General features: G+C 46.3%; 3 protein-coding genes and 1 pseudogene across 13 annotated transcripts; 1 reads left to right on the top strand and 3 right to left on the bottom strand.

Moving 5' to 3' along the window:
* Positions 1 to 7,102: 7,102 nt before the first annotated feature.
* On the bottom strand, positions 7,103 to 40,306 carry Gle1 (GLE1 RNA export mediator). The gene is made up of 16 exons (XM_041675091.1): positions 40,116 to 40,306; positions 37,872 to 38,099; positions 31,479 to 31,589; positions 29,618 to 29,766; positions 29,370 to 29,430; positions 28,610 to 28,864; positions 25,737 to 25,968; positions 24,454 to 24,566; positions 24,021 to 24,090; positions 17,859 to 18,001; positions 17,564 to 17,754; positions 16,466 to 16,595; positions 14,548 to 14,652; positions 11,924 to 12,006; positions 8,817 to 8,880; positions 7,103 to 8,145 (listed from the first exon to the last, which is right to left on the bottom strand). Exons 1-16 carry the CDS (start codon positions 40,212 to 40,214, stop codon positions 8,077 to 8,079), a joined length of 2,103 nt encoding a protein of 700 aa, XP_041531025.1. The 5' UTR covers positions 40,215 to 40,306; the 3' UTR covers positions 7,103 to 8,076.
* On the top strand, positions 32,998 to 33,110 carry LOC121463197 (annotated as a pseudogene).
* A 5,774-nt stretch (positions 40,307 to 46,080) lies between the features above and the next one.
* Positions 46,081 to 91,371, bottom strand: Odf2 (outer dense fiber of sperm tails 2). Of its 9 annotated transcripts, none has more exons than XM_041674376.1 (21): positions 91,337 to 91,354; positions 88,298 to 88,388; positions 87,284 to 87,437; positions 86,890 to 87,015; positions 80,414 to 80,584; positions 79,364 to 79,524; positions 78,228 to 78,357; positions 77,566 to 77,697; positions 67,316 to 67,387; positions 65,412 to 65,483; positions 65,209 to 65,325; positions 64,729 to 64,914; positions 64,310 to 64,419; positions 63,302 to 63,437; positions 57,844 to 57,954; positions 57,622 to 57,726; positions 56,486 to 56,644; positions 54,974 to 55,074; positions 52,421 to 52,583; positions 51,936 to 52,061; positions 46,081 to 47,304 (listed from the first exon to the last, which is right to left on the bottom strand). In XM_041674376.1, exons 3-21 carry the CDS (start codon positions 87,389 to 87,391, stop codon positions 47,113 to 47,115), a joined length of 2,478 nt encoding a protein of 825 aa, XP_041530310.1. In that variant the 5' UTR covers positions 87,392 to 87,437; positions 88,298 to 88,388; positions 91,337 to 91,354; the 3' UTR covers positions 46,081 to 47,112. The 9 variants fall into 9 exon arrangements, with proteins under 9 accessions (XP_041530310.1, XP_041530309.1, XP_041530311.1 ...); XM_041674375.1 differs by lacking the exon at positions 91,337 to 91,354 and adding an exon at positions 90,690 to 90,737; XM_041674377.1 differs by lacking the exon at positions 91,337 to 91,354 and adding an exon at positions 90,690 to 90,719 and having other exon boundaries at positions 87,284 to 87,400.
* A 2,625-nt stretch (positions 91,372 to 93,996) lies between these two features.
* Positions 93,997 to 107,013, bottom strand: Cercam (cerebral endothelial cell adhesion molecule). Of its 3 annotated transcripts, none has more exons than XM_041675181.1 (13): positions 106,807 to 107,013; positions 104,939 to 105,049; positions 104,696 to 104,813; positions 103,605 to 103,739; positions 103,295 to 103,499; positions 100,965 to 101,084; positions 100,607 to 100,683; positions 100,426 to 100,532; positions 98,853 to 98,985; positions 97,149 to 97,276; positions 96,808 to 97,011; positions 95,961 to 96,213; positions 93,997 to 95,734 (listed from the first exon to the last, which is right to left on the bottom strand). In XM_041675181.1, the coding sequence occupies exons 1-12, from the start codon at positions 106,887 to 106,889 to the stop codon at positions 95,961 to 95,963; spliced, it is 1,674 nt and encodes a 557-aa protein (XP_041531115.1). In that variant the 5' UTR covers positions 106,890 to 107,013; the 3' UTR covers positions 93,997 to 95,734. The 3 variants fall into 3 exon arrangements, with proteins under 3 accessions (XP_041531115.1, XP_041531114.1, XP_041531113.1); XM_041675180.1 differs by lacking the exon at positions 106,807 to 107,013 and adding an exon at positions 106,415 to 106,733 and having other exon boundaries at positions 96,962 to 97,011; XM_041675179.1 differs by lacking the exon at positions 106,807 to 107,013 and adding an exon at positions 106,415 to 106,727.
* Positions 107,014 to 107,839: the final 826 nt, after the last annotated feature.

Genomic DNA, 107,839 nt, shown 5'->3' with positions numbered 1-107,839 from the left:
TTGGGCTTTTAATCTTTGCACTAATCACAAGGTAGATACTGCCTTCTCCATGTTACAAATGAGCACCCTGATGACATAGAGGCTGGCCCTTTCCCCAGGTCAGGCAGGAAGCAATCAGAACAGCTAAGGTTTGAACACAAGGAGTTGTGCAGGGGGTGGGGGTAGGGGTTGTGCTGGACTTTTGAAAAGAAAAACAAGATTTCTGCAATTTCTGTTTTGTACAGCCCCTTTTCAGGGCCTGGCTCTAAACTGTAGGCAGGCTCCCCTCCTGTAAAAGCTCTTTCCCTTCCTCCATTTGGGTGGCAGCTCTGTGGCAACCATTGGAGTGGCACCCAGCTCATTCCTGTGTAGTCAGGCCGACTGGGAGTTCTGCAGCTCCCCCAGGAACAAGCCTCCTGGTTACCAAGCCGCCCTCCTCGTTAAATAATTACAAAGACACTGGGCATTGCTCCAGAACTTGGGTGAGGCCCAGTCCTGAGCTTCCTGTTCCTCTGCAGTTTGGCTTCTCCTGAGCCTAGGATCTGCATGGTGACGTCTAAGCTGCCCTGGCTGGAGGCATGATAGTGAAGAAAGATTCCTAGTCCTCTTCCTTGGAGTGGAGAGACAGAAAAGGAGTGGCCACACCCCAGAAGTAGCTTCACAAATTTCAGGAAACGAGGCATTTCCTGAAATCTTACAGAGAAAACCGGTTGGGGAGCTGCTTCCTGAACTTTTTTTTTTCTTCCAGACCGAGTTTCCTTTTGTAGCTGTCCTGGTACTCACTCTGTAGACTAGGCTGGCCTCAAACTCAGACATCCCCCCTGCCTCTTTCTCCTAAATGCTGAAATTAAAGGTGTGCACCACCACAGCAGGTTCTGGGCTTCGCAATTCTGAAAACAGCTGATGGCATCCGTAGTAAGCCACCATTTCAGCTAGTAGAATCAAATTTTAAAATCAGATATTCAGCTTTGGGTACAAAATGACTAATACTAATGTAAATCCCCCAAATTCCCAAGACCTTATGCTTCAATGGTAAAGGATGGGATCAGGGCTGAGGGGTCACCCTGGCCTCCAACTGAAATAGGTGCTCTACTGCTTCTACCAAATGCCCCACAGATCGGACACCTACAGAGAGCTCTCTTCTGAGTTGGAACGTAAAATTGTGTTTGTTGATCCTTTCTCCGAGCAGAAGAATGACCAGGATAACAGTGCCTCGGGCTTCTCCTCACCCGCTCACCTGTTCTCACTTGGAACTAGAAATGAGCCACCGAAAAGCCCTTCTTCATGGCTGCCACTGCTGCTTCCCTTCCTCCTGCAATCTCAGCACATGCCTCACATTTTATTCGGCGTAGGGAGAGGGAGAGGATATTCCAGATAATAGCCTTGTTTTATGAGAGAACTTCAGAGGGAGAAAGAAAGCAGGCACCGCACAGCGACAGCTTGGGTTCGCGCCTCAGTCACACCTCTCTGCCTTCTTACAAGCAGTGAATCCAAGCGAATTCTAAGCTTTCCAGGGCCCCTGGATTTAAACTCTGTAGTCGTCCTGATCCCTTGTTCAAAAGGTCAGTGGCTGAGGAAAACACTAATTGTTAGGTCTTCATCCATCACAGCCAGGGAGAGTCACCTGTCCACTTTCTCTACCGCTACTCTGCATTCTCTGCAAAGTTCAAAAGCAAGTGCTTGCATTTTCCCCCTGTAAAGAAGCTGACAAAACGGATGTAATGACGTTCTGAAGGAGTGGAGCTGGCAAGCCAGTCACACGAGTCTTCCAAACACAGAGACTGTGTGAATCTTGAGGTCATTTTATGCTAAGTGAAATAAGTCAGACACAGGACCAATATTATATGGTCCTTATCTCACAACCCCGCAACTGTCAGGTATGAGGACAGAGTATTGGTGGCCAGGGACTGCGGGGAGACAGGAATGGGGGAAAAGACCATTGTTTCATGGCATTGTTTCCACCTCGGATGAGAAAGTTCTGGCAATCTGGGCTAAGCACTTGGAAACATATTCTACTAACCGAGTTATATACTTAAAATTTTTTATTACATGTATTCATGTGTGCTTACTTATGTACCCACAGGGCATGTATGGAGGTCAGAGGACAACTTCTGGAGTTGGTTCTTCTTCTACCATGTGGATCCTGGGGATCAAACACAGGTCATCAGCTTGGTGGCAGGTACCTTTACCTGATGAGCCATACTGGAGTACTGGGATTAGTGGCATAGCTGAGTTTTTGGTGTTCGAGATAGGGTCTCATGCTGTGGCTTAGTCTGTCCTGAACTCACGGCAATCTTCCTGCTTCAGCTTCCTGATCGTTGTGATTGCAGAGGCGGTACCATCATGCCCAGATCTCCTGCCAATCTTAAACACATTTTTTAATAATCAGTTTCATAAACCATATCAAATCTCAAAAAACAATGTTAGCTTTCCATTGTCTAGAGAATAGCCTAATGACAGTTTTGAAAAGCTTGCATCAGTCGACTGTCCCATGGCAATATTTCTTACTGCTTTTCTCCACGGACCTGTCTTTACCTACTTGAAAAGCACAATACTAGCTGGGAGTTTTGTCACTTAGTAGAATATGTGCTTCTAATAGGTGAAGCCCAGGATCAGTCCCCAGCACTACAGATCAACAATCATCTGCCTCAGAGGAGTCCAAATGTATACTTGCTTTTACAAACTCTTGCTTTAAAAACTAGAAATATTTTATGTGTATGAGTGCTCGCCTGCAGTATGTAGATGCCTAATGCCCTTGGAGGCCAGAAAAAGACTTTGGATCCTCTGACTGGAATTACAGACTGTTGTGAACTTCCTCAAAGGTGCTGGGAACCACACCTGGGTCCTTTGCAAGAACAGCAATTGCTCTTAACTCTGAGCCATCTCTCCAGCCCCTAACCTGGTATTGTCTAGTAAACAAAGCCTGGCTTTTACTAGGGACTATCAGTAAGCCCTTTACAATGAGTATTTTTGTGAATGCATCACATTGTTGGAGGCTCACAGCTCTTGCATGCTTTTGTAGATCCACAGGAAATCCAGTGACTGCATTAAGCATGGTAGAGCAAATAGAATTAGTCAGGTGTGAAAAGGATGAGCAGCTCTGTGGCTTCTATATCCTGGCACCTAGGGATGTCGGAATATCATTGTTACTGTGGTCATCACAGGATTCCTGATTGTGCACGTGTGTGTATATGTGCACGGATGTGATCCCAAGGCCGACAAGAAGCCCCCAGCGTCATCCCTTTCTGTATGATGGATGTGCAGAGGTTGCAGCCTACTGGAATTCTCAGCACATCATCAAATCCGCACTAAGATGATATAGGACAAAGAATGACACGACAAAAATTTGGGCACTCAGCCCAAGAAATGAGGTCATGCTGCAGTGAAAGCAGGCAGATGAGTGAGAATTTGATCTGAAGAGAATGCAGCTTGTAGCATTCTGTGGCAAAGAATCTGATGTGCCTGCCTGTATGGAGCTACAGCTATCAGCTGGCAGTCATGGTCTCTGAGGCGACACTATCAGTGGGTATCAAAAACCCAGCCTTCAATGATCTTCTTTGTTCACATTTGAGACTCCATTAGGAGAATTAGCATCGAATGACAAGTGCCAGGACTGCTAATCACATCTGAAGGAAGAATATTAAATTGCTAAAAAAAAAGGTATTCTCGCCAGGTGTGGAAGTACACCCTTTAATCCCAGCACTCAGGAGACGGAGGCAGGCGGATCTCTGTGAGTTCAAGGCCAGCCTGGTCTACGGAGCGAGTTCTCGGACAGCCAGTGCTGTTACATAGAGTAACCCTGTTTTGAAAAACCCAAGGGAAAAAAAAGGCATTTAGCAATCTTTCTTGTTGGACCCCAAATAACAACACAGAAACTTACCTTTATTTTTTTTTAAATTTATTTATTTTATATATATAGTGTTCTGGGCACCAGATCTCATTATAGATGGGTGTGAGCCATCATGTGGTTGCTGGGAATTGAACTCAGGACCTCTAGAACAGCAGTCAGTTCTCTTAACCTCTGAGCCATCTCTCCAGCCCCAGAAACTTACTTTTAATAATGAACGCTTGGCCTTTAGTTTAGGATTGCTTCCAACTAGCTCTTGTAACTGGAATTAGCCTGTTTCTATTCATCTGTGCTCTGCCAAATGGCTCGGTTACCTCTGCTCTGCACCATATGTCCAACTTCTTCAGGGTCTCACTGGTCTCTCTGGTGTAAACTGCACGCCTAGATTCCTCCTCCACGTCTCTCTCTTCCTGGAAATCCCATCTATCTCTCCTGCCTAGCTGTTGGCCACTTAGATCTTTATTAAACCAACCATAGAGACACATCTTCACACAAAGGTTTTCTCAGGCTGGTGAGATGAGTCTGCTGGTAAAAGAGTTTGTCACATAAGCCTCACACTTGAGTTCAATCCTCAACCCCTGTAAACAGAGAACTGACTCCACAGTTGTTCGATGGCCTCCAAATGCATGCTGTGTTACACGAGACCACATGATCAAGCACTTATCTAAATGGCTTATTATTAATTAAAAACCAGTAGTCAGATATTGGGATAGAACAGTGATAGATTAAGAAAACTGTGGAGGGGCTGGAGAGATGGCTCAGTGGTTAAGAGCACTGGCTGTTCTTCCAAAGGTCCTGAGTCAATTCCCGGCAACCACATGGTGGCTCACAACCATCTGTAATGAGGTCTGGTGCCCTCTTCTGGCCTGCAGACATACACACAAACAGAATATTGTATACATAATAAATAAGTAAATATTAAAAAAAAAAAAAAAAAGAAGCCGGGCGATGGTGGCGCATGCCTTTAATCCCAGCACTCGGGAGGCAGAGGCAGGCGGACCTCTGTGAGTTCGAGACCAGCCTGGTCTACAGAGGGAGTTCCAGGACAGGCTCCAAAGCCACAGAGAAACCCTGTCTGGAAAAAACCAAAAAAAAAAAAAAAAAAAAGAAAGAAAGAAAACTGTGGAGGAACAACCAGATGACCCTCTCTCCACACTTCCCAGATCAAAAGGGCCCACAAATCTTTCTAAGCCCCTCCCTACTCTTTCCTGTGCCTCTTTATCATATCCCTGGGTCCTCCAAAATCTCTCTGGGTAATTCTGGCCAGCTAGTAATTGATTCTACCCCCTGATTAACAGTCTCAGAGTGTCACAGTGAGATAAAATAGCAAGCCCCTTCCCATTTATCTACATAAAAAGAAAAGGTTTTAACTCTAACACAATAAAACTATATACAAGAACAATTATCAGGCATTGTCTGAATAAAAAGGAAAGGTTTTAATTCGAACACAGTAAAACTATATATACTTAGAACAATTATCAGGCAAGAATTATATTTACAATGCAAAGTCCACTTATTTTTTTTTCTTTTGTTTTGTTTTTTCAAGACAGGGATTCTCCATGAAACAGTCCTGGCTAGGCTAGAACTCACTTTGTAGACCAGGTTAGCCTCAAACTCAGAGATTTTCTAGCCTCTGCCTCCTGAGTGCTGGGATTAAAGGTGAGTGCCATCATCACCTGGCCTACTCCATTTGTATTTAACAAATTCAGAGAAATTACTCTATTATCATATCTTGATGAGTCCGAAGTTTATACCTAACCCACTTTCTACCATAACTTGTATTACCAGCCTAAAAAAATCATTTTAAAGACCTTAAAACATTTTCTTAAACAACTTAAAGCTTTTATGTCTCTCAACTTTATAAACTTTACATCTCTTTTATAAGTTTTTTTTCTGAATTTGGTAACAAAGGAAACAGTATAACTATCTATTCTTCAACCCCACTGGAGACCTGAGAAGGATAAACTAATACCTGAGTAAACAAAGCAAACAACTTCCAAAACTATAGAAAGGACAGAAACATCCTGGCTGCCTGAACAGCCACCCAAGGTTCCTCTGCAACACTGGGGCATCCATCTTTGGCCTACAGGCCTGTCTAGAATATCTGACATACTTTTCTATGAAGCAGGAATTTTGAAGGACTATCTTACTTTGTCTTGACAAAGCTCGGCAGCTGCCTTTTGTGTCCTGCTTGTACAGTTTGGACAGTACACTTACTATCAGCAGTGGAGGCTAGGAAAGTTTCTTGTCCAAGGACTAACTTTGCAACAAATGAAAGCAAACTCTATATGGAGGTTCTTTGGTGTCTATCATCTTCTCTGAAGTAGATTGGTGTTCCTAGGAACAGATGTATATCACTGTCATGAAGAGCTTTATGTTATAAAATATCTTAAATGCCATATTCTGTAGGTCTCTTAAGTGTTTGAAGAGCACATAAAATGTATCTGTTTGGCCTTGTGGTTAAGAGCATTGCCTGCTCTTCCAAAGGTCCTGAGTTCAATTCCCGGCAACCACATGGTGGCTCACAACCATCTGTAAAGAGGTCTGGCGCCCTCTTCTGGCCTTCAGGCATACACACAGACAGAATATTGTATACATAATAAATAAATATTTAAAAAAAAAAAAAAGAAAACATATCTAATATGACTACAAGACTAGTCTGATTCTTACTATACTGATGACTAACTATTAAACCTGCATTTAATGATCCTAAATAGTTTATAATAATAGCTCTCAAGGACTAGTACTTTTTTACTTTTTCTTGGTTTTTCAAGACAGGATTTTACTATTTAGCTCTGGCTGTCCTGAGACTCGCACTATAGACCAAGCTGTCCTTGAATTCACTGAGATACACCTGCCTCTGCCTCCCAAGTGCTGGGTCACTGCCACATTGCTTTATATTACATTTTTGATATAACAAAAATGAATGGAGTCCAGTCTCCTGTTCAAGTGTACATTCTGTTCTGTTACGTTAGTGGACTTAATATTCTTACTTCTCTTCCTGGGAAGGGGCACTGCAGCTGGAGCCCAAGGTCTCTGGCATGCTAGGTAAATGCTATAGTCTCAACCCCCCACATCTCTTGCTAGATCAAAGTCAGTTATTAAAACATCATTTTTTTAAAAAAGGAATGATATAAAACCATGTTTTCCAAGATGAAGAGGAAAAAACACATATTCCATACCTAGACCTGCACAAAGTCATGCCCATAGGATTTACATATACTGCTCATTTGCAAGACACAGATAATACTAAGACAACCACATAATAGCAGAGGATTTTTAAAAATTCAAACTTTATTACCTTTTTGGACACTGCAGTAAACAACTGAAATGCTTAGGCCATTCAAGAGAACCAACAGATAGACACCACACAAGGCCCTGTGCCTGCTGGACTAGATTTGATCTGTGGCTCTGCCTCTGCAGTGCACAAAGAGAGTCAATCTATTCATAAAACAAATACCAGCTTCCACCTGAGATAGCTCCTCCTAATGACCAATGCATTCACTGCTGATGAACTTCAGCTTATACCTAATGCTGTAAGCCCTATCTCAGTCAATCTTAGTTTTTGTCAGAAAAACAACAAAAAGGTACTGAATCTAGTACAGCATTCCCAGCTATCCAGGGACCAAATTCCAGATCAAGAAGACAGAGAGTGTCTCTATAGTTCCATGTTCCTAGTCTTGATCCACATACCAAATACCTTGACGCACTCTGGCGTTCAGTCCATGCCTACACCACACATGTCCTCTGAATATACAAGTAGTTTACAAGCCATAAAGTATAAAGTGCTTTACCTCATACTCAGACTGCATAGAAGAGATTGGCCTCAAACATCACATGATACTTTAAAGGGAATCTTAGGAGATTTACTCTTTTGAGTGTGTGTATGGGAAGTGATGGGGCCGAGGGTGAAAGTGAAAATGGTGGACTTGCTCCAGGTCAGAGGAAAACACAAAGTCTCACCAACTTTCGGAAAGATCCTGGAGACAAAGGATGCATCCCAGTGCTAAGTGCCTCTTCTGACTCTTCTCATAGCTTGTCTGTCCTGATACCTATAGGAACTACCAAATCTGACAAGAGACTGGCAAAAGGCTGTAAACTATGAAAATCATAGTCACATGGTCCAAATGTATACATAAGAACACACTGATGAAGTTCTAAATCTGACATGACTTCTTCCATACGTGCTGTCTCAGTTCTTTATTGTTGCCCCTCCTGCAAACTGATGTGATGACTGATGACGGAGAACATCAGGAGCGCCAGAAGGAGGAAGTCAGAAAGCCTTTGGGGACAGGAATCTCCCTGCGTTGCAGACATTTCTGGATATGAAAGATGAAGAAAACAGGATGAATTTCTGAAAAAACTGCCTCTAGTGTTAACAGTGGGGAGACACTGAGGGACAAGACCCAGACCAGAGAAAGAGAAGACAAAAGTCTAACGGATCTGTGGAAACCTAAGACAAATGTAGAGTTGTTTTTATGCCTGCCTACCCATTTCCCCATAGCATGGCCCCATCTGTCCATCACTATTTTATAGGTTCCTAGAAGCTGGTGGTCAGTGGGCTACCTTGACAGAACTACTTGACAGAGCTCTAGATGACCTGTTAAGATGAATGTCTTGGTACTTGGAAATGAAGGAAAAATCCAAGCGAAAGTACAGTATGGTCTCAGGGCGAAGTAGCCACACTCATAGTTCACTTCACCTGAGACTGACAGAAGAACCTTGGGTAACGAGCCAAACAGTTTGTAAGATATTTGTTACACACACCTTACCATCTAATACTCTGAGGACAGCTACCTGATGGGCAGTGTGGAGAATGTATACAGGGGTGAAATGGCATACTGTGGTCTAAAATGCAAGGAGAATTATGAACAAAAAGCAGAGTGTGGGAAAACAGAAGAGACGGCTATCAGGTCTGGAGACCCAAGACTGCAGGACCCAAGTGTGTCTCAGGCTACAGTTTAGGGAATGTTGGAAGGGAGCATCTTACCTCCAAGAACTGCTTCAGACGTATGAAAGAACCCATCTGTCCTGAGCTTGTGATGGCTTCAATTCTGTAGGGAAAGGGAGGGAGAAAAAGAGAAAGAGATGTGAGTCAAGTGAGGACTAGATCCACTGACTCTTCTAAAGAATGCTGGCTGTGCTGGGCAATGGAGTTGCACATCTTTAATCTCAGCACTCAGGAGGCAGAGGCAGGCAGATCTCTGTGAGTTCAAGACCAGCATAGTCTCCAGAATGAGTTCCAGGACATCCAAAGATACAGAGAAACCCGGTCTCAAAAGAACAAAATGAAACAACAAAAAAAGAACGCTGGCTGCTCTTTCAAGGGGTCCTTGCTGGTCTTCCGAACAGACAAAGGAGAGGGACACACTGCTCTTTTCTGAGGTCTTTGTGACCAGATAGGATGAGTGCCACCAAAGCATTCCCCCTGCCTGAAATCCCAATGAATTTGGAAGAGCACTTCAGGGTGAAAGGGTGAAAAGCATACCACAGTCAGAGAATCTGGGGGGGCAGATCAGCTTCTCTAACTGACTTAATGATGGACTCAACTTCATGGCTCAATTCATGACTACTTGTAATCACAAGTATTAGAAACAACACATAAACACACCAGAGCCAGGCATGGTCACGTACACTAATCTTTAGCACACAGGAGACAGAAGTAGTAGGAATTCAGTGTCACCTTTGGCTACATAGTACGATCCAAGTTCAGCCTGGGCTGGAGAGATGGCTCAGTTAGTAAAGTGCATGCTGCATAAGCATGAAGAGTTGCATTCTGGCCGGGCAATGGTGGCGCACGCCTTTAATCCCAGCACCCGGGAGGCAGAGGCAGGCGGATCTCCTGTGAGTTCGAGACTAGCCTGGTCTACAGAGCGAGTTCCAGGACAGGCTCCAAAGCTACAGAGAAACCCTGTCTCAAAAAACAAAAAAAACAAAAAAAAAAAAAAAAAAAGAGTTGAGTTCCATCCTCAGAACACACAGGAAAACAAGAGATCGGGGTATGCACTAATATCCTAGAGCTTGGGGACAGCAACAAAATAATGCCTGAGGCCTGGTGCCCAGCATTTCCAGACAGTTCTAGCTTCATGAGAGATACTGGTTCAGCAACACCTCTGAGTTACATGTGCATGTGCACACACAACTCCCCCCACATACACCTGGGCACAGAGCTCAAGCCTATAATCTCAGGATTTGTGATACTGAGGCAGGAGACTGCTGAGGTCCAGGGCATCCTGGCCTACAGAGTGAGATCTTGTTCCAACTCCTCCTCAAAAATCAGCCAGTATTATCTCAGTGGTGCGAGAGTGCATGTATCTCATGGTTTGAATGGAGCCTAGAATGTGCTAGATAAGTGCCCTACCACCCACAGCCAACATCAAATATCTTATTTCAACATCTTCCTAATTTATACTTTTCCTTAACAATATTTAAAAGGTGTTTTCATTGAAATTCATAACCATTTACTCAAACATTAAGGAGAAGAAGTCGGAGAGATGGCACAGTGGTTAAGAGTACCTACTGGTTTTGCAGAGGACCTAAGTTCAATTCCCAGCACCCATGAAGAGCAGCTCACAACTCCAGCTCTGGGGGCTCCAACACCTCTGGCCTCTAAAGGCACATGCATACATTATATGTGGGTTTGGGAACATTCTCAGGTGCAAATATATACAGTTAAAAAGAAATTTCTTTAAAAAATCAAAGAGAAGAATGAGTAGAAAGATTTCCCCCTTTTTTCGTTTTTTTTGTTTTGTTTTGTTTTGTTTTTCGAGACAGGGTTTCTCTGTAGCTTTTGGTGCCTGTCCTGGAACTAACTCTTGTAGACTCCCCCTTTTTTCAAGACAGGGTTTCTTTGTTTAGCCTTGACTATCCTAGAACTAGCTCTGTAAGACCAGGGTGGCCTGAACTCTATTGCCTTGAACTCTACCTGCCTCTGCCTCCTGAGTGCTGGGATAAAAGGTATGAGTCATGACCATGACTGCCCAACAATATTATTTTTAAACAGATCTATGTCCACATCATGAGGACCAAACCCAGGCCCTTGCTCATGCTAGGCACATGCTCAACCACTGACCCTTGTTCATTTTTTACTTAAGTCAAAACTACCACACACTTGGGAGGCAAGATGGCTTGGTGTGTGTGTCTGTGTGTTAAAATTCTTGATACCAAGCCTGATTTACCTGAGTTTGATCCCAGGAACCCATAAGGTGAAAGAAAAAACCTTGTTCCCATATGCTGTCCTAACTTCCAAGTGTACACTGTGGCATGCACAAACCCCACCCCAGCTCCACCAATAAACAAAACAAAAAACAAAAACAAATACAACTTTAAAATAAACCATGCACAAGATCCACAGCCAACAGTAGACAGAAAGCCAGCCAGGCTGGAGGTCTCCACTGGGTCCCTTCTCTCAGAGCTTGACGAACTCCACAGGAGAGAGAGGTTGAAGACAGCAGGAGAGCATGGCCTGTGTGATCAACTAAGCAGGGCTCACCGGGCTCACAGGAACTGATTGACAACCGTGCAGCCTGCATGGGTCTACAATAGGTCCTCTGCATAAATATGTTATGGTTGTTGGCTTGGGGTTTTGGGAGGACTCCTGACAGTGGGACTGGGGGTGTCTGACTCTTTTGCCTGCTCTTGGGATCCCTTTTCACCTACTGGGTTGCCTTGAACAGCCTTGATGTGAGGGTTTGTGCCTGGTCTTATCATACCTTATTGTGATGTGTTCGGTTGATGTCCTACAGAAAGGCCTGCTCTTTTCTGGGAGAAGCAGGGAGTAGGGAAATGGATTTAGGGGAGGGGAGGAGGGGGGACCCGTGAGGAGTGGATAGAGGGGAAACTGCGGTCAGGATATATTGTATAAGAGAAGAATAAATAAAAGTTGTGTTTTTTTTTTTTTTATAAAAAAAAAAGCCGAGACAGAGTTGGTAAGAGCTTGGGACAGTCTAAACTACGAAGACTCTGAAAACAAAAGAACAAGACAGAATGGAAAATAAAAACTCAGCCAAGAAACACACACAAACACTGCACTAGCACTGAGTAATGGCTTCAGTGTTACCTACTAACTCCTCAGTGGTTTGCTTAACAAGCCTATACCTGGGAAAGTAGTCCTCTTTGATGAGAAGAATCATCTTCCAGAACTGGACCTGGTACTGCTTCATGAGGGCATTCCCACACACCTAGAGGGAAAGTAAAAACCGTGAGCATAAAGAACAAAAATCAACTCATAATGAAGCACAATCACTCCTTTTCCTATCAGTCCTTCAAACATCTCAGCCACGGCATCACTTAGCTAACTAAGGAACTAAGGAATAGGTGGTAAAGACCCAATTTTCTTTTTTCTTTTTTTCTTTTTTTTTTTTTTGGCTCCCCGTCGGATTGTTGTTGTTTTCGAGACAGGGTTTCTCTGTAGCTTTGGAGCCTGTCCTGGAACTAGCTCTTGTAGCCCAGGCTGGCCTCGAACTCACAAAGATCCGCCTGCCTCTGCCTCCCGAGTGCTGGGATTAAAGGTGTGTGCCACCATCGCTTGGCAAGACCCAACTTTCTATGCGGGAAATGTAGTTCACTTGTGGACATCATCTAGCAGGCACAAGACCCTAAGTCCCTTTGTAACACTTAAGTCAACAGTCAAGGCTTAAAAAATACTTCATGGGGTTCCTCTCAGTTCCTCCTGTCTCAAAGATACAGGCTCAACATTGATACCATGACTTTAGGAGTTATGCCATAACTAAGAACTATGAAAATTACAGGCCTGGGGGTCTCAGATTTATCAGGGATGAACTCTGAGCATTCATTCATTCAAGGCAAGGCCTGCCTCACTGGGTAGCCCAGGCTGGACTCAAACTTGTGATCCTCCTGTTGAGCCTCCCTTGTACTGGGATTACAGCCATGGCAATCCCATGCTCGGTTCCCTGAAGCATGGTGTGACTCCTTCAGCTGGGTGTGGTGGTAAATGCCTTTATTGTATCACTTAGGAGGCAAAGACAATTGGATCTCCAGTTCCAGGCCAGCCTAGTTCACAGAGTAAATGCCAGGCCAGACAGTCATAATGGTAGTTTCTTTCTTTCTTTTTTGGGTTTTTTGAGACCGGGTTTCTCTGTAGCTTTAGAGCCTGTCCTGGAACTAGCTCTTGTAGACCAGGCTGGCCTCAAACTCACAAAGATCTGCCTGCCTCTGCTTCCTGGGTGCTGGGATTAAAGGAGGGTGCCACCACCGCCTAGCTTCTTTTTTTTCCCCCCTAAAATTTATTTTTTATGTATAGTGTTCTGTATGCATGTATGCCTGCAGGACAGAAGAGGGCACCAGATCTCATTACAAATGGTTGTGAGCCACCATGTGGTTGCTGGTAATTGAAGTCAGGACCTCTGGAAGAAGAGCCAGTGTTCTTAACCTCTGAATCATCTCTCCAGCTCTATAGTGGTTGTTTCTAAGGGCAGGAATGTATGAGCTTTTAGAGAGGTTACATTTTCTCCCCAGAAAGTAGGAATGAGAACAGTGGATAATGATCCCTCCAAACTGAGACTAGGTGACAGCACAGGATAGCTAGCATCCTTACAGAGCACGAAGAAGCAAGAAGAAAGAACATTTATGGAAGACTAGACCCAGGGAGATCCAGCTCCTGTTTCCAGTGTCTCAAGAGACTCACTTGCACAGACTACCATAGTTCCACTACTCAATTCAATATCCCTAAGATGAAGTCTACTTTTTTTACTTAGGCTAGGACATATATTATTGCAGAGGGCAGAAAGTACTTGTGTACACAGATCAGTAAAAGAGAGGCCAGGACAGTTAAACTCACAGGCATCCTTCAAAGGAAAGAGTATTTTGTTTGTTTGTTTGTTTTTTATTTTTCAAAACAGGGTTTCTCTGTGTAATAATCCTGGCTGTCTTGGAACTAGTTCCTATAGACCAGGCTAGCCTCAAACTCAAGAGATCTGCCTGCTTCTGCACCTCCACCACCCAGCTGCCCTCCTCCTGGATGTAGTCTACAACCTGGTGATCCTTTGCTGTCTGATGAGCCAGGCTCAGCCTATATCTTACAAAATTTGTTTTACTTATCCCAGGCCCTTTCCCCCTAAACCTTGAGCACTGCTTCTTAGCTCATAAAACCATCCTTGTTGGAGGTATAATTTGTGCTTCACAACAGCCTACGTGACTTCTATTTTGTCTTCGCCCCAGGCCAATCCTGACTCCCATGGATGTTATGTTTACCTCAGTCATTCTCCCTAGACCTTTATCTTGAGTACTGTTTCCAAGCCAACAAGAACCTATTTCAGGGATGAAGCCACTTGTACTTTGTAAGGAGTTTCACTGTAAACGTGTCTTAAGTATGTTGGACTCACAGAGCTATGTTGTTATCTGAAAAGATTTTCCAAACATGTGCTCTGCTTAAATATGGCAAAAATATATGAGCTGATGTCACATTCCAAGAAGTTCTGGCCCAGTACCGAGCTGAAATGAATTTCATTCTTCCCTCACCTGAAGTGTTTCCCTTGCCTGTGGACCCCGAGACATTATAACGAGAAGAACATGGTCGACAGAGAAGTCAAGGACAGTGAGAGGGAAAGTGGAAGTGAGGCCTGTCTCGTGCCTCATGCTGGTGACAGCAGCCTGAGCTGTTCACTACTTGGCTCCACCTCTAGGCTGCTTCCCCACTCATTTTACCCTATGTCAGAAGCCACCTCAACCACTGGCTGTCTCTCATTTGATAACGGAATTACCTCCAAGAAGTCAAACAGGAGAGTGGCTGTCACATCTGATAGAGGCTCCATGTTTAAGATCTGTGCCAACCAGCGCCAGCCATGATTTAAGCCATGAGGATGAGCCTGGAAGGAAAGCAACTGTGTCATGACTTCATTTCATTTTATTCACAGAATAAACTCCATGTGATCACTCAGCCATTAGACATGAACCCATGCATGCATGACAGAACAGAAAGAATTAAGCTAAGGAAATCTTACACAGGGTTTCTCTGCGTGACAGCCCGTGCTGTTCTGGAACTCGCTCTATAGACATGGTTGACCTCAAATTCACAGAGATCTACCTGCCTCTGCCTTCTGAGCGCTGGAATTAAAGGCATAGGCCACCACCACCTGGCTCAGTGAAATACTCTGATCCATGTGCAGGCTTCCACAAATTTCTTACATGGTTCCTTTGATATGTACACATCAATTTCATGTTCAGGGAACTTGCAGTTTGTTTGTTTCAGATGCAGTATTAACTTTGTAGCCCAAGCTGGCCTCAAACTCATGGCAATCCTCCCTGGCCCACTCTGCCATGGTGGGAGTGTAAAGGTAAACCATCTTGTCTGACTTTGTTGTTGTTGATTTTAGCTTTGGGGTTGTTTTTCGGTGTCTTTGTTTGGAGACAGGGTCTCATTAGCATTGGGTAGCCTGGGATATCTATGTAGACAAAGCTGCCTTTGAACTCACTGTCCTTGCTTCCTAAATGCTGGCAATAAAGGTGCGTCACTATGTCCCCAACACCTGACTTTTTGTCGGATTTTGGTATTGCAGTGACAGGGTCTCACTTTGCAGCCCAATTGATCTGGAACTTGCAATCCTTCTGCCACAGCTTCCTGTGCTGGAATTACAGGCAGCACAGCACAGCTGGCTGAAACTTTTGTAAATGCTATGACTTGTGGACTCTGTTCTAAGATTAGCTCTTTATGGCCTTAGCTGAGGCAGCAACTGAACTTTCTTGTTGATTCAAAAAAGCTGCCTAAGAATCAATATCCACTTCTCAAAAATACCATTGTCTTTACCATCATTCCACAGCACAGCCTCTCTGAAGAACAGCTTGCAAGAGCCCTCAAAGACCTGCTGACGGGCTTGGTCACCAGCCTGTGGGCTCTATTGGAAAGTGTGGTATTTTTTTATTTTTGAAAATATTTTTTTAAGCCGGGCGGTGGTGGCGCACGCCTTTAATCCCAGCACTTGGGAGGCAGAGGCAGGTGGATCTCTGTGAGTTCGAGACCAGCCTGGTCTACAAGAGCTAGTTCCAGGACAGGCTCCAAAATCACAGAGAAACCCTGTCTCGAAAAAAAAAATATATATATATGTATATATATATACATATATATATATTTTTTTCAAATATTTATTTATTATATATACAATATTCTGTCTGTGTATATGCACAGGCCAGAAGAGGGCACCAGACCTCATTACAGATGGTTGTGAGCCACTGTGTGGTTGCTGGGAACTGATCTCAGGACCTTTGGAATAGCAGGCAATGCGCTTAGCGATTGAGCCATCTCTCCAACCCCAAAGTGTGGAATCTTTAAGAAGTGGAGTCCAAGTTAGGTCACTGTGGACATACCCTTGAAGAGAATACTGAGACACCCACACACACACAAAAGCTTTTTGCATCTTTTATGAGCCAACTGCCATAGGCAGCTTTGCTCCGCCCATGCTTCTGCCATGATGCTTTGCTTCACCATGGCTCCAAAGGCAACTGGACCTAGTGTGAGACTGGAAGCTCTCCCAAATGTCCTAATCCATGCATAGGCTCCCACAAAGCAAAGAAGTTTCCTCCCTGTAAACTGATTATCTCAGTAATAGAGAGCTGACTAACACAAAGGCTGCAGTTGCTGTGGGTGCTGGGCTACTCCTATCAATACCAGGCTGTTTTACCTACCTCTTGCCGGTTTCCATATGGCCACTGGAGCTGGATGATGGCAGCATACAGACGGATCATCCCAGACATTCGTTTTAGAAAGTTGTCCTGTTGCTCCACCTTAGAATCCGTCACTTGGTAGCCAAGCATCCTATGTGTGAAGAAAAGATTCAGAATGATGAGGCCAAAACGAGGGTGACAAAGAGGCTTCTTTTTATGGTTTAAGGTATTACTAGTTGCATTTTGCATTATTATTACAATTATTTTATCTGAACAAAGCATGATGCTCAAATTTCTATTTATAAAATTTAGCTCTGCAAAGCAAACTCACCAGTAAACTCAGAAATAAGGAAACTGCCTAGGTGGTGGCTAGTTTTGACAACCTGACTCAAGCAAGAGTCATCTGAGACAAAGGAACCTCAATTGAAAAAATACCTCTATAAAAAGCTATAGGGAAGCCTGTCGGGCATTTTCTTATGGTCCTGGGTGCTGTGAGAAAGCAAGTGGAGAAACCATGAGGAGCAAGCCAGTGAACAGCAACCCTCCAAACCCACTGCATCGGCTTCTGCCTCCAGGTTTTGGTCCTGCTTGAGCTCCTGCTCTGCCTATTTTCCATAAAGAACCGTGATACAGAAGTGGGAGTGAAAGAAACCCTTTCCTCCCAAGTCACTTTTGCTTATGGTGTTTCATCACAGCAGTAGTAACCCTAGCTAAGATAGCTTCTCAATGAGATCTAAATGACTTACCCTATTTTACAAAGCTGTAAGATGAATAAATTCTAAGACTTAGGATTCTAGATCCAGTATTCATTCCAGTGAGCAAAAGTGTTTATCAATTACCACCATCCCAAATCTACAAATCCCAAAAGATGTCTAGTTTGTGTAAAAGACATTACTTTCCCCCTTTTTGTGAGATAGTGTTCTTGCTATGTAGCCCAGGCTAACCTCCCAAACCCTGGGATTACAGATATATAATACCAATCATGGTTCAAGACATTTTGTTTCTGGTAGGACATTTAAAGTACAGAGAAGGAGCTGTGAGAAAGACTGAAAATAAACTCAGATTCTTATATTCTCCTACTCTCCCTAGAGTGAATGAAAGAAGAGAAAATAACCTCACCGCTGATAGTCCTCCAAAGCCATCCCCTCCTTAAAAGCTGGGTAGAAAGGAACGGAGTAGGGACACTTCTTGTGGAGATGAGCAAGGATAAGTTCCCCCACTTTAGGATGGAGCGCCCAGATACCAGATGCCACCACTGCAATGGGGAATGCTGCTTCATGATGAGAGGCCACTTCCTCCTCACCTTGTTTCTAGGAACACAAATATGGACACAATTTCAGGTTAATATGCCAGCAAGGTTCAACACTGCCCACCAGCTTCTTCTGCCCATACTCCTGACAACAAGGTTTCTCACCACAAATTTCTCTGCCAGTTTGTACTGGACAAAGTCCAACCCTTGTGGGCTAAGAGTGACAGACACAGAACGTCCACCAGATTGGACGGGCTTTCCAGATAGCAGGCTATGGATCTTTTCAAAGACCTCCTTCAGCTTTGAACCTAGGTGAGAAAGAAAAAGCAACAAAATTGATAAAACTGCAGGTTGACATGATTGTACACACTTATACTAATGCCAGCATTTGGGAAGGAGGGTAGAAAGATCAGAACTCATGTTTGCGTTGAGTAAGGCCATGTTGTGAGTTTGAGACCAGTCTGTTCTACATGTGAACCTGTCTCAATAACATACAACTTCATGTCAATCTTTTTTTGCTGGTTTTCTGAGACAGGGTTTTTCTTTTCCTTTTTTTTTTTAACTTTATTTTATGCACATTGGTGTAATGATGTCAGATTCTCTGGAACCGGAGTTACAGACAGCTGCAAGCTGCCATGTGGGTGCCAGGAACTGAACCCAGGTCCTCAGAAGAGCAGTCAGTGCTCTTAACCACTAAGCCATCTCACTAGCCCCAAGACAGGGTTTTTCTGTGTAACCTCCCTATCTGTCCTGGAACTCACTTTGTAGATCAAGTTGACTTTGAACTCACAGAGAGCTGCCTCCAATGCTGGGGATTAAAGGCATGCGCCACCATGCTCAGCTAATGTCAAATCTTTTATTCAATGCAAATGACAAAGTAAACCATCTACCAAAATCCATCTGTACATAAGTGTAGAATCTAAACCCAAACACAGTTGCATATGGGCATATCACAGATGGCTGGGGAGAGGGCTCAGTGGATGAAGTCCTTGCTGCACATAAAATCCGAGCATGGCAGCATATGCTTGTAAACCCAACACTAGCAGGGTGGAGACAGGCAGATCCTAGGGACCCACTGACCAGCCAGTCTAGCTAAAATGTTAAATTCTTGTCTCACTGAACAAAGTGGAAGGACTAGAAAAATGGTTCAGCAATTACAAATACGTACTGCTTTTATGGAGGACCTAAATTTGATTCTCAGCACCCATAACTGCAGCTCTAAGGAGATATGATACCTCTAGCCTTGGAGGGTACTTTACTTTCATGTATAAAACTACACATACACATAATTAAAAATAAATTTTTTTTTTTTTTTTTTTGGTTTTTCGAGACAGGGTTTCTCTGTGGCTTTGGAGCCTGCCCTGGAACTAGCTCTGTAGACCAGGCTGGTCTCGAACTCACAGAGATCCGCCTACCTCTGCCTCCCGAGTGCTGGGATTAAAGGCGTGCGCCACCATCGCCCGGCTTAAAAATAAATTTTTAAGAATAAGTAAATTGGGGCTAGAGAGATGCTCAGTGGTTAAGAGGACTGGCTGCTCTTCCAGAGGACCCAGGTTCAATTCCCAGAACCAACGTGGAAGCTCACACCATGCATAACTCTTATTTCCAGGGATCCAATACTCTCCTCTAGTCTCCAAGGGCACCAGACACAAACACGGTACACGGACAAACACTTACACACATAAAATAAAAATAAATAAATCTATCTACAAATCATTCAGTAGTTAGAACATTTTCTGCTCTTCCAGAGGACCTGAGTTCACTTCCCAGCACTGACATCAGGCTGTCTCCAAAGGTCAAACTAAACCTTCTTTTTACTGAATTAATACCTCACAAGATTGCTACAGGAATGGAAAGCTGACACATTTCTTAACATGCATACAGAAGAACCCATAGCTGAGCAGTGGTGGCCCACGCTTTTAATCCCAGCACTTGGGAGGCAGAGGCAGCAGAGTCTCTGGGTTTAAGGCCAACCTGGTGTACAGAGCAAGTTCTAGGACAGATAGAACTACACAGAGCCAATGAAGAGCCAATTCTTTGAAATAGCTGTTTCTGTATCACCATCTACTGACTTTGACCTGATGCTTGAACCAAAGATAGGTAATATGTGAAATGGGGATGGAGATAAACAGGAAAGATGGGAAAGGTAACTATAATTTCTCCTTCCTGAAAGAGATCTAACTCCATTCCCACCACTGGCTATGTGAAATATTATGTGAAACACGTTAGGATAAACACTGTTTTTCCCCATGCATAAGCATTTTCATTACTCCAGTACTTACAATCAATGATTTAATTAACCAGAATCTCCAGTTGAAAAATACTTTATGAAATTCTTAATCACTTCAAAAGTCTAATGACTCAAAAATATCCCCTAAACCAGAGATGCAGGAGGAAACCAAAAATGAATTAAAAAGACATCACAGAGGGGCTTGGAGAGATGGCTCAAGTGGTTAAGAGCACTGCCTGCTCTTCCAAAGGTCCTGAGTTCAATTCCCAGCAACCACATGGTGGCTCATAACCATCTGTAATGAGGTCTGGTGCCCTCTTCTGGCCTGCAGATATACACACAGACAGAATATTGTATACATAATAAATAAATAAATAAATATTTAAAAAAAAAAAGACATCACAGAGTCCAGTGGTGGTGGTGGTGCACACCTTTAACCCCAGCACTCAGGAGGCAGAGGCAGGAGGATCTCTGTGAGTTCAAGGTCAGCATGATCTACAAGAGCTAGTTCTAGGACAGTTAGGGCTGTAACAAGGAGAAACCTTGAAACACAGAAAAACACACACACAAAAACCTAAAATAAAAGACAGCACAGATCTATAGGATGAATAGTTCCAGAAAATAAGAAAGATTGGGATGTTAAATGTGTCCACTTTTATACACGCTTCCTTAGTGCCTGACTGCAAAGTCATATTACCAACAATATGTTGGTAATATGACTGCAAAGTCATATTACCAACAGCTTCCAGGGACTCACGAGCTAAATCTCACAACCAGCCCCTCTTTACCCTATGCCTGAAGTGGTTACCATACCCACTAGCCCATGTCCACTTATAAATCTTTCCTAATTCTAACTCTTCATGGTTATTGTCCACTTTTAACAATAAGAACAAATTTTTTTTTTCCTTTTTCCTCTGCTTACTCAACCTTCCTGAGCACTGATTCCAGAGCATGCTGGGTCTCACCAGAAGAACAGCAGAATGAGAACAGACATGCAGATTGCTTCCAGTTTCCAGAAGGAGAAAAAAGGCACAGAGAAAATAAATTAGTTAAAGGGAGCCGAGACACATCTTTCAGAGAAGTGCCTTATGAGGTTGTTAGAGACTGTGAAGCTTGGAAGAAAGGAATGACCCAGGACAGAGTGAGAAGTCACTGGTATAAAAATAAAGTTTGACACCATGGGATTACAAAGGATAAACAGAACTGTGGATGATAACAGGCCCCTAGGAAGCAAAACAATCAAGGCAGGGGCAAGAGAGGAAAGAGGGGTGGAACCTGAGAAGCAGTGGCGCCGCAGAGTCAGGGGAACTGTTTCATAGAGAAGCTTGTAGTCCAAAGGCCGAATAGAAATACTGGCTAGAGTAGAGATTGATCAGAAGGCAGAAGAACAAGGGAATCAATAAAGATATATGAGCAACTCAAGCACATTTAAAGGCTGAGGAAGGGAGCGGCAAAATGAAGCAATCTCAGGAAGCAGAGAGAATGGACAGAAGCATTGAACAAAGTCTGGCAGGTGACAGAAGGGATGGGAACAAAGGCAGACTTTTACAAGAGCTGACTAAGGAAAGAAGGCTACCTTAGTCTCTAAAACAGACAATAATAATCATAAAAAATAAATAGTAATAAATAGTCTCTAAAACAAACAAACAAATACAGCTGCTGAGGAGCTCAGGCTGCTTGTTTCCCTGCTGCAGCTGAGATAAGACTGCAGTGACTTAGGTAAGGAATGAGGATAAGCAGGAGAGCGCAGCCAACACACCACCACTCCCCTACCCCCCTCACCCCAACCCCCTCCCTCCCTCCCACTGTCAATGCGACTTGAAACTCCTCAATAGAGTTTATTTATACTCTGCCCAGTTCCACAAAGAATTGCAGGCAACAGAGGAATCTAAGTAAGTTTGGCCAAATGACCTCGAGGGCACAATCTACAACATTTATGTGCTTTTTTGGCAATAAGTAAGAGTGTGATAGGGCACACAGCAAGCAGAAGAGCTCTTGAGCTGCTCTTCTACTGCTCGATGGTACAGCCTGTAATGGCTTCCTCATCCACAGCTGTGAAACTGAACCCAGGCTCTAAAGAAGGGTCTTTCAACATTTGGATTATTTGCTACATCTCTGGAGGGGAGAGTATTAAAATGTCAATATTGGAGTTTGGAAAAGCTAACACAGGACAAAGCAGGACAAAAGCAAAGAGCAGAAGTGACATCCTAGGTTGGTATTCTCCCATTTACTCCGAGTTCTCTTCATAATATTTACAGTACTAACTTTCAACTTTATTTATTTATTTATTTATTTATTTTTGGTATTTTCGAGACAGGATTTCTCTGTGGCTTTGGCACCTGTCCTGGAACTAGCTCTGTAGACCAGGCTGGTCTCGAACTCACAGAGATCTGCCTGCCTCTGCCTCCCGAGTGCTGGGATTAAAGGCAGGCGTGTGCCACCATCGCCCGGCCTAACTTTCAACTTTAGATTTAAAAGTCATTCTAGGGCTGGGGGAGCCAGGGTGTGCTCACTGGTAAAGAATTTGCCTAGCATTCTACATAAAACCCTGTGTTAAATTACCAGCACCACTTCAAAAATACAAATAAATAAAGCTAGGCGTGGTGGTACATGCCTTTAATTCCAGCACTTGGGTGGCAGAGGCAGGCGGAATGAGTCCTCTGTGAGTGAGTCTAACCTGGTCCATAATCAGGGCTACATAGTGAGACCCAGTCTCCAAACCACTCCCCCCCGAAGGGGAAAAGAAAAGCATTCTAAATAATTTATTATTAATACATAGCTTATTAAAAATGAATCAGGGGGCTGAGAGATGGTTTAGTGGTTAAGAGCAACTGCTAGTCAATCCTGAGGACCAGAGTCCTTGTACCCCACGAGACAGCTCACAAATTCCAAGGGATCAATGCCGTCTTCTGGTTTCCATAGGCACCTGAACATACACTCATATAGTCACATAAATACAGGTACATGTATATACGCATAAATAAAATCCTTAAAAAATACTCAGACACCAAGTGTTGTGGCACATGTCTGAAATCAAGAACACCCATCAGGCTAGGATGAATTTAAGGTCATCCTGGGCTACACAGTGGCCCACTAACTCAATAAAGCAAACAAATTAGTATCCGTTGCTCAGTGGTAGAGGCCTGCAACCCCCAGCGCTATAAAAAAATAAAAATAGCAAATCTCTGTAAATTGGAGGCCAACCTCGTCTCCAGAGCTAGTTCCAGGACAGTCAAGGTTACACAAAGAAACTCTGTCTCAAAAAAAAGGCAAATAAATAAACAGAGAGACAGACAGACAGATAGATAGAGGTTAAGAATTGGTCAGTGGTTTTTAGCATGTGATCCCTCTTTTAAAAAAAAAAAATGTACACAATATTTTGCCTGCAGGCCAGGAGAGGGCACCAAACCTCGTTACAGATGGTTGTGAGCCATGCTGTAGTTGTTGGGGAATTGACCTCAGGACTCTGGAAGAGCAGAGCCAGCTCTTAACTGCTGAGCCAGCTCTCCAGTCTGGCACATGATCTCTATCCCCTGCAGCACTTACTTCTTTAGCACCTTTCCCAGCTCTCCTATCTCACAGGTTCTCAATAAAATCATTTGAACCTCTCCAAAAAGAGTCAACAAATAATCCTTTCTTCTTTTCTTTGCTACTGAGGAGTGAGTTAGGCCTAGCATGTGTCTGTAAGAGTTCCACTAGCTGCACCCCCAGGTGTCTTCTGACTTTCTCCTTTTGAGGTAAGGTCTCAGTGCATTGCACTTTATGCATGCTGTCCTTGAATTTATGATCCCCCAGCCTCAACCTTCCCTCAACCAGCTGGGATTACAAGCCTGTACTACTAGAACCAACTATCTTCTGTTTGAAGAGGAAAAACAGAAAAAAAAAAAATCGGGACCCAACATAGTTTGAACACACATTTTTTTTTTTTTTTTGGTGGTCATAGGGATGGAACCCAGGCCTTTGTACATACTTGGCAAGTGCTCTGCCGCTAAGCCACACTTCAGCCCTGATAAAACACTTTTAAGACCCTCAAAGCAACCAGTTTGGAAAAATAAGACAATGAAGTGAAGGACAATATTCGTAACCATCTGACCCACCTGCAATAGTGGAGATCTGGCTCACTGGGATAGTGGCTGCTTTCTGCAAGTCCATCTTTATCTTTTTGGCCTGCCAAAAGAGAACGGTGACATGTTAGATGGTGTTGTGAAAAGCTGAGCACATAGGGGCTGGAGAGATGACTCAGAGGTTAAGAACATAGACTATTCTTCCGGAGGTCCTGAGTTCAATTCCCAGCAACCACGTGGTGACTCACAACCATCTGTAATGAGATCTGGTGCACTCTTCTGGCCTGCAGGCATACTTGGAGGCTGAACACTGTGTACATAATAAATAAATAAATCTTTAAAAAAAAAAAAAAAGCTGAGCACAGGCCTTTACGAATGAGGGAACATGACACACCAAATACTTTCTTTTAGGAGGTCAGGCTGTGGGGTACACTGCCAGAATTTCTGCCACCCAACTCTTCCCTACCTGACTGTCCTTGCTGCTGGTCAGGCCCTCAAAGGCCAACACACATTTGGCAGAAGCATCCTGAAGCTGCTGATACCACTGCATGGTACTGTCTTGTACCTTTACCTGCAATTCTGAGAATAAAAGACAGGTCTCAATGGCAGTGAGCTTATTGAACATGGCATATGAGCTAGAACTATTCTAAGCACTGAGCTATGGATTGACTACGTTAGTGGTCACAATCACACTGTGAAGTAGAAACTACTACTATCTCTATTTAATGAGTAAAGAAATAGACACGGAAAGATTGTTTGCTAAGGTTACACCGCTATACAACTAGAAAGAAATTCCACTGTCTGGCTAAACACATGGCAATGTGATCCTCAAATATATTAAACAAGGTTATCTGTAAATATTACTTAAAATACTTAGTAGTGGGACTGGAGAGATTGCAGTTCAGCAGTTATACAAATGAAAATCCTTGAAAAAAATCCTAAAAATAAGAGTTGCTACTCTTGGAAAAGATTAGACCTCTCTGGTTCCCACATCCACATAGTTGATCACAACTCTTTGTAATTTCAATTCGAGGTACAACAATGCTCTTATCTGGTCTCTGTGGACACCAAGTACACATGTAGTGCACATATGTTCACAAAGGCAAAACATTCATACACACAAAACAAAAATAAATAAATCTTAGCCAGGCAGTGGTGGCGCATGCCTTTAATCCCAACACTCAGAAGGCAGAGGCAGGTGGACCTCTGTGAGTTCGAGGCCAGCCTGGTCTACAAGGGCTAGTTCTAGGACAGGCTCCAAAGCTACAGAGAAACCTGTCTCAAATAAATAAATCTTTAACAGTTCTTTTAAGTCAGGTAGTGGTGGCACACACCTTTAATCCCAGCACTCAGAAGGCAGAGACAGTCGTATCTCTGTGAGTTCAAGGCCAGTCTGGTCTACAGAGCAAGTTCCAGGACAAATTCTAAGCAATAGAGAAACCCTATCTCAAAAAGCCAGGGTGAAAAATACAACAACAAAAACAAAAAACCCAAAATCCTAATTCTTATAAAATACTTAGCAATATTTGGAATAACACACCATTAGACATAACAGCCTTTTCAAGGCTCTTTTCAAGTGCTAGAATTTGAAATTGGTTCCAGATCAACTAAAACACACTTATGTAAAAGTTCTTAGGAACTGGGCCATTCTCTAGTGTGACACATTCTCATTTACTTTTTTATGTTTGTTTTCTTTTAACTCTCCTGAAACTTAAACAGTTAAAGGACTGCATTCACACCAGAACCCACCTTCATTCTGTGTCCCTGCTGGGCCTGGGCTGGGCACAGTGGGCTGAGTGGGAGCCCCTGGACCCTTTTGCACCTGTGATTCTTGCAGCTTGATACGGGCCTCCTCTTCATCCTGCTTCTTTTTAACTTCATAGGCTCTAGTGATCTCCTGCTCCAAATTTGAGAGGAGGTCCCGCATTTCCTGCAGTGTTCGCTCGGCCTCAGCTTGGTGCTCTGCTGTGGGATAGCCACTCTGTAAGAGTGAGAGACAACACTCAACATTCATTTCCCAGGTGCCCGACACCACACACCGTACATTTCTAAAATGGAACTGTTGGACCTGTGCACACACATGATCAAGTACTGATACCTACTCTTTTCCTGTTCTCTTGAAGATTTGCTATCATAGAGCTGGGAGTGTTGGCTCATGCCTGCAATCTTAGCACCTGAGAGGCAGAGGCAGGAAGACTGTTGCAACTCTGAGGTCAGTCAGGGCTACACAGTGAGACCCTGTTTCCAAGAAAACAGCTCAGTGGGTAAGAGTACTTGCTTAGCAACTCTGACTGACAAGCTGAATGTAGTACCTGGATCCCCCATAGAGGTAGGAAAGAACTGACTCCACACAATTGTCCTTCTACTTCCACACATGTGCACACACACACACACACACACACACACACATACACTAACAACAAAATATTTATCATCATCACATTCATAGCAACCAATAATGGAGTTGTTGATGCTTTCATCAACACCAGTCAGAGTAATCTATAAAAAAATTGTGGGCCGGGCGGTGGTGGCGCACGCCTTTAATCCCAGCACTTGGGAGGCAGAGGCAGGCGGATCTCTGTGAGTTCGAGACCAGCCTGGTCTACAGAGCTAGTTCCAGGACAGGCTCCAAAGCCACAGAGAAACCCTGTCTCGAAAAACCAAAAAAAAAAAAAAAAAAAAAAAAAAATTGTGACTAAACCAACTATATGGTGCATATGCAGTAATCCTCGCACTCGAGGACTGATGGGGGAGCAACGCCTTAAGTTCCAAGCCATGTTGAGCTATACAAGACTCTGTCATCAAAAAAAAAAAACAAAAAACAAACCTGGGGTCTAGAAAAATGGCTCAGCAGTTAAAAGCAATTGATGCTCTTGCAGAGCATCTGGGTTTGGGGTCCTGGCACCCATGCCAGGTGGCTCACAACCACCTGTAACTCCAGGTCTAGAAATGACATTGTCTTCTACCCTCCATGGAAACCCACACACATGTGTACATAAAGAAATACTGAGGGGGCTGGAGAAATGGCTCAGCAGTTAAGAGCACTGGCTGCTCTTCTAGAGGTCCTGAGTTCAAGTCCAAGCAACCACATGGTGGCTCACAACCATCTGTAATGAGATTTGGTGCCCTCTTCTGGCATGCATGCAGAACACTGTATACATAATAAATTTAAAAAAAAAGAAAAGAAAAAGAAATACTGACACATATCTATACATACAAATAAAATCTAAAAGAACGGGGGCTGGAGAGATGGCTCAGTGGTTAAGAGCATTGCCTGCTCTTCCAAAGGTCCTGAGTTCAATTCCCAGCAACCACATGGTGGCTCACAACCATCTGTAATGTGGTCTGGTTCCCTCTTCTGGCCTGCAGGCATACAAGTAGACAGAATACTGTATACTAAATAAATAAATATTTAAAAAAATAAAATAAAATTCTTAAAAAAAAAATCTAAAAGAACAAAAAAAGTGTGGGGAGAGTTACAACAATATGCTAGTTAAACATGCTGGTTTTGCTAGGAACACTGGTGCAGGTCTGCAATCCAGCACTAACAAGCTAAGAGGAAGCATTGAGAATTTGAAGTCAGCCATGGCTACATTGCCTCAGTAACAAAGAAACAGAGCTGGGGCTGGAGAGATGGCTCAGAGGTTAAGAGCACTGACTGTTCTTCCAAAGGTCCTGAGTTCAATTGCCAGCAACCATATGGTGGCTCACAACCATCTGTAATGGGGTCTGGTGCCCTCTTCTGCCTGCAGACATACATGGAAGGAATGCTGTATACATAATAAATAAATAAATATTTTTAAAAAAAAACAAAACAAAGAAACAGAGCTATAATTTGTAAAAGTCCTATTAGTGGTGATTCATCCATAAATATTCAAAGTTCTTTTCCAGCTTTTGTTTTTGATAAAATATTAGACTATGTGAGTGTGTGTGTGTGTGTGTGCGCTCACAATTATGAAAGTCAGACAACTGCAGGTCGGCTCTCTCCTGTCACTTGTGTGAGCCGGGAACTCAAGTTCATCAGTCTAAGCACAAAGCCTCTCCCTGCTGGGCATCTGGCAAGCCCCATTTCAGCTTTTTAAAGCCACCTGTCATGTCCTTTGCTCATTTTCTCTTCTACGAGAAAAGCAGAAAGTAAAAGCAGAAAGTAAAAGCATCTTTTTGCACAAATTTCAAGAGCATTCTTGAATCAAGGACATTAAATTTTAGTGTATGTGACAAATATTTCTAAATATGTAATATCTTTAAATTTTCTGTTCTTAGATACATCAACATCTTCTTTATAACTTTAGCTTTTCTTGTGCTGTCAACTACTGACCTCTTTTTATTGTTCTTAATGTTTGTCTCTGGCTTTACACTAAATATAAAATATAGAATACAATGAAAATATGAAGATATATTTAATCTTAATTTTTATGTATTTATAGCTATTATTTGCTAGGTTTTCATTTTACATTACCAGGACCTCATGAAAGCTAACAAATGCTTTACCAGAGAGCTGTCCCAGTTCTTACCCCACTGATAAAGCAATCACTGGTATTTCCTCCAATAGGTAGGCATTATTTTTAAATCAAAATACATTTTTACTTTAAGCAGCTTTGTTGTCATTCTGTAATCCCTACCTCCAAGGTAGTGCGAATGATTCCGGAGATGAGGCTACACAGCTGGTTGCCCCGGGTCTGGAAGGCAGCCAGGTCGACATTCAGCAGGTCCTTGTGCTGATTGGAGGCATCCAGCTGCTGGTTAAGCTGAAGGACCTCCTCTTGCAGAGTGTACAGGCTGCGTAGACGGACCTGGCCTTCCTCCTTCCGAAGTTGCTCCTGCTCTGCCTGCTTCACACGCTGCTGCTCTGCCTCTCGAAGCTTCAGGTTGAGAATCTACTGAAAGGGGCCACTGAGTCGCTGAGTAGGGGAGCCTTTCCCTTTCCACACTGCTCAAACCCTAGGTGAGTTACATCTTTTCACAAGTGGGCTCAAAGCAGAAAATAAATTCCCCAAGGTCAATACACAGGTTAATTGCAATTTTAAGCTTGATTGATTGAAAAATAACCTAGGAGATTAGTAAATCGTACCTCTACAGGTTTCTGAGGGCATTGTCAGGGAGGATTAACAAAAAAGGAGAGCCTGCTCGAATGTGGGTGGTACCATTCCCACAGGTTGAGCCCCGAGGAGGAGAAAGAGAAAAGGGGGAAACCCAGAGTGCAGAGGCTTTCTGGGCCATCTGACACCAACAGTTGAAACAAGCCCCTTTTCCCTTGTCATCACAATGATGAAAAGCTACTACAGAGCCACTAGCCAGGAGCATGATCATAAAATTGATAAAAAATTCAGAGGGCTAGAGACAGTCACCAATTCAATCATGCTGATTCTCCCAGGCACTGACCTTGGCTCTGTGGCGATGCTCAGCTTTTAGCTTCTCCTGGTGGCCCAGGGCTTCTCTGGTACTGATGAAAAAGGCAGAGTCAGGTAGGTCTCCTGAGATGGTTTCCCTCCCCTCACTGTCACAGTAGGGCTTTTCCCAAGGTCGGGCACTTTTGATGTTTAAGGACTGACTTTCACCTGGGGATTTCCCTGGGAAAACAATCAAGCTGACCACACAGACATTTGCAGAAGTCACTCAGGAAGACTGACCTCTTCTCCATCACCTCTTGTAAATCCTGGAATTCCTTGTGCAGCTTCAGTTCCTTCAGCTCATCAAACCTCTTCAGTTGTTCAGATGCCATTTCTGAGAGGGCCCGTACCTTCCTCTCCTGCTCCTCCTGCCACTGCCTCAGGCCCTCCTGAAAAGAACCAGCACCTGCTTTTGGAGTGCCGCAGCCATCTGGCTCGTCTGCTCCTTGACCACTGATTGCCCTCAGCCCTAGAACCTGGGAGATTCCAGAGCAGGGAACCAATAGCTTGCTTCTCAAGAGCTGTGTAAAAGCACTTGTACTTGGAGTGGATTTTTTTTCTTTTTTCTTTTTTCTTTTTTTTTGAGACAAGATTTCATGTAGCCCCTGCAGATCTCAAACTTGTTCTGTAGCTAAGAATGACCTTTAAGTTCTACTTGTCTCCACCTCCTTAGTGCTGGAAATATGAGCATGGGCTCAGTTTTCTATGGTTCCAGTTTCTGAGCCCATGGCTTTGTGCATGCTCAGTAAGTATTCTATCAGTTGAGCTTATTTCCAGTTGTGGTTGTGTATGTGTATGTGTGGAGGGCTAGTGGTTTTGTGGTCTGTGTATTATGTTGTGTGTATACACTTACAGAGCAAAATGTCAAATGTCTTCCTCTATCACTCGCTCTAACTGCCTTGACATGAGATCTCTCACTGAATCAGAAGCTCACCATTTGGCTGAAAGTGGCTGGCCACTCAGCTTTCAAGACATGCCCCTCTCTCCTAATGCTGGGGTTACAGGCACATACATATAGCCATGCCTAGTTTTCTGTATGGGTGTTAGGGACTGGAAGTGAGGTCCTCAAGCTTACAAGGCAAGTGCTCTTTCACAAAACCATTTCCCCAAGCTCTCGCCATTTTTAAGATCTTAATTTGTGCTGGGCAGTAGTGGTGTACACCTTTAATCCCAGCACTTGGGAGGCATAGGCAGGCGGACCTCTGTGAGTTTGAGACCAGCCTGGTCTACAAGAGCTGGTTCCAGGACAGGCTCTAAAACTACAGCGAAACCCTGTCTCAAAAAAAAAAAGGGCTAAAGAGATGGCTCAGAGGTTAAGAGCATTGGCTGCTCTTCCAAAGGTCCTGAGTTCAATTCCCAGCAACCACATGGTGGCTCACAGCCATCTGTAATGAGGTCTGGTGCCCTCTTCTGGCACCAGAATATTGTATACATAATAAATAATAAATAAATAAATATTTTTTAAAAAAAGAGGATCTTAATTTGTTGGGGTTTTTTTTTTTCTGTTTATTTGTTTTGTTTTTGGTGGTTTTAGAGACAGGGTTTCTCTGTAGCTTTGGAGCCTGTCCTAGAACTCTCTCTGTAGAACAGCCTGGCCTCAAACTCACAGAAATCTGCCTGCCTCTGCCTTCTGAGTGTTGGGATTAAAGGCCTGTGCCATCACAGCCTGTCTAATTGGCTGTATTGTCAATTATAGACTCAGGCAAAACTTAATTTTATAAGCTAGAAGTAGTCCCAGGGGAGAAGGCACAAATTAAAAAAAAAAAAATAGAAGTAGTCCCAAAGTCAAATTAATTAAAATACAGCTATTCTTTCAGAAGTTAAAATATATCTGAAACATCTGGACCATCTGCAAATTTTGAAGAACTGGAATATAGGAAACCCTAAGAAACTTTCCTGAAGTTAAAATAGATAGCCAGAAAATGGAACCAAATTTCACTTGAGAGTGTTCACTTTTGATCTTTACATCACACTACCTCCAAAGTGAGCTTTCAGTGGGTGACAAATCATGATTAGCATGTCTCAGTGTCCTCCCCCAGGGGGATCTAGTGAAAGACGGCTCTTTAGTGTCAAGCCTTCCTTGCTTCATTGTCTCACTTACTGTTCCTCTCATTCTGTGCACCAATTCGTACATTCGGATGCAGCCTTCCACTTTGATCGCTCGGGAGGACAGAAGTGCAATAGGTTCAGTGCTCTGGGACTCTCGGGTGTTCTAAACAAAAGATGACAAACAAACAGATAAGTAAATGAATTTTCAACATGGTAAACTTGTGTTGTCTTTATAGACAAAGATCATGTCCTTGTTAGCGTTCCGTCACTGTACTTTTCCTAGAAAATTATCCAAAAGAAAGATTAATTTGGCACCCAGTTCAGAAGTTTCCATACATAGTCATTTGATTCACTTGTTGTTACGGAATATTACTTTAACTATATAAAGATAGTTTACATTTGTTTATGCTGCATTTATTGAATGACATAAAAATATGTGGTTTTGCCCACTGAAGGTGCCTGATTGATCTAATAAAAAGCTGAAGAATGGCCAACAGCTGGGCAATAGAGGCACAGGTGCAGCTGGTGGGCTGAGAGAATAAATAGGAGGAGGAATCTACAAGTCTGGGAGGGAGGGACTGGAAGATGAAAGGTGAGGATAAGAGAACGAGAAAGAGAGGGAGATGCCCCTGGGCCAGCCAAGGAGGAAGCAGGAAAAGTAGGACATACACAATGAAAGAAAGGCAAAAAACCCTGAGGTAAAGCATAGATAAAGGAAAATAGGTTAATATAAGTTATAATATCTAGTTGGATGAGCATAAGATAAGGCCGAATATTCATATAGTAAGTCTCTGTATCACGACTTAAAAGAAAGCCTGATACAACTGGTTGCTTTTTGCTTGTTTCAAGTCTGAGCTAAGTCAGAATATGTAGAGAAAAGCAGCTGATGTGGTATATCCTTTTGTATATGTGTTCCTTTTATTAATTAATAAATAAAGCTATTGTCTACGGCAGGGCAGAATATAGCCAAGCTGGAAGAGATATATATAGAGAGTAGGCAGACATAAGACACCACGCAGCTGGGGGCTGGAGAGATGGCTCAGCAGTTAAGAGCATTGCCTGCTCTTCCAAAGGTCCTGAGTTCAATTCCCAGCAACCACATGGTGGCTCACAACCATCTGTAATGAGATCTGGTGCCCTCTTCTGGCCTGCAGACATACACACAGACAGAATATATTGTATACATAATAAATAAATAAATGTAAAAAAAAAAAAAGACACCACGCAGCTGCCAAAGGGAACAAACGCCAGATCCTTATCAGTAAGCCACAGCCTCATGTCAATATACAGATTAATAGAAATGGGTTAATTTAAGATGTAAGGGTTAGTTAATAAGAATTCTGAGCTAGGGCTGGAGAGATGGCTCAGTGGTTAAGAGCATTGCCTGCTCTTCCAAAGGTCCTGAGTTCAAATCCCAGCAACCACGTGGTGGCTTACGACCATCTGTAATGATGTCTGGTGCCCTCTTCTGGCCTGTAGGCATACACGCAGACAGAATACGTATACATAATAAATAAATTTAAAAAAAAAAGAATTCTGAGCTAAAAAACAAACAAACAAACAAAAAAGAATTCTGAGCTACCCTGAATGCGCCCGATCTCGTCTGATCTCGGAAGCTAAGCAGGGTCGGGCCTGATTAGTACTTGGATGGGAGACCGCCTGGGATTACCGGGTGCTGTAGGCTTAAAAAAAAAAAAGAAAAAAAGAAAAAAGAATTCTGAGCTAAAAAACAAACAAACAAGAATTCTGAGCTAATAGGCCAAGCAATGTTGTAATTAATATATTTTCTGTGTGATTATTTAGGTCTGGCCAGCTGGGAATGAACAAGCAGTCTCTGCCTACAAAATGGGGCTCGAACATGGGGCAACTACATTCACATAAAACCTGAGAGATTGGGAAAAAATTCCAGACACAAAAAGAACAGAGTTAAGTACAGCTTCTTGGTAGCAGCATTTTTCTCGGGTGGGCTCTGTTTGCCAGAGGCAAGCAGAGACATAATTCCTGTAAGAGAAAAATTCCTACTCAGCATTAGCAGCAAAAACTGCATGGTTCCTTTAAGAGCAGGGCTTCCTGGTTCGTGCTGGTACAGTTACAGAGCACTTAAATGGGGTCTGTGTGTAGCATGTTACAAACTGCTTAATGGCAACATATACCCACTGTATCCCTGGAGCTGGGGTGGTAAGTATGACTTGCAGAGGTCATGAACATGCCTTCCCAATGTTGCACTAGGTGGGGCCAACGAAAAGGGTCACAGAATTGGCGCTGTGCATGCCACTTAACATTAAAAAAAAAAAAAAGGCCGGGCGGTGGTGGCGCACGCCTTTAATCCCAGCACTCGGGAGGCAGAGGCAGGCGGATCTCTGTGAGTTCGAGACCAGCCTGGTCTACAAGAGCTAGTTCCAGGAGAGGCTCCAAAACCACAGAGAAACCCTGTCTCGAAAAACCAAAAAAAAAAAAAAAAAAAGGCAACCGAGTGGTGGTGAGCACAGCACTTGGGAGGAAGAGGCAAGCAGATCTCTGTGAGTTCAAGGCCAGCCTGATCTACAAAGTGAGTTCCAGGACAGGCTCCAAAGCTATAGAGAAACCCTGTCTCGAAAAACAAAAACAGCAGTCAGTCATAGATTAAAGAGGTGAAGAAAAGTAAGTCATGTCAAGATGGAATATACACAGAGAATCAGAATTATGTATATTATTGTGAATTTTTTGACTGAAGAGACATTTGATTCTGGGTGCTGCTAAGCTAAACCAACATATTTTAAAGGTATCTTGACTTCAAAATTTGAATCTAAGGATATGGTTCTTTTGAAAAGAGATTCTGCTTTTGTTTCCACAGAAGATGAGAACTTGTATATTCCTTCCAGGCTAATGTGGTTCGATGGAACAAACTTCCCACAAAAAATGTCTCTGTGAACCCTAAAAATAATTTGCCCAACAAACAGCTGGAAGCAGTTTGGAGAAAGCAATGCCAAAATCCCCAAAATGATTGTTTATAAATGTTTATTTTCATTTCAAAAGGGTTAGTAAAAATGTTAATGGAAATGAGGGGGATATGATATAGAGATGAATACTTTGTATTGGTATGGATCTTGGTCTATTGATACAAATTTAACATCAATTTGCTACACTATTTGTATGTATTTCTGCTCTTGTTTAAGGTATTGTGTTTGTGCAGCTCATTTAAAAATGTAATGTATAGTTAAGAAATACAGATTAGTAGTTATCTGTTATAATCAAACTTTTAATTATATTAGTTTTCTAAATATACAGAGATGTATTTCAGTTAGATAATCTTCACCACTCCAAAGACCTATAGAATATGGCATTTAAAATGTTTTAAGAACATAGAAAGTGAGGCATGTCTGTTTCTGGCAGCACCAATTACTTCAAGATAGGCATCGAAGAGTCTCTTTATGGAGTTTGCTAGCCATTTGGGCAAAAAGCTGCTCTTGCCTGGACTGCTTTATGATATGCTGTATGAATTTGACATGCAGAACCCATAGAAAAGTGACTGCTAAACTTTCCAAAAGAAGAGATGGTCCTTCAGGGTTCCTGCTTCATAGAACAAACTGCGAGACATTCTACTGGACACAGAAGAAAGCAAATGATGAACTTTGCCATTAGAAGGCAGAACAGATCTTCAAATTTCCTGCTTCATAGAAAAGTCTGCTGGATACTATGGGCTTGTAGGCTAAAGATGGATGCCCCAATGTTACAGAAGAACCTTGGGTGAAATCCAGGCAGCAAGATGTCTCCATCAATTCTAGAGTTTTGGAAGTTACTTAGAATGCACTTCCTGTTTATTTAGGTAAAATTATATACTTCTGGAGTCTTTGAAGAGTTAAGACAGTTAGTTATAGTTTTCCTTAGTTATGATAAAGTAGATATAAAGCTTTAGACTTACAAACATAGAGTATTCTCCTTAATTTGCCAGATGTGAATGAACTAAATATTGTACCATAATTCTTGCTTGATAACTGTTTTGTAAATTTGTTATGTTAATGTTAAAAACAACCTTCCTTTTATTTAGACAGAAAAGGGAAGATAATGTGGGAGGTCCTTCTGTATATGAGTTGCTTTTATTGGTTAATGAATAAAGCTGCTTTGGCCTGTGACAGGGCAGAATATAGCCAGGCTGGAAGAGATACAGAGAGAGAGTAGGCAGAGTCAAGGAGATGCCATATAACTGCCAAAGGAAACAGGCGCTGGATCCTTACCAGTAAACCACAGCCTCATGCCAATACACAGAATAATAGAAATGGGTTAATCTGAGGTGTAAGAGTTAGTAATAAGAAGTAATAAGAGTTAGCTTAATAAGAAGCTTGAGCTAATAGGTCAAGCAGTGCTGTAATTAATATATTTTCTGTGTGATTATTTGGGTTTGGGTGGCCAGGAATGCACAAGCAGTCTTCACCTACAAGTAGCCACTGTAGGGTGGTTGGGAAGCAAAAGAAAGAGAGAGGAGGAGGCCTGGGATTAGATTTGAGTCACAAGGATCCACTCCCTTCAACTTGATGCCACCTACTATGTTTACAACCCTGGCAATCTATCAGATGATGAACCGATCAATGTATTAATCTACTGAAGATAATGATCTAGTCACTTCCCAAAGCCTCACCTTTGAATGTTGCTGCTTGGGGGGCAGGGGGAGTTCAACCCAGATCCTTTAAGGGACTCTTGAGTTCCAAAGCCTAACACATCCTACTTAGAAACCAATAATGAGCTTATAAACCCACCAATAATGGAAATAATTTAGGTTCATGTCAGAACACAGTACAAGTCATACAAGAGGATTTCTGAGTGCTTTTAAGAAAATTCCAAGAACACATGACAAGCATCTTGCGACCACAGTTTCTTCAAAACACAAAATTGTTCTTGGAATGTGCTTTTGTGCCCCTCCCACATGTAGCAGAGAGGGGAGAGTTTATTTCTGATTATTCATTATAACTGCTTGTTATTTATATGTCTCTATGGGAAAACATGTTTTTACCACATGTGTGTGACTGAACACCTCACTCATGTGACTCTTCTTCTTAACCCTCAGAGTATAAATTGCCTAACACTCTGAATATAGTTGCCTATTTACATAAGGCTTCCCTCTGTCTTATTTTTAGGCCCCACCCTCCCAGGTTCACACTGCCAACGAGAGTGGTAAACAGAATCACTGCATTTTTCATGACTCAGCTTTGTTCATCCCTCTCCCCATTCCTGGCCCTAACTGATTTACATTTGATCTTCTCCAAAAGGCCAAGAAGCACAATACTTTTCTGTAGTGATATTTTATTTATATTTTAATAAATAAGCTTGCCTGAAGATTAGAGTACAAAGCTAAGCCACTATAAACCAGGGAGTAGTGGCACACACCTTTAATCCCAGGACTCAGGAAACAAAGGCAGACGGATCTCTGAGTTTAAGGCTACCCTAGGCTACACAAAACTGATCCAGAAACAGATCCAGGTGGTGGTGGTTCACCCTGTTAAACCCAAAGTTTGGGAGGCATTCACCCTTAATCTGGGCAATAGGACGGTAGAGATAGGAGCAATATGGCTGTGTGGAGAAAAGAATATAAGGGGGAAGAGATAGGCTCTCCTTTGAGTGTAGAGTCTGAGCTTTGGTGGAAACAAAGTGCAATCTAGGCAGTCTGAGGTAGGGTAAAAGGTCTCTCTAGTGGCTTACTGTTCTGCTTCTCTGACCTTTAGCTTTAACCCCTATGTCTATCTCTGGGTTTTTTATTATTCGTGCTACACTTTTCTTCTTTTTTTGAGACAGCATCTCACTATGTAGCTGTGGCTGGCCTGGAATTTACTATGTGGACCAAGCTGGCCTTGAACACCTGCCTCTGCCTCTCAAGTGCTGCAGTTAAAGGTGTGTGCCACCTAGTGTCACACTGGTCTTCTTTAATAAATGATGTTTCTTCTTGGGCTGGGGAGACAACTTAGTGGGTAAAGTGTAAATAGAAAGGCTTCTAAGGTTGTTTGATCCCCACAAATCCATATAAATCTGCATGGTAGCATATGCTCATAATTCCAACACTGGGGAAGAGGAGACAGGAAGACTCCTTGAACTGCTGCTCTGCCAGTTAATCCTAATTGGTGAGCTCCAGGCCAGTGAGAGACACTGTCTCCAAAAACAAGGTGAAGAGCCGAGCATGATAGCACATACCTTTGATCCCAGCACTAGGTAGGCAGTTGGATCTCTGTGAATTTAAGGCCAGCGTGGTCTACAGGACAGCTGGCCCTTGAGAATAAATACCCAAAGCTGACCTCTGGCCTCCACACACATGCATACATCCACACATACACAAGAACACTGGGAGACATGATAAATATTGTTCCTACAAACAGCTGCAATAGGAAACAATCATTTCCCCAGGGTAATGTCACTCTCATGTGACTGTATTATACACTTCAATTTTGCAGCCAACAGGTATTCTGTCTTCATACCTTACCTTGGTTCCATTTGGTGTTGAAGGTGAGGGGGATTCTGGGGTACTTCTGACAGGAGACTTAAGAAGTGAGGGTTGGTCCAGGCCTGAACCAGATCCAGAGGATGGCGAATGATCAGAGGAAGGAGAGTTCTCTTGCGCATGGGGTGAGGTGTTGGGTAGGACGTGATCTACCACCCATCCAGAGTAAGAAGACAGTTTGGGAAGAGATGTGCATTCCTCCAAAACATCCTAAGGAGACAATGGTTGAGCCTATTTGTATACCCACTGACAGAAGATATTACATGCAATGTTTAACAACTGAGGGCCCAAGCAAAGAAAAAAGTTAACACTGAAGATAAAGGTACTGCACTAACAATCAGAGATGAAAAGACAGTAGGCTTTCTTCATCTTTTTGTTTTTGAGACAGAGTATCAAATTGAGATGACCTTGAACTGACCCTCCTGTCTCCACTTCTGAAGTGCTGAGATCATAAGCCACTGTACACAGCAATAGTGGTTTATTACTGCTGCTGTTATTTTATTAATGTGTTTTAAAATGTACTAGTACTGTTAGTGTGTATGTAGAGGCTCATGTGCCACAGCGCACACGTGGAGGTCAAAGGGTAACTTGTAGAGTCAATCCTGGTATCCACTCTCACATAGGTCCTGGGAATTGAACTCAGTCATTGAGCTTATGCAGCAACCAACTATACCCATGGAGCTAATCTCATCAGCATGAGTGGATACTTCATGACCCGGACCATATATCTATAAAAAAGTCAGATTAAAGTCAGATGTGTTGGCACATGCCTAGAATTTTAATACTAAGGGAAGTAGTGGGAGGAGCGTCAGGAGTTCAAAGCAAACTTCAGGTACAAAAGCAGTAGTTCTTTAATCCCAGCACTCGGGAGGCAGAGGTAGGCGGATCTCTGTGAGTTCGAGATCAGCCTGGTCTACAGAGCTAGTTCCAGGAGAGGCTCCAAAGCCACAGAGAAACCCTGTCTCGAAAAAACAAAAAAAAAAAAAAAAAAAAAAAAAGCAGTAGTTCTTAACCCATGGATCACAACCTCTTTGGAGTCACATATCAGATATCTTGTATATCAGATATTTACATTACAATTAATAACAGTAGCAAAATTTCTGTTATGAAGTAGCAACAAAATAACTTTGTGTCTGGGGGGATCACCACAACATGAGGACTGTATTAAAAAAGGCTTGTCGCAGTAGGAAGGTTGAGAACCACAGCCTAAAAGGAACAAATTTTTAAAACTTATGGTTTGTGTGTGCAAGGGATGGTGGAGGGTGGGGTACCATGGTGTCTGGACGTAAGCGTTTGTAAAGTTTGTTTTCTCCCTCCAACTTGACATCGATTCTAGGGGTTGAATGCAGGCCTTCAGGCTCCTGTAGCAAGTGCCCTTATCAGTTGAGCCATCTCACTGGCCCTCACTAAGGCAACTATGAAAGGAATCAAAAACATCAGAGAGAATACAGCCCGGGAGAAATTATCAAGCAAACTATCGTGTTTGGAGTCCGAAGGTATCCTCACACTAGGTATGGTTGTTCAAGCCTGTGAATACAGATAAACTCGATATACTGCCATGAGGCAGTAGGCGGGCACATGTGATCACTGATTAGAAAAGCCACCAACAAGCATTAAGCGACGGGCATTGCAAATACTAGTTACAGGGATCACGTCCACATCCCCAGGTCTGCCAGAAATATAAAACTGGGCTCATTACACTGGCAGCACTAGAATTAGGTCAAATCAAACACTCTTCGAGAAACCTGGGGTTCCGTGCAGTGATTCTCAACCTCCACATGCTGCGACCTTTAAATACAATTTCTCATGTTGCGGTGACCCTAACCCATAACGTTTATTATCTTCGTTGTCACTTCCTAACTATAATTTGGCTATTATGAGTCGTAATGCAAATGATGTGTTTTTCCGATGGTCTTAGGTGACTACCCCCAAAGGAGTCGCGACCCACAGAATGAGAACCGCTGTCCTAGCAAACTGGTTATAAAGCAAATGAAGAGAATGAGAGGCCAGAGCTGCTGACAAGATACCGCAGCCGGCACTGGGGTTACGGTGACGTCTCGGGCAGGAGGCTTCCCGTGAAGTGCAGTAGCCATAGATCAACTAGAACAGGCGGGATAAGAGTGTGTGCACGGGAGTCAAAAAAGCAACCCGGCCCATCGCCACGCCCGGTCCTCCGCGTCCGGCTCGAGGGAGCGTTGTAATCGCGTGACGACGGCCGCCGCTCACCTCGTAGTGCACCAGCCACTCGCGGTGGTAGCGCAGGCGGCCTTTGCTGGAATTCCGCAGCGCGCTTAGAGTTTCCCAGCAGCGACCCTCGGACGGCATGGCGGGCAACCGGCAGCGCCTCAGAAAACTCTACTGACAAAACAAACCCTCGAATCCGCCGCCCAGGGGGCGCCGGACTCCGCTTCCGGGCTTCCCGCCCCACATCCGGCGCAGCCTGGTCCGTAATGGTCGCAGACACACCTCGTCAGCGACGACCCGCCCACTAGGCAACTCCTGCGCTTGCGCAGATGGCTGTGCGAGCAAGAAAGCGGAAATGAGGCTGTGTGAGGCCGCTACTGTGAGAGACTGACAGTTCTGGAGAAGCCAAACGGAGGAATCATTTCTAATAGAGCTACGCTAGAAAAATGAAACGCGTCCGCACTGATGGTTGTACATGAATATTCATACCGGTATTAATAGTAATGTGATAGCCTCCCAAATCATCTGAATTGGTAAAATATTCTGTGAAGTCCAATGGAATCCTTCCCCTGTCCCGGGTAAATATAGTACATTCTGTAACATAAACCTTGAAAACATTTTGCTAAGAAAAAGCGACACTTTGCTGGGCGGTGCTAGCGCATGCCTTTAATGCCAGCATCTGAGAGGCAGAGGCCGGTGGATCACTGAAACCCTGTCTCGGGGCGGGGGGCGGGTGGACGACCCAAAACAAAAAAGCAAGTAAGGACAGAACACAATATACAATTCCTTTCATGTGAGGTCTCCAGAATGAACAAACCCAGAGCCATTAGAGATTGTCAGACAAGTGAGACATCGAGTGTCTGCAAATGAGGGCGGGGTTTCTTGGTGTTCATGAGATGAACTAAAATTAGATCATGGTAATAATCACACTCTGGTAAATATACTAAAAAACTGAATTGATGCGGGAGGGTAGTGGCGCACGCATTTAATCCCAGCACCCGGGAGGCAGCGACAGGCGGATCTCTGAGTTCCAGGCCAGCCTGATCTACAGAGCGAGTTCCAGAATAGGCCCCAAAGTTACTGTCTCGAAAAAACATAAAAACAAAAAACTGAATTGATAACTTTGAATTTTAATAGGTCCCATTTAACCGTTCCTTATTCCACCACACATGGTTGAATCTTAATGTAATTTCGTTCATAAATGCCCAGAGATGGCTTTGATGGATGCTCTACACTTTTTGACCTTCTACTACCCGTGACTCTGTGACATCTTTTGAGATGGGAAAGAGGATAAACAGTATTTTTTTCTGGAGAGATGGCTCAGGTGTTAAGAGTGCTTACTAATCTTGCAGAGGATCTGAGTTCAATTTCCAGCTCCCACATGGCAGCTCACAATGGATACGTCAGCCCTAGCAGATCCATTGCCCTCTTTCTGGTCTCTTTGGACATGAGGCATGCACATGGCGCACATACATACATAATTTTTCTTATTGTTTTTAAAATTCTTTTACTTATTTCTATTTTATGTATTAATGCTTTACATATAGACCTGCAGGCCAGAAGAGGGCATCAGACCTGTTATAGATGGTCATGAGCCATCATGTGGTTGCTGGGAATTGAACTCAGGACCTTTAAAAAAGCAGCCAGTGCTCTGAAACACCAAGCCATCTCTCCAGCCCCTTGTTTCTGTGAACTTCTAGCCAGGCAGTGGTGGCACACGCCTTTAATCCCAGCACTCGGGAGGCAGAGGCAGGCGAATCTCTGGGAGTTCGAGACCAGCCTGGTCTACAAGAGCTAGGTCCAGGACAGGCTCCAAAACCACAGAGAAACCCTGTCTCGAAAAACCAAAAAAAAAAAAAAATCTGTGAACTTCTAGTAAAATATTTTATAAAGGTTAATACAAGAGTCCCAGGAGTTATCTGAGTGTGGTGATCCTAGCACTTGGGAGGCAAAAGCAGGCAGATCCCTGAGTCTGAGGCCAGCCTGGTCTACAAAGTGAGTTCTAGGTAGCCAGGGCTACCCAGAGAAACCCTTGTCTTGGAAAAAAACAAAAACAAAAAATATCACCAGGAGTGGACTCCAAGTCAAAACAGTTACACAGTTACACAGCTCAACCCTGTGGTGCAGAGGTAGTTACACTAGTTTGATAAAAGGAAAATGAATTACACACAGAGAAAAACACACACACACAAATATGTGTGTTAATCTAAGTGTGCCAACTGTTCTTGAGAAATTCTTTGGGAGCCAGGGCATGGTGGCACATGCCTTTAATCACAGCATGTGGGAGGCAGTGACAGGGGATCTCTGATTTGAAGACCAGGCTGATCTACATGAGTTCTAGGCTATCTAGAGGCTACTTGGTAGGTTCCTGTCTCAAACAAAAAAGTGTATTTGTTTTCAGTGTGTGAATAAATGTGCATGAGTGTTGTGGGGTAATCTTTTTGTACAGTGCCTAAGATGCCTTCTGATTGATTTAATAAAGAGCTAAGTGGCCGGGCGGTGGTGGCGCACGCCTTTAATCCCAGCACTCGGAGGCAGAGGTGGGCGGATCTCTGTGAATTCGAGACCAGCCTGGTCTACAGAGCTAGTTCCAGGACAGGCTCCAAAGCCACAGAGAAACCCTGTCTCGAAAAACCAAAAAAAAAAAAAAAAAAAAAAAAAAGAGCTAAGTGGCCAAAAGCTAGGCAGCAGAGGATAGGCAGGATTTCCAGGGAGAGAGAGGAACTTGGGAAGAATCTGAGGCATGTGGATTTTCGCCAGCCAGACCCAGGAGTCGGACTTAGAGTATGGAGAAGAAGTAACAAACCACAGGACAGAATATAGATGAATAAAAACAGGGTAAGTTATAAGAGCTAGTTGTGAACAAGCCTAATCAAGCTAGGGCCAAGATTCACGGTTAATAAGACATTTCTGTGTTATTTGAGAACTGGCAGTCGAAAGTAAGTCTTGTTGGGCCCTAAAGCCCCTCCAAGGAGGTGGTCGCCCCAAGAGACACTCACAACTTGGTTGATGCAATAGCAAGAGGAATTTTTATTCTGCCGCAGCATAGGTCCCCCAGCCTCGAGAGGAGAAGGACAACCGCTTTGTCTATTACAAGCTCTTTTAAAGGAAAAAACCACAAAATCAGGGAGGGGGGGTGTACAAAATCAAAGGGAAAGCCCAAAAATCATTTGTCTACTATTTTGACTAGTTCATTTAATGGTCAGCTAACTCTACTTAGTCAATGTTGTAACAGTTACAAGGAGGAACCTTGATCAATGTCATGGTTACAAGGAGGAACCTTGATCAATGTCATGGTTACAAGGAGGAACCTTGATCAATGTTATGGTTACAAGGAGGAGCCTTGATCAATGTTATGGTTACAAGGAAGAGCCTTGATCAATGTTATGGTTACAAGGAGGAACCTTGATCAATGTTATGGTTACAAGGAAGAGCCTTGATCAATGTTATGGCGGTTACAAGGTCGTCTCACCCCAGTTCCAGGGTCCGGGTCTATACAATGGAGATGGAAAGTACTCAAAGCTCTCGTGTACATGTTGTTGGTTACCAGGGCCCTGGTTCCCAGGAAGGGGGGTGCAGTAGTGCTAAGGTGCCTCTAAGTCTTTCAGTCTGACTAGACTACATGGGAGTCAGAGGCCGAAGGCCAGAGGAATTCATGTCCTAGGGGTTGGACTGACTTGCTGCCTGATGTGGGCAAGAACAGTTTGTACTCTTAACTACATCTCTGCAGCCCACCTTGATAAATTCAAGGTCCTCTGCAAGAGCAAGAAGGCACTTTTTTTTTCTCAGACTCCTTGGTGTTCCTCCTCAAACCACCAGAACAAAGGGTCTTAAGGGTTCTCTCTCCAGAACCAATCTTGGGTTCCACTGGGGCAGTTTGGAGGTTTTTTTTTTTTTTTGATTTTTCGAGACAGTGTTTCTCCGTAGCTTTTTGGTTCCTGTCCTGGAACTAGCTTTTCTAGACCAGGCTGGCCTCGAACTCACAGAGACTCGCCTGCCTCTGCCTCCTGAATGCTGGGATTTTTTTCTTGAGACAGGGTTTCTCTGTGGCTTTGGAGCCTGTCCTGGAACTAGCTCTGTAGACCAGGCTGGTCTCGAACTCACAGAGATACACTTGCCTCTGCCTCCCGAGTGCCACCACTGCCCGGCAGGTTTGGAGGTTTCAAAAGACTCCGATTCCTGGTGCTCCCTCTCTGCCTCCCTCGTGGGATCTACATGTAAGCTCTCTGCTATTTGGTCCACATTTCTGAACTCTAACCCTCTGAATCAATAAGTGAAATTAAACACTGTCTTTTAGAAGCTACTTTGGTCATGGTGTTTTATTCTAGCAATAGAAAAACCAAAAACCAAAGAGAAAAATATATGAAAAAGGCCAGGCGGTGGTGGCACACGCCTTTAATCCCAGCACTCGGGAGGCAGAGGCAGGCGGATCTCTGTGAGTTCGAGACCAGCCTGGTCTACAAGAGCTAGTTCCAGGACAGGCTCCAAAACCACAGAGAAACCCTGTTTCGAAAAACCAAAAAAAAAAAAAAAGTGCTTTCTCTGAAGAACATGCTTTGTTTTATAGCATTTGTGGTTTCTGGTTGGTGATAGTAGTGATGGGGGAAGGGCCCTGAAGATTAGACCTAGCCCTTGGGGCTGGAGAGATAGCTCAGCAGTTTAGAGTACTTGCTGCTCTTACAGGACCTGGTTTCAATTCCCACACTCCTGGTGGTTCTCAACCATCCCTAACTCCAGTATTATGGACTCTGATGCTCTCTTCCGACCTCAGAGATTTCCAAGAACACAGATGTTACACAGCACATATATACATGCAGGCTATTCACCCATAAATACATAAATCCAATTTAAAAATTAATCAAAACAAAGCAAAACCCTAGGCTCTCATACATGTGCACATACTAAGCAAGTACTCCACACCACCCATTTTTTAAAAACAGGAAAATACACAATTGCCCAGAATCTTCTCATGTGGAAAGCAGATGGTATTTCTGACACAAATATAGGCACATCCCACACCTATCTACCCTCTTAAAGCGGTCATCCCCAAACCCTGAATAGTAGGGCCTGCAGCTCGAAGGGTCTTGCCATTAGCCATCAGGTGCCTTATCTTACAAAAGCACCTATCTCTTCCATCATGAAATGAAAAGTTGGTAATTCAAGCATCAGCTACTCTGCAAACTCATGTTTTCTCACATGAATTTTTTTGTTGTTTTATTTGGTTTTTGTTTTTTCTAGTCAGGGTTTCTCTATAGACTTGTCCTGGAATCCACTCTGTATACCAGGTTGTCCTCAAACTCATAAAGATCCGCCTGCCTCTGCCTCCAGAGTGCTGGGATTAAAAGCGAGCGCCACCACCAGCTCTTACATGCATTTTGTGAAATCATTTAAAAATACTTTTGGGCCGGGCGGTGGTGGCACACACCTTTAGTCCCAGCACTCGGGAGGCAGAGGCAGGCAGATCTCTGGGAGTTCGAGGCCAGCCTGGTCTACAAGAGCTAGTTCCTGGACGGGCACCAAAGCTACAGAGAAACCCTGTCTCAAAAAACCAAAATAAATAAATAAATAAATAAAAAATAAAATAAAAATACTTTTGTTGGGGCTGGAGAGATGGCTCAGAGGTTAAGAGCACTGACTGCTCTTCCAGAGGTCCTGAGTTCAATTCCCAGCAACCACATGGATGACTCACAACCATCTGTAATGAGATCTGGTGCCCTCTTCTGGTCTGCCGCATATATGTAGGGAAAACACTGTATACATAATAAATAAATCTTTAAAAAATAAATAAATAAAATTAAAAAATAAATAAAAATACTTTTGTTTTTGTTCAGTTTCATGTACCCCAGGCTGACTTCACTCACTGTGTAGCTACGGATAACAGTGAACTCCTGCCTCCAATCCCAAGTCACTGCGCGACAAGTGTGCACCACCGCACTCAGCTTCATCTTTTTTAAAGTCAGGAGAGAGGGTAAAAGGAAATCAAAGAAGTCTCAAGGAACTGATTTATAAAAACTTTATTTCTTGTAAAATCACACAAAAATTTCAGAAGTAGACAAATTCCAGAGCTGTAAAGAGAAATGAAAAGGAATGAGATAGGAAGCACGCTTGTACGCTGGGTGGACATTAGCTTCTGTGAAGTGCTGGGGACCAGTGGCCCTTGACAACGCAGACATGGGAGGTTTCCGATGCCTGCCCTATCCGTCAAGATGGAATAAGCAGTGCTCGACTCAGCAGCACACATACTAAAATAAAACGAGGAATACAGACAAGATTAGCATGGCCCCTGCTATTCCATACTTTTCCTGCCATTAAGAGGTGGATAAAGTGTCAACAGCAAGAATCCACTGTCGTGACCACACTTGCCACTGTGGTAGCAGTGACTGCTCCACTTCAGGACATCTGTAGCTAACAATTCCAAAGCAGTAAAGGGAGCTGTGACCAGGAGTGAGCGTTACATCTTCCTGCCTCCACTTTATTTTTATGCTGATAAAAGCACAGATTACTCAGTTACTAAGTTACCTGTTTCACTATTTCTTGATACAAAGGAAGTTTTATTTTTAGTAAAAATAAAATAAAAATAAATTAAAAAAAAAAAAAAAAGGAAAAGGCGATGTAGGTGGTTCACAGTCCAAGGAGGACTCCTGCTGCTTCACCTCAGAGAAACACAAGACATGGATACATTGAAAGATGAGGGCTGCAAGGAGACAGCAGGGAAAAGTCCATCAAAACACTCCCTGAGGATAGCAAGCAGACTCTGCGAAGTCACAGCACTTTAAAAATCTGGTACCCAATGTAGCAAATCTAAGGCCTGTAAAGATCATTTAAAATTCCAGCAGGCTCACAGGTCAGGAAAGAGAACCATGTTCTTCCTGACTCATTCCCAGCTGCTCTAGGGACTTTCCTGTATCGGAGCTGAGGAATAGACCCTGAGCACATTTGATCACTTGAAGAGAAAGCCAGTGGGCTTGCCAGCTATAAGGATGGCAACTCCTCAGTTCTCTGGCATCAGGCAAGGGCTTTAGACCCTGGGCAGGTGGCCTCAGGCAGGGGGAGACCGGGAGCGGATGGGTGAGCTTGTCAGGTAAGAGGATGTATAGGGGCCGTCCCCAAATACATTGGCATAGGAGGACTTGAGGAACTGGACATAATTCTGCATGCTGCGGTTGGTGCTCTCAGACTGCTCCAGACGGTCTTTCAGATCCTGCAGCCGGTTCTGGTATCGACGATCCGCCTGACAGAAGAAAGAGCAGGGACCAAGATTAAGAAGGTAACAAGGGCAATAAGAGACAAAGGCATTAACCTAGAGGAGAGGCACACGGGGGCCTGCAATGGAAATGGGTATTTTCCCCTTGGGTGAGGGGAGTTAGTTGCTTGGCTTTTGGTTTAACTGTTTTGAGCCAAAGCCTCACCAAGCTGCCCAGATAACTCAGTACACGGCCTTGAATTTCCTGCCTTAACCTGAGTACTGGGATTATGGCAACATACACTGAGCCAACATACCTTGCTGAGTTTGTTTTATTTTATTATTTGACAAAGGATCTCACTATTGAGGCGGTTCCAAGGAACCTAATACCTTCTTCTGGCCTCCACAGAGGACTTACACACACACCTCGGAAAGTGAGTTTTAAAGAGTCTGGGAATAAAGCTAAGGGTATTGCTTTGTTATACTCCTCTCTCAAAGCTCCATCCTAATCTCCACGGTGGATGCACAGGTTCCCATTCCTATCAGCCATGGATGAGGACTAAAGGGCTGCTGCCTGCCCCGCATCCTCTGCAACACATGCTGTCAAGGACTCATGTTGCCCAAGCTTGCCTCAAATCTGCTCAGTAGCTAAGGCTGATGTTGATTTTCTGACCCTTCTGCCTCCCACATGCTGAGGTTACAAGAATTACCACTCTGCCTGATTTGTTTTCTCTTTGTTTTGTTTTTTAAAAAGCCAAAGAGCTGGTAGGGACTGAACCCAGGGCTTCAAACAAGCAAGCACTATAGTCAACTGAGATTTACCCCTATTTCCTTTAAAAACATTTTTTTACACTTTTCTGTATGTTAAATAGTTTTCTCAAACTTTCACCATGTGGGTTCTGAAAACCCACTGAACCATTTCTCCAGTTTTTCAGCATAAAAACTCTATATTGAGTTGCCGGGCGTCAAGGGGGGCAGGTTGTTACATACACTAGTTCTGGCATTCAGGAGGCAAACCAATACACATCTCTAGGAGTTTGAGACCATTCCCGGCCAGCGAAGGCTACAGAATGAAACATTGTTTGAAAAACAAACTAAACTAGTAGTATAATCCCAGCACTCAGGAGGCTGAGGCAGGTGGATCTCTGTGAGTTTGAGGCCAGCCTGGTCTACAAAGCTAGTTCCAGGACAGGCTCCAAAGCTACACAGAGAAACCCTGTCGCAAACAACACACGCAAATCCAAACAACCAAACAAAAATCTAAATTGAAGAAATAACTGGATTTATTCCCATGTGGCCAGCCACAGGTTTGTGAAAAACCACTTTTATCATGTTGAGGTATGTTCCTTCTACTACAGATTTCCACATGGCTTTTATCGGGAGGGATGCTGAAAGTCTTTTCTGAATTAACATGATCATGTGACTTGTCCTTGTGTCTATACATCTATGTATGTGTTCTGTTACTGTTGCTGATCTGCATGTGCTAAACTAATCTTATATCCCTGCAATGAAACCAATTTGGCTGTAGTTTGTGATCTATGTTTTTTTAACCTCCACTTCTAAGTATCTGGAGGCCCTCTGCATCGATGGTCAATCAGACACTGCTTTCTACTTGTCTTTTTTCATTGTATCTTTATGTGGTTTTGGTATCAAGATAATGCTGGCTTTGTAGAACCAGCTTGGTAGTGTATATACCCTTACTTTGTTACTGGAGAGATAGATTACTGGTTATGAACACTGGCTGCTCTTGCAGACGACTCAAGTTCAGTTCCTAGCACTCACATGACAGCTCACAACTGTCTGTAACTCCAGTTCCAGGGGACCCGACACCCTCACAGACATACACCAGTGCACATAAAATAAAAAAGTCTTTTTTTTTTTTTTCAAGACAGGGTTTCTCTGTTTAACAGAGTCCTGGCTGTCCTGGACTTGCTTTGTAGAACAGGGTGGCCTCAAAATCATAATCTGCCTGTCTCTGTCTCCTTAGTGTTGGGATTAAAGGTGTGTGCCACTATGATCGGCTCCAAAAAATAAAATCTTAAAAAAAGGCTGGACAGCTGGGCAGTGGTGGCGCATGCCTTTCTTTAATCCCAGTACTTGGGAGGCAGAGGCAGGCAGATCTCTATGAGTTCGAGGCCAGCCTGGTCTACAAGAGCTAGTTCCAGGGCAGGAACCAAAAGCTACAGAGAAACCCTGTCTCGAAAATCCCCCCCCCCAAAAAAAAGCCTGGAGAGATGGCTCAGCAGTTAAGAGCACTGGTGCACTGGTTGCTCTTCCAGAGGTCCTCTCTGCATTCTGTGAATATCATTGGCTAATAAAGGAACTGCTTTGGGCCTATAGCAGAGCTGGGGGGGAGGGGCACAACTAAACGGAATGCTAGGAGAAAGGAGGCAGAGTCAGGGAGAAGCCATGTAACCCTGCGGGAGCCAGATGTAACTTTATCTGGTAAGCCACAGCCAGGTGGCAATACAGATTAATGGAGATGGGTTAAATTAAGATGTAAGAGTCAGGGGGCTGGAGAGATGGCTCAGAGGTTAAGAGCATTGCCTGCTCTTCCAAAGGTCCTGAGTTCAATTCCCAGCAACCACATGGTGGCTCACAACCATCTGTAATGAGATCTGGTGCCCTCTTCTGGCCTGCAGGGATACACACAGACAGAATATTGTATACATAATAAATAAATAAATATTAAAAAAAAAAGATGTAAGAGTCAGCCAATAAGAAGCTAGAGCTAATAGGTCAAGCAGTGTTTTAAATAATACAGTTCCTGTGTGACTATTTTAGGGCTAAGCTGCGGGAACCGACTAGCAGCCTCTCCCCAACATATGTCAGTGTACCACATGCATGCCTGCTGCCCTCAGCCTTACGAGAGGGCACTGAATACCCTGGGACTGGAGGGACACTTGTGAGCTGCCATATGGATACTTGAAATGGAACTGTAAGAGCAGCCAGCGCTCTTAAACAGCTAAGCCATCTTCTCTGGCTCCTTATTCTGTTTCCATTTCTCAAACGCTAGAATTTCAAGTGTGTACCACCATGCCCAGTATATGCAGTGCTTGAGACTTGTCATCGTAGGAAAACATGCTAACAACTGAGCTACAATATCCAGACTAGTGGGATGTTAAAAGCACCCACTGTTGTTCCATCAGAACCCACCTGACTTGTGCTAGCTAGATGATGTCCCTATGAAATCAGGAGCCCCAACATTTGGCACATATATAACTGGTACATCTTGTTTCTTGAAGCAGCATTTTTCTGTGTAGACTTTGCTATTCTGGAAATTGCTGACCTCAAACTCACAGATCTGTCTGCCTCTGCCTCCCAAGTACTGAGATTAAAGATGTGGTCCATCACACCTGGCTTATTACATCTTACTTAATTATTCCCTTTATTAATTTGGAATATCCTCTTCAGTCTTCTCATTAGCTTAGCAGACTGGTTCCCATCCTTTGCATCTGTCTGTGTCTAACAGTGAGGCAGACACATACTGATTTCTTGGACACATGTTATTGTTAGTTTTTCAGCCCTGTCTGTCTGTCTCATGGGTAAGCTGAAGTCATCTATATTTAGGGCTATTATTTTACCAAGTCTTGTAATTTTGTTGTTTGTTTTTTTGGTTGGTTGAGTTATGTTTTGGGTTCTACATTCTCCTCTATTAGTATTAGTGGTCTGCTTATTTTATGTGTGGGACATGCCAAACTCCTTCCTACTGCTCTTGTGAAATTTATCCTGGCCCTGTACTTTCCTGGTTGATGCTTTCTTCTCTCTCTATAGTCTTCCTTCAACTATCCTCTTCAGTACATGGAAATCATGAACTTAAGGCAGTTTAACTGTATTTCAGTCCATTTTAAAAGATAGCTTTGATGAACATTGCAATCTTTTTTATGTAAATTTTTATTTATTTATTTATTTATTTATAATGTTCAGTGTTCTGTAATGTGTGCCTGCAAGCCAGAAGAAGGCACCAGATCTCATTATAGATGGTTGTGAGCCACCATGCTGTTTGTTGCCCAGCTCTGTTTGTTGTTGTTGTTGTTTTTTTTTTTTTTTTTTTTTTTTAAGACAGGGTTTCTCTGTGTAGCTTTGTAGCTTGTCCTGGTACTGGCTCTGTAGACCAAGCTGGCCTCGAGATTCTCCTGCCTCTGCCTCCCAATTGCTGGTATTAAAGGCATGAGCCACCACTGCCCGGCTATTTCTTTGGTTTTTCAAGACAGGGTTTCTCTATGTAAATAGCCCTGGTTGCCCTAGAACTTCCTCTGTTGACCTGTTTCTTTCTTTCTTTATTTTTTTTAAAGGTTTATTTATTTTGTTTACAGTGTTCTGTCTGCATGTATGCCTGCAGGCCAGAAGAGGGCACCAGATTTCATTAGAGATGGTTGTGAGCCACCATGTGGTTGCTGGGAATTGAACTCAGGACCTCTGGAAGAACAATCAGTGCTCTTAACCTCTGAGCCATCTCTCCAGTCCCTGTAGACCTGTTTCATCTCAAACTCAGAGATCCGCCTGCCTCTGCCTCCCAAGTGCTGGGATTAAAGCTGTGCACCACTGCTATCCGATCTAGAATATCCTTATAGCTTGGCAAGCTGGCAGAGATAATAACCTACGTTGAGTCTCACAAAAATACCAGTAGACAGTTTTACCTGCAGCCCAAAGAAGCCCTGCCCACTAGTGCAACTCACATCATCACGAGTCCGCCGCAGCTGGCCAAGTTCTGTCTTGGTCCTGCTTAGCTGGGTCTCAAGGTCTAGGATTTTGCTCTGGGCTGCACGTTCCTTGGAGAGTGCCTGCTCCTTGGTTTGCTCCACCTGCACACAAGGTAGAGGTAAGGGCTGTCTGACCCTACAGAGAAGGCTAGCCACTCCCATTAGCCAGTAACAGCCCACTGGCACATCAGTAGGCAACACCTTCCCTGAGGCCTTGGAGCAGAAGCTATCTAGTGGAAGCTCTTACTATCCTCCTTTGCCTGCCCTTTTCTAGCATCCCTAAAATGTGCTGGTGCCTTCCTGAGTCTCAAGAGGGCAGAGAGTGAATGAGCAGTTATAGAAAGGGCTGGTCCTCATCCTCACAGCACACTCAGGGAAGATACTACTATGCCATTCTTCAGATGGGAAAGTAGGCTGAGCAAGTTTAGGACACAGACCTAACTAGGAGTGTAATCACTGACCTGCCGCCTGGCATCTTCAATGGCACTCTCCAGCTGCCTTGCCAAGGACCCACACTCCCTCGTTTTCTCCTCCAGCCGCAGCTGAGCCTGGTGGATTGCCTCCTCCCTCTTGGCAATCACCTGTAGGAACTCGACATTCTGGGCGCTGGTGGCCTCCAACTTCCTAGGTGAGAGCATTCCATTAGACCATGCAAAGACCTGTCTGTCTTAATCCACTGCCAGGGGGCTGCTGCCTCCCCTGAGCTGGGGATCTTGTCACTTGAAGAATCTCCGTGAATCTCCAAGGAGCACAAGAAGAAACAAAGTATTTTCAGATCAGCAAGGTGGCTGCTGGGCTGTACAACTGCCAAAAGGTGGTCCCAGAACAGCGCAGAGAGGGAAGACTGAATGTGTAAGTGTAACTGAGTGTGCATGACACCCGTGCATACTGTCACACAGAGAACAGCAACCTGCAGCTCACAGAAGGCCTGCCATTGTCTGTCCTTTCTAGGAAGAAGGGAGCAGAGCCCGAGGGAAGAACGGCCGGCAGGTCTGTTACCAAAACTCAGACCAGTAACAAGACCACAGCGGAGCCACACAGCACCTGATGTGACAGGCATAGGACAGATGGGGCTTCTGCACTTTACACAGGGTCTTCCCTGCTCTTCCTGAACACCTTCCCCCTTAATGAACACTGCAAGTCCTGTTGAATCTAGCTACATTTTGTTGGCCAGCTTGGCAGAGCAGAGGTGGAACACAGGAGGCCACCTGTTCCAGCCCCACAGCAGGCTGAACTGGCAATCAAGACCCTAAGACCTTAAGTTCTTAGCCCTCTCTGGTTTTTGCTTTTTTTTTTTCTTTTGAGACTGGGTCTTATTACATAACCTGGTATACCTTTCTAGGTGGCAGCAATCCTCCTGCCTCAGCCTCCCAAGTACTGGGATTAGTGGTATGCCACCATACCAGGCTCCCAGTCTTCTGCTTACAGGTACTAACGTGGTTCTGGAGGAAACTTCCCAGCATAAGGAGCAGCTTTCGTAGGCACCAGCTGTGTACATCTGGGCAAGTTACCACCTCTGCCTGAGCTTGGCTTCCTCATAGTTAATATTTGGGTAGTTCACACCTATGATCCCAGTACACAGTACAAGAGGAATGAGTTGCAAGCCACAGATTGAGACTCTGTCTCAAAGAGTCAAAATACAGGGCTGGCAAAATATGATTCAGTGGGTAAAGGTGCTTACTGCCAAGCCTCATGATCTGAATTCAATCCCCAGGACCAACAATATGGTGGAAGAAAGAGAACTGATGCCCACAAGTTGTCCTCTGACAGTCATACCCATGCAGTTGCCCATGGTGGGCACAAATAAATATTAATAAATAAAAGTAGGTTTTTAAAAGATAGGGGTTAGAGAGATGGCTCGGTGGTTAAGAGCATATACTGTACTTGCAGAACCAAATTCAGTTCCCTGTAGCTACATCAGCTATATCAGGCAGCACACAACTACCTATAACTCCAGCTGCATGGGATCTCATCCTCTGGCCTCTGTGGTCACCTGCACTCATGTACACATACTCCCAGATAGCTACAAATAAACAGAATTTTTTTTTTTTTTTTTTTTTTTTTTGGTATTTCGAGACAGGGTTTCTCTGTGGCTTTGGAGCCTGTCCTGGAACTCGCTCTGTAGACCAGGCTGGTCTCGAACTCACAGAGATCCGCCTGCCTCTGCCTCCCAAGTGCTGGGATTAAAGGCGTGCACCACCATCGCCCGGCAAATAAACAGAATTAAAATAGGGGTAGTACCAGCTGACAAACATCTACAACTATCTTATCGTGACCATTTCTAAGCAAGTGACATGCTAGACTCCTTTATGAGGACCCTCTCACTGATAACTGGCAGGATTCTTACCAGCTGGTAGATTACAGCTACACTGATCCTTCCTCAGATGAGGATAACAGGTTCAGAAGAGTTAAATGATCCAACTGAGTTCACAAGGAAGGTAAGTGTCTGAACTGGACCTAAGGTTAGGGCTTCGATGCCAAATGGTGTGAGCTCCCCATAACTGCAGAACAGAAGGGGGCACCAGTTCTTATTACCAATGGTTGTGAGCCACCATGTAGTTGTTAGGAATTGAACTCAGAACCTCTGGAAGAGCAGCCAGTGCTCCTAACCTCTGAGCCATCTCTCTGATAACTGCTTGTAAGAGTCTGTAAGAAGAGTCAGATCACGGAGGTTGTAGGAATGCTCCTTAGCAGCACACTGGTATTCTGGCTGCTCCATTCAAGGCAGGCCCTGCTGGTCTGCTTCGCCTAGGTGTACCTTTGAGACAATGGTGTCTACCAGTAGACTGGCCTCCATCACACAGCCACAAAGCACCCCTCCAGGCTGACGCCCCTTCCTTGCGCCCACAAGGCTTACCACTGAAATGGAAGCAGCTCTTCCTCTGAGTTCTGCCTAGCACCTTCCAGGGCCTTGAGTCCCTCTAATACTTTGGCACACTAAGCACAAAGCAGCTAAGCGGCAGAAAGTCTCAAGTCCTAGGAAGAGGACAGACATGGGACCAAGTGCCTCTAACCTCTCCAGTTCATCCACCTTCAGACTCAGTTGTTTATTTTCCTTCTGAGAAGCCTGATGTTTCTCTCTCGCCATCTCCAGCTTGTCCCCCTGGTGTTCGATCTAAAATGACAGGAACGTAGACTGGTTTACGAGGGAATTTCCCATAAGAGCAAGTAATGAAGGAATTCTCCCTTCTCCCTGTGATGTCATCCACACACAGGAAAGAGGATTGCTGCCCTCAGCAGGTGTCCCATCTTCAACAGCCAACCTGAAAGAGAAAAGAGCAGGGGCAGGGCAGATCCACCCTACCTCCCACACCAGAACACTGGTTAGGTGCTGAAGAGCCACAGCTGGACTGGCCCCAAGGCCAGGGTCCGGGGTCCTGATGAGGAACCTGGTGGAACTGTAGGACACATGAGGTGTGACCAGTGGCTCATTGGACAACCAACCACCGAGGTTTCCCGATTATGTCGTTGGCACCACTGACTTTATCTCCCTCAATGGGGCAATGCAGCCAAGCAATAAGGCAGCTTTGATTCATTCAGGCCAGCAAGTGTGAGAAGTTACCCTTAGTACTGCTTTAGTGCTCCTCAGGTTCAGGGGCTCAAGAGAACTTGAGGACATTCGGCAGTCTTGAGGCAATGGATTCAAATTTGTGGATGCTAAGTATCCCTGTGACATAGGGGACTTCACTTGTCCCTCTAGGTGTCAGGATGTCATTGGAGAAGTAACCAGTACACAGCATCAGGTTTCTGGATGAAATGACAGCCTGCTGGAGTGGGGCAGGTGCTCAGAACAACAGCAGCTTCCCTTTATGACTGCCCAAGGAAACACTTCAGGGGGTAGGGCACAGAGGTGCGTGACCACAGTCCCAGCATTCTCAGAGGTAGAGGCGAGACTAGGAGTTTAAGGTCACCCTTGCTACACAGTAAGTTCAGTCTGGTCTATGAGACCCTATCTCAAAAAACAAAACAAACAAAAAAAAACTTGAAAAGGAAAAAGTAGAGACCCGCCCAAGTCAGACAAAAAAATGAGAGGTATATGATGTTTTGGACAAACGCAGTGGGGAGACATGGTTCCAGTAACTGAGAGACAGATTGCTTCTGAACAAAGGGGCTGCTTGCTTCTGTCTCTCAGAACAGAATCCCAGGTAGTAGATCTGTGGAAAACAAGGAAAGGCAGTTAAAGCTTGAGAAAGATGAAACAACGGACAAGCAATGGCCAGGTATCTGCTAGGTCTCCTTTCTGTGGCTGTGGATTGGAGGACAGCGGCAGGATATGCAGGGCAGAGGTAGGCAGAGCACGGAGCAAGAGGGCCCAAGGCGAGTCCTATAGCTACAATCACTCTGTGCAACACGAAGCATTTGGCACACCAGACTTTTATTTCACAGCACTGATGATAGCTCACTTCTTTCAGAAATCGGCAGCCAAGAAAAAGGAAGTGGTCCTCCCTTGGGGGGCGTGCAGCTCATCTCGGTAAGCGGGACCCTGCTCGGGCCAGTTCGTGGGATCCCTTCTGCCAGTCCCTTACCCGGCTGCGCAGGTCTGAAATGATGGCTGTGAGGTCGATATTCTTCCTCTCGTAGCCTTGCAGCTGGTCTTGGCATTCAGCCAACTTCGCTTCTGTGATTTTAAGAATGTCAGGCAGCTGTTGCAAGTCAGCCAGCTGCGACTGGAACTGCCGGCGGGCCTAAAGCAGGAAAAGCAGCCCACGGTTGGCATGATCCTAACTGAGAATAGGATGGCCTTCCTCTAGAATGCAGCTGGGCTGCCCCAGTCCCCAAAGGTCTCGCAAAACCCACAGGTAGCAGCTGGCCTGCTCTCCCACAGGCCAAGCTAATTGATCTTTGCAGGCCACACTTGGGCCTGCCTTGCCACTTGAGATGGCCATTCATTTAATCAGCAAGTGTCAGTGGCAACACCAGGGTTCAGCACCACCCCAAGAGCTCTGCAGTCACTTTCTTTGAATAATAAAGAAGGCACAGCTGGAACCACAGAAGGACACTAAGGATAGCTCAAACTTAGCTAAAACTTGGAAAAGCAGGCTGGACTAATTCCAAATCCCCTAGGAAGGCAGCTGTGATGATACAAAAACCAGAGGAACAGGAAATATCTGGTCCTGCTCCATCCTTGAGCTTTAACAAGACTGAGGACCAGAGACAGGCAGGGAGCTGCTCAAGAAACTAGTGGCTGAGACTGACTCAGACTGTCTCTAAGGTTATCTTTAAGGCAATCACTGTGGACCAGTCAGCCAACAGCTCCAGAAGAAAGAGATCCTTCCAGAGGAGAGAGGCACATTTAAAGATCCTACAAAAACAAAGGCTCCAAACGGAATAAAACAGGTATCCCAATACCTGGCCACTGAGTGAAACTGAGTCCACCTAGACGCCCCAAGCAGGATGGGCTTTGTTTCCTTGAGAAAAAGGGAAAGGAGGAAGAAAAAAAAAAAAACAAGGGAAAAAAAAACAGAAACAGAAAGCATAGTATAGAGAAAGGCCAGAGGGGACAATAAAGAGAGAAAAAGAGAATGCATACATAGTGTGGGTGGGAACCAGCTAGGAAATCAGTTACTCTGTGATGGAGCTCAGGAGGGTCAAGGGCACAGAGGGTGCCACTGGATCAGACACTTGTACAGGCAGTGAAGAAAGCAAGGAAGGGGGACAGTACCGCCTCAATTTCCTTGTTCATTTCATCTTTAAGCATCTTGTTCTCTTTGTCGCAGCGCTCTAGCTGGGCAGCCACTTCATCAGCTTCCAATCTTGTTTTCATCACCTAGGGAACAAAACCACAATGGGTGCTCTTGGGCAGAACCCTCCCCTCCCACCTTGCCCCTCAGAGGCCTAGCGGTGAGCTGCCAAGCAGGGGGGCCAGGCTACCCAAGGGGTCTACCTGGCTCTTATAGTTGTCAATCATCCCCTCGTAGTTCTTCACCGATGCCTTCAGCTGTTGGACCTCCAGATGAGCCTGGTTGAGCTTGTCCTCCATAGGGGCAAAGCTAGCCTAAAGAAGGGAGGACTTGTGAGCAACCAGAAGAAATGTTCAAGATCTGAGTCTCCTTATCCTCAGTCTACTTGTAGAAACCAGAAAAGAACATGCCCCTGTACAGAAGCTCTCATCAGCTAGTGTCCGAGGAAGACTCCTACTGTGACCCCTCCATTGCACAGATGATAAATGGTGGTCATCTAAAAGCAATATACAAACTCTAAGAAAACGGGTGGTCCGGCCAAGTGATAATGTACTTGCCTGGCATGCTAGAAAGAAAATGAATATAAAAGTCATGGACTGCATGCCCAAGGTTCTAGATTTGGCAAAATAGTTATTGTTCTATAACTTTTTCATGAATAAACAAATTATATAATGCTTTTAAAATTTGCAAGATACTTTTTTGCAATACAGATAAAGAGGAAGCAGGAATTGGCGCCCAGACGTGTGGACAACTGAATCCACTGAAAGCCTGAGAAAGCTTGGGAAAGAGAAGAGCATGTTTTCTTGGTAGCTGCAATTTAATAGAGGCTTCCTGACTGAGCTTTAGCTGCAAAACCCTGCAGCTCATTAAGAGGTCCTGCCACGAAACACTTAAATGGTGTTGACGAAAAGCTGAACGCATGCTTTTCGGTTTTCAGCCGTAGCAGGAAAAAAGCTGCGCTGTTTAAAAATGCCGGGCTTTCTGGGCTGTCCTGCCAGGGCAAACTCTGACTCTTTTACGCAGGCGGTTCGTGTGGTTTGCAAGCACAGGCTGCTGAAGCTCGCTTGCTGGCAGGGACCTTGAAATGCCATAGAGTTGTGGCAGTAAACATGGCTACAGCCAGTACCTCAGCCATGAGGCTGGAAAGCTAAGGAATGGGCTACTTCTAGCCGGCAAAGCCACGCCTTTAATCCTACTGATATTGCTTGGTAAATTAAAGACTCATGTGGTCAGAAAAACAGAGAGAGATACAGTAAAGAGAGCGTCAAAGACAAAGAAAATTTTTAAATGATTTACAGCGTGTTAAAAATATATGCAGACTAAAAGTTAAAATTCTTAAAGTAAAAACAAAAAAAAAAAAGGAAGAGAGTTGTTGTGTGTGGTAGCACACGCCTTTAATCCCAGTGCCTAGAAGGCAGAGACAAACAGATCTCTGTGAGTTCAAGGTGTAGTAGTGTACACCTTTAATCCCGAATGCCTGGGAGGCAGAGACAGGCGGATCTCTGAGAGTTCAAAGACAGCCTGGTCTACAGAGTTACTTCAGGTCAAAGATACAGAGAACCTGTCTCAAAAAGCAAAGAGTTAAAAGTAAAAATAAACAAAATAGAGGTTAAAACAAAGCTGCACAAAGATGGAAAATACACAGAGAATTCTGATACTGTATGCTATTATGCTCTTTGAATTGTTTGAATGCTGAGGAAAAAGCAAAAGCTACTAAAAGATATTTGTTTATAAATGCTGCTGAACTAATCCAACATAGATATTTTGAATTTGGATCTAAGGATATGATACTTTGGAAAAGAGATTCTTCTTTGGTTTTCACAGAGGATCAGACCTTGTGGATTGCATTTATCCCGATATGGTATGATGGACCACGCCCTCCTGAAGGGTTGTTGTGAACATCTTCAGAAAATTGCTTTGCTCAACTGCCAACTGAGATGAAACTAGCACACAGGTTATACCGTGAAAGACTTAATTAACGCCGCCCCCATTCAGCAGGAAGCAGTTTGGAGAGAAAAAACTGTGCCCATATTCCCAAATATGGTTTATAAACGTTCTTTTACATTTAAAGGGGGATATGATATAGATATGAATAATTTACATTAGTATAGATTTTGCTTTATTGATAGAGATTTAAGGTCAATTTTGTTATATGTATAAGTGTTTCTGATTTTGATTAAGGTATTGTGATTGTGTAGTTCATTTAAATATGTACTGTATAATTAAGAAATATAGGTTGTTAATGGATAATCATCGATAATAGTAAAGCTTGTAGTCATGTTAGATTTTCTAGATATATAGAGATATATTTTAGATAGACATTCTTCATGTCTTTCAAAGATTACAGAATAGGACATTTAATGTTTTAATAACTGAGGACTTTTCATGACAATGAGACACTCTGCTCCTGGCAGCACCAATGTACTTCAAGAAGAAGATGGGCATCAAAGAGGCTCGTTATGGAGTTTGATAGCCATTTGGGCAAGAAACTGCTCTTGCCTGGACTATTTCATAAACTGGACACAGAGAACCCACAGAGAGAGGACTACCAAACTTGCCTAAGGTGAGATGATCTTTCGGGGTTCCTGATTCATGAAAGAGTCTGCGAGACATTCTGCAGGACACAACAGATAGTGACTGAACTGACTTTGAAGTTTCCTGCTTTATGGAAATGTCTGCTGGATACCATGGGCCTGAAGGCTGAAGATGGATGCCCCAATGGTACAGAGGAACTTTGGGTGACTGTCCAGGCAGCGAGATGTCTCTGTCATTTCTAGAGTTTTAAAAGTTGCTTTTTTCTTGTTTGCTTAGGTAGTATTGTATCTTTCTGGAGTCTTTGATGGAGTTAAGAATAGTTAGTTATAGTTATAGTTTTCCTTAGTTATGATAAAGATTATTGTAACTTTTACTTGATAACTGTTTTATTATATGTAATTTTGCTATGTTAAAGTTAAAGCCTTTTTTTTTGTTTAAACCGAAAAAGGGGAAATGATGGAGGAAGGTCATTGGTTAAATAAAAAGAAACTGCTTGGCCCTCATTGGTTAGAAGATAGGTGGGAGGAGTAAACAGAACAGAACGCTGGGAGGAAGAGGAAGTGAGCTCAGACTCCACAGCTCTCCTCTCGGGAGCAGACACCTCAGAGAGATGCCATGCTCCGCTCTCCCGGGCAGACGCACGCGATGAAGCAAGCCGCCAGGTTAGACATGCTGAATCTTTCCCGGTAAGACCGGTGCTCACAGATTATTAGAGATGGGTTGATCGGGATGTGAGAATTAGCCTGTAAGGGCTAGAGCTAAAGGGCCAAGCAGTGTTTAAATGAATACAGTTTGAGTGTTGTTATTTCAGAGCATAAGCTAGCCATGTGGGCAGCCGGGGTGCTGGGGACACAGCCCCACCGCCCTTATTACTACAAGGAATGAGCATGAGAATGAATAAACATAAGCAGATGCATGGTGGCTCCTATTTAATCCCAGCTCACAGTGGGCTGAGGTGGGACTGCTGCCAAATCTGAGGTTAGATAAGGTCTAACAATACACTACCAAACAAACAAACAAACAAACAAAAACAGGAGGAACAGGGTGGAAATGGGGAAAAAGGAAGGGGTTAATACAATGACCTAAAGAGAGGAAAGAGCTAGAGTATAGCCTGGTGGTACAGTGCTGGCCTAGCAGGTACACAGCGCTGTGCTCTGTGCTCTGTCCTCAGCATCAGATTTAAGAGGAAGAAAGGAAGAAGCAGAAGGAAGCTCCAGAGCATCAGCTGGGTGCCATCAGGACAAATGCACACACTGTGACAGAGACCTGTCTGGTGCTGACAAGGAACTCTGGACCTTAAAGCATGTCAACTGCTCGCTCTATCACTGAGCAGCACCTCCGCAGCTTCTGTGATGTTTGAAACATTTCCTATGCACATATCCGACTGTCTAAGAGGATATACTTCCACAGACAACACTTTCAGTGGCTACAGTGCATAGTCTACATAGATACACCATGGTGTAATTAATCCCCAAGTGTTGGATTTGGAGGTTACTAATTATTTGAACCGTGATTTCTGTGTATCCTAAGTTGGCCTGAAGCTCACTCTACATAGTCTTTAACTCTCTCACATAGTCTTCACCACTCCTGGCCACTTGAAAGTTATTTTCAGGGTGTCTAACAATTAAGTAAAGCAAAGACATTGTACCACCAGAGCAGTAAAAATATGAAGGACTGATAATACCAAGTATTGCCAAGGGGACACAAAGCAACAGTTGCCACTGACAAGTCACTGGTGGAAACAATGTATACAACAATTAGGCCAGTTGTTAACATCTGCTAAGGCTGACACCAGCAGATGACCTCTGCAATTCTACTTCAAGGAGTATAACCAACTACGCACCCAAAAGATGTCCACTACCAGTAAAAGAGACAAACGCTAATGGATCCACCTCCCAGCACCGCCCCCACACAACACACAGCCACAAGGAGTACATTATACACACTGTGCTAAGTGAAAGCCACACATCAGCACACAGGCTGTCCACAGCAGGCAGATGGGTTTGTGATGACACAGGCAGCAGCTGCCTTTACAGGGGTGTTACAGGATGCTCAGAATTTTCAGAGTGATTGAAAAGCTATTCATGTTACAAAAGTTAAGGATCTGCAGACTTTTCCATGCCATCCTTGTCTTGCCTAACAAAAACTAAAATCAGAGGGAAAGCTACTCTGGAGTGTCAGCTCTGCTCAGGAGGCTGTGGTCTGTCTGAGTCAGGAGCCTACTTGAAGTTTGAGTTGATGTGTTTGAGATAGGTCTCACTCTGTAGGCCAGGTTTCCTCAAATTAATAAACTTACAGTGAGCCTTCTACCTCAGTTTCCTCAATGCTGAGATTACAGGTGTGTACCTCCACATCCAGTATTTAGAGACCTACAAAGAGCTGGGTCTACAGAATTAGTCTCAATTTCAAATCCCAACTCCAAATTGTTCCTCGGGCAAAACCCTGTGTGACTCTCTTTAAGCCTTTCTTTCTTTTTCTTTCTTTTTTTTTTTTTTCTGATTATTCAAGACAGGGTTTCTCTGTGTAGCCCTGACTGTCCTGGAATTCACATTGTATACCAGGCTAGCCTCAAACTCATAGAGATCTGCTTGTCTCTGTCTCCTGAGGGCTGGGATTAAAGGTGTGTGCCACCACCGTTTGGCTAAGCCTTGCTTTCTTTTTTATCTTTGGCAGATTAGAGATCAAACCTAGAATCCCAGGCTTGCCAGGCAAGAGCTCTACAAATAAGCTACAATGTCCTTATTTCCAATTTACTTATTGACCAAAAATAGTCCACATACAACTGGAAGGCTAAAATGAAAATGTGTGAGGTACCCAGCAGACCCCTAGAGAGCCATGGTTAGGGCCAAAGTCAATTCTGTACTGCAAATGTATCCAAATGCATCATATAAGCATTTCCCATGAGTTAGCACATTCTCAGCAGGACTCAACTCAGGAGCTGTAGCAATAAATTAGATACTGCCAACTCCCACGATGCTCCCCTCGCCCCCCCAGGCCCCATGTGCATGCCCGCAGTAGTAAGAGGCAGCAGTGGGAGTGAGGCACCAGAGCACACTGCCTCGGGCTCATCTGGCCCACTGAGGCCAGCCTGCTCTTGGCCTCCTAGCTCCCAGGATGCATCCAGACCTTGAGCCTCTCGTTCTCTAGCTTGAATGCAGAATACTCAGCGGTCTGCCGGTGCAGTCTCTCCACAAGGCTGTCCCGGTCTTCCCGCATCTTCTCCTCCAAGCTTTGTTGTTGGTTTACAAGATCTGTCACCCGACTGGAAGATCGGCAATAGAATCAGTTCCCAGACCTTCATGGGAATGGAGCTCATCCCCACCACAGACCATTTCCACCTCATGGCACGCTGCCTCTCTGCTCCCCAGGCTCCACACCAAGAAACAGCTTTCCCATCCCAGTGTTTTACCTCCACATAATAGCCTTTCAAAACGGTTCCCATAATACCTCCTCTGGAAGCTACCATTTAGCCGGGATGACTGTGAGTGTGCCCATTCTGACCACCTCACATGGCCGAGACACAGGCCCTCCCAGCTTTCAGCATCACCAGACAGTTCTCTCCCCATCCTTGCTTCATGTTAGGACTAACTCCTTTGAGACCTTTCCCTCAAGTTCCAGGTTGGTGGTTGGTAAGGACTACCCAGGTAGGCCTCATCCCTAGGCACCTGGCACATGTGCCTTTTGTCCCCACAGCACTGTTCCTGTGTGTGTACACATGGCTATCACAGGTAAGAACTGGACTATGTGAGAGAGGCTTGAGGAGCCAACTGGCAGACAATGGAGAATGCACAGGGACTAGCTGCACATCCCTCAAGAAAAGCCAGACAACTGTGTGCCCATGTCCTGCTGCAGAGACTAGGGCCAGGCTGGGCCTCTGGGATGGGTATCTTATCCCCTTGAGGATGTTTACAGTTCAGGTGATAGAGACCTGGGCCTCTCACGTGCTAGACAAGTGGAGTAGTGGCCCGGGGCTAGAGCTAGAGCCTGACACAGGGCTGCCCACATCTCAGCCCAGTTTACAAGTCCAAGTCGTAGAGACCACAGCAGTCTCATGACATTGAGACCTCAGTGCACCATGCTCCTTCCACCTGTTCAAGTCCCTCACTTAGTTCCCCTCTTCACACAAAGACATACTCGTTCAAAACGATAATTTCCAACTCGAGGTCTCCTTTGTCTTTCACAACCTGGTTGTAGCGGCTCCTCCATGACTCCAGAGTAGATAAAGCTTCAGCAACATAAAGGTCCTGGGGACACAGGACAGCAGGAATGTCAGCCTCATCTCAACGCTTAGGCTGAAGACAGGTAGGGTGGGCTAACCTAGATAGACCCAGCCTCCCGCTACCACCTCTCTCAAGATGAAAGGGTACTGAGAAAGCCAAACTGAGCTCCTAGGCTTCCAGCATCACATTGCATCCTGTGGGCAGATCCCAAGTCATCCTTCCCTCGAGATGGATGTGCTGGACAGTTCTGGTCCTTCAATCATCTCCATTTCCCCAGCCACACCCCACTCACTCACGCCAACAACAGGTGCTGGAGGGGGGCAGGACTGGCACCTTGTCGGCAAGCTGCACGTGTAACTGCTCAGCATACTCTTCACTCTTCTCGGCTCGCTCCTTCTGGGCTCGGATGGCCTTCTTCAGGGTCTCTTTGTCTCGGTCTCCCTTTTGCTTCAGTTCCTTTAGCTGCTCCATGATGGCCTCCACTTCCGCTTTGTGCTGGTTCCCACTCCGCTCCAAGTTCTAGGAGGAGACAGGAAGGAAGAGGTGGAAAAGACAGCAAGGGGGTATGGCAGCAGAGAAGAGAGAAAGGGAGATGTAAGAACTCAGACCTACTGGAACAGACACCAGAGCCGTGGCCCTCTGGGTCCCTTTGACCATGGAGAGCATTTAGAATCGTCAGATACCCAAGTGACTCAGCAGAGCAGCCACCCTGGGAGCCTGGAAAGCATTTGAGACTAATGCCTTCCCTCATGTAGTCACGAAAAATCTAAGAGTGACAGCCTCTCCCTGCCCCATCTGGGAGCCAGCAAGCACCTTGATCTGCATGCACAGGCGACTGTTCTCAGCCTCTTTGCATCGGAGCTGTGCCTGTAGATGCCCACGCATGGACTCCATGGACTTGGAGAGCTCAGATGCTGTCTTTGCTTGAGCCTTGGGAGACAAGAGAAAGTAATGAAGCCAGCTCTAGCATAGCACCGTACAGCACGGCTCCTCACAGTACAGGGGCTAAACTGTACCTTCTCACATTGTATCTCCTGGAGGAGCTCTTCCACCTCCTTGTCCTTGTCTTGCAGCAGTAACAGCAGGCGCTGGGAAAAAACAAGAGTCACATGTCTCTGAATTGGGCACAGGGGCCTCTCAACACAGAAAGTCACTTGCAATTGTCAGAGACCCAGGCAGGAGCACCTAACCTATAGTAAATTTTTTTTTTTGGTTTGGTTTTTGGAGTCAGGGTTTCTCTGTGTAGCTTTGGAGTCTGTCCTGGAACTAGCTCTTATAGACCAGGCTGACTTTCAACTCACAGCGATCTGCCTGCCTCTGCCTCCCAAGTGCTAGGATTAACACGTGCACCACCACCGCTGGGCCTAGTAATATTTTTTTTATATTTATTTATTTATTATGTATACAATATTCTGTCTGTGTGTATGTCTGCAGGCCAGAAGAGGGCACCAGACCTCATTACAGATGGTTGTGAGCCACCATGTGGTTGCTGGGAATTGAACTCAGGACCTTTGGAAGAGCAGGCAATGCTCTTAACCACTGAGCCATCTCTCCAGCCCCTAGTAATTTTTTAAAATGTTTTTTGGTTTTAAAAATGGTGATGTCGCCGGGCGGTGGTGGTGCACGCCTTTAATCCCAGCACTCGGGAGGCAGAGGCAGGCGGATCTCTGCGAGTTCGAGGCCAGCCTGGTCTACAAGAGCTAGTTCCAGGACAGGAACCAAAAGCTACGGAGAAACCCTGTCTCGAAAAATCAAAAAAAAAAAAAATGGTGATGTCAACTAGGAAATATAGAAAAGCACAAAGCTCAAAGAACCCCTGAAACTTCTATTCATCAACAACCACTCAACATTCAAAATGAGTCTTAAATGCATTTTGTTCTGTACCCCAAAATCTCACATTTATCACAATACGACTGAATCCTTCCCATCTTTTGGAACAGTTGGTGATGTTCCAGCATCTTGACCACCTGAGCTGAGCCTGATCAGCCCCTAAGCTGTGAGTGGGGGAAAAGCAATGTGAGTATCCCTCAACTTCTACTCCTTCTCAAATCTGTATTTGTCTCTCTCCTCTTTCTCTCTCCTCACCTTGCAAGAGATGGTTCATGAAGAAACACACTCCAAGAATGTGAGGGCAGGTGAGCTGGGAGAGGCACACAGATTGGCATCCTCCATGGTGATCACTGGTCAAGCAGCAAGGCCTTTCCCTCTCTACCTTCCCTCTCATAGAGACATAGAAGACCATTCAACACCAGAGGCTCCCATCATCTTGGAGAAGAAGCCTGGTGAACTTGCAGTTCCCAGGTCAATTGCCCACAACATTTGCCCATGCTTGTTCCTTGCACTCATGAACTAACATCTTGCACAGCTTCAAGTTTCACAGAACATGAAGCCTTGGGAGAGAATTCTAAAATAGGGGCTATACTTAAAAAAAAATAAATAAATAAAATAGGGGCTGTGAAGTAGAAAGGTGTGTACTTTTTTTTCTCCTTAGAGTCAGGGTCTCTATTCTGTCGTCTTGACTGTCCTGGAATGCACTCTGTAGACTAGGTGGCCTCAAACTCACAGAAATCTGCCTGCCTCTGCCTCCAGAATACTTGCGCCACCACACCTGGCAGTATGTACTTTTTGACTGCTGGGAATCCAAAGAATAAATCCAGGTTTAATAAGGCCAGAGGACTAATGATCCCTCATGCTGGGGTCTCACTTTGTGCCTTGAGCCCTTCAGTGATCAGTTAGCTAGCTAAGTCTAGCGAAGAAGGCAACAAAGCGGGTGTCAACCCATTTTATAGATCACAAAATATCACCCAGACAAATGGCAGATGTGTGGTTCCAGCCCCGCTGTCTATTCAGCAGCTCTGTTCTGGGACGCCCAGCCCTCTAGCACCTAACCCACTGGAGAGCCCAAGGGTGTGGTGGTTACCGCTTTCTCTGAGTCCGCCTCTGCCAGACGTTTCAGTAATGCACCTTGTTGCTCCATTAGTCTCTCGGAATCCTTCAGTGTGGTTAAAAAGAAAACCCAAGATTTAAATAAGCATAGAGTCTACATCTCACTATTTTCCTTTCCATAAACAATGTCTAGCCATATATATACTAATATATACCAATTCAGTGTCATTATAAAGTCATGAATATTATTAAAATTTCAATACGCCAGGCAGTGGTGGCGCACATCTTTAATTCCAGCATTCAGGAGGCAGAGTCAAGAGGATCTCTGTGAATTCAAAGGCCAGTCTAATCTACAGAGCTAGTTTCAGGAGAGCCAGGGCTACACAGAGACACTTACCACTGTTTAGCTCATTTTACTTTAATGTTTTTTAAAAATTATATATTCTTTTTCATCTTATATATATGGGTGTTTTGCCTGTGTGTGTCTGTGCACAATAGGTATATGGTACCCATAAAGGTCAAAAGAGGGCAACAGATCCCTTGGAACTGGACTTACAGGTGTTTGTGAGCCACCATGTTGATGCTGAAAATTCAATTCAGAAGTCCTGGAAGATCAACTAAGGCTCTTAACTATTGAGCCATCTCTCCAGCCACAATGTAAGGCTGTTAACCTGTATATATGTATGTGTACCTGTGTACCAAGTGCATGTCAGGTGCCCATGGAGATCAGAAGACAGCATCAGATCCCATAACACTGTTGTTACCAACGGTTGTGAGCCACCTATGGATGCTGAGAATGAACTGAGGTCTCTGCAGAGCAGCCAGCGCTTTTTAACCACAGAGTTACCGCTACAGCCCCTTCCTTCATTTTATTTTATTTCAGCACAAAGTCACCACTACAGCCCCTTCATTTTATATCATTCTTTTATGTACACACATTTTGCCTACATGTGTCTCTATCCATTATATGCACATGGTGCCCACAGAGGCCAGAAGAGGGTATCCGATGGTTATAAGGTTGGGTACTGGGAACCAAACACAGGTTCTCTGGAAGACCAGCCATTGAACTTAACCACTGAGCCATCTCTCTAGCTCCTCTGGGCATCTACAGTCACTTATCTTTCCTTAACAAAGTGGGCAGGGGCTATGCCATTTTTAAAGAATCATATCATGGGCTGGAGAGATGGCTCAGTAGTTAAGGTCTTGAGTTCAATTCCCAGCAACTACATGGTGGCTCACAACCATCTATAATGGGATCTGATGCACTCTTCTGTTTTGCAGGAATACACGCAGAGAACCTATACATAAAATATAAATACATTTAAAAAAAAGAACGATACCATTTTATGTGTTACAACCTGAAATTTTGTGGGTTTTTTTTTTTTTTTTTTTTGAGACACTATCTCACTCTGTAGGCTAAGCTTGCCTAGGATTCACTAGCTTGGGCTGGCCTTGAACTCCCCGACTGCCTTAGTGCCAAGATTACAGGTTGTGTCACCATGTCCCCTTACAGCTTGATTTCTTTTTCCAGCTTTTATTTTATGTATATGGCTGTTTTGCCTGCATGAATATACTTGTGCCAGTTCCTGAGAAGTAAGAAGGTAGCAGCACATCGCCGGAACTAGAGTTATAGGTGATTGATTGTGCGTCTCCATGTGGGTGCTGAGAACCAAATTTCCTCACAAGAGCAACAAGTGCTCTCAACTGCTGAGTCATCTCTCCAGCCCCACCTTCATTTTTTAAAAGGCTGTACGAGGACGTAAATATGAATGCCATACAGTTAATCTCTTGATGTGTCGTCCACAATGACTGAAACGTCATGGTACTATTCTGCATACGCCATTTGCTCCAACAGAGCACAAGTGCTCATCACACAAAGTTCATGACTTCACTGTGGTAACCATTTTCCAACACACATATCTGCCTAACCCCTGCAATATATACTGCTCTTATTGGTCAATTACACCCCTCCCACGCTGGCAAAAGTAATAAAGTGAAAACATTAACGACTTTTGGGTACGCTGTTGTTTAACTGTGGTAAAATAGATAATAAACTTGGCACTTTAGCTTGGAAGGCATACAGCAGTAACATTTAGTGCATTGCAATCACTACCATTCCCATCACCCCAAAGCAACCCTATTCCCACTGCACCCTCCCTCTAGTCCTTGGCAGCCACCAACCTATCTTCTGCCTGTAACCTGCCACCGCTTTAACGTTCTTTCTGGTGCTAAGAATTGAACTGAGGAATTGAACTCAGGCTCTTCTGGCCTGCAGACATACACACAGATGGAATATTGTATACATAATAAATAAATATTAAAAAAAAAAAAGAATTGAATTGAGGACCTCATTCATGCTCGTCATGCACTAAAGAGCTGCGATGTATTTCCACTGCATTTGAACTCTCCTTGGTGATGACCTCCCAAGGTTTTTATTTATGTATCTGTGTGCACATCATGTGTGTAGGTGCCCAGAGGCCAGAAGAGCACCATAATGACCTCAACCTGGAATTGCAGGCTGTTAACCACCAGACCCGAATGCTGGGAATCAAATGCCAGTTGTCTGCAAGAGCAACAAATGCTCTTAGCTGCTGACTCATCTCTCTAGTCCCTAACTTTATATTTTACACTTAGTTGTTTTTTCATACAGGATCTCTATGTAGCCCAGGCTGGCCTACAGAGATCCTTACAATCCTCTTGCCCCTGCCTCCCAGATTGCTGGAATTTACAAGCCCATGCCACCAGCTAACGTCTGTTGACTTTCAAAGCCTTTCCCTAACCCTCATCTTTTTGCATATGCATGGTTGTATACATGTCATCTCTAACCTCGACTCAGGCTAGTTGGTCTTTAAGCTACCAAGATTTTCCTATCCCTACATCTGTCTCCCCAACGGATTATAGACACCAGTTCTACCCAGTTCTAGGGATTTGAACTCATACCCTCACAGTTAGACAGCAAGCATGTTTACCCTCTGAGCTGTCTCTCTGGCCCACTTTGTCGGTAATCGTCCATTACATTAGCTCCTCCTACAGTCTGGGCAACTGGGCTGCTCTTGGGTTTGTACTTGCAAACAATGAGGAGATGGATTCGGCGAGGCATGGAGAGTGGTCTCTTGGAATGATATAGGAAGAGGGAAGCACTAACTCACGTGGTCACTACAGGAGTTGATGCTTGCTTCACCACTCTTACCAGTCCCAGACAGTCACGGTCTTAGCCATGGTCTTAGTGCTATTTTAATTTACACTTTCCTAATTATCAGGGAGACTCAGCATCTTTTTTGTTGGTTTGTTTTTCAAGACAGGGTTTCTCTGTGTAGCCCTGGCTTTCCTAGAACTCGCTGTGTAGACCAGACTGACCTTGAACTCAGAGATTTACCTGTTTCTGCTTCATTAGTGCTCTGTCTCATAAAGGTTGGGATTGAAGGTAGCACCAGTATGGCCCCACTAAGATTCAGCATCTTAAACATCGACAGTCATTTGGAATTCCTGATGGCTACCTGCTTCTCCTTGCCCATTTTCTCACTCACTGCAGCTCTATGACTGCCCCTTGTCTGCTTCTTGACAGGCAAAGCATCCCTTGAAGGAGGCTCACACTCATTCCCTCTGATTTCCCAGGTACCCTGATGCCATTTTCTAAAGACCTAGGAACTGACAAGCGATAGCACTGAGCACCTGGGAGGCTCATGTAGGGGGAATGGAACATTCAATGGCAAACTGGGCCACACAGTGAGCTTGTCACTCAAAAGGACAGGAAAGAAAGGCTGCAGCTGCTGCGCTCAGGTTCCTGCCACCGTCTGTACTCCCCAAAACATTCCACTCATGTCCGAGGTGGCATTCTCTCACTTTATAGCTTAGGGTGGGGCTGGGACAAGCAAAGGACCTGAGGCCACACAGCTACAAAGGGCAGGGCGAGGCCCTGAAGTGGACTCAGACTACAAAGCCAGAGGAGTGGTCCAAACACTGAGCACATCCTCCAGGTAGGTCCTGAGCCCACACACAAGCTGTGAGTAGGAAATGAAGTGGCTGAGTATTCTCTTCCAGTAAGAGACAGACTCCAGGATGATAGAGGTTAAGTCATAAACGGAGAAAAGCCTGGTGTGCCGCCCTGGAATCCTAAAGGCAAGCACTGAATTGGAAGCCAGAGATGAGAGAGATGATTCAAAGGCTAAGAGTCCTCTGCTCTCCCAGAGGACCTGAATCCAGCTCCCATGTGGCAGTTCACAACTGCCTGTCAATCCAATTCTAGGGGATCTTAGGCTTCTGACCATTGACCTTTCATACATACACCCACATACACTCACTTGCACTCACATACATACCCCCCAACAGACATACACACACACACACACACACACACACACACACACACACACAATTTAAAACAGAAAATTTAAAAAAAATACAAAGATTAAAGGTAAGAGGCTGGAGAGATGGCCTGGCAATTAAGAATACTTGTTGCTCTTACTGAGGACATGAGTTCGGTTCTAAACTCCAGGTCTAGGCAATCTGACGCCTTTTTCTGGCCTTTGCAGGTGCCTGGCATGTATGTATATACATACATGCAGACAAGACTCTAATACACATAAAATATCTTTTTTTTTTTTTTTAAGATTTTGTGAGACAGGATTTCTCTGTGTTGCCCTGACTGTCAGGCTGGCCTCAAACTCACAGAGATCCACCTGCCTCTGCCTCCTAAATGCTGGGATTAAATGAGTGCACTATCACTGCTTGGCAAAATAAATTTGTTTAAAAAAAGAAAACTGAAGGCTAGCCTAGGTTACACAGAGAGCTAAGACCCATCTCAAAGCAAAAGCAGAACCAAGGGCTTGGCTGGTCACCCCAGCATTTGAGACAGAAACACAAAATTCAGGAATTTAAGGTCATACTTCAGCTACCCATGAAACCCTGCCTCAAATCCAAAACCAAATCAAAGCTGAGGGTAATGGCACCCACTTGTAACCAGGAGTTCAAGGCTAGCCTAGGTCTACACTGTGAAGTCCAGGCCAGCAAGGGGTACTGTGTCAACACCTGCATCAAAAAAGCAAAAAACAAAACAAAAAACAAAACCAAACTTTCCCTGCTCCCCAAAAGAGAAAAGACAAAATGGTCACAGCGAAGCTTTCTACAAGTGCCACGCTCCTCCAGGAAAAGCCGCAGCAGCCGCAATGTGCCAGGCCTGGCCCCACCCATAATCTTCCCATCTCTGCACAATCCCGAGAGGTGAGTGCTCTACGCACTTCTCAGAAGAAAAACTAAGGTATGAATTACTTACCTGAGATCACCAAGTCAGAAATTAAGCAAGTATAACTAGTTTAGAGAAAAATTTGGCTATAACTAGAAGCATTTAGAAACATATTCTAGACTTTTCATTTATTTTTATTTATTTTTTTGAGACAGATTCTCAAAAATCTGGAAAATCACTGTGCAGCCTTGGCAATCTTCCTGCCTCTACCTCTCAGTCCTGTGCTACCATGCCTGTTCGGAATCTTTCGAGAACAACAGGATGATAGATATCAACAATTTGTCAGAAATACAGTGACAATCCAAGTGTCCATCAACAGAAGGGATTCATTACAATGAGAATATAGCAATGAAATCCGTATTAGACTGAAGGACAAGAGTGAAGTCATGAAAGTGTTAGCTGGACATGGTGGCTGACACCTGCTCTGCCAGCACTTGACAGGCTGAAGCACAATTCTTCCGGGTTTGAGGTCAAAGATGAGTATTAGGCAAGCTATAAACAGGATGAGACCTTTGCTTCAACACGGTGAACAGACACACATACAGGCAAAACACCCATATACATAAAAGAAAAAAAACTAAAAACAATATTAAATGAAATAAGGCAGAGACAGACAAAGGCAACATCACCTCATTCATATACAGACCCTACAAGAGTCAAATACAGGGCAGAGAACAGTAGTGATCAGATAGAAGAGGTGCAACTGTAGATACTGAGCAAGGACAGACCCAGGGCTGGAGAGATGGCTCAACACTTAAGAGTGCATACTGCTCTTCCATAGGACCTGAGTTCAGTTCCCACCACCTACATGGCAGCTCACTATTATGCCTGTAACTCCATCTCTAAGGGAGTTGATGTCCTCTTCTGGTCTTTGTAGGCAATACACAGACACACACACACACACACACACACACACACAGTAAATCTTTAAAAACAATTTCAGCTACAAAATAGTAAGTTCAAAAGACCCACCATGCAACATGATGATTCGAGTTAATAACATAAAAACTTGTTGAAAGAGCCAGCAGTGGAGGTGCACACCTTTAATCCCAGCACTCAGGAAGCAGAGGCAGTGGCAGAGGGAGGGCAATCTCTATGAGTTCAAGGCCAGCTTGGTCTATAAAAGAGTTCCAGGAGCATCAGAGCCAGGTGTGGGGGCTCTCAATCTTTCCCACCAACAGGTGGGCACAGGAGAGGTGGACTGCAGCTAGAGATTAGCATGAGCTATGTGAGACCCTTCTGAGAATAAAATAAAAAAGGCCGAACGATAGTTCCACAGGTGAAGGTGCTTACTATGACCATGCAAGCCTGATGACCCAAGTTTGGCTCCTGGAACCCACAAAAAGGTAGAAGAACCAACTCTACAAAACTGTCCTCTTATCTTCATGTTGCTGTGGTATGTGTGTACACAGCCACAAACACACATGCATGCACACATGAAATAATATGGATTAAACCTAGAGGCCTCCCAGCTTCTTTTCCCTATTTTGTTCTCAGCCACCATCCTCCCCCCTTTCTTTCTTTCTTTCTTTCTTTCTTCTTTTTTTTTTTTTTCCATGACAAGGTTTCTCTGTATAACAGTCCTGGCTGTACTATAACTAGCTCTTGTAGACCAGGCTGGCCTTGAACCCACAGAGATCTGTTTGTCTCTGCCTCCGAGTGCTGGGATTAAAGGCATGTGCCACCACCGCAAAGCTTATTTTTTTGGTTTTTTGTAACAGAGTTTCTCTGTGTAGCCCTGGCTGTACTTGAACTCAGAGATCCACCTGCCACTCTGCCTCCCAAGTGCTGGGATTAATGGTATGTGCCACCACCACCCGGCTTCTCTGCCCTTTTAAAATGTTTATTTGCAACACCATCTCATGATGTAGCCCAAGTGACACCATGCAATTTTTAGAGCCTAGCCAGTCCTCATTTTTCCACCATACATGTAATGCAGTCTGAAGCAGGTATAGGGCTCCACTTATAACGCCAGCATTTTGAAAGCTGAGGCTGCAAGACTGTGAGCTTTGTAATTCAAGGGAGAAAGAGGAGGGAGGCAAGAGAACAAAGAAAAGAGGAGAACAGGAAAATGAGGCCCAGGACTTCCCGCCCATTCTCCCAGAACTGGCCTCTTGACTGCTGACGTCTTTCTGCTGCTGGGCTTGGCTTCAAGACAGCACTGAACACTTACAGCAGTGACTTCCTGACTCTCTCTCCCACTCAGGCCTGGCCTCACAGAGTTGTTTAGAGACAACCAAGCAGGATTCCAAGACGGGGCAGGGCGGGGAGAGAGAGGCACACTGCAGTCCAGCCATGTAGGGATAAGTCCCGCCCCTTAGGGGGCGTGTTCGCCTCGGGCTAATGTTGGCCTATAAATTTGGCAAGCATGCTCCCAGCCAGCCCTTTCTGCTTTCCTGGTCTCCACTGGAACGGTGGTTCTGTAAGTCTATTTTGCCATTAAAGCTATATATATTTTTACAATCTGTCTGCATTCGTTTACGCTGTTACAATTTGGTGTCCAACGTGGGCTATTTTGCCCCCAACTCAAGCGGGTAGCCCGCTAGCTAACACAGCACCCTCCTGGGTGCTGTTTTTTAGTTCGTGACTCCGGCCCCAGTGCCGAGTCCGAGACATACTTGGCCACACAGGCCCATTCTGCCTGCCTTGGCTAAGTTTGCAGTGGAACCCCACTGCCTGAATTAGCAGAAGCTCAAGTACCTGCGGTTTTGCAACAAAAGCTGCCACAGCGGCAGATTTGGTCTGATACAAAGTGACTTGGCCGGGCAGTGGTGGCGCACGCCTTTGATACCAGCACTTGGGAAGCAGAGGCAGGCGGATCTCTGTGAGTTTGAGGCCTGCCAGGCGGTGGTAGTGCACGCCTTTAATCCCAGCACTTGGGAAGCAGAGGCAGGCGGATCTCTGTGAGTTTGAAGCTGGCCAGGGGGTGGTAGTGCACGCCTTTAATCCCAGCACTCGGGAGGCAAAGGCAGGTGGATCTCTGTGAGTTCGAGACCAGCCTGGTCTACAAGAGCTAGTTCAGAACAAAGATACACAGAGAATAAAAAATAAAAGTAAAAATAAACAAAATAGAGGTTAAAATAAAGCGCACAAAGATGGAAAATACACAGATAATTTTGATACTGTATGCTATTATGCTCTGTTTGAATTGTTTGAATGCTGAGGAAGGAGCAACAGCTGCTAAAAGATATTTGTTTATAAATGCTGCTGAACTAATCCAACATAGATATTTTGAAAATGTCTTGACTTTGAAATTTGGATCTAAGGACATGATGCTTTGGAAAGAAGTTTCTTATTTTGTTTTCACAGAGGATGAGACCCTGTTCATTTCTTCTATTACGATTTGGTATGATGGACCACGCCCTCCTGAAGGGTTGTTGTGAACACCTTCAGAAAATTGCTTTGCTCAACTGCCAACTGAAATGAAACTAGCACACAGGTTATACCATGAAAGACCTAATTAACGCCGCCCCCATTCAGCAGGAAGCAGTTTGGAGAGAAAAAACTGCGCACATGTTCCCAAATATGGTTTATAAACGTTCTTTAACATTTAAAGGGGGATATGATATAGATATGAATAATTTGTATTAGTATAGATTTTGCTTTATTGATAGAGATTTAAGGTCAATTTTGTTATATGTATATGTATTTCTGATCTTGATTAAGGTATTGTGATTGTGTAGTTCATTTTTAAAATGAAATGTATAATTAGGAAATATAGGTTGTTGATGGATAATCATGAATAATAGTCAAGTTTGTAGTCATGACCAGCCTGGTCTACAAGAGCTAGTTCCAGGACAGGCTCCAAAACCACAGAGAAACCCTGTCTCGAAAAACCAAAAAAAAAAAAAAAAAGTTTGTAGTCATGTCACTTAGATTTTCTAGATATATAGAGATATATTTCAGATAGGCATTCTTCATATCTCTCAAAGGCTGTAGAATATGGCATTTAAAATATTTTAATAACTTAGGACTTTTCATGACAATGAAACATGTCTGCTCCTGGCAGCACCAATCTACTTCAAGAGGAAGACGGGCATCGAAGAGGATCCTTTATGGAGTTTGATAGCCATTTGGGCAAGAAACTGTTCTTGCCTGGACTATTGCATAAACTGGACACAGAGAACCCACAGAGAGAGGACTACTGAACTTGCCTAAAGGTGAGATGATCTTTCGGGGTTCCTGATTCATGAAAGAGTCTGCGAGACATTCTGCAGGACACAACAGATAGTGACTGAACTGACTTTGAAACGTTCTGCTTCGTGGAAATGTCTCTGGATACCATGGGCCTGTAGGCCGAAGATGGATGCCCCAACGGTACAGAGGAACTTTGGGTAACTGTCCAGGCAGCGAGATGTCTCTGTCATTTCTAGAGTTTTAAAAGTTGCTTTTTTCTTGTTTGCTTAGGTAATATTGTATCTTTCTGGAGTCTTTGATGGAGTTAAGAATAGTTAGTTATAGTTATAGTTTTCATTAGTTATGATAAAGATTATTGTAATTTTTACTTGATAACTGTTTTGTTATATGTAATTTTGCTATGTTAAAGTTAAAGCCTTTTTTGTTTAAACAGAAAAAGGGGAAGTGATGTGGGAGTGTCATATATCAATCTGTTGATTTCATTGGTTAAGTAATAAACAAACTGCTTAGGCTCATAGCTTAGAACATCAGAATGCTGGGAGGAAGAGGAAGTGAGCTCAGAGACTCCACAGCTCTCCTCTCGGGGGGGTAGCCGCCTCAGAGAGATGCCATGCTCCCGGCTCCTGGGCAGACACACGCCAATGAAGCTCCAACCCAGGATGGACGTACGCTAGAATCTTCCCGGTAAGACCGGTGCTCACTAAGATTGGTGCTCACAGATTATTAGAGATGGGTTGATCGGGATATCAGAATTAGCCAGTAAAGGCTAGAGCTAAAGGGCCAAGTAGTGTTTAAATGAATACAGTTTGTGTGTTGTTATTTCGGGCATAAGCTAGCAGGCGGCTGGGGTGTTGGGGACGCAGCCCCGCCGCTCTTATTACTACAGCGCCAGATTAGACACTCACCTCTTTGCAGTGCTGTTCCCTCAGCAGATCTCGGAGGGTGCGGTTGGTCTCCTCGAAGGTGCTCAGCTTCTGCAGGAGAAGTTCCTTCTGCCTCGTCAAGGTGTTGATGTCGGTGCAAGTCATCTGTTTCTCCTGGAGGAGAAGCTGAGTTATACGGCACAGGGGGGACAGGCCCATGCAAGTGTTACACAGCAGGGGGGACAGGTCTATGCAATGTTAGAAGGGTGAGGCACCAGGAAGCCCTACAAGAGGACAAGAGGAGCTGAGCCACGGAGGCCAAGGGCAGGTAGGTTTCCTGGAGTGGGCCTGGGGAAGGGGAGAGGTGGAGAGAGGGATGGGAGTGCTCAGTGTATGGTCAGGGCAGGCTTCCTGCAGGAGGAAAGGCAGATGACAACACATGGTGGCTGACACTTGCAGGAATCAACCACATGCCTTGACTCACTGTGATCCCAAGTGACCCATGATTTGGTCTCCTCAGATGCCCTGATCAACAGAGATCATCTTCAAGGACCAAGGCCCAGGAAGTGAGAGTGCAGGGGGGTGTTGAGACTGAGCAGTTAGGTGTGCCCTCCCCCAGCCTGGAGATGTCATAAAGTCAGCCTGATGACTGCGTAAAGCTTCCCACCGCAGCCCCACCCACCCCATCCTAAGGCTCCACCTACAGTTTTCAGCTTCCCGATGGTATCCTTCAAGGCCATGACTTGCTTGGCAGCAGCTGCTCCATCCATTTCAGCCTCTACCAATTTAGACATGAGGCACTCCTTCTCCTGCTGTAGGTGTTTCTTCTGAAGCCTAGGGCCAAAAAAACAGGATTCCTGAGCGATGGCAGGGCCCAGCCTGTCCAGAGCTGTGAAGCCCACCTCACAATGGCCTGAGAAACTCCCTTCTGCTAGGAAACAATGGAGAGGGGTTGCAGGGAGCCAGTCCTACCCAGGTGACTTTCTAGAAGAGAGAAGAGTCATACTTGCTTCGGCATTAAACCAGAGCCTCTGCCAGAGCTATCATGCCATAGCCAATGACTTTGACTGTCAAGACTGCCTCCAGGTTCCTGAGTTCATCTCCCTTCCCAGCACACACTCTGGACTCATGAAGCTGAGGTTGGCTTTGGGACTTGCTATGTCACAGGAACTGGCCTTCAATTCCCAATCCTGGATCTCCTTCCTGGTGCTGTGACTACAGATATGTGCCACCATGCCTAGTCACTGCTCAGTTTTTAAAAGCGATCCCCACATCCTCAAAGTTTTACCCAATAGATTAGGGGGGTTGTGGATCAAGGGTAAGGCACTGAGCATGCTCAGGCCTTAGAATCTATACCTACAACTGAAAAAGAAAAAAGATGCTAACTCTACAGCCCGCCGTCTCTGAGACACTTTTGCCCTCTGCAGTCAGTCTTGACCTACTTTCTTTTTTTTTTTTTAATATTTATTTATTATGTGTATAGCATTCCTTCCATGTGTGCCTGCAAGCCAGGGGCGACAGGTCTCATTATAGATGGCTGTGAGCCACCATGTGGTTGCTGGGAATTGAACTCAGGACCTCTGGAAGAGCAGTCAGTGTTCTTAACCTCTGAGCCATCTCTCCAGCCCCCTTGACCTACTTTCTATTACTTGAGATAAACGATACCCAGTGTGTTGAAGGCTCCCAGCATTTCATGTTCAATGCCTTCCTGCAACAGTCCTGTCTCCCACAAGGCCTCTGTGTAAAGGAGTTCTCTCTGGCCACAACCTACACCACCACACCGAGATGGCTTCCCACAGGCACTTCCAGGGCTGCTGCCTCCACTGCCAGGCTTCCTTACATGGTGAAGTCTTTCTCCTCCTTGATGCGCTCGATGTTGTGTCTGAGCACCGTGTTTTCATGCTCCGTCTCTGCCAGCTCATGAGCTACCTCCTCCAGCTCCTCCTTTCGCTCCTCCAGGAACCTTTTGGCCATTTGACGTTCGCCTTTCTGCATCTTGACCTTGGAAAGGGGACACAGGAAAGGGCCACTGAAGGGACAGCTCTTCCCTGAGGCCATTTTGTTACATCTAACCCTTCTAAAAAGAGTGCTAGAGCTTCCAAGCATTGTCTCAGTGAACCTTCACACGAACACTGACTGTCCTCCAGACAGACACTCCATCCAGTCTATACATGAAGAACCTGAGTACAACGAAGCAGTGATGCGTGCTGGCAGGGGTGGGGCAGCCAGCAACAGTAGTACAGCTGGCATCCCACAGGAGAGAAGATGTCACAAAAAAAGGACAGTGGGCTATGGAGATAGGAGGGCCACTGCTTGTCAGGAAAGTTAGTTCTCAGTTCTCCAGGAAGGTAGGCCCTCCGATAAGTAGAGGACACAGGCACCTCGGTACTAAGGACCTGGCTTTTAATGCCAGCCCCACTTGCTTCCTGGTCAGGGGCCGCCTGAAAGACTCCTTTGTCTCCTCTGTTCTTCTTCAGCCGTCTAAGCAGCAGAGGCTGGGCCCTGTCTTACAGACCTTCCCTCTGGGTAGGAGCACTAAGCCAGGGAAGTGGCCCTCAGAAGGCGGAAGATGGCTCAAGGCAGGCCTACATTGATGGTCTCAAAACACAAACAAAAAGGGGGCTAACCCCACCAGCTTTACTGGCTGCAGTAATCATATCTGCCACCCATTGAGAGCACTGAGAAAGCTAAGTATTCTTAGAGAGTTCTAATATGGAGGAAACTCAAGCTGCCCAGTGATCTCTCCAAATAAATGCCCTGGGAAGGCTTGCTGACGAGGGACAGGAGACCCCCAGAGAGGCAGCCTGAAGGAAGCCTCCACAGGTTAATCTGCTTAACCCATCCCGCTTGTTCTCGGGGGTACTAGTTGTCCAGCCCATAGCACTCTCACCTCAGATTTGAGACAACCGACCGCGTTCATTAGACTGTCAATCTTCTTATCGTAACGGTTCATTTTACAGTGACCCGAATCGTCGTCTTCTGTAGAAAGGTCACTTAATCGCATAACCGAGACCAGCTTTTCTGAAGATGGTGGTGTGATCTCCAGACAGTGAGGTGGATTCTGATGTGAAGGGGGGAGAGACACATAAGCGGCTGAGGTCAGCCCTCTGACAGAATTCCACTATAATTATTTGTGCGCTGGAGGCTTGCTGACTGCCAAGGTGACAGGCAGAGCCAACACAAGCCAATGGCCAACCCCAGAGATCCTGCCCAGGAACCAACCGCTCCAGACCCTCTGAGGGGAACATTACCTACCCAAGTCTAAATGATGAGTTTGAAGAATTTCTAACATTGAAAGAAAAGGCGTGGGTTAGAATGTTAAGCTATAAAGAAGGCAGGTTTGAGTGCTGTATGCCTGAATAGTCCCAGCTACTTGGGAGGTTGAGACTTCTGGGAAGATCACCTGAGCCTAAGAGTTCAAGACCAGACCAGAAAACATAAAGAGAATCTCTATCTTTTAAGAAAAGAGAGAGAGAGAGATGTGGTGGCACATGGCTTTAATCCCAGGACTCAGGAGGCAGAGGCAGGTGGATTTCTGAGTTTTAGGCCAACCTGGTCTGCAGAGCAAGTTCCAGGACAGCCAGGGCTACACAAAGAAACCCTGACTCCCAAATTCCATGGGATGTCATGCATACATATGGTACGTTACATACATAGGCAATCCATAAAATAAAACTTAAGGAGTAACAGGGCTAGAGAGCTGGTTCAGCAGTGAGTTGTGGACAACCTTGCAGAGGACCAGAGTTCTGCTCCCGTCACATCATAGGTTTCCCTACTGCCTGTAACTCTAGTTCCAGGGAACCTCATGTATTCTTCTGGTCTCCATGAACACACACACTCACATGTAAATACTCTGTAATCCCGGCACTTGGGAGGCAGAGACGGGGGGGAGGGGGTGTCTCTGAATTCCAGGCTAGCCATGAATACAGTGCCACACACATATACACCTAATTAAATAAAAATAAAATATTTTCTAAAAAACAAGAATGGGAGCTGGGCAGTGGGGGTGCATGTCTTTAATCCCAATACTTGGGAGGCAGAGGCAGGGACACCTCTGTGAGTTCAAGGCCAGCCTGTCTACAGAGCGAGTTCATGAATAACTGGGTCTAGACAGAGAAACCCTGTCTGGAAAAACAAAAACAAAAACAACAGAAAAACAACAAGAATGCAAAAGGGCTACAGCTCAATGGTAAAGTACTTGCCTGGCATACCAAAAGCTGTGAGTGGTGGCACACGCCTGTAATCTTAGCACTTGAAAGGTAAAGGCAGAAGGATCATAGATTCAAGGTCATCCTCCATGACAAGTTCGAGGTCAGTCCTAATTTCATGAGACCCTGTCTCAGAAACAAAAAATAAAAAATAACACCACACCTTTAGTCCCAGTTCTGCTAAATCTGAAGCAGGAGAATCTCTTGAGCCCAGAGATTCAGGCTAGCCTGGGCCACTTAACAAGACCTCAACAAAGAAAAATGCATAATGAAGATACGTTTCCAGAACTGGGACTATAGCTCAGGGCAGAGCACCTGCAAGCATCACAAGCCCTAGCTTTAATCCCTAGTAATGCAAAAACAGAAAACTTACAGAAATACCACATATAGTCACAAGAAAAATGTGCCTCAATTCTTACTAAGAGCAAAAGAACAAGGCTACTTCTGAGAGAAGAGAAGCTTTAGAGTATGACTACAACTCTATTTTCAGAAACAGCAATAGCCTGAAGGTATAGCTCAGTGGTAGGTAGAGCTGGCCTAGTATATAGAGACCCTTTATTTAATCCAACTCAGGATTAATAAATTAAATAAAGGGTCGGACACATGGCTCAGCAGTTAAGAGTATCTGCTACTCCCAGCACCCATAGGGCTGCTTGCACCTCTTTTTAACCCCAGTTCCAGGGGATCTGATATGCTCTCCAGCACCCACATGGTGGCTCCCAACCATCTATTCTGGGATCTGATGCCCTCTTTGGCATAAAGATGTACATGCAGATAGAGCACTCATATACATAAAATCTTAAAAAAAAATTTCCAGGCTCAGAGGTACATGCCTATGACTAGAACTCTGGAGAGACAGAGACTAGAGGATCCCTAGGGCTCAATGGCCAGAGAGCCTCACCTACTTGCAGGTTTCATGTTCAGTGAGACCCTATCTCACACACACACACACACACACACACACACAACCAATTGAAGATCTCCCAAAGAAAGACACTAGAGGCTATCCTCTCACTGTCATGTGTACATACACACACAACTTTTAATTTTTAAAAGGCCAGGACCTGGGCTAGAGAGATGGCTCAGAGATGGTGCCCTCTTCTGGCCCGCAGGCACACACATATACATAATGAATAAATCTTAAATTTAAAAAAAGAAGAAAAGAGAGAGAGGAAAAAAACACCCACAAAGTCAGGAGCCACGTTTGTGGTACAGGCCTTTAATCTCAGTAATCATGAGGCAGAGGGCAAGTGGATCTCTGGGACGGCAAAGCCAGCATGGCCTACATTGTGAGTTCAAGAACAGCCAAAGAACTATATAATAAAGACCCTCTCTCAAAAAGAGAAAAAGGTTGGAAGGTTGGGCACAGTGGGACACGCCATTAATCTCAGCAGAGGAAGCCTGGCAGAGGTGCACATCCAGCAAGTCAGGAGGCAGAGGCAAGCCAGTCTCTTGAGTTCAAGGCCAACCTTTCTACAGATCAAGTTACAGGACAACCAAGGCTTTCCTGTCTAGAAAAAAAAAAAACCAACCAAAAAAAGAAAAAAAACAAAACAAAAATGAAAAACTAGAACACAGCAGAGCCAGGAAGATGCTATTATTTTGAGGCTACCCAGATCCACACAGTGAGTTCTATGCCGGCTAGGGATAAGCAGTGAGACCCTGTCTCAAAAAGTAAGAATAAAATGATCTGCCCCGGTGGAGAGAGATGGCTCAGCATAAGAGGGTGTTCTATTCTTCAGAGAACTGGAGTAAAGTTGCCAGTACCCATATCCAGTACCCACAACTCTACGTAACTTCAACTACAGAGAAATCCAAAGCCTCGGACCACCTCAGGAACCTGCACTCATGAGGACACGCCCACAATATACATAACGAAAAATGAATCTTGGGGCTGAAGAGATGACTCAGAATTAGAGCATGGCTGCTCTTCCAGAGGGCTCGGTGACTCCTGCGCCCACAGTAGCTCCAGTTCCAGGGGACTCACGACCCTTCACAGGCCTCTGTGGGTACTAGGCACACAAGCAGCACAGACACACATGCAATCATGCATGCACATAAAATAACTTTTTTTTTTTTTTTTTTTTTGGTTTTTCGAGACAGGATTTCTCTGTAGTTTTGGAGCCTGTCTTGGAACTAGCTCTTGTAGACCAGGCTGGTCTCGAACTCACAGAGATCCGCATGCCTCTGCCTCCCAAGTGCTGGGATTAAAGGCGTGCGCCACCACCGCCAGGCTAATAAGATTTTTTTTAAGCCTAAATCTTTTTTTTTTTTTTTTTTTTAATTTTCAAGACAGGGTTTCTCCGTAGCTTTTGGTTCCTGTCCTGGAACTAGCTCTTCTAGACCAGGCTGGCCTCGAACTCACAGAGATCCGCCTGCCTCTGCCTCCCGAGTGCTGGGATTAAAGGCATGCGTCACCACCGCCTGGCAAGCCTAAATCTTTTAAAAAGGAAATTCAGTCATCAGCAACTCCATATGGAGTTTGAAGCCAGCTTAAACTTTGTGAGACCCTGTCTCAACCACAGAAATATCTTTAAAAGTTGGGCTGGAGAGATGGCTCAGTGGTTAAGAGCACTGCCTCCTCTTCTAAAGGTCCTGAGTTCAATTCCCAGCAACCACATGGTGGCTCACAACCATCTGCAATGAGATTTGGTGCCCTCTTCTGGCCGGAAGGCATGCTTGCAGGCAGAATACTATATACATAATAATAAAGAAGTCATTTTTTTTTTGGATTTTCGAGACAGGGTTTCTCTGTAGTTTTTTTGGTGCCTGTCCTGGAACTAGCTCTTGTAGACCAGGCTGGCCTCGAATTCACAGAGATCCGCCTGCCTCTGCCTCAGGAGTGCTGGGATTAAAAGCGTGTGCCACCACTGCCCGGCAAGAAATCATTTTTTAAAAAAGTTGATGGGGGGCTGGAGAGATGGCTCAGTGGTTAAGAGCATTGCCTGCTCTTCCAAAGGTCCTGAGTTCAATTCCCAGCAACCACATGGTGGCTCACAACCATTTGTAAAGAGATCTGGCGCCCTCTTCTGGCCTTCAGGCATACAGACAGAATATTGTATATATAATAAATAAATAAATATTTTTAAAAAAAGTAATTAAAAAAAAAGTTGATGGGGGGGCTGGAGAGATGGCTCAGTGGTTAAGAGCATTGCCTGCTCTTCCAAAGGTCCTGAGTTCAATTCCCAGCAACCACATGGTGGCTCACAACCATCTGTAATGAGGTCTGGTGCCCTCTTCTGGCCTGCAGACATACATACAGACACAATATTGTATACATAATAAATAAATATTAAAAAAAAAGTTGATGGGGTATGTGCTTGAGGACATGGGGTATAACTGTGAGCTTTTACACTCCTGTCTTTAAACTTTTATTTTTATTGTTCTTATTTTTTTAGATTTACTAACATTTGTTTTGCCTACCTGTGTGTCTATACATCAAGTGTGTGTTTCATGCCTGCAGAGCCCAGAAGAGGGTTATCACATAAAACAGCTGGGAACTGACTTCGCCGGAGTCTTACAGAAAGCAGCAGAGCCGGAGTTAGGACATGTGAGTGACCGTGTGGGTGCTGGGATTGAACCCGGGGCCTCTGGAAGAGCAGTCAATGATCTTACCCACTGAGCTGTCTCTCCAGTGCCTTAAACTCCCTACCCATCAATACAAATGATACCGTGCTGTGTTTATTCCAATTTATTTATTGATTGATTTTGAGATAAGGCCTCACTAAGTCCCAGCTGGCCTCTTAACTCTAAGCACCCCTCCTGTTTCAGCCTCCTAAGTGCTGGATTACAGACACTGACCACATCTGGCGCTTCTCTGTGTTTCAAATTTACTTTTCAATGGTTACTACTGAGGTAGTAAAACAATATTAAGGGACCATTTTTATTTCAACCTTCTTTTGGGTGACCAGTATCTTTTACAGTAGCCTCACACATGTTAAGCAGGCACTCTACCATTTAGCCACATCCCAGGCAGAAATGCCCAACTGCCTTGTGTTGTTATGCTATTCGTAACACTTCCCAGGCATTGCTGAGGATACCCAGATCTCTCTCGTTTGCTAAGGTTAAACTGACAAAGAATCAAATCCGTGTGGTGTGATCATGAATGTCAGAATTACATCCATTTTTGGATTTCTCATTTTCAGAGAAACAACCTATTAAAAAAAAAAGACTGACTCTAAAAGATCATGTTTTGTTATGTTTGAAACAGGGTCTCGCCATGTAGCCCTGGCTGGCCTGGAACTTACTATGTAGACCAGGCTGGCTTCAGAGATCAGCCTGGCTCTGCCTCCCAAGTGCTGAGTGTTGGGATTAAAGGTGTTAGCACCACTCCTAGCCCGCTGAGCATTGTTCTGATAATGAGAGTGTTGTTCAAAACATAGCCTTTTCTTAACATAGACTTCTTCACCGCAATGCACTTAAAATGAATAAAGAAGCATGTCTTGCCAGGCTTATAGCTAGAACCCCTGTGCTGGCAACACTTGGTAGAAGCCTCAGAGAATATACTGTGTATGAATTGTTGGCTGGATGACTAAGTAGGGGTGGTGGTGGACGAATGGCTGGGGTTGGGGGATGAGTGGATAGGTGGATGGTTGGATGGTTGGAAGAGTGGGTAGGTAGTTGAGCAGGTACTTGGATAAACACTGTTAAGGTATAAGACACATATTCTCTTGGCTACTAATAATGAAGGCAATTCATTTTTCCCCCAGAGACTGTTCTACAAGCAGTGTGGATGATATGCTTGCACCATCCATATGGCCACATGTTCTTGGCTATTTTATATACTTGTATATGTACACTTGCACACATGCCCAACCTTAGCTTTAATTATGCTTCAGATACTATGACAGACGTATAAATCTATTTGGCAAAGCAGAGGCTGAATTCAGTCTCCAAAATGAGATAGAGTCCTAAGACCAGCTCTGCTGCTCTCTAAGACTCCAGGGAAGTCAGTTCCCAACCGTTTCCATTCTATGCTAAAACAGCAGGACCTACCACATAGCAATGCTGCAAGGACCTAAGTAGTGCTGCATGCTGTCAGGGTTCAGTAAGGCACTCAGTAAGCTTGCTGGAATTTCTGCAATCATACCAAGTCTGAGGCTTGCTAGAATCTGACTGACCAGTCCAAGAAGAGAAGCCTGAACAAGACTGAGCCTACCTCCCACTTGCATCCCACATGCCGGGCAGATGATTTTCCAGGGGGCATCCAAGGTACCTTGGTTTTCACCCGGACACTCCGCCGTACATTCACGGTGTCCCCTTTCATTCCGCGCTTATGAGATTTCTATGGAAAGAGACAAAACTAGAGTCATTTCCAGCAGGCCCAGCTGCCTAGTGTCACTTTGGTGGCACACCACCTCTGAAGGGTGACTCTTCGGGGTGACTTTACTGCGGCTGCTGAACAATGGCCTACCTTCTAACCAGGCAAGTAACCTCCAGAGAAGTCTGAATGTCTCCCAAACCTTTGGAGTCAGAAGTGTGAGGAGGCTGCTGGGACAGGAGACAGTGCCCTGATCCACAGCTGTGACCTCGCCCCACTGCCATGCTCCTACCTGGCTGCTGGCTGTTGATGGTTTCGGGAGTTTTTTTATGTGGACGTGGACAGGAGTGTTCTCATCCACATGAACATGTAAGGGGGGCGTTGAAGACCGGTCCTTCATAGTTCACCTCTGGCAGGCGGGGGAGGACAACACAAAAAAGGCTGATCTGTGGATAAGTAAACTGGACATGAAAACAAAGTCCAGAGGCTTCTGGGACACTGAAAACGCAGCCACCAAGTGAGCAGGACAGCTACCAACTACTGGCATGCATGCAGGAAGCAAGGCAGGAGTGTCACTTAGGCAGACTCCACAGAGGTCCCAGCTGAAGGCCTCCCAGTCCACTGGGAACAGGGTTCTCAAAAACCCAAAGGCAAGCGGCAGGGGGCTCCTCAGAGCTGCAATTCCACCCAAGCCTACTGTGCTGGACAGCTGCAAAGCTGAATCTTTCAACCATGCATGCAAATTAGCACGGGAAGCACACAAAATGGTTAAGGGATAGAATAAATCAGGACACATGCAAGTGAGATACTAGGGCAAAGGCGGCTAGTGGGAATGCCAAGGATGAGAAGGTTGTGTAGACTCTAAAGAAAACATGACCTTTAATCCCAGCACTTGGGAGGCAGAGGCAGGCGGATCTTTGTGAGTTCGAGACCAGGCTGGTCTACAAGAGCTAGTTCCAGGACAGGCTCCAAAACCACAGAGAAACCCTGTCTCGAAAAACCAAAAAAAAAAAAAAGAAAACATGAGCAAGGTCGTATTGTACCCCAGGTACAGGTGCCTTGCCACCAGCAGCTCCTATCCCATCTCCCCTCATTCTTTTTATTTATTTTCTTTCTCCTTTTTAAAGATGCTGGCATTTTCCTGGAAGAAGGACATGAAGACAACCTCCTCACACCCGGCCATTTCATCAGCAAGCAGGCCATGCTTGACAGTTCTATCCAAAGCACCTGGGCCGTGACAGTCTCAGCAGCCGCCAGCCAAGGCTTGCAGGAGCATGCTGATGGTGTTGTTACCAGGGTTACCTACCGTCACAGTTACACTTGGTGCGCCACAGGGTGTTCTCAAGACTTTTTTCTGTGTGAGACTCGTTACTCCGTTCTTCCCACACGATGGAAACCTGTACCGAGCACAAGAACCAGATTATGAGCAGAAAAGCAGGGTTCTTCTATGTCTCGGCTCCTAGGAGATGACACACTGCATGTGGTAGCTATTGTGCTGGCAGCCGGAAGAACCAGTCTCGAATCCCTTGGCTCCCTGTACATGAGCATAAGGCACGCATGGTGTGCCCAGCAATAGGATGGAAACAAGGCGAGGGGGTCTTCGGCTGGTCTGGCCTTTTAACCTGCATCGCATCACATGTATTGTGACCTTGTGCTAAAGCCTACCTGTCATCCTATCAGGTGACCAAAAAAAAGTTGCCAAGGTACTAGTCTCAAACAAGAGTGATGATCCCCAGGTCAGTGTCTGGAACACAGGTTAACCTAAGCTAAGAGACTTCAAGTGCACTCCACGCAGGCGCAAAGTCAGTGTGACTCAAGGGTATAAAACAAAGGCTCACTCCCCTGCCTGAGCGCGTGAAGAACCCCGTCTGGTGCAGTCCACTCCCTGCCCTACAGGAGCTTTCCCTGCACACCCACAGCCCAAAGCGAGATGTGCAAGACAGCAACACGCTCCAGAATGAGCAGTCCAGCCAACAATTTCATGCTGGGGGAGAAGGGCTTAGAATGATCAAATCTAACAGCCCACTGTCTCCTCACAGTCCCCAAACAGCCTTTTGCCGACCTCACAAACCCGTGGGGGAAATACTGAACCATGAAAAAGAATAGCACCACAGTGTGCATTTTGCTCAGCTCACTTACAAATTATTATGTACTGAGCTGGACTGTCATTTAGAAGACTGTCCAAACTAGGAACTCGGTTCCCGTCCCCCTTCTACTTACTTGTACAATTTCTGCTCACTTTAGAGACACTAGTTTAGAAGTGGCATGGTGGGAAATGCTTTCAAGACACCACATGGAAGGTAGAGGCAAGAGAATCAAGAGTTTAAAGACAACCTTGGTTGCCTAGTGAATCTGAGCCAAGCTGAACTCAGACCTCAATACTCCATTAAGACAAGAGTGATCTTGTTTGCTACTAGAAAGCTGTGGTGTCTTGGGGGGAGGGGTTAAAGCTGCGGGGTGAGCCAGTGTGTCTTTACTCCTCGCTATTCAAAGTCACTTATAAGCGTTTTTGGTCCAGACTTTCAGTACCTGGGAAACTGAAGACAAATTTCCACTGAGCCTGGCCTGGGGAGCCCTGACCATTTTTCCCTGCCCTACTGCAAAGGCGCCCCCCACATTGGCTGTACCTGGGGGAGCCGCCTGAGGATGAGGCAGACATGGCTAAGCATCAAAGCCGCAAAGGTGGGTAATTGGGTCGGCAGGCTCTGCTCAGGGGGACAGAGGGGCTTGCCAATGAGAATCTCAAGGACCAGGCATCAAACGTCCTCTCTCTGAGGGGAGGAGGGTGGAAGCTTTGGGGGTGGCAGTTGGATGAAAACTTGGGAGGCGCTCCTCTACTGTCCAAGTCGCACAGCAACTGTCCTGCCAAGGTGGGGAGGGGGAAGACAGGAGAAGCTGAGCGACTTGCGGGGTGCCGAGTGAGCTGCCAGGAGGCAGGTGGAGGGCGCGGCCTGACAGTGAGAGGGCGCGTCACTGAAAGGGGGAACGACGACCAGCATGCCCAAGCCCCACCCGGGAAGTAGAGCGGGTCGATAGCTACCAGGGGTTAAACCTGAGGGCTGGCTGGCGTGCGAAGAAGGTGAGAACTGCTAGGCCCCAAGTGGGCCCCCAGGGGCGGGAACCCGCGCAGGGAGATGGAGGGATATTCGGGGCGGTGCCCGGGCAACAGTGTCCTAGGTGAAGGGGCGTTCCCGGCAGAATAGCTACCGAGGAGAACCAATAGATGGAGAGGGAGGAGCGGCGGTCAGGGCAGGGCGACAGGGACAGCGGGGTAGCTCCAAGGCCGCCCGCATCCCCAGGGCTGGCCGGGAGGGTCCCCGAGCACACGTAACTGCTGCGGCCCAGGCCGCAGGGAGCAGAAATGGCCTCCTGGGAGGCTGGGGCATACGGCCACCCACCAGCGGGCAAGAGGGGATGGGGTTCTGCCCATAGAAGGGCGCAGCCCTGCCCGAGGGCAGCAGAGGAGGGAAGGAGCCCTGCCGACGGCCCGGAGAGGACGGAGGCGGCCGGCCCGCCCGTTAGCGGGAGGAGGACGGGCCCGCGCCCAACGAGGGGCGGGGCGGGCCGGGTTCGGACGCAGAAAGGAGCGCGCCTGGACGCGGGGACGGTGCCCGGTTGAGCCAGCCCCAGGCTGGGAGCGCGGGGCTTGAACCCGCGGCGCTCTTCGCCCCGCCCCGCCCCGCCGCGCGGCCTCTCACCAAGAGCGGCACGGCTGCGCCCAGAACCGTCTCCTTATGAAGTCGTTGAAGTCGGAGGCCAGGGTCGTGCCATGGAGACGCCGCGGCGGATGCAGTCCGGCTCCCGCGGCGGCTCCTCCCCGCTTCCGCCTCCTTTTCCGACAACCGGTCGGCAGCTCGCCCATTGGCCAGTTCAAACCCCCCCCGGAGCCCCTCGGGTTTCGCCATTTAGGCCCTGCCCCTAGCGTCACAGAGATGCCCCGCCCCACTGGGAACGCTCCGCCCACTTCCGGGCCTCGCGGCCGGCCCACCGCCCCGTCGCCAGGGAGACGCGCGACGCCTCCCGCGCAGACCTGCCTGATCTTGTGCCACCGTTCAGAGCCCCGCGTCCCCTCCGCCATTTTTGCCCTGGTCCTCCCGACTCCTGAGCCCTAACGCGCCCCGCTCGAAACACAGTAGGAAACTGGGCGCAGAGGAGGACGGCTGAACAGGCGACAGCCTGGGGCTTCTGGAAAGCCATCCTTGTGCCTAGTCCACTCAGTGCAGACAGCTTGTGCACACTACCCAGACTGTGCCCCTATCCCACACCGCCCAAACAGAAGGAAGACGCCCCACTCCCCACGCCCCTCGCCGCCCTCCGGCACGCCGAACGCCGCCTCTGTACGGACCTACTCTGCTGAGGTTCTCCCTGCTGAGCCGCCATCTTCTCAACTATGTTTCCCTATTAGCCAATCGTGGGGGACTGTCTCGTGGCTCACGTTGCCGCCCTGGATTCTGGGAGACCTAAACAACCTCAGAGCCGGGGAGACCTCCTTTCCTTGACGCCCTGATCTACAACACAGCAGTCTGCTCCCACTAGCTCCTCCCTGGAGTGTGAACCTCAACTGCTTTCCCACCTTCACCCTCAGCCCTTCTCACATTGTCCTATCTGTTCTTCAACCCTTGCCAGTTCATGGTGTGCGTCTGGCCTGGCTCTGGCTGCCCTTGAGCAGAGAGATCCACCTGGGTCTGCCTCCTGAGTGTTACTGATAATCTTTTGGTCCCCGCCCCTTTCCATCCCACTCCCTCTGACCACTCGCCCCATCTGAAAAACTCCCTGTCCTCTTTCTGGTGTCTTTGCCTCTCTCTCTCTCTCTCTCTCTCTCTCTCTCTCTCTCTCTCTCTTTCTTCTTCTTCTTCTTCTTCTTCTTCTTCTTCTTCTTCTCTCTTCTTCTTCTTCTTCTTCTTCTTTTCTCTCTCTCTCTCTCTCTCTCTCTCTCTCTCTCTCTCTCTCATGTTTATGGCTATTTTCTGTGTCTATGGGTCTGTTTACACGCGCCTGCCTGCTATTGGGAACCTGCAGCCCTTTGGCGCTAGCAGCTACATAGATCACCGCTTGGGCCACAGCTCCGGGACCGGCAGCCGCCAGCTTCTTGAGACTGGCTGCTCGCTCCGCCAGCCTGCCCCGGACACGCAAGTGCTGGGATTAAAGGAATGACCACCGTACCAAGTCTTTATTATTATTATTTGTTTTAATGCCTGTAATCTCAGCAATGAAGAGGCTGAAGCGGGAAGATTACCATGAGTTGGAAGCCAGTCTGGATCCCTCAGTCATAACCTTACCATTCTGAGGTTCTGCAAGATCAAATCTACAGCCCAGCAATGGGAAAAGGCTCAATGGTTGAGGCCCGGCCTGACATGAGCAAAACCCTAGATTCTGTTTCAGTACCACATAAATTCTATAAACTCCCTCCACTGTCCAGCAATCTATCTCTAGACTATGACCAACAGTAGCTTATCTGCTACTTTTGCTTCGTCTGCATTCTGTACATCAAGTTCCTTATTTTTTTTTAACTAAAAATATTTACATGCAAATTCCTGAAATTTGTGGGTATTTTTTGAAAGAAAATCCTTGAGTGGAACTGGAGCCAGGCTTGGAGGTTTGGAGGCATAGAGCTGTAATCCCACACTCATGCAGCTGACATAGGAACATCTCCAATTCAAGACCAGCTTGTGCTGCACAGTAAGACTCCACCTCCAAAGCAAATTCTCAGCAAGGTTCCAGGGCCAGGGCGTCTGTCTCTGGTGGTGGCTACATGGGTTAAGTTCCTTATTTTCATAGAGAAAAACAAAACTGCAACAGAACATTGACTAAGACACCATGCATCGGTAGAAGCCTTCTGATTGCTCCCTCCTCCCTGCAGTCACCTGTGGGTCAGCCTGAAAGGAGGAGTTCTCAGTTCCCTTCTGTGTGTGGGTCCAGCATACATGCCACGAACCTACATATAGATTCATCACTACCTATGCTGGATGCTCTCTTGAGCAAGAACCACATCTTCCTGTCCTGCAGAGCCTGGCACCAAACAGGTTCTGGTGAGCTTCAGGTCAAAACTCCTGTAAAGGCCAGGCAGTGCCAGTGTGGCCATCTTTAATCCCAGCACTCAGGAAGCAGGAGGATTTCTGTGAGTTGGAGGCCAGCCTGTCTACAGAGCAAGTTCCAGGACAGCCAGGGCTACTAGAGAAACCCTGTCTTGAAAAAAATAAAGTAAAATAAAACTCATATTCAAAGTTTAGGGCCAAGAGGAAAACTATCATCCTACAGCTACCTAAATATTCCTATATATTCCTTCCTTTTCTGTGAATTCCAGGGAGTTTTGAAGGCTCCAGTCCCTGGCCCCAGCCACAAAACTCTGTACTGAGGGATATCTATTATAGTCCCCTTGGCTGAGGTCTCTCCATTTACCCAAGGGCCTGATTAGGCTGTTTCCATGCAGGAACACCTGCTCCAGAGCGCTGACGCAACTGCCACAGCCTTGACCTGGGGAGAGGGAATCAGTGCTACGAAGGGAGTGGGTCTGGCTTTGTCTTCTGGTGCTTTCCAGACTTGATGGAGAGTCTGGAAGAAACTCTCCCAGGTCCTCAAGGTTTGGCCTTCTTGGACTCTCTGAGCTGCCCCCTCACTGCCCTTTAGCCTTGGATAGATGCTGAACTCAGTGATGGTACTATAATCTGAGTGTGGTCCATGATCTAACAGCATCAGCCGCACTAGGGAACTTCTTAAAAACACAAATCAGTTAGGTGTGATGGCGCATGCCTTTAATCCCGGCACTCAAGAGGCAGAGGCCAGCCTGGTCTACATAGTGAGTTTCAGAACAGCCAGTGCTACGTGGAGAAACTCTGCTTTGAAAACAAAAAAATAAAAACACAAATCCTTAGGTCTGGGTATGAGAACTAGGCTGACCTCAAACTTGAGATCTTCCTGCCTCTGCTGTCCAAGAATATCACCACCCCGACTTACTTTTGTTTTGTAAGATTTATTATCTTCTAAATATTTATGTGTGTGTGCATACATACTAGTGCAGGTACAAGAAGGCCAGAGAAAGGAGTTGGATCTCCTGGAAGTGGAGTTACAGACAGTAGTGAGCTGCCAAGTGGGGCTGGGAAATGAACCTAGGTCCTCTGGATGAGCAGCCCGTGCTCTTGACTGCTGAGGCATTTCCCAAGCCCCGCTGTCGGGCTTTCAGTGGTTTGTAGTTGTTTTTTTTTTTTTTTTTTTTTTTTTTTTTTTTGTCTTCAGCACTGGACAGGGCTCCACAGCCAGGCACCTGCCAACTCCTTCCTGTCTGTCCCATTTACTGCCGAATCCTTAGTGTCCCATCTCAGTCCCCGAGTTCATCAAATTCCGCAGAATGAATGAAATGTTACTTGCTCCTGATCACAGCCACCCAGAGGTAACGGTTTTCACCCTCAAAAGAGCATCTCACCCTCAGCTCTGAGAGTCCTCGGAGCCAAGGCAGGTCCTCACCCAAGGACAGAACCCGCTGAGAGCCCAACCTCAGGGGGTACCAGTGGACTCTGCCACGACAGGGCACTCATATAACTCACGTCCAAAGGAACATGGAAGACAGGTGGGAAAAGGACGCCTCTGAAGGAGAGAACCGTTTGTGTTGGTAGGAGCTAAGGCAGCCATGATCAAGACAAGGAGTCTCCTTCCCCTCGATCTTACAGTCAGCTAAGGACAAGCGCCTGAAGGCTGGTTCGCCCGGAGACCTGTTCCTTTGTGACTAGTGGAAGGGGAGTACCCCACTTCCCAAGCAGAAGGGTGCAGCATGTGGAGTAGCCTATAACATCTCTGCTGCCTCGGCTGGATTGACTCTAAATTCCCCATCCTCCCTTCTCCATTGTGGGTTCAGAAGAAGGAAAGAACCTGGCCCACAAGGCAAGCACCCTGCCAGCTGGTGCCTTCTGGTGGGTCTATTCCTTAGGTCCCGAAGAGAACCGGGATCTCCCCAGCACAGTACTGGGCTCCTTATGGACACAAGGATTGCAGTCACAGAGCAGAAATCCAAAAGGCAGGAGTGGGGGTAACCTCTGGCTGGACCTTGACCGGGCCCAAGCTGATGAGCAAAGGCTGAGGGTGCCGTGAGTGCCCATTCTGCTCAGAAGCTATACCTCCACCTACCAAAGGTGACATGGATGCCCAGCCAGGAAGCAAGCACCTGCCAACTTTAGCACTCTTCCTCTGCCCTCACTCTCTGTCTCTAACTCAGGGATCTCCTGCCTGGGCCTGGTGAGATGCAGAGAGGCTCACAGCTGTTAGTGAAGTATAAAGTGCCAATGCAGAGGACTTTTATTGAAGGCCTACTGTGTGCCAGGCACCAGGTGTGCCTCCCGCCTTCCCGCACTTTCTGCCAGCCAGGGAGAAGGGTGCTCGTGAGCCCCAGATGTGAAGCCAGGGACGGGGCTGAGGTGGAGGTAGATGGAGGCAAGGTAGCTCCAGCAGCTGAGTCCTCAGAGAGGGCAGGAGTCAGGATTCTAGGGTCTGGCCAGCTTGAAACCCGAAGGCTGGGGCCTCCCTGTTCCTGAGCCCACTGGGCTCCAAATCTGTGTGTGGAATCAAGAGTCTGAGTCTTGTCTTCTCGTTCTGACATTCAGGGGATGGACTATCTCAGAGTAGCTTTCCCAACCTGGGAGGCTCCAGAAGTGGAAGATGGTGGAGCCCAAGAGAACAGTCAGGCTTCTGCTGAGACTCCTCTCTGTTCTTGTTGCTCCTTTGGAGTTCCAACTCGGACCTTGTCGACTAGAGGCTGAGGGGGCAAGAAGGGAACAAGAGAGAGTCAGACAGAGACACCAACAGCTGTGGAGAGAGGCAGACAGACAGACAAACACAAGACAGATGGAGACAAAGCTAGAGAAATCAAGAGGAAGAGCTCAAGAGATGGGGGTGGAGGAGGAGGAGGAGGGAAGAGAAGCAGGGAGCTAAGGTGGAAAGAAAGGGACCATGGACTGGTCCTCTTCCAGGCCCAGCCTCACCTAGAGCTCATCCCTGGGGTGAGGATGGAGGCTATATCCACTGCTGCCAGCCAGGTGCAGGTGGGAGCTGCGGAGAGTCTTCTGAGAGCCAGTCCAGCTAATGAGGTGGCCACTGTCATCATCCCAGGGGGAAGATGTCTCTGTGTCACTGAGCCACTCAGCATCTCCCGCATAGTGGGTGGGGGAGGCAAGCAGAGGCCGGGCTGAGAAGGCTTGGAGGTCCCGAGGCCAGAAGTATGCCTTGTACTGGTCACTGTGGGTGAGAGAAGAAAGCTTAGGTGGACTGGAGCAACTCTCCTCCTAGACCCTGTGATGCTCATCCGGAGCTGGGGCCTTAGCTGTCTGCTCTACCTCTGCCCTGCCCCGTTAGTCCTCACGGCTACTCGTTAATACCCCATGATGAGGGCACTGAGGCTCAGTATTGAGCCATAGGATTGAAAACCACATGCACAGGGGCTGGAGAGATGGCTCAGCCTGTAAGAGTGTTCACTGCTTGTTCAGGGCTCCAGCACCCACACAAGTGGCTCTCAACTGCCTGTAAGTCCAACTGTAGGGGGATCTGTGCACTCTTCTGGCCTCCTTGGACACCTTCGCTCATATACACATACCCACACACAGATGCACATAATTCAAAATTAAAAATAAATCTAAAAATAGAACCCACATGAGAATGGACAGCACAGTGTTCACATCTAGCTGGGCCTGGTACCTGGGCAACTTTTGAGTGGGTTCACCAAGGCCACATGGGTGAACCTTGACCATTTCCCTCTCTTCAGCTGCCTAGTGAGGGTTTTCTGTAGTGGGCCCCTGGCTAGAATGACCCTGCCCTTCCCCACCCAGTTCTCACTTTGGGTGTTGATCAAACATGATGGGCAGGAACTCATCCACAGGCAGCATGCGTTGCAGAGGCCGGGAGGCTAACAGTTTGCGAGCGCCTGACAGGCTCAAGGTGTACGCTAATGTCCAGTAGGAGTACCCAGCCACCACCAGACCTGGCATACCCTCCACGGCCACCTCCTCCTCAGGGTTCACCTGCTTCCGGCCAAGGTAGCTGCAAACGACACCGAGGGTGACAGGGTCACTATAGAGCCTGGGGTATCCTGGCCCTCCCACAGGTATGCTAAGGCCAGGCTATGTGGGAAGTGCTAGCTAGGATCCCAGCAGAAGCAGACCCCAGAGTCTGCCTACATCAGGTCCCACGAAAGCTTCTGGGTCACCACGTCCTCCATCAGCTGTTCCAGCCGCCTCCGGAAGTTGTCCTCAAAGCGGACGTCATCCTCAAACACCACAACCCTGGCCAGGCCCCTTACAACCACCTGTGGGACACATGACAGGGGAGAAAACTCTGCAGATCTGAGCTGCCCTGTTCCTACCTGCCTGGACTCAGGCCAGCACACCCCTCTTGGCTAAGTGCCACATACCAAGCCCTGGCAATATCATGTAGCTACCCCAAAGCCTGCTGGAGCTCCCACTGGTGGGGACTGAATTCCTCTTGCTCTGACATTCAAGACCCTTGAGTTCCCACACCCTGGTGTAGCTGACAGGAGATTCATGGTGACAGTCATGACTTTTGGCTACAGTTACTGAAAACTACGCTCTCCCAGGAACCTGTGCCATTGCTCAGCCTCGGAGAAGCACAGGTGCATCCATGCATGCTCTGTTTGTCACCTGAAGCTGGGTGGGTAGGGAGTGTAAGAGATTCCAGCCCCTACAATCACCAAGAAAAGCTACTTTTGTAACTATGGAAAATGTGGAAAGAATGTGAAACCATCTGGGTAGAAAGCCAACTGGGTCATTCTTTCAGTCTGCTCACAGATGGCAAACAGAAACAAGACCACACACTCCCCGGCAACGGAAGAAAAACAAGGTTTATGCACACTGCCTCCTGGAGGGGGCACCCTCGGGGACCCAGTGCCCTCCAGTTCTCAATGCTGCTGCCCCAGCCAGAGACTGAAGCCTAGCATGTACCTGAGTGTACGGCCTGGAAGGCTCTTCTTTCTCCCTGCCTTCCCTGACCCCAAGGCAAGGCAGACTGACAGAACCACCTGCACCGCTTCCACCAAATGCAGCCTTGAGCCTCTCCTGATTTCTGAGACCCAGCTTGTTTCCTTCCTTTTATGTGCGTCCGTGCTTACATTTGGAGACCAGGGTCAATGTCAGGGTGTCTTTCTCTATGGCATGACATCTTTTTTTTTTTAATTTATTTTATGTGTATTGGTGTGAAGGTGTCAGATCCCCTGGAACTAGAGGTACAGACAGTTGTGAACTGCCATGTGGTTGCTAGGAATTGAACCCGGGCCCTCTGGAAGAGCAGTTAGTCCTCTTGACCACTGAGCCATCTCTCCAGCCCCCCCCTTTTCAATTTTTGAGACAGGGTTTCTCTGTGTAGCCTTGGCTGTCCTAGAACTTGCTCTGTAGACCAGGCTGGCCTCAAACTCACAGAGATTCACCTGCCTCTGCCTCCCGGGTACTGGGATTAAAGGTAGCACCTGCCATAATTTTTGAGGCAGAGTCACTCACCGAACCTGGATCTGTGTTCTGGTCCTCCTGTTTCCCCAGCAAGCATTCTACCACTGAGCCATCTCCCCACCCATAGGGTCTCTCCCTTGTAGGAATGAGACAGACACGGTTTACTTGTCCCCTGTGTTACCAGACAAGAGTCCCTTTTAGGGAACAGCCAGTGCTCGCCAGAGACGATAGAATGAATAAGGTCACCTCTCGGGGGTGCCAGGGAAGCGTTGACCACAAAGAAGGTCCAGTGAGCCTTTTTTCTGGGTGCATTTATTCACACAGTGGCTCAACCACCTGTGTGCCTGACACGCAGCAATGACTAAGACAGCCAGTCTCTCTGCTGTCCCTGAAGGGCATGCGCCAGAGGGCAAGTATCCTCACCTCTTCCCAGATGGAGTAGTGGCTGAGGAAGCAGCCCACCTCACCCTTGGTCAGTGTGCGGCCCGAGTAAGGGTCCTGGTAGCCAGGGAGCAGGTCCACACCCAGGTGCTTAAGGATGCTGCTGTTGAGTGTCCTACGAGACACAAGCATAAGTGGGGTGACACGTGCCAAGCAGAGCCCCCATCCAGAGGGGCCTCCCTATAGGTGTTGGAATCACACAGGAGCCTGCTGTAGGGGAGGATCCAGCTTTGTAACTCCGTGTGGCTGGAAGCTGTCATGGTCTGGATTCAGCCTCTAACCTAGAACTCTAGCCTCCGTAAGGAAGCCTCAGGAGAGGGGACTTTGGAATCTGTACAGGGGGAGGCAGCCCAGGACGAGTGGACAACCTGCTAGAGAATTCCTGCACCAAGGTCCAGGAAAGGACAGACATCCCACAAGACAGCCAGGTATAATGGTGCAGGCCTGTAATCTTAGAGCTTGGGAGACAGAGGCAGGCAGATCCTTGTGGACCTGAGGCCAAGCCTGGTCTACACAGTGAATTCCAGGCCAGTCAGGTCTGTGCAAGATCCTATATTGAGTGGGAAGGAGGGAAGGAGCGAGGTGCATACACAGACAGAATAAAGCAACTCCTGATGCACCTGTGTAAGTCCAGCTCTTGGGAGGTAGAAGCAGAAGGGTCAGGGATTTAATGCCATCCTCATTTATACAATAAGTTCAAGACCAAACTCAGCTCCAAGACCCTGTCTCGAAAAAACCAAGCCAAGGACCAGTGAGATGGTTCAGTGGGACACAGTGTTTGACCTGAAATCCTGAGAATGTGAATTCAGTCCCCTGGTCCCACAGTGGAAGGAGAGGATGGCTCCCAAAACTTGTCCTCTGACCGCCACAGGAACACCATGGCACATGTGTGCCACTTAAAAAATTTCTAAATAAACCTCAAAAGAATAATGGAGAAATATGATCAAAGCATGTTATTTATGTAAAATTGTGTATTATGTATTATTTATATACATAAAATACTTTTTATACATGTGAACAAAAAGGACCTGGGGGTTTGAAGCAAACAGCTGCTGGCATATGGACCATGTGACCCTGGTAGCAATAACGTGGCCTCTGGATCCCTGGGGAACACTGCCGCACTTCTTGCACACTCCACACTCCGGCCCCTCAGGGGCCTAACTCTAGAACATCCCTGAGACTGGCCACCCGCCCTCTGGGGTACTTTCTAGGTGCTGGATCCTGCCTAAGTGTCTCACTGGACCACAAGAACCAAGCATGTTGAGGTACATCTTTTGTAAGAGGCTGACAGATGGGCCAGCTTGAGAGGGTTCATACAGCCAGTACGTGACAGGCCTCAACCCAGGCCCTGGAGCCCTCTCACTGCCTTCGGGTGGACTGCGGGAGGACATCTCATCCTGCCGGCCTGTGCTGGCAACTCCTGAGACAGCAGGCCCCAGGCCCCATGTGGCTACCTCCTGGATGTTTAGGATGTTCATGCAACTGTTCTGTTTGCCCACTCCTAGGATCTCAGGTGGGTTTTATGGTCCCTGAGACCCATCCGTGGGAGCCTCACCTGCCATCCACAGCATCTACTACCTGAGCAGAGATCTCCATCTCCCAGAGAGAGGTCAGCATCCGAGCCCGGCGCTGGGGTCTGCGGGCCAGGCTGATGACAAAGACCTAGAGGAAGCAGAGGTAAGTCTAGAGAGGGTAGCTCATTCACCCGACCCCAACCCGATAGACTGGGGACATACTTCATCAAATCCCATCTTGTTGGGCTTCTTTGGGGGCTGAGACACATGAGCTGAGGCCAGCATAGGGGGTCCATCCACTGTAAAAGGAAACAACAGCCCCGACCCCAGGCATGAGTCCCTACTGGCTTCTGGTCACAGACAGAGCCCCAGCTTCACTCCTATCACTCCAGCAGAACACCTAACAGGATGGGCTCCCTGAGCTGCTACCCCATTCTACAGATCAGAAGACTGAGGTGCCACAGGGAAAGGGACTCGCTCACTGTCATGACACGAGTTCAAAGCAAGGCAGGCACCCAGACACGCTTAAATCTACACCTAGACAAGGAGCACTGTGGGAAGGAAGGGGCCCCAGCCTCACCCAGTGCTTCCAGAATCAGATGGATGAAGTTGGTCTTCTCTTCCTCCAGCCCCTCGTGGGGCTTCACTGCCACGTTCATGTACCCGTAGCGATGGTCATTGCACACGTGCACTGAGACCCCTGCAGAAAGGCTCCCCTGAGTGCTGGCGTTGGGGTGAGTCTGTCAGGAGACACCACCAGTGACCCAAATCTTTTTGTTTGTTTGTTTTTGTTTTTTGAGACAGGGTTTCTCTGTGTAACAGTTCTGGCTTTCCTGAACCTTGTTCTGTAGACCAAGCTGGCCTCTAACTCACAGAGATCCACCTGCCTCTGCCTCCCGAGTGCTGGGATTAAAAGCATGCGCCACCACCACCTGGCCCCAAGTCTTGTCTGGGACTCAGTTTTGCCACACTGATGAGGGCACCAGGCCACATCTCCAGTAGTTCTAGTCTTACTTGTCTACACACTGCAGACTTCTCCAACACCTCGGGGGCAAAACAATCAACACCCCTTCTGATTCACCAGCACCCTAAGGACACTGCTTGCTCTGGGGCTTGATAGACACCTCTAACCCTTCCTGACCCCCAGTACAGTTTCCCCAACACCAGACAGTCAGAGTCCTAGCTACAAGTCAGCCTCGGTCTGAGTTCAAACCCCAGTGCTGCAGCCTTCTCAAGCACGGTGTCCAGCATCACTGCCTTAATCTTATCCTCAGCTCTTCCTTGGGATTCTTGGGGTATTTTTGGTAGGGGGAGGGCAGATGGAGACAGGGTCTCACTTTGTAGCCTTAACTATCCTGGAACTCCTCATGTAGCCTAGGATGACCTTGACTCACGGAGATCTGGAGTGCTGGGCCAAATTTCTTGGAATTGGATTTATCCCACACATACCTAAACACTTCCTTTCTAAGTAACTTTCCTCTTAAAAATAATTACAGGCCAGGTGGTGGTGCACACCTTTAATCCAGCATTTAGGAGGCAGAAGCAGGCAGACCTATGTGAGTTTGAGGCTAGCCTGGTCTACAGAGTGAGTTCCAGGACATGCTCCAAAGCTACACAGAGAAACACTGTCTCGAAAAAACAAACAACAGGGGGCTGGAGAGATGGCTCAGCGGTTAAGAGCACTGACTGCTCTTCCAGAGGACCCGGGTTTGATTCCCAGCACCCACATGGCAGCTCACAACTGTCTGAAAATGCAGTTTCATGAGATCTGACACCTTCACACCAACGAACATAATAAAGGTAAATAAAAAAAGTTTTTTTAAAAAAACAACAACAACAATAATTGTTATTATTATTATGGGGTGAGGGAGAGATGGCTCAGCAATGAAAAGCACTTGCTGCTCCTGCAGAAGACCTTACTTAGTTCACAACTACCTTTAAATCCAGTCCATGGTGTCTGATTCCCTCTTCTGGCCTCCCATGGCACTGCATCCATGAGGTACACATACATACACGCAGACAGGCAAACATTCATGCACATAGCATAAAAATAAATAATAATGGCCGGGCGGTGGTGGCACACGCCTTTAATCCCAGCACTCGGGAGGCAGAGGCAGGCGGATCTCTCTGAGTTCGAGACCAGCCTGGTCTACAAGAGCTAGTTCCAGGACAGGCTCCAAAACCACAGAGAAACCCTGTCTCGAAAAACCAAAATAATAATAATAATAATAATAATGCCAGGTATAATGGTGCACGCCTTTAATCCTAGCACTTGGGATGCAGAGGCAGGTGGATTTCTGAGTTCAAGGCCAGCCTGGTCTACAGAATGAGTCCAGGACAGTCAGCGATACATAGTGAGCCCTTGTCTTGGAAAAAAAAACACACACAAATAAATAAATAAATAAGTAAATAGATAAATAAATAATAAATGATAAACCTTTGGACAAAACAACTCGACTGAGCATGTGTGAGAGATGGCTCAGAAGCTAAGGGTACTTGCTGTTTGCCTTATTACTGCCTACCCAGACTTTGGATGCCAGCCCAAGAGTTTCCTTCCTTCCTGAGGTCTTCTCTGACTAAATTCACTCTGGCCTGAGCTGTCAGCACACATGTAATCAAGGCCTCCTTGTCAGTCATGACTGGATACTGGTTTGTGAAGTCCTCTGCCTGACTGCCACACATCACCAGTGGATGCTCCACAGGCACCTGCCCGGTGAAGCAGTAACTGACTGCCCAGACAGGAACAGCCAGAGCCTGTCTCCTCTGCTGGGCAAGAGACATAAGACAGGTTAGGGCCCAAAGAACCAACAGGACTTGACAGGACGAAATGTGGGGTGGAAAATGGTATGCTAAACAGGGTGCAAAACCCCAGGGGCCTCCAAGCAAGGCTCGAGGAGGCCCGGTCCTCACCAGCAGCCTGGCAGGCATAGGCAAAGACAATGATGTCGTCAAAAGGCCAAGTGTAGTTGGGATGAGGTGGGTAGAAGGCCAGCTGGGCTGTTTCTTCAGTCTTCAAGGACACCAGGAAGGTAGAGTGGACCATAGGGACCCGGAAGCAGCCCTGGCGCTGGCGGTTCTTGGTAGGGAAGTATTCAGCTGTGCGGCGATAGTAGCCCTGAAGAAAGGCGAAAGGCAGGTTTGGGGCTGAGGCCCAGGCCTATCCAGGCCCAAAGGCCCTGAAGCCTCAGAATCTGTGCTCTCGGAGTCCTCCCATCCTCACCTGGGGTGTGATCCCGCACCAGAAGTTGGAGTAATAGGTCTGGGAGTCCAGCATTGGGGCCACCACCGGCAACTGCCGTGCTGTGAGAAGCCGCAGAGTCTGGTTGTTGGTGAGAATGTTGTCTGTGTCTGCGAACTTTGGGAAAGGAAGATGTCACAGGAAGAAAAAATCCTGAGCTTCAGGACCAAAGAGCTCACTGAGTGGGAATTCCTTAGAGTGGCTCGAGGCGCCTGTGCCCACAGATGGCTCTGACGGCGGCCAGAGAGGTGGCTGGAGAGGTAAGGCACTTGCTGCCAAGCCTGACGACCTGACTTTGGCCTCAAAGCCACATGGTAGAAGGAAGGAGCCAACTCTGAAAGCTGTCCCTGGCGTCCACATACCATAATGCGTGTGCATTTACACACATACACACAGGATACAAGTAATTGGTGTGGGGAGACCTAACCAACACAGTCCGCTTCTGACAAGAGGCCGAGCTGAGACATTATCACTGAGTAGACCAGGGAGTGGCTCTGAGAAGCTTATCTGAGATCTAGCCTAGAGGAGACCCACAGAACTGCTCTGAGGGGAAAAGTCCTGGGCTCTTCCATCAACCATATGGTGGCTCACTACTGAGTGTGGCTCCATTTCCAGGGGATCTGATGCCCTCTTCTGGCCTCTCTGGGCACTGCATGCACAAGCTGCACAGATGTACAGGCTGACAGAAAACAAAAATAAACCCAGAGCAGTGGTGGCTCACGCCTTTACTCCCAGCACTCAGGAGGCAGAGGCAGGCAGATATTTGAGTTTGAGACCAGTTACAAAGTGAGTTCCAGGACAGCAAGAGCTACACAGAAAAAAAAACTGTCTTGAAAAAGCAAATAAATAAATACATAAATAAAACAAAAATAAATAATTTTTAAAAATCTACTCTGTGCTCTAGTCCTGGGATTCAGGCTAGGCACAGCACATCAACTAAGGTATGTCCCAGTATGAGCTTAACTGCAGGGTCTCCGCTCATAATCCAGCCTGGGGTTTGGTCATAACCAAGACTTCCGTCGGGGTTACTGGTACCTCCCGCTCCTACCTAATCCCAGGCCAGGCCTCCTCACCAGGATGTAGTCAGCTCCCCAGGCCCTGGCAAAGGTCAGGGCTTCCTGCTTCAGCTCCATCACAAACTGATGTCTTTCTCTGGTCCAGTGCTTGGGGCTCTGTTCATCTGGGTAGGACCTGGGGAGGGGGCAAAGAGGTGAGACATTCTCCTCTGCAGGGCAGTGGACAACCTGTTCTGGGGACTGGCTGACACTGGTAACAGCTGCTTTCTATAGTCTCCAGAACCCTTGCCCTCGGGTCACCTGGCCTCCTCCTCAGGCTTCCAGACGATAGCCGCGTAGTCGCCGCCCACAGCAGCCAACCACTCCCGCAGCATCGCTGTGGTGTTGTCCACGTTGTGATCTGTGGCACACCTGAGGGCACAGGACAGGAAGACTGAGAGACCACGGCCACCGAAGGGCCGGAACCCCGAGGTGTACTTGCCTTTGAAGTGCCCTTGGACACCCCCAAGTCTGATCTATCTTGAGAGCTGTGGAGGAGAGGCATACTGCAGTGGAGGGGGGCCGGAGATGCGCTGTGTGACCTCGGGCAAGTTCTGCCCCTCTCAGTGCTTCACATCCTCCCTTCTAATTTTGGGCATTGTGCTGGGATTGAACCTAGGGACTTGTACACAGCGAGCACCCCGACCACTGAGCCACAGCCTCAGCCTGATGCCCTGTGAAAGACGCACTTGACCTTGAGACTGCACCTGCTACGTCCCCTCATTGCCTTCTGTCTTCTTGGCACCACAAGCCAGGCCCTTTCCATCTCCGAGTCAAACAAAACAGTTTCTCTACCCTGAGTGGTGCTGAGGGCGACACCACGCTCTGAGTAACCCAGGAAAATGCTGGAGGCCCGTGCTCTGTTACCATGGAACACAGTTTTCCCTCTGTTGGGGAAGGGACTCACATAACAGAGGTGGGACACTTAGTCAGGAGCCCAGATTTTAGGCGATACTGCCCCTTTAAGCCAGTTCCCCACAAGTGAAGACTAACTACGTGTCAAGTCCTACAAGGGTGGGAACTAACTCCCAAACTGTGGTGATTGTGGGCAGCTCCCCGGGCCACAGCTCCACCCCAGCCCAACTTTGGTGTGCTCTGAGGAGCAGTTATCTCCAGCCTCGGCTTGGGCTCCTCCCTGTTTAGACTTTCACAGACAGGCTGCTGTAACCTCTGTGCCCAGCGGCCTATGGGACCGTAGCCCCACCAGGAACCCACCAGTCCCTCTACCTGGAGAGAGAGGCAGTACCACTGGGGAAGGGTCTCAGCCTGATGCCCCTACCCAGCATGCAGCCTGGAGCTGAGGGCTCCCTCCACCTGCTCTCTAGAAAACTCCAGTCTGACCGATCCTTGTTCCAAGGCTCCTGCTTGTTCTACTCCGAATCAAGTTGACCATAGGTCCCCCACTGAGATGCAGTGTGAGCTCCAAGGGCTGGGTCAGAAAGGACAGGCCTAACCTTAACCCAGGGTAAGCCAGGGATGAGCAGGAGGCCCAAAGGAGGGGTGGATGTCCTTGAGCCGACCCGCGTCCTCAGAGGTCTGCCCTTGCCCCCCCCCCCCGGCCCCCTCCCCCCGACAGCTTAGGGACCCCGCTGAAGGGCTTGAGGCCCTACGGGCATGTCTGGGAGGGAGGAGCTTGCCCGGGTGGTGTCTGGGCAGGAGCTACGAGGCCTCCCGGTCAAAGGCTGTCCTGGATCCTGGGACTTGATGCCCAGATATGCCCACCCATGGATCTCTCACCAGAGGGCCAGCCTGGCCCGGGGGTAGTCCAGGCGCTCCAGTGCGCCCAGGTAGTGGGGCAGAGAGTGCTCGGCATTGCGGGCCAGGATAGCAAGGACCACAGTGGGCAGCGTTGGCTCTGTGACACCCGCAGCCTGGAGCCGTGGTCCCAGCAGAAACAGCAGAGGTAGGAGCGAGGCAATGCTCAGGCTCATGGCGGGACTGGGTTGCTGCGGAGGCCCCCGGGTCTCCCACCGCGCGGCAGGGAGGGGGCGGGACGGGCGGGGCATGGAGGCGGGGTCTTTGAGGGGCGTGGCCACAGCAGTGGGGGGGCCCCTATGCCCCTGGCGGGCGCCTGCAAGCTCCACTATCCTCTTTTTCAGCCTGGGCTCTAGATGTCCAGGGTCAGACACCTGTTCCAGTCGCGTCCCCAGGGTTGCCCTCTCTGTGTGGACCTCAAAAGGCGACGACAAGCCAGGGAGGATCGGGGGACCATGGTGGACCCGTCGCACCCTGGACGTTCATCTCACTCCTGGTGTTCGGGCACCCCGGAATCCTGGCTCCCTGACCCTCAGCGGTGGACCCACGAGGCTGCCGGCTTCGCGGGGAGCCCCGACTTCCCCGACCCCTGCTCTGTCTGCGGCGCCCTCTGGCGGCCCCATGCGGGAACTCCACATACCCTCCAGATGACGCGATGAGCTGGAGAGCAAGCCCCGGCTTGGGGCGGGGACCGGGTGCCGCTGATCTGGGCGCGTCTTCTCATCACCTTCCAAGCTCCGCCCTTAAAGTAAGCAAAGCCCACTCAGATTGAGTGTAGGACTTGGAGAGCACCACAGAACCCCTGATGGTGACCCAGCCCCACTCCAAAATAGGAGATACAGCCTCCTCTGTATCTGTCGGGGTGAAAGGGTCGGGGTGGGGATAAGGACTCCTAAAGTTCCAACTAGGCATCTGTCACCAGCCTTTCCCTGAGTCTCCCCATCTTCACAGGTAAAACCTAATTGATAACACCTAACATGAGGGTTTGCTAGGGGTTCTTGAGAAAGAATGCATTTGAGGATCCCCCACACACACACATACACACAGAGTCTGAGCCAGGTTGAGAGACCTTTATATTCACCTTCGCTCCACTTGCGTGTCTGTTTCCCAGGGTTCCCCTTCTGCCTGTTCTGGCTTTAGGGAAGGGAAGGCACACACGAAGCTGGTGCACACTACCTATACTGACCGGACGGGAAGGAGTAGGTTCAGTAAAGAAAGGTTTACCTGGTGACGAACTGCATCCTGGGGGTTGAACCCTGGAGTCAGATCTCTAGCCTAGCTCTGGTCACCTGGTGGGCTATTTTCGGGCCAATGGTCCTGCAATGAGAAGGACCCCTGGAAACCTCCTCCCTCTTGCTTGTCAGTCCCTGGCAGAGGCATTCCCAGTCCCCAGTGAAGATTCTCCAT

This window comes from Microtus oregoni, unplaced genomic scaffold (assembly GCF_018167655.1).
Source record: "Microtus oregoni isolate MIOR12 unplaced genomic scaffold, Mior012 000025F_ref0000491, whole genome shotgun sequence".
Classification (NCBI taxonomy): domain Eukaryota; kingdom Metazoa; phylum Chordata; class Mammalia; order Rodentia; family Cricetidae; genus Microtus; species Microtus oregoni.
Note: the sequence above shows the minus strand (reverse complement) of the source record. Positions and strands in the feature narration are given on the sequence as shown.

Excerpts from the sequence above, each read along its gene's own strand:
- Cercam (XM_041675179.1), bottom strand. The coding sequence starts at position 106,683 with ATGCCCCGCCCGTCCCGCCCCCTCCCTGCCGCGCGGTGGGAGACCCGG. Across the intron at positions 103,740-104,695 it reads GGGGAGCTGACTACATCCTG|TTCGCAGACACAGACAACAT; the intron begins GTGAGGAGGCCT and ends CCTTTCCCAAAG. Across the intron at positions 96,214-96,807 it reads ATGTTTGATCAACACCCAAA|TGACCAGTACAAGGCATACT; the intron begins GTGAGAACTGGG and ends TCTCACCCACAG.
- Gle1 (XM_041675091.1), bottom strand. The coding sequence starts at position 40,214 with ATGCCGTCCGAGGGTCGCTGCTGGGAAACTCTAAGCGCGCTGCGGAAT. Across the intron at positions 14,653-16,465 it reads CATATGGAAACCGGCAAGAG|GCTCATCCTCATGGCTTAAA; the intron begins GTAGGTAAAACA and ends CTTTCCTTCCAG. Across the intron at positions 12,007-14,547 it reads TCCTGTTTGACTTCTTGGAG|GTGTGTGGGAATGCCCTCAT; the intron begins GTAATTCCGTTA and ends CTTTCCCTCTAG.
- Odf2 (XM_041674371.1), bottom strand. The coding sequence starts at position 90,853 with ATGGGCGAGCTGCCGACCGGTTGTCGGAAAAGGAGGCGGAAGCGGGGA. Across the intron at positions 78,358-79,363 it reads GAGGAGAAAGACTTCACCAT|GCTTCAGAAGAAACACCTAC; the intron begins GTAAGGAAGCCT and ends TTTTGGCCCTAG. Across the intron at positions 47,305-51,935 it reads TGCGGCGGACTCGTGATGAT|GCGGATCGTCGATACCAGAA; the intron begins GTGAGTTGCACT and ends TTCTTCTGTCAG.